General features: G+C 38.1%; 1 pseudogene; it reads left to right on the top strand.

Annotated features, from left to right (window-relative positions):
* The first annotated feature begins 1,847 nt into the window (after positions 1–1,847).
* On the top strand, positions 1,848–81,047 carry LOC114689932 (annotated as a pseudogene).
* The last annotated feature ends 63,132 nt before the right edge of the window (positions 81,048–144,179 follow it).

The raw sequence follows: 144,179 nt of genomic DNA on the forward strand, positions 1-144,179 counted from the left end.
AATTGATGGCTTTTGTTGCTTTTGCTCTAACAAGTACTGAATAAACTACAAGTGTGGTTTAAAGAAAGAAATAAGGAAAACAACAAACTCTGAAACCTCATGTCTCTTCATATACAAACTAAATAAAATAGCAGAGCAGCATGGGCTCTGTTTTTTGACTTTTCATGCTCTATATGAAATCTAATTTAGACTCGGGAAAAAAATTACATCATCAGCATAGCGGGCTTTGTACTTACAGCATTGATGAGAAATGAAGGACTTTTCAGTGAAGTATAAAGAGAAGACTCCTAGACAGGGGAAGCAAAATAAAAGAGGCAACGGACTTTGAGTTGAGTTTTGTGGGGTTGGAGTGCAAGGAAGGTATTCCCATTGTGTTGATGAAGCAGCAGGGCATTCCAGATTCTTCTGTAACACCTTTTCTAAACCATTTCATCTTGCTGTGGATATTGCTCTGTATAAATAAAACACTGATTGGCCAGTGGTCAGGCAGGAAGTATAGACGGGACAAGGAGAGAGGAGAATTCTGGGAAGTAGAAGGCTGAGTGAGGAAGACACTGCCAGCCGCCACCAATGACAAGCAGCATGTGAAGATGCTGGTAAGCCACAAGCCATGTGGCAAGGTATAGAATTATAGAAATGGATTAATTTAAGATGTAAGAACTAGATAGCTAGAAGCCTGAGCCATTAGGCCAAGCAGTTTAAATAATATAAGCATCTGTGTGTTTATTTTATAAGTGAACTGTCGGAGTGCTGGGGCTTGGAGGGACCTGAAGAGAAAACTCTCCAGCTACACCATCTCACTTGGCTTTGTGGAAGTGGATTTAGACTTTTGATTGCAGTCACTAAAAATTTGTAAAAAACAGTAGTGCTAATATTACAAAGCCAGAAAATTCTCTCCTTATATTTTCTAAGCTATAGGGCTAGAAACATATGTGCTATCCATACATAATCTAAGCTTTCCTAAGGAACCTTTTCAAAATCCACTGACTATGGAAAACATATAAAAACGAATGCTGAACCTAATCACTATCTTTAATGGCAGTACACAATGATTAGATGTTTCTATTCCATAAGTAAACAATAATGGGTGAACTGATATTCTGTACTATTTAAATATGCTGCCATATAACACATAAAATAGTAAACCTATTTGAAAATTACTTTGAAAGCAAATATTATATACAGTAGTCTTCAGCCCTTTCTTCAGAAGTACCCCCAGAAGTACACATTTTCCTAGAAGGTTTCTTAAATAAAACTTAGATTGTAAGTTGGTGCTGATATCAAATCAAGTTTCATATTAATTTTTTTTAAAAAATGAACAAAAAATTTTCCCATTAAGCAAAAATGTGTTTCAAATTAAACTGTACAGGAGAGCCATTGATTTGTGTGACTGGTAAGAAGTAGAGGTGGAGTCAAGGCGTGGCACAACTAAATCTGGACCTGTGGAGGTTGTGGGTCCACGCTCTCTCATCTCTTCATTTATCTCTTTTGCTGCAACTTATTGCGTTTCAGTCTCCGCACACACCGTATCACCTGAGTAGCAGACCTTATTCACACATGAGTTTGCATTCTGCATCATTCTAACTTCGTGAACAGTTGAGTCTCCAAGAGTGGTCCCCAGACCAAGAGCGTCAGCAACAGCTGGAAATTTGTTAGAAATATATTCTAGTGTCACAATACGACGTCTTGTCGGATTCTCCTACACACCTATTAGATGTTTCTGAGAAACGTTGTATAATTCATTAACCGTTGCCTTAGAACAGAAAGGGTGTCTTGGTAGTAAAAAGCTTGAGAATGGGGGACCACCCCAGGCTCCAAGGAGGAAGCAGGGTCTGCCCAGTGCCATGATGGATGGAGCTGGACAAGGAGACCCACAGGCAGGCCTGGGGTGGTCTGCCCTTGGGCACCGACGAGAAAACAAGGGCCCACCTGGTGCCTTGCAGCATCAGGTAGTGGGCACTATTATGGTGAGCAAATGTATGGTGTGGTATGGGAGAGGGGGGGGAGGGAGGGAGGGAAGGAGGGAGGGAAGGAAGGAGGGAGGGACAGACAGACAGACAGAATGGTTCATGCCCTGTGGACAGAGGCATATGTGAGGAGGTAAAAGCAGTGAGAAGCAGGCTGATGTGGGTGGCTTGATTGCTACCCAGGGCCATGATGATGTCCGGGCCTGGACTGCTTCCGGGGCCCAAATCTGGGTTCATGGCCCTGATGCAGCTGCAGTCTGTGTTCATGTCCCTGGCTCCTGATAACACCCCAGGCCTAGAGGATAGGGCTGTACAGAGTTGTTCCACCCCCTCACAGGCTGAAACACTGGGAAGAACTGATCCTGTCCCTTACCTGCTGAAGCACTTAGGAGAGAGGGTCCTACACCTGACCTGGACAGCACTATGGAGCTGACACTGTTCTCAGGGGCATGGGCGAGCTGGCCCTGAGGGAGTGAGAATGGGAGAGCAGGCCGTGCTTGCTATGTGGTGAGGGGAAGATGCCTCCCCTTGCCCTTTGCCACCTGGGACCTGACCCAACCCCTCACTAGCTGCAGCACTTGGGAGAACTGGCCCTGCTTGTCACCTGGGCGGTACAGTAGAGTTAACCCTGTAGACAGGGGCCTGTGTGAGCCATCTCTGAGGGCATGTGAGGGGCATAGCTGATACGGCCTCCCTGTCTGCAGTATAGTGGTGGCAGTAAGGGAACAATGACCTACCCTTGTGCCCCTACTACCTCCAGCTAGCTAGGGAGCTGACTCCACCCTTTACTAGCTGCAACACTCGGGAAAGCGGGTCCTGCACCTTGTCTGGGCAGCACAGTAGAGCTGACCCTGTTTATGGGGCAGGGGTGAGCCAGGCCAAAATGTAAGCCTGGGAGATCTGGCCCTGCCCCTCATCTGCCATATACTGGTGTGTGTGTGGGGGAAGAGATGACCTCCCCTTGCCCTCCAGCTGCCTGTGGCAGGTGGGAGAGCTGGCCCTGAGGTCCTAAGAGTGAAGAGAGCTGTCCCTGCCCCTCACCAGCTGCAGTACTCAGAAGAGTGCCCCCTGCACCTCATGTGGGCAGCAGTAGAGGTGATTGTATAGGTGTGGGAGAGCCTACTCAAAGGGCATGAAAGCAGGAGAACTGGCCCCGCCCCTTGCTCATTAATGGAGGGAGAGAACTAGCAAGGACAATGCTGGAGAGCTCCCCCTGGTGGTGAGGACAGGGAAAAGCTGGCAGGCTGAGCAACCCTGCAAATACCCAGACCCAGAACAAGGGTTACAAGTTGGCCAGTCCAACATCCACCCCATCTATGATCTACTGGAGCACATGAAGGGACCCCGGTCCTACAGGTCCAAAGCTGCCGGATCTCCAGGACACAGGGCAATAAGTCATCTAAGAGGAGTCCCAGTGAGGGCCCACCCAGCATTGATAGTGTAGCAGAACCAGACCGATGACTCTGCAATGAACATTTGCAAGTAAAGATACATGGATTAAAAAGGTCTACTGCATGACTCACTGTGTCACACTACAGCTTTCATGACAAGACTGATTTTTCTTTTTGGTCTTTCTTTTTTTTTTCTCTTAAATTTTATTTTATTTTGGGTGGAAGGTTGCAAGGGTAGAGGGTAGCTATAAATAAAAGGACAAGGAAATGAATGGGATTGAGATGCATGATGTGAAAGACAAAGAATAAATAAAAGGAAAGTTAAAAAAAACTTCAGAATGGGACTCTAATTAACTTAACTTCAATTACACAGCAAGATTTTGTATGGTTGGATGACTAGAGACAGAGACGTGGAAAACCAAAAACCACGTGGAATAGAAACAAAAGGATAATAGACCACAGCTTAACTCTTCTAAGAAAACTAACAAGCCCTTATTGATTAGATATGTTTTTTAAAATAAGGTCCTTGGAAACTGAAGTATTTGATAAAGTTTTACAAATAGAAGTAACAGGCTAAACACATTGAAGAAAAGCAAAGTCTACTCTTACCTTGTGTGTCTGAAAGCATAGACACTGATTGATTCCTTGTTCATAGCACCACCAGATGGATCCACTCTCAGTCATCCCAGAGACAGTGTCACTCATTGAAGAGCACAGTCTCAGAAGTTAATTTTCAGTATGGGAGTGGGGAAAGGAAGGGAGAATGTTGTAATTATATTATCATCTCAAAAAATGGAAAAAACAAAACGAACAAACAAAATTCTCAACAACTGTAGTTGAGTTAAATGACCACTTTAAACTTCAATTTAAAAATAAAGTTTGACTCAGAAATTCTTTTCAGGGAAGTACATGAAAATCATTTATCTGTGGGCCATATGCTAAAACACAAAAATGTATACCCCTATGGGATGGGGATGATGAGTATCAAAAGTTTCCTCTAGTTTTCCAGTATGACCGTTAATCAGGGATCTTTCTGCGCAAGTACAATGACCATCTATCTTTCAGAGATGTTTTGAATCTTTTGAAGGTGCTTTCTGTATCTTGAAATGTCTGTATGTTGAACTCTGCCTTACTGAATGCTATCTTCTCAAAGTAAAATTAGTAACACCATGTTCAGCTGGTTTGGAGTCCTCTGATGCAAGGCGACCTCTTGGACATTGCTTCATGATGTAGGTATATGAAGGAGGCCTATATGGAAAATGGACTTCATTGGCTGGGATAGGCTAAGGCTTGTTTCTGTCCTAGGTAAAGCATTTTAGCATGGGGGATCCAAGGCAAGGTCAGGTGAGAGTACCTTAGATTCAGAATTTCAACTCTGGCAAAGCCAACATATTCTGTCACCGTGGTGGTCTGAAAAATCTCAAACCAGGTTTGTGGTGGTATATATGCCTGGGAAGGTGGTCCAGACCTAAGGTCTGAGTGCTTCCTATGGGTCTAATAAAACCCTGTTAGTTTAAACTGGCCACTGTGTATTTTTTATAGAAACTGAAAACTCTGAATGAAACAAAGAGATGAAGCATTATGAAATATTATTGAAATGTTTAACTGTATTATACGAATTTCTTTGTTCTCCAATAATATGTCAGCTCATGTGTTTTGTTTGGATTGGTTTTATAAGCTGAATAGTGCAAGCAACTTGGTTGCTGTCCTGCACACTGAGCTTTTGTGTGGTATACTCAGTAACTTACTATAATAATAATAATTTAATATAAAATAAGTATTCTAAGTAAAGTAGGTAAATTATCTAAGTTATGGTGAAAAAAGAAGGAAGAATAAATATGTTATTGATTGGCATAATATCTCCATGTGTTATGAGTGAAATGTGATGTTTGATTGATATGTACTTTGGATACTAAGAAGTGATCAGGTCAAGATGATTAACATATCCAGCACTTTAAGCCTTGGTAATTTCTTGATGGGGTTGTTCAAATGCTTCTACTAGTTGGTTTCAATTTTTAACACTTAAACAAAATGTAAACTGCCAATCAATAATCTGCTTGCTGAGTTATTCTTCTGCTAGAAGGACTAAATTCTTTAGAATTACACATGACTGCAGTGAGTCTTTTCTATTTATGAATACAAATCATTTATAATAAACAAGAACTCTCAGATACCCCAGGAACAGGTGCTCTTCCATAAATTCAGTAACATGTTTTCTTTTGATTGATGTGTCCTCAAAAATGAATAAAAATTTATATGTAAAAAATTGAAATAAAAATTTAAATAACTTTATTTATTATGAAGTTGTGGGAGTGTAGAAGAAATAAATAAAAGGAATTCATTCTTCTTCATTTCTTAAATATTTAAGATTTGGAAAGAACTTTGGTTATATAAATAAACAGTGAAAAGGTAAGTTGTACTTCCAGTCAATTTAAATCTCTAGTAAAACTCACTGGGAATAAATCTTTTAGGGTGAGATCCAGCTTATAGGACAGTCTTACCCCTGGGGAAGCAGACAAGGTAGCTAGTGATAGAAAAGTAGTTCTTCATACTGAGGGGTAGAGTAGCAAGGACTAGCAAATGCAGAACTTTGCAGAGTGAAAATCAGCCCAGCAGTGGATCATCAACTCACTTCACCCCTTACTCATGGCCTACCTTGTCTCTGTGCCCATACCTTGTCTGACTATAACCTCTCAGTTTGAATTAATGTTTATGGAGAGAGTACATGATTAAATATTTGAAACTGAGCTCTTTTCCCCAAGAACTCCGCATTTAACCCTCAGATGCATCAATTCTCCCCTTTCCCTTGTTTTTAAAATCCTCATTTGACTATTAAAATAATAGGAAATCAGTTTCAATAATATTAAATCAGCTTTAAAGAAGTTGTATAGGAATAAGTGGGTAGGAAATCTGTTGACACTCAATAGAGATTGTATTTGAACAAATGTTCATGACTATGTGAACTTGATCTAGATTATTATGCATATTCCTAGCAAGTACAACTCTCTTTATTACTAAGACTATAAACTTTAATGTAATGTCAGCTTCTTCCCACCTAGTTATTCTTGTTTGGGGGAGGGGAGGGAACTTGTGTGCATGTGCATTTGTGTGTATGTGTGTGTGTGAAGGTGTGAATGCTTTATGGAAAAACGTCTCAATGTATATTCAGGCCCATATTGCTTCCCCCTTCCCCATCCCCTTTATCTTATTTTTTTTGTCTGTAACTGTGCCTGTGTGGATAATCACTTTCTTCCTTTCAGGTTATTGGTCAAATTCTTCTCCAATATTCTCTATGGCCCTCAAACCCTACTCTCTCTCTACTTTTGAATCACTTTCTTTCAGCAGGTGTTTATTAGATGTAGGGGTACCCACTGGGTTAGAAACAACCAAATTCAACTTTGTTCCTTATAAGGAAAATAAAAACCTAGGCATTTCTATCCACAGATGTACTTCTAAGAAGAGCAGCTTGGTGCCCCAGAGGTTCTCATCTATCATGACGTACAGTTTCTTTCTCGCACATCTACACTTCAGCCCCAATTGACTTCCTGAACTGACAGAATTATATTCATGTATGTATTCTTGATATAAAAATGATTACCTTACTGAAAATTATATTCACTAATTTTTGTGTTTAAAAATTAATCTTTCTAGCTTCAAGAAACCAGAAACAGTGCAATAAATTAAATTAACAAACATACAAAATATTCTTCACTTGACTTAAGTAGCAGGTGCTGTGCATTAGAGCACACAACTAAATGGACATTGATTATCCATAAATGTGACGAGGGAGAACAGCGTGCATTCCTGTTTGCCCTTTCATGGAGTTCTGCTTCTCACAGTGCTCAGGCTTTCTATAGAGCTAAAAGGTCCACACAATTGCTAAGACCTTCAACACAAAAGGACAAAGTGGAGGCAGTTAGCTCCCTGTAGACCAGAGAAAGCTCAATCAGGCCCCAAAATACTAATCACCACTGCTTTGACAATCACTGTTTCTGAAATAGAAAGCATGGCTAAGTTCCACTGGAAAATCACAGAGCAATGCTACCAACATTGGTAGATTTTGGACAGTACATTGTTAGCATGCAGTCCATTCACTGAATGAAATGCTCTTCGATTTCATATGGTTATAAGAATGTTCTAATCCTTCTTCTGACATAATTTTGAGACAGTTAAGTAAATCGATGGAATCTTTTGTCTGTATATTTTCCCAAAGATAGACGATTAGAGCTACAATAAGCTATGTAGGTACTCCTTCCCAATGTAGAATATAATACATAAAGTGTGTCCTATGTTGGATTACAATAGAATTTATTTGATAACACCCCCACCCCTTTACTGCTCCTTTTCCCTTCCCCTGCTTCTCTCTCTCTCTCTCTCTCTCTCTCAACACAATGGATTTTTTCTTTTGATTTTGCTCTGCTAGGAAGGTCTCATATTTCCTCGTTTATACTTGCTGAATATAGTGGAAAGAAATGAAGGACAATGGTAAGTTTTCATTCATTATTTAATAATTTAAATAAATCATTTATTGACCCATTCATTTCATTAAGTTTAATGGGTCAAGAATAATGGTATATATACAGTTGATTGTATTCATCCATTGTGAAAAATGAAATCATGACATTTTAAAGATTACCAGATAACCAGAAAAATTAGAAACTTCTGTAAGTTAATACTAAACATTTTGGATTGGTGTCTGAAGCATTTCTCAATATTACATCGTTTAGCTAGCAACATGTATTTTTCAATGAGTGTCATGGCATTTTTATTTAGAAACTAAGGCTGTGTGCTAATTCTTCTGACTTATTTTATCCTTGTAGGGAAAGAGTGAAAGGGGTAAGAGAGAATTGAGCCATGAGGTACAGCTCCAAAGGTAATGGAGGGACCTAGAACCAAGCTGAGCCAGTGTTGTGTCATTGTGATGAGCAAGAGCTTCTCTCAGCACCGGAGGCTCTGAAGGGGCAGAAGATGGATTCGAAATCCAAACTAGCTCATGTTCAATTTTGTAACAAGAAGTGACCCCGGTAATTTTCTATTTTCTTCTAATATCAATATGTATCCTCAGTAGTCCCCTTCCTTCCTGAAAACTTGTCCCTTCTTTTTCATATCAAAGATATATTCTATTACCTTCTATTTTTTGAAGCTCTTAAGGTAATTTTCTCCCCTCTCATAATCCCCTTTCTATTTTGATGAACTACACACACTCACACAACTTATATGCAAATTAAAAATGTAGATTTCACACATGAGAGAGAACATGATTTTTTTTTCTTTTTGAGTTGAGTTTATTTCACCCAGTGAAATGATTTCCATTCATTTACCTGCCAAATGTCATGATTTCACTTTTTTTAATATTGGATGAATACAATCAATTATGTATACACACATAATTCTTTACCCATTTGTTTGTTTGATAGACATATAGAATGGCTCGATTTCTTAGCTTTTATGAATACAGGAATGGTAAACATAGATGTACAAGAATCTCTGTGTAGGTTGACACAGAATGTTTTAGGTATATATCAAAGAGTGGTATAGTTGGTCACATGCTATTTCTATGTAAAGATTTTTAAGGAAACAGCATATTGACTTATATATTAGTTGTACAAATTTCTATGTCCATCAGTAGTAAAAAAAAAAAAAAAAAAAAAAAAAAAAAAAAAAAAAAAAAAAAAAAAAAAAACCTGTTCTCCCTTTCCCACTTTCTCACCCAGTATTTGTTGTTATTTGGATTGTTTGATGGTTCTAATGAGGTGAGATGAAATCTCAAAGCAGTTTAAATTTGCAATACCTGATGATGGCTAAAAATATTGAACATTTAAATGAAATTTTACTGGTCATTTGTATCTTTCCTTGGAAATGTCCTTTTTAGTCTATTGACCTATTTTTTCATTGGATAACTTGGAGGTTGGTGTTTTATTTTAAAATGCTTTATATATTTTTCATATTAATCCCCTGTCTGGTATGTAGTTGACTAATATTTCTTCCCATTTCAAGGTTGTCTCTTAATTCTAGTGATTGTTTACTGTGTAAACCTTTCTGATTTTATGTAATACCACTTGTTAATTAGGGGGATTATTTCGTATACAACTGGGCTTCTTTTCAGAAAGTCCTTGCCTATTTTTATATATTGAAGTGTTTTGCCTTTGTTTTCTTCTAACAGTCTCAAATCTCAGGTGAAATTATTTGATCAATTTTGAATAATTTTTGGTTCAAGATAAAATATATGCATCTAGTTTCATTGTTCTAGATCTAGAAATCCAGCTTTCCCGGAACCTTTATAAAAGGCTGTCTTTTTTCCCCAATGTTTTTGATGTCTTTATAAAAAATAAATTAGGTGGCCATAGCTCTATAGGTTTGTTTCTATGTTTTCTTGTATGGATTAAACACAATAAAAATAAAACTTTGAGTCATCAATAAGTCATTGGTGTAGAGTTAATTAAGGAAATCAAAGCAATTCCTTTTAGTGTCTGTTAATCAAGATTGAGTCCAGATTTGAATTCTCAACTTAGCTCTCCCTGTGCCTTTGATCCTTCTGTCTGTTGCATGAATCTGAATCTGTGCTTGTCTGAAGGCTGTCTTATGGCTCTGTCCCTGTGACTTTGTCTGAGTCTCCCTCTCTCTCTCTGTGTGTGTGTGTGTGTGTGTGTGTCTATCCCTATCAAAGGAATTTACTCTGTCTTTGTTAAACAGCACAGAAAGCATCACATAGGGGAAGAAATGAGAGATAGCTTACAAAATCTTTAACAGAATTTTAGAAAGGATTAAGCTATAGACTCCTATTGACCCAAGCTGAACCAAATGAAAATCAGTATTAACAGCATCACTGTTTGTCAAGCAATGTCCAAAAGTTGTATTCAATATTTGTGGTGAATATTAATTTATAAGATTTCTTTCTACCTCTAACTTTGCTGTTACAAGAAAATAATTATTAGAACATCCATGCATTAGTCTTGGGTCATGGGCATGGAAGAGTACATAACTTAACAATTACAGCTATGCATTAGTTTAGGTTGTAGACATTGATCACATGGGAAATCCAAGACCATTAAGTTGACTCTTACATTGTTCTCTTAAAGGTAGGTTAAAAAAGCAGGCTGAGTACACAGTATATAGCAGTCTTAAGTCTCAAGTGACCTTGAGTTATATTATTAACTCTAGCTATGAGGTCTAGCAAAAATTTCAGTCTCTGGACCTGCCTGGACTGAATCTACCAGGTTGAACTCAATCCCCAGGGGAGTCTTTGCCCTGGAGGAGATGGGAATGGAGGGGGGCTGGGGAAAAGGCGGGGGGGGGGGCAGGAGGGGGAAGAACAAGGGAATCTGTTGCTGATATGTAAAATTAAATTATAAAATAAAATTAAAATTAAAATTTAAAAAAATCCAGTCTCTTGGAATGTAAGAGATATGTATGTTCTAGTACATTACTACATCTTCTGTCTTAACCAATGTTCTATTGCTGTGAAGAGACACCATGGCATGACAACTCTTATAAAGGAAAACATTTAATTGGAGCTGGCTTACCATTCAGAAGTTTAGTTAATTATCATCATGTCAGGAAGCACGGAGACACATAGGCAGACATGGTGCTGGAGAGGTAGTGGAGAGTTCTACATCTGGATTGGCAGGATGCAGGAAGAAAGGGTGAGTCACTAGGCCTGGCTTGAGCTTCTGGAACTTCAAAGTCCATTCCCAGTGACACAATTTCTCCAAAAGGGACACACCTACTACAACAAGGCCTCATCTTCTAATAGTGCTACTTACTGGTGACCAAACATTCAAATCTATGAGCCTTTGGGGGCCATTCCTATCCAAACCACCACATCACTCATCCTATTCTACTGAACTACATGTCTGCTTTTGTGCCAGTATCATGACTTTTTTTTGTCACTTTGGTATTCTGGTTAGTTTTAGTCAACTTGAGACAAATTAGAATCCCCTTGGAAGAGAGAATCTCAATAAAAACAAAAAACAAACAAACAAACAAACAAACAAAAAACCCTGTCCCATCACATTGGCCAGTGGGCATGTTTGTTGAGAATTTTCTTGATTACTACCTGAAGGAGGATGGTCTAATTCACTGTGAGAAGTACAACACCTGGGCAGGTGAACCAAAATTATATAACAGAGTTAGCTGAGCAAGACAGAGGAAATAAGCTGGTAAGTGGAGTTCCTCCATAGTCTAATTCAGTTCCTGCCTCCAGATTACTGACTTGAGTTCCTGCTTTGGCTTCAATCAATGATGGACTGCATCTGTAAGTCACATAAACCCTTTCCTCACCCAAATTGTTTTTAGAAAGTGTACTATCACAGTAACAGAAAGCAAAGTATGAAAGAAATTGGTACCACTAAGCAGAACACTGTTGTGATAGACTTAACAACTATGTTTTTGAAATTTATTTTTATGCAATATATTTTGATCACATTCTTTTCCATTTCCCCATCTCCTTCTAGATTCTCCCCACCTCTCTACTCACAAAACATCATGATCTTTCTCTCTTTCTTTCTATCTCCAAAACAGTGCTAGGATTAAAAAATAGCACATAAAAATCAGTAACACCCTATAAATGTAAGGTAAACATACCGAGAAAGAAATAAGGAGAAACAGTTACCTTTCATGAAAGCTTCATAAAAAAAAAATCTTAGGCTAACTCTAACCAAGTATGTGAAAGACTTTATAATAAAAGTTTTAAGACATTAAAGAAAGAAATTAAAGAAGACACAAGAAGGTTAAAATATCTCCCATGCCCATGGATTGGTAGGATTGATATTATAAAAATGGGTATCCTACCCCCCCCCAAGTGGTCTACAGATTCAGTGCAATCCCCATCAAAATTCCAACAGATTTATTCAGATAAATTGCAGAAAAAACCCTTTAATTAATATAGAAATGATGAAAAAAGGGTAGATTATTAAATCTACTTTAATCTAAAAAATTACTGTTAATCTTACATATTTTACATCAGTATGGATTTTAGTTTATTGATACAAATTTAAAGTTAGTTTTGCTATACTGTATGTATATTTCTATTCTTGTTTAGGGTATTATTTTTATGAAGCTCATTTAAAAATGTAATATATAATTAAGAAATATAGATTAATAGTCATCTATAATTGCAAACTTGTGGTCATGTTCAGTATGTTTTCAAGGTCATACGGAGGTATTTTTAAGATAGATAGGCAATCTCCAAACACTTCAAAGACCTATAGAATATAGCATTTAAAATGTTTTAAGAAGTTAGACTTTTCTCGACAGTGAGACATGTCTGTTCCTGATATCACCAATTACTTCAAAGAGGATGATGAGCATCAAAGAAGCTCCATATGAAGTTTGTTTTTTATGGTAAAAGCTAGCCATGTGGGCAAAGAAATTGCCTTTGCCTCAACTGCTGACAGTATGCTTTACAATTTGGACAAGCAGGACACACACACACACACACACACACACACACACACACACACACACAAAATCACTGCAGAACTTTGTCAAGACAAGGACAGTCCTTCAAAAACGCTGCTTCACAAATAAGTCTGTCAGATGTGCTAAGCCTGTAAGCCAAAGATGGATGCTTCAACATTGCAGAGGAACTTTGGGTGACTGTCCAGGGAGCCTGATGTCCCTGTTACTAGGTAACATTACATTCTTCTGAAGTCTTTGATGGAGTTGAAGACTAGATAGTTATAGTTTTCTTTGGTTATAATAAAAGATAAATTAGATACAAACCTTTATACTCACCAAAATAAGATAGATAATTAAGTATTTTCACTAATTTTGACAAATGAAAATGGATTGGATATTGTTACTATAATTCTTACTTAATAACTTTTTGTTTTACTATATTAAGGTTAAAACCTTTTTAGTTTAACAAAAAAAAAAAAAAAAGGGAAATGCTGTGGGATAATGTCTTGTACACTGTAAAGATTTATCACTTGAATTGTTTTAATAAAACGCTGATTGGCCAGTAGCCAGCCAGGAAATGTAGGTGGTTTAAGCAGACTGGGAGAATGCTGGGAAGAGGAAGGCTGAGTCAGGAGTTGCCAGCCAGACACAGAGGAAGCAAGATGACAAGGCAGAACTGAGAAAAGGTACCAAGCCACATGGCTAAACATAAATAAGAATTATGGGTTAATTTAAGTGTAAGAGCTAGTCAGTAATGTACCTGAGCTAATGGCAGAGCAGTTATAATTAAAATAAGCTTCTGTGTAGTAATTTTGGAAGCATCTGCTGGGTATTAGGGAGTTGTTGGTGGAACAGAAACTTCTACCTACATTTAATTTCACATGGAAATGCAAAAATTCCAAGATAGCAAAAACAAAAATGGATAATAACAGAACTGAAGGAGGTATGTCAGCTCCAGACTTCAAGCTTTATTGCAGAGTTATGGGATAAAATAATCATGGTTCTGTCATAAAAGCAAACACATTGATCAACAGAATTGAATGGAAAACCCAGATATAAGTCCACACAACTACAGACACCTGATTTTCAACAAAGAAGCAAAACAAACAAACAAAAAACAAACAAACAACAAACAAAAACCCACAGAAGAAACAACAGCATCTTCACCAAATGGTGTGGCACAAACTGGATAACTGCATGTAGAAAAAGGAAAATATATCAATATCTACCATCCTGTACAAACTCAACTCCAAATGGATCAAGGACTTCAACATCAGACCAGAAACCCTTAATGCAATAAATGAAAAATTAGGAAACAGACTTGATCTCATAGGCACAGGAATGGACTGTCTTAACAGGACACAGACAAAACAAGCATTAAGACCAAAACTTAATAAATGGGACCTCATAAACCTAAAACATTTCTGTACAACAAAGGACATCAATATCTAAACAAAACATCAGCCTATAGAATGGGAGAAATTCTTTACCAACTATACTTCTGTTAAAGGATTTGTATCTAGAACATATAAAGTACACACAAAAAAAACCCTCAACATCAAGAAAACAAATAACAAAATGTAAAAATAGGATACAGAATGAATTATTATGGGTGTTTGGAAAATAAGGATGTTAAGTAATGTGCAGATGATGGAGACTGGGCTTGTGAGGTTTCAGAAAAAAGCAAACACTCTATTGATTCCACTGATATGATATTTTGGATTAAGACCCTGTAAGAGTGAGACAAATTATTATCTGGGCCGACAAATCAGCTGTGATTTTAACAAGAGGTTAGTGACACTGCTGTGAACCTTTACTTTACAAGTACATTGATGCTGGTAAGTTGAGACTGAAAAACAACAAAACAAACAAAAACCAACTATGATTAATAATAATAATAATAATAATAATAATAATAATAAAGCATCATTGATGTGAAATCTTCAGAGAAGTATTTTTTCAGGTTCAGTAAAAAGAAGCTGTGGTCACCATGAGGGCAAAGCTGTATGTCAAGCTGGAAACTGAACTTGGCAGTGTGTAAGAGTCTCCTGTATGGTACTGGTTTGCAAGTGTGAAGGTATGAAGGTGAGCAACTGAGGCTTGATACTTTGAGAGACCAGGAAAGGCTATTGGTGAAGGTGCAGCTTCAGTTAAAATGGAAAGCCCAGAATGAAGTTCCATCGAGAGAGGTTGAAGCTTGGCACCATGTGACATGGTTGGAATCCCTTAGGAAGACAGGAGAGGCCCTTGGTGAAGGTGTGGCCACAGTTGCAGTGAAGACTACATACGTTGCAGGTGCTAGGGCTGTGGGATGTCCACCAACGACAGTGGCAGGTGTGGTGTGAAGCTAGCATGAGCCTACAAGAAAGACTGTGTGCTGCAAGTGGTGGAACTGGAAAAAGTATGATTATTTAAACTTTTGGAGCCCAGAAGATCATACGTGAGTTCCAGATCTGGATATGGAGTTCTTTATGCTGTTAAAGTTTAGTTTTGCTTTGATCTATTTGTAACTGTGCTGCGATTCATCTGACTTGAAATAAAAATTTAAGAAGTAACTTATTTTGGACTTCACAGTACACAATGAAGAGATACTGAATTTTAAAAACAGAAAACGTAGCTGGGCGGTGGTGGCACACGCCTTTAATCCCAGCACTTGGGAGGCAGAGGCAGGCGGATCTCTGTGAGTTCGAGGCCAGGCTGGGCTACAGAGTGAGTTCCAGGAAAGGTGCAAAGCTACACAGAGAAACCCTGTCTCGAAAAGACTGAGGATTTAGAAGTTACACTGTGTTTTGTATTGTGACATTAGCAGACAATTTTTAGGACATTTTAGAAAGAAAAGATTGTGGTAGGATAGCAATGTGTTTGTGTGTCAAGTTGACAAGGGATCAGCTGTGGTGATCAGTTTTGTCAATTTGACACAAAGTAACCTGAGAAGATGGAAATTCAATTGAAAAATTATATCCATCAGATTGGCATGTGGGCATGTCTGTGGATAGTTTCTTGATTTCTAATTAAAGGAGAAGAGCCTAGTCCACTATGAACAGTTACACCCTGAGCAAGTGGTCCAGGTTCCATATAAGTGTATTTGAGCAAGCAGCAGAAATAAGCCTGTGAGGAGCATTCTTCCATGCACTCTGAATCGGTTTTTGCCTTCAAGTTCCTGATTAAGGTCCTGTTCTGACTTCCCTCACCAATGCACCATGCACCATGATATAGATGTGTAAACTGGAGAAACCATTTCATCCCCCAGATTGCTTGTGGTTGTGTTGTTCATCACAGCAACAGAGAGCAAAGTAGGACATACGACTCCGTAATAAAATTGAAAATCAGGTCTTTTGACACCTCCAGCATTGCTATTTCTTCTTAAGTTTGCATTGACTAGTCAGAGATTTTGTGCTTATTTATGCATTTCTGGATTACTTTACTGTTCTCTGAGGAATGTCATTGGGATTTTGGTAGGAATGCACTCAATCTATAGACTGTTTGTGGTAATATAGTTATCTGAACAATATTCTTGACCATGGAAGAATTTCCATCTTGTACCATCTTTTTCAGTTTGTTCAATGTCATTACTTCTATTGTTGCACTCTTTTAACTCTATAATAAGTTTACTCCTATTTAAAAAAATACTTTTGAAGACATTGTAAATAGAATGGTTTTCTAATTTCTTTCTTAGCCTGTTTCCTATTGATATATAAAAAAGCTACTGGTTGTTGTACGGTAAGTTTATATCTTTCTGTTTTGGCTAAACTATTTATCAGATATAAGGATTATTTGGTTGATTCTTAGAGTCTCTAAGTTTAATATCTTGGTGTTTGTAAATAGAGACAATTTAACTTCTTCCTTTGCTATTTATAGCCCTTTAATTTCTTTTTCTTTTCTTACTGATCTGAGACTTGGAACATTATGTTGGGTACATCAGGTAGGCAGGTTGTAACAAGATGAGGAGAACTCTGCTAAAAGCCTTGGATACCATCTGATAATTCTCTTAGCCCACTGATTGGTGGAAAACTAGGGTGTTGTTAAGTTAATACATTCCAAAAGATTTTTATGTGTTTATCAGGATGTTAGGTCCGGCTACAAAGGCACAAGGAATGACTATTTAGGAGTCTGAAGATCAGGGTAAATTGTAACTAAGCTCTGGAACCACAATATTCAAATATCTCTACATTGAAATTTGAACCAATCAGTCTTTGCAGACATAGTTCCTTCCTGGAAATTCCTGTTCACATGTATTATGTATAGTAAAGGAAAGGACAACCATGAGAAACTATTGAGGCAATATGCAAACTAAAATACGACAAATGAGTAAAGTAAAAAAAAAAAAGGTTTAGAGAACAAAAACTAATTAAAATAAGTTAAAAAATAAAGTGAAAGGATTACAGCTTTAGACAGTAATTTACCCTAGTTGTGTTGACGTGGTTTGTCTCTCCCCTCTGACTGTCTCTCTTATTAGACTGTGCAGATTAAGCGAGTGCTATTGAGTCAACATGTTCCTGTAGTAGAGAGGACTTTCTGTTAGAAGTACACTTTCTGCAGAAATACCTAGATCTGATCTACAGGAACACCTTGCCTACCAATTGCAGAGCTGTCTCTGATTTTTTTGGGGGGAGGTGGGTGTCTTTCCCTGCACAGGGCTTTCTATGACTAGCTCCAAGGAGCTGTGGGAGTTTCACTGCCCTGGTGTTTACTTTTGTTGCTAAGAGGGCTTTTGAATGGCATCTTTCAGGAAGAAGTATAGACTACAGTGAAAGTCCCAAGATCACATGCAGCTGGCTCAGGCCAACACTGGTCTAATGCACAGGTTCTAGTAAAGTTGTCCAGGGCGTCCATGGATAATCAGTTTCAGGCTTCTGTGCCATACATCTGCTTTTGTCTCCACAGTCTGCTCTGCTCCATGCAAACTGTAGTTGGCCTGGACACTTGCCAGTTGCTAAGTATCATAAGTAATGTGAGGTAATGGTATGTGGCTATAGAAGTCATTTTATTGTTTATTTTTATAACATAACACCTTGTGCATGCTGAATAAGCATTTCTGTCAACTATGTGTCAGTAAACGACAAACAAATTGAAATAGAAACCAGTGAAATCTCAGAGTTTACTATTGCAAAGTGACCTCAAGGAGATAGCCTTTCACAAAGATTTCAGTTAAGATCCTCTATAAAATCATCTGTTTTCTCTCATTATCATGGAAAAGTTGTATACAGTAGGTCAGTAGGGAAGATTCTCATGTTATCATTTGACTGGGGTGGATTACCTCATCTGTGACATCATTTAGAGGAGGCATGCAAATTATAAATGTCTCCCATCAGTTAAAGACCTTCTACTACATCATATTTCAATGTCATGTAGGTCTTTCTAATGTCTAATAGTCAGTTAGCAAAATTACTAGGAAAAACTAGGTTCTATCTCTGGAGAGCAGTAACACCATAGATAAGAAGAAGTGTAGAGTGGTGGAATTAAAAATGTCAACATACAAATGAGGGATCACCCTAATACATTCAATCTTTTGTGTATGTGTGTATGTGTGTGTGTGTGTGTATACATGAGACACAAAAATAAAGAGACTTCCTTGAGAGGAGAGATGGTCAAACATTTGTCCATCACTATAATTTCAAGCATCTTTGGGTACTAACACTCTGTTTGGTAATATAAGGCTGTTATAATAGTAACAGTATTTGCAGTGATGACATGGGTCATTGAAAAGGTGTTTCCACTTTGGGAATATTTTATCTAATGTATTATGTGTAATAAAATCTTTGGTTTAATATGGTGCTGCCATGAACTGTTAAGATACACCAACTGAGATTTCTATAGTATCTTACTTCTTTTAGTTAGTATGTGATATTATAAAAATTGTCAAATAAAAATAGAATTTCTCATTGGAGAAAGTTGGAGATAATGTATGTGTAGGTCTATATAGTATACAGGAGGCATTGATTTTGAATAAACTCCATGATCCACTTTGTGAATTCATCTGCCTCTTTAAGTACATAAAGACTCATGCTGATTTTTTTTAACTACCCACCAATCTACTTATTCCACATGAGAGTATGTTACTATCTCTCTTTTAGACATCTGGAAACCAATTCCCGTTATCCAAATATCTAGAGCTTACTCCAATACTATTTTCAGATACTAGGCAGAGAGAAAAATAATTGGTCCATCCTTGCTATGACCCACTTCCTCTATGACAGCATGGGAGCTGATTGATGACATAGTGAATGCTAGTGAAGACAACAGCAAAGACTTTTTTGTGTTATTGTTGGTTCACACCACTGCCCACGCTTTGGTGATGCTCCATGCTGAAAGCCAGTTCACAGCACTTCTTATTGACATCCATATGCTCAGCTGTTAATCCACGAAACACAAGCAATATATCAAGGAGACTGGTTTGCTAAAGTCTGGGAACTTTGGACTTGGGTTTGGCTTTCAGCTGTGTAAATACATTCTTGGAGTCATTCCACACCAGCAAATCTGAGCCTTGAAGGCTGGGAGACTGTTTCCTGCTATATCTATGGAACCTAGACCAGTGCTTAGCCCTTAATGGTTGGATGGGTGGAGGATCGAGTCACTCATTTAGCTTATTGCATTTAATGGAGATTGGCTGCAAATCTCTTCTTGGATCTTTTTCTTCCAAAATGCCTTTGGAAAAGTGATTCCTCTCTTCTTTTAAAATCTGTTCTGTAAATCAAATGGTTTTTGTTGTTTTGGTTTGTGTTTTCATTGTTTCACTGAGCAGATGCCTCACTTCAGGCTGCAAAACCTCACTGGATACCCCTTCTCTTATTAAGTGAAGGCAAGCATGCTCTGTTCTCATCCTAAACACACAGTGATTACTAATGATGACACATAGCACATTCTTCATGGAAAAGCTTTATTCTTGTGTTAAAGGGGAGGCAACCGGCAGTTGCTTTGGTGTTTATGGGACAGAAGTTTATTGGTTTCTGATGACTTAATAGACTTTCTGTTTTGAAGCATAATTGTAATGATTGCATTTCTGAGCATCATTAACATGACAGTGTTATTACTAAGAGGAAAATTTAACTGGAAATTTGATACATGAACAAAATCTCGTATTTCAGGATGCAGGATTAATGCAGCACTAAAGTATGCTTTCAAGATAAGTGAGTGTTAGATTTCTTAGAATCCCTAATGCATCAGCACATATGATACATCACAGTTACAAACATGTAGAGTGACTTGCATACAAGTAAGCTAACTGTGCAATGGAAGACAAACTGGTAGGATGCCCCTTTTAAATCCCATTTTTAAAATTATAAGAAAGCCAACTCGAACAAATTATGTGTGTATGAGTGGGTGGGTGTGCATATTTGCGTGTAGGTGCACATTTATGCAAATGCATATAGAAGTCAAAGGACAAATTTGACAGATGAATGCTTGATCTTTCACAAAATTCACTCAGTTATATAGGAACCACTTTGCCAAATAGTATTGTGCTTGTCTGTAATAAAAACTTTTTTTTTTCATATGGTAAGATGTACCCAGGAATAAAGGTCACTGTTTAGGGACCTTCTACCGTGTTTTCTAAGACAGGGTCTCTTACCAGACTGAGATTGTCAAGTAGGCTGGCCCCTAGCCAGTGAGTCTCAGGGCTCTGTCTGCCTCTTCAGAGCTAGAATCAGCAGTGTAGGCACCATAGCACGCTTTCTGTGGGGGTGCTGGGACTCACACTCAGGTGTGCACACTGTTTTTCCTGATCATCAGTTGTACTCAAAAGTAGTCAGAGTGCCTCTTTTTCATATAATTTTTCAACTAGAATTGTCAGAAGAACTTACCATGGTTACTGGGAGAGGGATTTCTACTTTGGCTAGGAAGTTAGAATTCATGATTAATATCCTTTCTAATATAAAGGATTTTTTTAATAATCTAATTGGTATTTGTTTTCTAGTTTAAATCTTCAGTACATTTCTAATATAAATTTCTGTGTAAAATTAAAATAAATACACTATCTCAAGAGATGTACGTTTGAATCTTAATATCATTCAGAGAGTTATATATCAACCATGTTGCTCAATATTTTTTTTTTGTGGTTGTGTGTCAGAAAACTTGTTTTCATAAGATAAAATGTACTCAAATGAAACTTTAGTTTTCTTATGTTCTTCCTTGAAGATTTCTTCCCTCAAGCCCCACTTATGTCTTTCTGCTCCCCCTTCATTCCCTTCCTTTTCAGGACTAGTGCTACTTTCGCTTGAGCACATTCACTACAAATTCACCACAATACTGATAAACTTCTCTCCATCTCTCTCTCTGTCTCTCCCTCCCTTTCTTCCTCCTCCTCCCTCACTCTCCTCTCTTGTACTGTTCATTTTCTCTCCTTTTTTTAATGACAAAAGTTACTTCCTATTTATTTGTTTGTTTGTTTGTGGCTGGGTGTATTTTGCTTATGCATGTGTGCAGGTCAGCCACATGCATGCCTAGTACCTACAGAGGTCAGAAGAGGTGCTCAGATTCTCTGGGATTGGAGTTAATAATGGTTGTGAACCACCACGTGGTTGCTGGAAATTGAACACAGGCCCTTTGAAAGAGGATGCCAGTGCTCTCAACAATTAAGCTGTCCCAGACCATGGGAGGCCAACTCCCAGATCTGCTCCAGGGTAAATAAAAAGAACTCCTCAGAGTAGTGAGGGCTAGGAAAACTTTATTTGTCTGAGAGTATTTAGAAATAAGTTTCTATCTATCTGACTGGTAAAATAAGGAAACACGCATGTTTTCTGATGATGACCTTGTCTTTTACTTCATCTTACAAATGGTCTCTGACTCTTTCTGTCTCTACATAGCTACATTCTATACATACAGCTATATATCTTTCTTTACATACATATGGCCATACATTTCCATACAGTTACATCTGTTTTCACTCACTCTTTGTTCACTCCCTCCCTCATTCATTCATTCTCTCTCATTTCACCTTCTCTAACACTTCTTCCTCTTTCACTCAGCACACATACACTTCACTCACATTCTGCATAGCTTCGTCCTCTACATTTCCACTGCTCTCTCTTCGCTGAACTCTGAACAATTAAATGTTACATCTTCAGGGTCTTACCCATTCTCATAATACATGATAAGTCACACAGCTTTCTCAGGCTAGTTAGGTCATAAAGACTGGCCAGTGAGTAAACGCTTGGCCTTGCATGTAACTTTTTCCCAAACAAAGATTGACATTGAAATTCAGGACTTAACAATAACAGTTGGCTGAACTTTGAATGGTAGAGTATGTGCAGAAGGAGAATTATTGCAGGGAGTTATGTCTACCAGAGTTGCTTCAGTTCTGACCTTGAATCATCAACAAACAACATCTGGGATCTTGTCTTTGTGCATTTTCTGCAGGGGCAGCTTAGTCTGTTCTGAATTGTTCTGAAGTCTAAAATTAGCTGTCTTTGACACTGAGAATAGTGTTACTTTCCTGTCAGTTAAGAAAAAATACTCTGATATTTTTTCTATATATCAGAATTATGCATAAATCACGTTCCTGACCATCCACAACTGTAAGTGTTCCCAAAGATGTAAAACACACTACCAGTGGGTTGTGGAAGGAACCACACAGCTATTCTTTTTATCGAGGTAAGTACTACTGTAAGTCATTGGATTTATAAAACTGAGGATAATGGAAAACATCATTAAACTATAGTCCAGGACTTAGACTATCTCCTTGTTCACAGCCAGCATGTACTCAGAAAGCATTAGGGATGACCCTAGTCACTCCAGCTAAGAGGAGATAGTGAAGGCAGTATATTGCAAATTTAGTGTAAGAATCACCTGGTGGCCTTGTTAAACTACAAATGCCAACCCTACCTGAGGTTTTTTATTTACTCAGTCTCCCCAACAAGTACCCAGGTGCTACTGATGTGGCTGGCTCGCAGATAAACTTCAAGAACAACTTGGGTAAGGATTTACAGCTTACCTTTGTCAGAATTGGCCTAGAGCTACAATTGTGGGCAAGTGGGGTTCAGTATTGTCTGTCTTAGCATACCCACTCGTTTCCTTAATGCCATGTACATTTGCGGCAAGCCTAGATCACTTCTTTATGTTTTTTATAGTGAAGCACTCAATGCCAGCTGCATTTTGTGTTAGAGTGGGAGTGGCCAGCTGGGAGATAAGCAGAGAAATCTAACTTTTGTCTTGTGCTTTAAATGCTTCCAGTGACTCAGTTGCAGGTCAGAGAGAATTACCATTCCATCACAAGGGAGTGCTTTTCTACATGAAGATATTCTTCTCTACAAAGTCATCTTGCCTCAGGGATTTGAAGGTCTACTGAATTCTGAATATTTCACTTGGCCTGGATACATAACTGAATATTTTATTTTGTCAAGTGCATTTTGTCTATTCGGTACCTTCAGTAATTCCTCTTCACCTATGCAGACTCCAAAGGTGACCTATAAAAAGCCTTAAACTAATCCCCAAGTCCTCAGGCACTTCTTTCAAGTCTGCCTTTTAAATACCAGTTTAAAACCTTGTATAGTTCTGAGACACTTTAGTTGTTCTACCTCTTATTTGGATTATGCTTTCTCACTGGGCCCTAAGATTTGATGCTTCTGTTGAACCTTTGCTTAGCTTCTAAATCCCACTGTTATTCTTTCTCTATGCCTTTGAACACGTGAATATCATCTCAGTACTCTACCTTAAGTCTACATCTCTCCACTTCTATTGTCTGTGTTTTGGCATATATATATATATATATATATATATATATTATATATATATACATACACATATATATATGTGTGTGTGTGTGTATTTATATGTATATATGTGTATATGTCTGTATACACACACATATATATCCCTTTGCTGTATTAAAAGACATGTTTCATAGTCAGAAAAACAAAATTCTGATGTCTAGAATTTTACATCCCAAATTACTAAATTCAGTGTTTACAAAATATTCTAAGACTTTAGAACTCAATTATTCCACATTTTTTATTTTATTTCAAGTGTCGTAGAGGCTGACTTGGACTAACTTGGACTGGATTGCATTCAATTGAGTTGTTGGTCCACTGGGTACCATGGAAATCCCCAAAAACCCAGGCTGTTGCTAAGACAATGGATGATTCTCTGAAAAGTGACAGTGGGGCCCCATTGCTGAGGACAATAGACACACAACTCAGGAAACATGGAGAAGTTGTGCTGGTTCTTACATAGATCCTTCACCCCTGCATTCTAATGTCTTTGATAGGGGAAGTTATCTGCAGATTACCAAAAGAGAAATGTAAATACCAACCCAGCCATAAAACCTTTGACCTATAATCTGTCCTGCCTGAAAAATATTCTCTGACATCGGTGACACAGAACTTGTGGGAGTAGCCAATTAATGTCTCATTTGACTTAAGGTGCACTCCATGAGATAGAACCAATATCTGATTCTGCTTGGGTGACCAAGAACCAGAGACTAGATAGCCCAGAGACCTGGAGTAAAACCAAATACTACTAACCTAAAAAATATCGATAGCATGACTCCTAATGATGTTTTGCTATACTCATAGATCAGTGCCTTATTCAGTCATAGTTAGAGAAGCTTCCTACAGCAGACGGAAACAATTGCATAGAGCCACGGCCAGATATTATGCAGAGAGACAGAGTTCTTGGAACATACAACTCTAAATAAGATGTCTCTATCAAATCCCTCCCATCAGAGCTCTGGGAACCCCACAGGAGAGGAAGAAAAAAAGAGTGTAAGAGCTAGAAGGGATTGGGGATATGAGAACTAGGCCTTCTAAATCAACTGAACAAGGCTTGAACGAACTGACAGAGACTGAAAGAGCAAGTACAGGGCCTATATAGGTATGCATCATGTCATCTGCATATTTATTGTAGCATTTTTTTTGTTTGTTTGTTTTGTTTTTTTTGAGCATTTCTGTTACTTGGAGCTCTTGAGGGCTGTGAATAAGAGTGTGGCTCTTAGTCTTTGTTTTTTTCTTGAGGTGTGAATGAGTGGGTCTCTTGTTCTTGTGCTTATTCTTGGGCTCTTTTCCTTCTGTTGGGTTGCCCTATCCAGCCTCAATATGATGTTTTTTGTTTTATGATATTGTATTTATTTTATCATGTTTGGTTGTTTGAAAAAAAAGGAAAAAAAGGAAAAAAGAAAGAAAGAAAGAAAGAAAGAAAGAAAGAAAGAAAGAAAGAAAGAAAGAAAGAAAGAAAGAAAGAAGGAAGGAAAGAGAGGAAGGAAGGAAGGAAGGAAGGAAGGAAGGAAGGAAGGAAGGAAAGAAAGAAAGAAAGAAGGAAGAATGTATTTACCAGTCACATGAAGCTGGGGGTGGGGAGACTGGTTTCAAGTCATAATACTTGACACTGAATTCTGGTCTCTGTCTTCAACATTCTCAGTTCCACTTCTCAAATCTTTCCTTATGAGAGCAACTCAATATCCCCTCAAACACACATTTCTGTGTCTAGCAGTAAGAGAGAGCAACTGTCTATCAGCAACTCATCACCTCCAAGAACTGTTCCATCTGTTTTGTCTGGGGTCCTATGACCTCTGAAACAGTCTTCTGGCGAGCAGAACGCCAGTGTTTTAGACTTGGGTTTTGTGTTCCATCATTGGAGCTGAGCTGGCAGAGTGCCTGTGAGAACATTTAAGTAATTAGGGAAAGGTAAATCTTTACATTAAAAATACATGTCCCCATCTGTACTCTATTCAGAGGAGAGATAAATTTATAGAAAATGTCCTTTTTACCTATTGATCACTTGTTATTTCCCTCTCAGACCATGAGACATTGACATATCATTTCTAACTTGAATTGTAAATAAGTTCTTTGTTTCATCAGGGTTTATAATAGATATATAATATTTATAAATAAACTCTCCATATAACAGATTCATGGTTGGTTTTTTTCCTGCTACTTTACTTAAAATTAGGTCAGAACTACAGTGTGAAAAAAGGAATTTTTGGAAGGTAGAAAACTAACATTAGTGGGAGTTTAGAAAAAGACAAATTTGTTGTTTTTATGTTATGTGGGATTGTGTGCATCATACATTCATATGTGAGGCCATTTGTTACTTTATTTTGTGTGCAGGTATGCATTATATATTCATGTGTGAAGGATTTTTCTTCTTTTATTTTGTGTAGGAATGTATGTGAATGGGATGTGTATGATTTCCCATTCTAAAACCTTATAAAAGAGCAGAACAACATTGATGAAATAATTAGAAACAATTAAGACACACACTTAGCTGAAACCATTAGTGTTGTTTTATTGATGTGGCCTTACACCATTCTGGTTTGCTCACACTCCCTGCAAAGGAGTTTCAAAGTATTCACTGTTTGAAATAGCCATGTAGTTTTACTTATCGTTTTTTGACTCTTCCATGCCACTCGTACCTCACCTGGGAATAAGTCACAAGTCTTTGATATGGCTGCACAGTCCTGGAGGCTCTGGCCCTGTTACTTCTTTTGCGAGGCTCTGCCTCCTTCCTGCCCACTCACTTTGTGGAAATTTCACCACCCATCTTTCAATACCTGATTCACACCCTCAAAGCAGTTAAAGGATGATAATTCTGATTGGAATTCTGATAGGTATGACTTCCCCTGGAGACCGATAATGTCTTCAGTAATACTGTTTGGTTACAGTTAGAGACTCTGGACCTGGAGAACATTTTGTTTTAGAAGGGGCTGGTAGCCACATGAGACTGAGAACTTTCAAAAGACAAGCCTTAAAACAAATAATGGTGACAGATTGTCTTCTGGGAAAACATTATAAATTGATTTGCTTCCAGTTGGAGAGTGTTTCTCACATCTTCACAAGATGCTATCCTGGTTAGAATGGTAATCCTGTCTCTAGCAGCACTGTACCCTTAGGTGGTTAAAGTATTATTAAATTTTAATTTGCAGTTGACTCCCTCCCATTGCTTCTTCAGGACACTGCTAGTTTTGTACATCAGAATCAAATCCTCTAGTTGGCCTCCTTTTTGCAGCTCCAGGGAACCGGGGTTGGGAATGCTTGCATAAAACCTTTCAAATATTGGCCTCTTATATCTGTATAAGGGTACCTGGTATTCTGAACTAGCTCAAACAACAACTCCATTATCCTTTCTTTGGAAGATAGGCGAGAAATAACTGGGGTAGTTATTTTTCCTTTAGGAAGTCCTAAATTTGAATCCTTGTAGATAAAAATTGATTGGCTTTAGAATATTTGAAGGTTCACCCGTACACAGGTAAAATTAAAAAGAAAAGCTATTACAGATTTAAGAGGAAGAGTTCTGGCTGGGGACAATTTTGACTAAATCATCCAAGTTAAACAATGAGCACAAGATTCATGGGACATGGAAGAAGGAGGTAAGGGACCTAAATGGCCAAACATGCTCAGATTTTTAATATGACAATTAGCAGCTCTTGAGCTTCCCAAACATCTAGGGCTTATCCATTGTTTGCATCTCAAACTCTACAGCTGACTCTTCATGAATTCTGAAGGAAACATACATTTCAGAAAATTCAACCAATCTTTTGTCTAGAGTTTGGATCATAATAGACACTGAATCACAGCGGGTGAGTTGAAGAAAAGTTTTAAAATCATAATAAAATGTTCCTGTTCCTTTATCCTAGAAGTCTGTGAGGATAAGAGTTTGTGTATGTTTTATTCATCACGGCACCCCATCACCTAGAACTGAAACACAGTATACACTCAGTAAATATCATTGCATGATGTGGTCAAGCACTGTTGGCACTAAAGGAGCCAACAGGGGTAATTCACATATTTTCAATCTACCATCAAAGACATGGATATGTAGCCTCAGCCCAGTCTACAAAACATTCCTGATGGCCTCTTTGATAGTAAAGTGTGGGAAATGGGAGGGGTTGAAGGGAAAGGACATGGGAGGGCCTGAAGGGAGAAAAAGGAAGGGAGAAAGTGATGGAATTGTAGTTTCATTAAAAATGTAATCAATTAAATTTCAAAAAGAAAGACTCACTTCACACAGGCTGTATCTCATACCCCTGCACTCTCCCATGTAGAAACTTCAAGGCAACAAAGCGACAATTCAAACATGACTGCTGGCCTTGCTACTGAGAAACAGTCTGTCTATAAACTGGTCATGTGTCAGTGTTTTAATTCAGCTAAATAAACACTGAGTTAATCCACTGGTAAAAGATCAAGCAAGGAAACAGACAAACCTAAAATATTCCTGAATGAGAGTTTAAACCTGGAGAAAGAGATGCAGGTTGGTGTGGATACTCTTCATACATGAAGAGTTGGAGCAGATGACTGGAGTGGTTGTTTCAGGTCTGCTTCAGTGGCTGTGGTGTCCTGTACAATCATAAGATAAGACTGGAAACGGTTTTTATCAGGCTTGTCCTTAGCCGTAGACTGTAGTTCTTACTGCCCTATCTCCCTCAATGATTCTTCCTAAGCCGGACTTCACAACTCTTGTCAAGCTTCTTCAGTATCTGTTATTGCCCTTCTGAACACAGTACCCGAAATTCATTTTTGTGACTCACTTCCTGAGCTGACTGGCACAAAACAGGGGTAACAAGAAATCCATAAAACCAAGGAGTTAGGTAAGGGGATTTTTCTCTGTTCAGTGTACTGTAACAAAACACCAAGACTTAGTTAGCTTCTAAATCACATAAATTTATTTCTGAAATTTCCAGACGCTAGGAAGTCCAACATCAAATAACTCATAGATTCAGCATCAGGTGAAGGGTGGTGTTCTGATACAGGGAACACTTCAGAGGTACTGAGTTTTATGTTAGAAGGAGCAAAGAAATTCCGTCAAGAGTGCTGTGTTTCACTGGTATAATTCAGAAAAGCCCTCATCTTCTGACATAACCACCTCTGCTTCTCAGTGTCATCTTCATGGGGAAGGACTTCATCACTAGCACCCTATAATGGATCAGTGGATAGATTAAAGTAAAACATGTAGCTCTAAGCCACATGTGGATCAAGAGGAGGGCATGAAATCAACAAGAATTCTGCCAGAGCTTCAAAGATGGTTTGGAAACATGAATAGGGAGCAGGAGAAGAAGTGGGTGTTCCTTTATTAGTTTCTGCACAGTATGGCTGATGGACAATGTACAATTAAGCCTGGCTTAGAACATGGGTGGTTAGTATTATTTCTACTTTTATATTGTCATGAAGACATGAAGACTCAGTTATAGAAGTATGAACATACTCGTATAACAACAAGTGATTATTTTCTATTAATTAATATAATGTAAGGGGAGTATTTGAAGAAGCAAGGGGAAAAGAGCTTCCAGATGAGATCAAAGAACACAAGAGAAGTAGAAAAGGAGGATGACATATTTTTTCCTGGGTCTGGAAGGGAATCTTGAGACTCTAAATATACAAATGGAAACTCTGCTATCTTCGTTCACCTAGAGCAGTGGTTTCCAACCTGTGGGTTGAGACCCCTTTGGGGTTGCATATCAGATATTTATATTAGGATACATAACAGTACCAAAATTGCAGTTATGAAGTAGCAACAAAAAATAATTTTATGGTTGGGGAGTCACTACAACATGAGGGAACTGTATTAAAGTGTCACAGCATTCGGAAGGTTGAGAACCATGGGTCTATAGACTCCTTTTGTCTCAGTTCTGTAGACTCTGGATATACATGTCAATAAACTTGCTTTATGAACTCATTAATCTGGGAGACGGGCTTGAATTTTAACACCATTTACTTTTTGCATTTATATTATATTCACTGGCACATTCTACTTTGAAAATGAATCCTTTCGTTATGCAGCAGTCAAGACTTAGAAAACAACACTCAGCATGGGGTCTGTGTTTTCATCATTAGTAAGTCAGAAGTGAGTTCCACCGAAGCAGATGATTTCCTGCTCAGAGGCCATCACACTGGGCTGAGGGGAGAAGGAGAGGAGTGGGGACATTTTCAGAGTTCTCATCCTTTCTCACTGCTGACCCTTTGCACCTGGCTTGCAAATGTTAAAATACAATTACATAAAGAAGTTTAACTTGAGGAAGAAAGCTAAGTAATTCAGAACCACAGTGTCTCTGACTTTCTTAGTATTGCAAATGAATATCAAAACAATAGCTAACATTTCAAAGTGATTGTGAATGTTGAGTATTTCATACGTCATTGTTACCATCCCCAAAACAAATTATGGGATTGGGCCAATGTATCTTCTGCCGGGACCACCCTCTAAAGATTTGAATTTTTGATGAGTCTTGTTCTGTTTGCTTTCAGTGAGTGGGAGCTACAGCACAGCACAGGGAGCATCTTATTTGTTAGGTTGGCTGCCATTCATTCCAGTGTCCTACTTTGTCACACACACTTGAAGGTGTGGTTTGTATAAATTTAACTGTATGAAAAGAACACATGGGCTGGAGAGATGGCTCAGAGATTAAGAGCATTGACTGCTCTTCCCGAGGTCCTGAGTTCAATTCCTAGCACCCACAGGGTGGCTCACAACCATCTGTAATGAGATCTGGCGCCCTCTTCTGTGTAATAATAAATAAATCTTAAAAAAAAAAAAAAAAAGAAAAAGAAAAAAAAAAAAAAAAAAAAAAAAAAAAAAAAAAAAAAAAAGAAAAGAACACATACCTAACAAGATATAGCAGAAGTTCAATTCTGTTTATCACATGTAGGTATAACCATCATAGTTATAACTATGAAAAGTTATTAACTTTTCAGCTTCGCTTGCTATATCTGAAGGACTCTGAGTCCCAAAATTTCCATTGGGCTTTAGCTTTGTAAATCCTTAGATATATGTCTCTCTGCCTCTGTCTCTGTCTCTGTCTCTCTCTCTCTGCCAAGGTCTCATTTAGTTCAGGCTGCCCTTGAACTTTCTATGATGAACATTGCCTAGAATTCTTTCCTGATTCTGTATATTATCACACCTAGAAAATATCTTGATTTTTTTTTCTCCAAAATGTTTAATTAGTGTTGTTTGACCAATGTTATACCCATTATTGTTTCCTCTTCTATTAACCTTGTTGTTATGTAATTGAAAACTGATCTATCAGTTCCTCCTCCTCCCCTCCTCCTCCTCAATTGTCATTCAGGAGACAATGTGCTGAATGAGACAATACATGGAGTCTGCATAATCACATCCTCATTTGACAACAAATGCTTAAGCTATCCTCTTAGAAACCCAAATAATGTCCTACCCAGTGAGTGAAGGTGAATCTCTGGGAATCCCAGGCTAGTCATGCCTGCATAGTGGGAAACAGGTAGAGGAGGGTAAGGTAGAAGAAGAAAGGACCAGAGGAGGAGGAAGAGGAGAATCAGAGGAAGAGGAGGAAGAGGAAGAAGGAGGAGGAGAAGAAAAAGAAGGAGAAGAAGGAGGAGGAGCAGGAGGAGGAGGTGTGATTATATGACTAGAGTTGCCATGTTCTATATTATAAATACTGCTTAAGTGTAAGTATTTATATTTATTTCATCAAAAAAAAAAAAAAAGAATTCCTGTGTAGTTGTGGAATTTTACAGCTTATCCCACTTAGTTATATTTTTCATTGAGGGTGAACACTTGACGTTTGACCTAACTCTTTTATCCTTTCAATAACACCTTTCAAAGCAGTGAAAGAATCCATCATTTTTCTTAAGACAATTTAGTCAGCTGTGGATGTTCCCTGCAACCTTCAATTCCTTTCAGTGTTCTCCATTTTAAAGACATTGGAGTGCACACGAGAGTGTCACGGCTGTACTGTTAGTGGCCAATGCTATGTTGTGCCACATTGCATTGGGGAGGGGGAGCAAGACATTAGAAACTGTTTCCAACTCAATAAGGACTTTTTGATGTCTTTGGGTGTTTGTTCTTCTAAGAATCTTTTAGTTCATTCTTCATAATATGTCTAAATGAGTAACTCTTGCCTCAAGATTTAATCGTTTTACCTTTGTTACAAGCCTGATTGCTTTATTGTCTGTTTCATATTTATTATATAATTATCACATTTTGTAATTCTGAATCTCTTGTAGTATGTGATATTTTATATGCTCTTGTTAAACAAGATATTTCAGTGAGATTTTATGAAATCCAGAGTTATATATGTTGCTAACTTGCCCCTAATTATAATACAATGAATACTGATACATTGTTTTAGAAATTGGTTCCTTAAAAGGATCTTAACAGGATCTTCTATTGTTAAAATAGCTTATCTACTATACAGCTATTGTTGAAATATCTGATATGCTACATGTACATTATATGTCAAAAGGCTTTCAGTAACTATATATTTTATTCTATTGAGTATGTATTTGTTAGACTGGGTTTTATGAAATATTAGCAGCACATTCTACATCTCCCAGTAAATGAATAAAACTTGTACCATCTCTACACCCTAATTTATCAGGAGCTTGGAACAGTTCAGGATTTAAATTGTGTAATTACTTTGGCTTTAGCACAAGCACGTTTTAGACATAAAAGAACAGAGCACACCAGGAGTAATAACAAGCCCGTGACAGGCTATCAGCTGGACAGATGGTGGTAATTCTGGTTAAGTGTCCTCTTCTACAGTGCTTGGAAGCACAGTAGGTATAATATTCAAAACTGGAATGCATAACTCAGAACTACACAGGTTTTGAAAATAACAAAATGAGAAACTAGTGGGTATACTTTAATTTATAAGCAATTGTTAAATTATTTTGAGTGAAAAAATTATTCTTTTGTTTGTGTATTAAGCTGAAATTGTGACATCTCTGAACATAATTTTGAGAGTTGTATAGTATATAGGCCTTTTATTTTCAGATTTAATGCTTTTTTATTTAAAAATTTTGAACAAAGATACTCCTTGTCCTTATTTTCTTCACTGAGAATTCTATTTAATTTGAATTTTATTTTGCTTAGAAATAAGGTATAGAATGAAGTGTTAAACAGTCTTATTAGTAAAAAAAAACCTAGAGCCAGATATCGGGGTTAAAATCTGAGAGATCAGAGAGACAGAACAAGCCACAGCCAACCTCACCTTGCCAACTCCTCAGCTGATCTTGTTTCCTCAGACTGAAAGCCTCTGAGTCCTCACTGGAATAGATCTCAGCTGAACTGCTGCTAAAAAGGTTCTAGTTCCTGGTCCTTATGTCTTATAAACCTTTCTGTTTCCTGCCATCACTTCCTGGGATAAAAGGCATGTGTCGTTCCCAAGCAAGACATGAGATCTCAAGTGCTGGGATTAAAGGTGTATGCCACCATGCCTGGCTCTGTTCCTAGTGTAGCCTTGAACTCACAGAGATCTGAATGGATCTCTGCCTCCAGAATGCTAGGATTAAAGGCGTGTGCTACCACTGCCTGACCTCTATGTCTAATCTAGTGGCTGTTCTGTTCTTTGACCCCAGATAAGTTTTATCAGGGTACACAATATATTTGGGGGACATAGTACATCACCACAATAAGGGAATATGCACTGTGTCTGAGGGGGAGCTCTTATACACATCTTCCTCCCTCTTATCTCTTTCATGAAGTAGGAGGGCATAACACAGAGGGAAGCATCGCCGCATCACCACTTCATGCTGTAGGGAAAGGCAGTAGCATGAATGCCCACATGGCGGTTTTAAGGAGAATTTCCACAACTGTAGAAAGAATTGTAGCTTCACATCTGAGAATCATGTTAATGGTATCCAATGTACATGTTTTGAAGTATCTGACAGCTATAGAATGTGTATTGGACATTGGAGCTTCCTTTACCAACAATTTCATCTTTTTCCTTGTATGTTCCCTTGTGATATTATAAACTATAAGCTATGGTGTTTTTTATTTCTCATAGTTACTCAGTAAGATGTAACAACTTATAAGAAAAATATTCATTTTACTCATCTCCATTATATAAAGAAATGTTTTTTTTTTTCTTTAGGAATAAAAGAATCTAGATCTTGCTTTGGTTTGAAGCTTTAAAAATACTTTGTCATTTTTTTTTTTTTTTTTTGTGAGCATTTGGTGTATTGAAACTACATGAGGTTGCTGGCCTCTCCTGCATGGCCTCTTTAGCAGCATGGTAATTGTCACTTTGCAGTTGTGTCTGAAAGGAACTGTATGATCTTCACTGTGCACTGAGAGAAGAGACTGCCCTCAGATGCTGGTTGAGTCAATATGCAGTATCCATGAATCTCTGATAACTCGTAGAGAGGAAGAAAAATGCAGAGCGTTTAAGTTGTAATTTCCACTTTGTTGCGGTGAAAAATTGGTCCCCAAAACAAACTCAGCTGAGTAGAGAGTGAGGCAGTGGCTCTCAATTTTCAGAAACCTGCAGCATCATCTGGAGGGCTGGGATTCCTCAGCGTTCCTAAGTCAGTATTTCTAGGGACAAGCTGAAATACTTGGCATCTCTGAAATGAACCAGGTGATTGTGGTCCTGGTGAGAAGCATGTTTTAAAGGCTATTGCATAAAAACTAAGTACTTTTTCTTATTCATCATCTCACCTAACACTGTACAGTAAACATAAGAGATGCCAAGCAAATCAGTATTTACTCTACACTGAATTCCAATTTCCATATGTAGGCTCCATAGATTGCTGTAAAATTCTAATTTCTACATTCTGCTCTCTCAGCAAGAGTTGCAAAAGAAAATATAACAATTTGGTGGTCAAGTAGATACAATTATAATTTTAATTGATTGTCATGTGTCTATTACATTGACAAGTTTTATTTTCTTCATAAAATTTATCAGTATATAACATTACCTTTATCATTCATTTATATTTTATTAGATAGCCTCTGTTCCCACAAAGTCTTCATCTACTTTGCTTAATGTTGTACAATACTGCCTTCGATGGGTGTGAAATACCTAGAGAATGGAAGAAGAAACAGACTACTGTAAAATTTATCAAATTGCAAATATCAGTCTCTCAGTGCTGGTAGTACATGTTTCCTTGTTACAAATAAAATCAAATCAGTTTCAAACAAAATTGAGAAATAATTCAAGCATGTTTAGCCATATCCAAAAAACAGTGTTTCTGGAAATTTAGCAAATATGCAAGTATTTCTTATGTCCCTTCTCTCTCCTCATGCCAATGTAGACATTTCCCATGGCTTGATGACTTTCTATCACTTCAACAACTCTCAAATACCCAGCAACCACTTCCTAAATTACCACACAGAGGCTTATATTAATTATAACTGCTAAGCCATTAGCTCAGGCTTATTATTGACTAGCTCTTACACTTAAATTAACCCATAATTCTTACCTATATTTAGCCACATGGCTTGGTACCTTTTCTCAGTTTGACATTTTCATCTTACTTCCTCTGCTGGTGACTCCTGACCCCACTCTTTCTCTTCCCAGCATTCTTAGTTTGCTCACCCCACCTATACTTCCTGTCTGGCTACTTGCCAATCAGCATTTTTATTAAACCAATTTGAGTGACAAATCTTTACAGTGTGCAAGAGCATTTTCCCACAGCAGCCAGTAGTGGAAAAAGACTACAAGGACACAGCAGGCAGGTGAACATAGGAACTCACAGTGGTTGTGACAGCATCCACGAAACCTATGAAAGTTCAACCCAGACTAACTCTCTGGCTGAGGAGATATTGGAAACTGATGGTTGCTAGTAGATATAGAGTTAGCTCTCTTTAAGACTGTAGCACCTAATAGGTTAATCATCCTCTAGTGGAAGGCTACACACCCAAGAATATACAAAGAGCACAAATTGGACTTAGTAGATTAAAAAAATAGGACACAAAGTTGGGTGGTTAGAGAAGAATGGATGGATGTGAGGAGTGTGTGTGCGGTGTTAATATGATCAAAACACACTGTACAAAATTAGCAAAGAACTAATATAAATGAGAAAAACATAAACTAATGAGGGTTCATTAATTTGTATAATAAAGCCAATCCATGATCATTAAAAACCATAAAAAACAGATAGACTTAGAGGGAAAATCATATTTCACTGGAGATGGCTCCTACTAACCTACTAATGATTTTCTGTCCAGCTTCTTGTTGCCCATAACTTGATGTTCCTCACTATGCTTGTTGCTCACTGTATGGAACTGTACCATGGAAAAGACCTTCTCTCTGAACAGAAATGTAGTAGCGGTCACAGAACATTTTAAAAATTCACAAAGTATAGAGGAAAAGTGGCCATAATCTTACATTCAGTGGTAGCTAAAATTCTGGCAAATTTCCTTGGAGCCTTTTAATCATTGCAAACATATAAAAAAGCTGAGATCATTTTCCTTTCATGGCAACTGAAAGATCACTCAGCTAGTGACTTAGCAAGGAACGGAAGAAAGCTTTGTTATGCCAAGTAGCATCTGCCACACATGATTGATTGGTCTTCCTAGGTTAAAATAAAAACAACCTAGTGCTTAAGGTTATTCAAAGGTAAGGAAAATTATGTGAGTTTTCAAGTAATGAACCTTTTGTTTTTTATTATATTTTTTCATGCAATGTATTTTGAACATGTTCCTTCTTCTCTTCTAAATCCTTCCACATCCCTACTCATCCAACTCCTTGGTGTCTCTTGAAAAGAAACCACCAAAACAAAAGCCAATAAGACCAAAAGTGCCAGGGAAAAAAAATGAAAACAATAGTTCTCAAAAATTCATGAAGTTAATTTTCTGTTTGCTAACTATTGTTCCTGAGCATGGACCTTCCCTGGAATGGGGCTGCGATGCCCAGTGAAATTCCATTAGAGAACACTGATTTTCCCTTTTCCAGTAGGTATTGGTTGCAAATAGTTCCTTGGTTAAGGATAGGACTCCATGTTCACTTCCCTGTCTCAGTGCTGGACCTTACCTGGTTTGCACCTGTGCAGGTCTTACGCTTGCTGGTATGAATCTTTTCTTAAAGGAGGCAGGGAAAGGGAGATTTTACCATTTCTGCAGTATTTCAATGGGAAAGAACATTTTAACAGATTTAGAACTCAGTAGATATGATTATTATAATTAATTGTCATGTAACATATGGCTGAGTCTTCACCCAGATTGGGAATGGCACAGGCATGGCCTATATGGCGGCAGGGTGGGTCCTGGTACAGGCCTAGAGGTGGGTAGGGGCAGAGATTAGTGTGTGTAGTCTATGTTGGGCCCCTGGATATGGACCCAGGCCACATCCTGGGGATTCATAAGGGTTTGTGAGGGTGAAATTCAGGCAGACTCATCCAGCTAGACCCTAGATAAAGATCTGCAGGATCGGGCAGGGTAGAGAGGTTGGATGGCTTCTTCAATTTCTTTCTTGGTTTCTTAAAGTATTAATTGTTCATGTTTTTCTCTTCCTTGGTTAGATTTACTCCAAGGTATGTTTTTGAGGCTATTATAAGTGATATTGTTTCCCTGGTTTCTTTTATAGTATGTTTATCATTTGTATATCACAAGGCAACTCATTTTTTTTTTTTTTTTGGTTTTTGTTTGTTTGTTTGTTTTTTCAAGACATGGTTTCTCTGTGTAGCTTTGCGCCTTTCCTGGAACTCCCTCTGTAGTCCAGGATGGCCTTGAACTCACAGAGATCTGCCTGCCTCTGCCTCCCAAGTGCTGGGATTAAAGGTGTTTGCCACCACTGCTTGGCCTAGGCAACTGATTTTTGTGCAGTAATTTTGTATCCTGTTACTTTGCTTAATAATTTTATCAGCTCTAAGACTTTTCTGATGAGGACTTTAGGGTCTTTTATGTGTACAGTCATATCATCTGCAAACCAGGACGCTTTGACTTCTTTCATTCCTATTTGTATTCTCTTTATCTCTTCCACTTACTTTATTGTTCTAGTTAAGACTTAAGTACTATGTTGAAGAGGAAGTGGGGAAGTGAATCTGAGAGAGGAGAAAGTATGGAATATGCTTTTAAGAAAAAGTTTCTGAACAAGACCCAAATAGCACAAGCATTAAGCCCAACAACTAATGAATGGGAACTCATTAAACTAAAAAGCTTTTGTATATCGAAGGATACCACTATTTGAGTGAACAGGCAATGTATATAAAGGAGAGGGTCTTTCCCAGCTCTACATCTGACCAAGGCTTAGTATTTAGAATGTATAAAACACTGAAAACAACTAATCATCAAGAAAACACACAATCCAATGTAAAATGGGACATGGAGCTAAACAGGGAGTTCACAAAAAATGAAATGCAAACATAAACTGTGGTGATATTGTGTTCCCCAATATATTGTGCACCCTAATAAACTTATTTGGGGTCAGAAACAGAACAGCCACTAGATATAGAGGCCAGAAAATGGTGGCGCGTGCATACACACACACACACACACACACACACACACACCTTTAATCCTAGCATTCTGAAGGCAGAGATCTGTCTGGATCTCTGTGAGTTCAAAGCTACACTGGAAACAGCCAGGCATGGTGACACACGCCTTTAATCCCAGGAAGTGATGGCAGGAAGCAGAAAGGTATATAAGGAACTACAGGAACTAGAGCCCATTAAGCTATGAAGTTTTTAGCAGCAGTTCAGCTGAGATTCATTTGGACTAGGCTTTCAGTCTCAGGAAATAGGATCAGCTGAGGAATTGGCGAGATAAGGTTAGCTGTGGCTGGTTCTGCTTCTCTGATCTTTCAGTGTTCACTCCAATACCTGGCTCAGGGTTTTTTTGTTTTTGTTTTTTTTTTTTATTAATAAGACCTTTTTAAGATTTGTGCTACATCATAAACAAACACTCAACATCCTTAGTCATTAGGGAAATGACAATTTGAAACTACTTGAGATTTTGTCTTATCCCAGACATCATGGATAAAATTTAAAAGAAAATGACTGCAGATGCTGACATGGATGTGGGTAAAGGGGAACACTTATCTATTGCTGGTTGGAATACAAATTGGTACAACAACCATGGTAATCAACATGGAGGTTCTTCAAGAAACTAGAAATAGATCTACATGACCCAGATATACCACTATGACCAAAAGACTATATCATACTACAAAGATACCTTCTCACCCATCCTTATTACTGTTCTATTCAAAAGAGCGAGAAATAGCAGTAGTCCAATCAACTGATTACTAGATGATAAAAAATATGGTATATTTACATAAAAGAATTGTTACCAAGCCATTAAAAAAATAAAACTGTAAAATGTGTACTAAATAGAAAGGCCTGGAAACAATAGTTCCAAGTGAGATGATCCAGACCCAGAGAGACAAACAATGTTTTCTCTCATTTATGGGTGTTATCTTCAATTCTTCAGGTACATATATTCATCTGGAATAGGCATGGTGTCAGAAAAGTAGTAAGTGGATGTGAGAGGGGTGTTTTCTAGAGAGGCAGATAGAATTCAGTGATACAAAGGGTTAAAGAAGAATAATGAAACAGGAAGGGTTAACTTAGAGTAGGAGATCAGAGGATGGGTTAGAAGAAACAAACTGTGAAGGAATAATAATGGCAAAGACCTTTTTAGAAACTCATAAAAACCTAACACTACACATACACCCAAGACTCATGCAAGCACAAGCCAGAAAAAATTCCAGCTTGGAGAGGGGAGGCAAATGTACAGTCTCAGTCCCAGCTGAGGAACTGTTGGGAATTGATAAATGCTAAAAAAGGCAGTATAAGTTTTCTTTTCTCTTTCTTTCTTTTTGAATTCTTATTATAACATTTTAAGGTATTTTTGACTTATTTACTTTTAAATACAATAAGGTAAAGCAAAAACCATCACATTGAAGTTGGAAAGGCAAACCTACAGTGCTGTGGATGATTGATTGATAAATAAAACACTGATTGGCAAGTAGCCAGGCAGGAAGTATAGGTGGGACTAGCAGAGAAGAGAATTGTGGGAAGTGGAAGGCAGAGGGAGGGAGCCGCTGCCAGGTGCTGCCATGAAAAGTGAGATGTAAGGTACCAGTAAGCCACGAGCCATGTGGCAACTTCTAGATTAATAGAAATGGGTTAATTTAAGCTATAAGAACAGTTAACAAGAAGCGTGATACGGCCATACAGTTTGTAAGCAATATAAGTCTCTGTGTTTACTTGGTTGGGTCTGAGCGGCTGTGGGACTGGCAGGTGAGAGAGATTTGTCCTGACTGTGGGCCAGGCATGAAAACTCTAGCTACAAATGGCACCCAATGGATTGGCAAAAGTTTCCACCTAAAACCTCAGAAACAAGATTGTAAAATGGAGCTAAAAACAGCTGCCTATTTATGTCTCTCAAGTTAGCGGCAGCCTGCGGGTTTGAGCAACTATGACAGGTTCCTGGCATTTGCGCTTGACCATTTGTAGCTAGAGTTTTCTGCCTGGCCCACAGTCAGGACAAATCTCTCTCACCTGCCAGTCCCACAGCTGCTCAGACCCAGCCAAGCAAACACAGATTTATATTGCTTACAAACTGTATGGCCACAGCAGGCTTCTTGTTAACTATTCTTATATCTTAAATTAACCCATTTCTATTAGTCTATAAGTTGCCACATGGCTTGTGGCTTACCAGTACCTTACATCTTGCTTGTCATGGCAGTGGCTGGCAGTATCTCTCTGACTCAGCCTTCCACTTCCCACAATTCTCTTCTCTGTTTGTCCCACCTATACTTCCTGCCTGGCTACTGGCCAATCAGTGTTTTATTTATCAAGCAGTCATCCACAGTACAACAGTAGGAAAAGAACCCCAAGAGAAGGCACAGGAATCAGAGACCCACTTGTTCACACATTCAGGAGTCCCATAAAAGCACTAAACTGAAAACTATAATACAGACACAGAGGACCTGGTGCAGACCTGTGTAGACCTGTGGATGCTACCTCAGTCTCTGAGTTCATATGAGCTTTGCTCAGTTGGTTTAGAGGGCCTTGTTTTCCTGGTGCCCTCCATCCCCTCTGGCTCCTGTACTCAGTCTGCCTTGTCTTCTGTGGAGTTCCCTGAAGGAAGGGATTTGATGGAGACATCTCATTTAGAGCAGGTGTTCCAAGGTCTCTCTTTGTGTAATGTCTGGCTGTGAGTCTTTGTATTTGTTCCCCTCTGCTATAGGAGGAAGATTGTGGATGAAAGCTGAATAAGTCACCAATCTATGAGTACAGCAGGATAGCATAAGGGGTCATTTTATGGCTCCTTTTTTTTTTTTTTTTTTTTTTTTTTTTTTAGACTATTAGTATTTAGTTTTACTCTAGGTCTCTGGGCTATCTAGTCTCTGGTTCTTTGTCACCATAGCAGTGTTGGTTATGAGCTCCATCTCACAGAGTTGGCCTTACATCAAATCAGACATTAATTGGTAATTCCACAAGCTTTGTGCCATCATTGCCCCAGCACATCTTGTAAGTAGGACAAATTGTAGATTAAGGGTTTGTGGCTGGGTTGGTGTCTGCATTTACCTTTCCATAGCCTGTGGAGTACCTTCTTGCATCAAAGACACTAGAAAGTAGCTGTGACATGTCCATGTAGGCACCAGCTTGACTTTTCTATGTTCAATAAGTTATGTGGGTGTTGTCCTCGACAATGGGGCCCTTCTGTTTTTTATTTGTGTTTCCAGGGTGAGGCTTATTGTTTTTCTTTCATATTAATTCTGTAATTAAATTGTTCCATAACAGTGGAATTATCAATCATGGTTTTGATTCAATTTCAAATTTTAGTTTCCAGTCACACACACACACACACACACACACACACACACACACACACACGAGAGAGAGAGAGAGAGAGAGAGAGAGAGAGAGAGAGAGAGAGAGAAAGAGAGAGAGAGAGAACGAGCTTAATAGGCCAAGTACAGTCTAACTGGACCATGAATAGACCCTTCTACCAAGGGTAAATTCATGTAGATGTCATAGAGGTAAAAATTGACAGAGAAGATAAGGTAAGTAAGGTAAGGTAAAGTAAAGAGAAAAAGAAAAAGGAAAAGGAAGAGAAAGAAAAAGAGAAGAGGAAGAGAAGAGAGGAGTAAAGAGAAGTGATCACCTGATTCCATTGGCGTTTTCTGAGCATTAATGAGAAAATGCTATGAAAGTTTTGATAACACTGCAAAAACAAAGTAATGACTGTGTTTTGTTGTGCCCCAGTTTACTGTAAGTCTCTAGTAATTACAATGAAAAATTAGGCAAAGTATAGGAAAATAAGTAATTGCATTATTTTCAGGCATTGCTTGCACTAAATTCATGTAATCCTTCTACTGCTACCTAAACTTAATCTTCAGGCCTTGAGTAAAAACAAACAACAAACAAAAATGATCATTTTCTTTTCAAAGCAAAGAAAATTAAAGCACATTTGGCTTATTATACTCCTGTTAAAAGAGGCAGTTTTGATGGCTGGACTATATTTTCTGGGGAAATGAAGGGTAAGGAACAGTAGAGTAGCAGGAAAGGCTGTTTTTAGTGTGCTCTCTTTGGCTAATGAAACACTGCACTATTCATTTCTTCCTCCCTCTTAAGCAATGAGAATACTGATGTGGGGTATATGGAAAAACCACCTATATCCTGTCCTAGTTCCCTCAAATTCCATGTAGTATCGCGATGTTCAGGAGGAAAGTATGTTTGAAATACCATAGACCACGTGATAATGTAGAATATTACAATAGTTCTATGGAAATTTGACACTTTGATCCATTACATCTGCTCAACCTAACTGACAGCACACAGCCAGATACATATGGGCTATGGTGAATAATAAAGCTCCCATATCCAGTTCCACATCAACTTACATCTGACTCAATGGTATCACATTTTTAGTTCATCAAAAGTTACTGTCAAAATAAATATGGTAATAAATATTCACTAGGCATTGTGCAGTATTCCAAATAGTTTATATAAATATGCTTTAAAATTAACCCAGAGAAATATGTTCTGTTGTTCATTAAATATAACAGGAATAATTATAAGCTGCCCCCTGTTAGTCCTGCTCTCTTGATGGATATGCTGGCGTCATCCAGCCTTATTGGTATGGATAGAACCCATCACTTGTTCCAAAAAATAAGGCAAAGGTGAAAAAGATTTTCAGGATTCCACTGACGTTCTAGTCAGTAGACTTGGAGTAACTCTAAAGAGAGAATATCCTGTATAGTATTGACCTTATCATGTTATCCCTTTAAATGGTCCTCATCCTGACACCAAGAAAGAGTAGAGAAGTTGGAGCGACCCTCCCCTGCTACTCCTGAAGCACATAACCCCCTGAGCAATGCCTGTGTAGTGGGGGCTATCTCTAGGAACTAAGAGTCACAACACTGTAAACTCCAAACCTAAATTGGAACAAGAACTTGAATGTGCTTCAAAGTAGACTCTCAGCTCCATGAAAGATTCAGTCCCAGAGCTGTTCTTTTTAGTCTAAATGACTACTGGACAAAGACCCAGGTAATCCATTGTTAAACTGTTGGGCCATGGACACTGTGAGATGAAAGCCATTCCAAGCCATCAGGGATGCAGTAACTTATTATATAGTAATAAACTGTCAGTATGCCCCCATCTTTTAAGTAAACTAAAAAAAAAATTGCATTCCCTTATAGCAAAGTCATGGGAAAAGCCAAGATTCAGTTCTATACAGCTTAAATGCTTATCTGTATGAATAATTTTTTGTTATTAGAGCTAAAAAATCTGATTGGTACCCATAGGCTCACATCAGCAGTCATATTAAACATACAACAGTAAATACATACTCCATATTTAAACATTACATATCAACTTAACTATTTAGAGTAGTAAAAGACTTAACTCAAATCTTGATTGAGCAGTACAATCAAGGTTATTCTGGTTGTAGACTATTCTTTTTAAACTAGGAACTTCTGAAAAATCACTAAGTGCTAATTAAATCCCATTCTTTAAACTTTGCTTAAAATACTTTTAATTTCAATATACAGAATATAATTTTGAGATTTTTTAATAAAATTTGTAAACATTTTGCTTAAGGTTATATTTTATATAATAAAATAAAAACTCTAGTTACCAGAATAGAAATATTTGTTGTAGAATGTACAATTTAAGAAGCTGAGTTATTTAGAATGAAAGAGTGGCCAAGTACATTGTCTCACACGTGTAATCCCTAAACATGAGAGGTCCACATAGGAGGATTATGCTGAATTTGTGGCCTATATATATTCTGGACTATAGAGTGAGACAGAATATCCCCCTGAAGAAAGAATGAATAAATAACAATGTAGGTCCCTGGCCCCCATTTGGGTAGCTGTTGTCTTACTTGCTGACCTTGACCTTGATGTCCTCCCTATGCTAATTCCCTGCTGGTTTCCACCCTCCTGAATGCTTAACAGAAGTTCTTTGTTTGTGCATTCTGCATATTGGGACGTTAACAGTTTAGATGCAAAATTGTAAAACATCAGTAGCAAACTTCTGCCCTCCAGGATTCTCCCATTGTGCTGTAAGCCTGTGTTTAAGGTTTCCTCCCTTCTTCAATAAACAGCATTTGGCATTCTGCTGAGGCGAATGACCTGCTGTCTTTTGTCTCTGTTTTTCGATCCACAGCCCCTCGCTGGGACATAGTGAATGGGTGGTGGTAGGTGGGTCTTATCGCTACATAACAATAAATAAATAAGTAAGTAAGTAAATAAATAAATAAATAAATAAATAAATAAATAAATCCCTACATAATTTTAAAAGGATGAAGGAATTAATTAACAGTAGATTTTTTTTTCAAGACAGGGTTTCTCTGTGTGGTTTTGGTGCGTGTCCTGGACCTCGCTCTATAGACCAGACTGGCCTCAAACTCCATCTGCCTGGCTCTGCCTCCTGAGTGCTGGGACTAAAGCATGTGCCACTGCAGCAAAACAGTAGTTTTTTTTTTAAGAGGAAAATTTTCCAAAGGAACCCAGGGAGCTCAAGAAATTGTCTTGAGTGTAAGAACATAGTTAACATGTGAAGGACCTATTTTGACCTATGAATATTACTGAAAGTCTTTCTTAACACTAAATGTTCTATGGTAAACTGATAGGCTATGAACAGTGTACAACTATAATTATGAGATTATCTAAATGGTTTTTCTATTCAGCTGCTAATTAAAGCAAGCTACTTTCATTTATACGTGATAATTATTGTTAATGATATTTTTTAAAAAGCCAAACTAATATCCAAAGAATTGACTTTAAAACTAGAATGCTTAGGATGGTAAGGCACTAGCATGTCTAAATGACTTCAGTATTTTCGTGAAATGATTTTAATATGATATATTTTGTGTGAATCTCTGTTGTTTTTTGTTAACTACTAATTCAATGCAGATTCAATCAATCAGTAACTTTTATTTTACCTTCAATAAAATTCTAATTAAAGTCTTTGGAATACCTCATTACTAGTTCCAATGCAGTGGTCAATATGAAACATCCACAAAATGTACTGTGATAGTAAAATAGTAACTAAACTACTTAGGCAGCTAAGAGCAATACCTTCACACTATGATAGAAATATATGCAATACTGCAGAGACTTAATTACATCTTTCAGACCTCAGTGCAGGGAAGTAATTTGATGGGAAAGAGTATGCTTGTCCTCCTGTCCCTCAATTATCAACTCATTTTAATTCCATTTTCTGCATAGCACCCTGCTCAGCTTCTCTTTACAGAGCTTTGGAAAGCTGGAAATTGCATAAGCTCTTAGTTCTTTCAGTTTATGGTAAGAAGATTTCATCATACACACATAATATTCATCATTCTACTGGATTTTTGAATACTAAGGTTAATTTCTATCTAAATCTTTTTACCTGTATTTTTCAGGTATGTCCCTCCACTTTTTCTTTTCCCCTTTATCTTTATTCATGGATTTAATCCTCATTTGCAGTTCATGGAAGAGTTCTTTTGCTCTGTGACTTCTTAGATATGAAATACAGGCAAGTATATTATGAAGGTAAATTAACAGTGAAGTGTTTTATGTCATGTAAGAAAACCAGGGAATATCTTTATGTTGGTCAAGAAAAGGACTTTTGATACAGCACTAACAAGGACAGTGAATTACTTCCCATTTGCTGTCATGCTCAATCATACAGACCACAGGCCAGTAAAATGTTTGATACATTTTATCTCATCTCTGAAACAGAACCATGGCCTTGATGTGTTAAAATATTAATTTTAATGCATTGGAGATGTTGCTTTGAACGAATACTTGAATGCTGGCCATATCTTTCTCATTGAATGCTTCCAGTCAATCAATACTAACTTTCATAATAAAATGACATGCTCTCATTTTATAGTAAAGGAAATCACATTTTCAAAACCAAAGCCAGAAATCCAATAAAACTATGTGAAAATCATTTCTAATTCTCAGGAAACTACTTTGAACAATTTGTACTATCAAATGAGGCTACTCATATGTGAGAACCTAACCTAGATCATAAATCATAAGTTATTATTATAAATCCTATAAAAAAATTCCTCTTGTAACATTTCTTCTTTTAGTAAAATAAAAACACTAGCCAGAATTCACATTATCATTTCTGAAGCAGATTTGAGTTGTAAATTAATGGACTAAAAAACAAAAGGCTTTCTACTAAAATCTACCTCCTTCATTTGCCAGTAGACATTTATTCTGTTATTGCTCATCATTGGAATAATTATATGCACTAATATTGTGGTATATCATTTATACATTTTGCATAAAAGTCTCATATAACTTCATTTAAAAGATAAGTTGCTAAATCACATAGGGGACTAAACATTCCATGTCAAAGATTGAACAAGGAGCTTACCTCTATGAAGACTTGCCCCTTTACAAGACTGTCTTGTGTCTTTGCATTGAGGCTAAAATATTGATGTTCAGTAAAAATTACCTAGAGATATCATTAAAATATTGTTTGGTAGGCTCATTTCATGGAGCTGGTTCAATAGGTCTGGACTGAAGGCCAAGGATTTGCATTTGTAAACCGTTTCCACATACTGCCAATCTGAAGAGAAAAGGAGAATGGCTGTCCTGTTAGTATCACTGCATTTCCAGAAAGTAAGGCTTTAAAACAAATTGTATTCAATAGAACACAGAGACATGCTTTGCTGTTAGGGACTAAAATAGCATCCTATCTTGTAACTATAATAATAGTAGTAAGATTTATTTAGGGATTGTTATCTGCTATGCCACATATGTATTCATTTAATTATCAAAATGATTCTATGACATTCACACTAGTATCCAATTTTACAGCTTTAAAGACCTATACCAAGTGACTTTTAAGGTCTATGGTTAGGAGATGGCAGATTGAGGATCTGAACTTGTTATGGATCCCAGAGCTTCCACATTTTGCTACTATGGTGCTGTGGGCTGCATTATGTCTTATAAAAATTGCCTCATACTTTCAAGCCCTAACTCTGGCTTTTTTTGGAGGCAGAGATATTAAAATTAAATGAAGTCATAAATACAGAGTGTTAGTCTGGTAGGACTGCCTGCCTAAGACTAGGTAGAGAAAAAACAAATCTCATATGCTCTCTGGGCACATCTGGGAAAGATGATTGTGCACACAGTGAGAAAGTAGAGAAACTCTTCGAACCTGGTACTCTGATTTTGTGCTCTCAGACTCTAGGACTGAAAATTTAACTTTTTGATGTTGAGAGTCCCTAAGTATATAGTTATATCATTTTGTAATAACAGTCTGTGCAACCGAAACGGTAATTTGTTCTAAAATTTGGATTGTAATTTATCCCACTTAGCGAAATTATATTTTGCTATCTTTAAATAGAATTACTTTAATTTTAGTTTATATTTGTTTGTCTGTCATCAAGTAGAGGTAAAGGCACACAACATTCTCATTTATGACAGAAAAAAAAGATAGGTTAGTGTCCTTGGCTTTCTGTGTTCCTTAGGGGCCTTGTGGTATCTGTCTAATGATAGCCTAGAAGATAATTTTAATCTGATACTTTCAAGAATGTGAAAAAGAGGTATTACTAGACTTGTTTTCTCTCTATTACATTGCTATTATATGACTTTGATTGCCATTTATGCTGCAGTTAAATTACATTCTGTCTTTGAATAAGATGGTGGACACGAATTCTTTGCCTAGTGAAGGAGTCAGAATGCAAAACAAATAGCAGCAACCACAAATCCACAAACTCTCCAGAAAACCATGAATTTACAAAGATCGTAGCAGAATACTCTGGAAGTATACAGAGAAAGGTGGGAACAACAACAACAACAACAACAACAACACACACACACACACACACACACACACACACACACACACACACAAAGAAAAAGTGAGCAAGCCTAAGACGATTCTATTATTTATCTTATTACAGCATACAGGGGGGAAACTCTAGAGATCAACAAGAAAAACCACAGAATTTATGAAAATACCAGTAGACTTAACACTATAATCTGGAATAAACAGTGGTCTCCAAGGAAGTCAGGGGTGAGATTAAACAAATCAAATGAATCAGATGTCATACATTTTCCGAATCAGTGGGATACAGCTAGGACAGCTCTAAGAGGGCAGATTATTAAAAGTTAAGTGCTGATCAGCAAGACAGCTCAGAAGGTACAGTGCTTGCCATACAGACCTCACTACCTGGACATGATTTCCAGGTCCCATGATGCATGGAGACAACCCTAAAATTGTCTTTTGGCTTCCGTTTATATGCCTGCACTCACAGACAACAATCACACAGAAACACATGGCATAATAATTACAAATAGAATTTACAGAATTTTGAAGCTCTCAGATAAATAACTTAATGAAACATTTTAAGGCTTAAGAAAACTAAGAACAAGTTAAACATAAGATGATTGGGGAGTTAGAAATGCTAAGCCTGAGGGCAGAAATGAACGCAAGTGAGACTGAAAGAACCAAACATAGAATAAAGAAGCTAGTTCTGCTAGATGGGCAGTGAGACTAACCAACTCCTAGTGAAGCTAGCCAAAGGCACTTCAAATTAATAAAATTAGATAAGAAAAACAGGGGAATTTTATGACAGATTCAGTGACATCTAGAGGATTACCAGTGGATGTACTGAATATATAAGTTACCAAATATCAGATCTTCAAGAAATGGATAAATTCCCAGGACATGTAATGTATCAAAATTAAATCATGAGTATAAAAAACATCTTACAATGGGAACTCAGAAATGTACTGACTTATCAAAGTCTACCAATCTTTAAGAAACATCTGATGCCAACACTTCTCAAACAGTTGTGCAAAACAGAAATGGAAAAGGCACTCCCTAGCTCATTCCACAAAGCTACCATGGTCCTCCTACCCCAAACCAAACAAGAACACAACAAAAGAAAAAGAAAAATCAATTTTCCTGGTGAATATAGACATACAAAAATATTTACAAACATAATTCAAAAATACATTAAAGCAATCATATACCACAACCAAACTGATTTCATTCCAGGGATGCAAAGATCATTCAACACATGCAAATTAATATGTATCTTAAAGCACATAAATTAGATATAGGACAGAAATCATGCCAACAAATGTAGAAACACTTTTGACAAAGGTCAATATTCCTTTTTTCATAAAAGCCCAATAGAAGCTGGGAAATAAATAAACAAATCTGATGATAATTTTGACTACATATAACAAATCTGTGGCCAGCATTATACTAAATGGGAGAGAATCTGAAAGCATTTTTGGCAAGATTAGGATTAAAATTGGGGTCAAGAATGCCCACTCTATTTTATCATCAACCTTCCGCTTAAGCTAGAGCAGTAAGGAAAGAGACAGAAACAACAAGCATAGCAGTAACACAAGAAGAAGCTGAAGGGGCTCTCTTGGGAGAAAACATGATCTTCATCATAAAAAGGATCCTAGATCTGGTGCAATTTTCAGAAAAGTAGCAAGTTATAAAATCAAAATGCAAAAATCAGTAACCTTTCTATACACCAATAATAAATTTTATTTAAAAAAAATCAGTAAAAAAATATACCACCCACAATAGCTCTAAAAATCAATCAACCAAACAAGCAAATAAACAACTTGGAACAAACAAGGAGCTGAAAGCTTCTCTACAATATACAAAGAACTGAAGAATTAGAGATTCAAGAACACAAATAACTGAAAATAAAGGGTAGTGAGGTGTGAATCTGAACAGAGTTCTCAAAGGAAGAAGTAAAAATGGTTAAGAAACATATTCTTAAAGTGTTCAAACACCTTAGCCATCAGGGAAATGTGAGTTAAAATTACTTACCCCAGCTAGAGTGGCTAAGATCAAGAAAGCACCCGAATCAAAATCTGGTGAGGATGGGGGTAAAGGAGAAGCCTTAACCACTGTTGGTGTGGTTGCCGACTGTTGTAGCCATGATGGAAATGGCTGTGTAGAATTCTCAAGAAACTAAAAATACATCTATTCTATAACCTAGTTATACTGCGCCTTCATAGATAGCCAAAGACTTGCTATCTTACTACAGAGATACTTGCTCAGCCATGTTCAGGTTAGACTATTCACGTTAGCTAAGAAATAGAAATAATCTAGATGTCAGTTAAGTGGTGAATGAATGGAAAATGAATATGTGGTGCATATAAATAATGTAATTCTTTTCAGCTGTAAAGAAAAAATGAAATCATGAAATTTTCAGGTAGAGAAATGGAACTAGAAAGTACAATACTGAGCAAGGTAACCCAAACCCAGATTTTTTTTTTTTTTTTGTGTGTGTGTGTGTGTGTGTGTGTGTGTGTGTGCTTTCTATCTCCAGATCTTTGGACTTGAATATTTAAACTGGAGCAACTATAGAAAGCAACAGAAGTGGAAAGGGCCATAGAAGAGAGTAGGGAGAAGGAGCACTAGAAGGTGTCACCACTGCAGCTGCTCTGAAGGGGATGGGGAAAAACAGCAGGGACTGCAACTGAAGAGGGGAAGAGAGTAATACAGATGGAGAGATACATGAAACTAAGGGTGTTAGAAAAAACCACAGGGAAGCATCTTATAAATCTTCCTAAAAAATATACACACAATAGATATACTGAATATATATAATGCAGTTATGCCACACAGGGTGCTAATGCTTCCCTATAGAACCACAAACTAACAAAAACTCTAGTTTCAGGCATGGGAAATCTCCCTTTGAGATATCAATCAGAAAAGTCCAAGGGACTTCCACAACAATATAGGCTATTTTCATTGCCTTTGGATGCTTCTCAGAACTTGAAGGTAACACACTTTTGCTGAAGGCATCAAACTTCAGACACATAACTTGGAAAAATCAAGTTGATGTCTCCAAGCTGACCTTGAATCTTCCTCCCCAAGAGCTAGTTCTCATAGTATCAGAAGAGTCCAGGGAGAAAAGTAATCAGTTGTCTTGCCCACCTGTAAAGCCTATAAAACAACAGTGACCAGCCTTGAAAGGTACCCTGCATGGCACAGTGACAGTACTTACATTTTGGGGGTAACCAGCATCTGTGTGATTTGACTTAAAGCACATATAAGAGGAGGAAACCATGCCTGGTATGAAACAGCCAACTACCCACAACTGGAGAGGTCATAGACCCTAGAGGAGAATGTACTACTGCCATTTTTCTACGACAGTGTATATGGTGGCTGCTATAGAGATCCGCAATGGATTCAACTGCAAAGAGTAAGTGACGCTAGGGTGACCAGCCTTATTTGGTACATTGGTACCACAAGTCCTACACCTGAGACTCAGGGAACATCACAGAGGAGGTGGTAGAAAAATTGTGAAAGCCAGAGAAGGAGGGCACCTACTTTGAGATAGTGTATTCAGGATGTGATGAAGATGCTGCTCCTTTGAAACCTCAATGCTATGCTTGGGAAAAAAAAAAAAAAAAAAAAAAAAAACTTTAATAATGACAACACCAGTCAAAATACCAACGGGAATAGGAGAAAGTCCACAAGATTCCATTGCCTTAGTGTTCTGTTGCTGAGAAGAAACAGCATGACCAAGGCAACTCTTATAAAAGAAAACATCTAATTGGGGACTTGCTTATAGTTTCAAAGGTATAGTCCATTATCCTCATAGTGGGAGCACTGTGGCATATATGGTACTGGGGCAGTAGCTGAGAGCTGCATCTTTATCTGCAGGTCTACAGAAAGTGATGGTGGGCCTGGCATGGACTTTGAAACCTCAAAGCCCATACCCAGTGACACACTTCCCCCAACAAGGCCCCATATTCTCTTATTCAAACCACACCTACCCTAGATGAAAAACCCCAGGCAGTTGGTAGCTGTTAAGGCAGGGAGAATCAGTGCTTTTCATGGATAAGTACCCTGTTAGTTTATCCAATCACAAGTGGTCTACCCTAAACATAGCACATATAAGCAATACTAATGGATTTGGTATGTTGTATATTATATGATAAGAACAGAACAAGCTGAGAATCATAGAGTGAGAAGGGAATGGAAAGAGTTGAAGGTGGGAGAGAAGTGGAAATGATGTAAATACAGTACTCATATTGGAAATACCCAAAATGATTTTTTTTAAGTAAATAGATTCTCATTCCCCATCCTTTGGGGCCCATTACCTATGGTGGGACACCTTGCATAGTCTTGGTGTAGAGGGGAAGGGCTTGGATCTGCTTTGGCTGAGTGTACCAGGCTCTGCTAACTCTCCATGGGAGGTCTTACCTTTTCAGAAGAGGAAATGGGGGTAGGTTGGGGAGGAAGTCTGGAGGGCCGGAAGGAGGGAGGAGAGGGGATCTGTGATTGGTATGTAGAGTGAATGGAAAAGTTTCTTTTTTTTTTTTTTAATTTTGTATAAGAGATTTTCTAGTCATGTTACATATCAGCCACAGATTCCCCTGTCCTCCCTTCCCCCCCAAACCTCCCCTCCAATCTACCTCCCATTCCCACCTCCTCCAAGGCAAGGTCTCCTCTGGGGGAGTCAGCAAAGCCTGGTACATTCAGTTGAGGCAGGTCCTAGCCCCTCCTCCCTGCACCAAGGCTGAGCAAAGTGTCTCAGCATAGGCCCTCGGTTCCAAAAAGCCAGCTCATGCACCAAGGACAGGTTCTGGTCCCACTGCCTGGGGGCCTCCTAAACAGTTCAAGCTAATCAACTGTCTCACTTATCCAGAGGGCCTAGTCCAGTTCCATGGGGGCTCCTCAGCTATTGGTTCACAATTCATGTGTTTCTGCTAGTTTGGCTAGTTGTCCATGTGCTTTTTCCAATCATGGTCTCAATATCTCTTGCTCATATGATCCCTCCTCTCTCTCCTAGATTGGACTCCTGGAGCTCCACCTGGGGCTTGGCTGTGGATCTCTGCATCTGCTTCCATCAGTCACTGGATGAGAGATCTATCATGACAGTTAGGATGTTCAGCCATCTGATCACCAGAGTAGGTCAGCTCAGTCACTCTCTTGACCATTGCCAGTAGTCTATAGTGGAGTCATCTTTGTGGATTTCTGGGGACCTCTTTAGCACTCTGCTTCTTCCTATTTCCATGGAGTCCTCATTTGTCATGGTATCTCTTTCCTTGTTCTCCCACTCTGTTCCTGATCCAGCTAGGACCTCCCATTCCCCTAAGCTGTCTTTCCCTGACCCTTGCCCTCCATTACCCCCCTCATCCCCGTTTGCTCATGTAGATCTCATCCATTTCTCTCTTGTCTCTGGGCAATCCCTGTGTCTTTCTTAGGGTCCCCTTTGCTAGGTAGCCTCCCTGGAGTTGTGAGTTGCAGTCTAGTTATCCTTTGCTTTGCATCTAGTATCTTCTTATGAGTGAGTACCAAGGAATGCTCAATCATACCACAAGTACACATGCTCAACTATGTTCATAGTAGCATTATTTGTAAGAGCCAGAACCTGGAAACAAGCCAGATTCCCTTCAACTGAAGAATAGATAAATAAAATGTGGTACATATACACAACAGAGTACTACTCAGCAGAGAAAAACAATGACATCATGAGGTTTGCAGGTAAATGGATGGAACTAGAAAATATCATCCTGAGTGAGGTAACCCATGAAACTTAATAAACTTTTATTAAGTTTCTTAATAAAAAAAAGTGAATAAGAGAAATCTAAAAATAGACTGCTGCAAGTACTTTTGGAAAAGGACGGGGAAAACACAAAAACAGACACAAGAACTGACAAGTGGGATTATATCCTGTTTCAGAGCTTCTGCATGGTAAAGGAAACCAGCACATATGGAAAAACAACCTAAAGAATGAGAAAAAAATCCTTGAAAACTGTCTACTGACAGGTTATTAATGTATAGAATTTATAAATGACGGGAGAAAAACTAAACAAAAAATTCTAATCAATACATGGGTTAATAAACTGAATAAAGAGTTCTAAAACTAAAATAAATACATATGGCCAAGAATTACTTGTAAAATTGTTCAACAGGCTATTGAGAATTTATGGGTGTAACTACTGACATTACTAAGAGACAAAGCCTCACAGCAAACTCCCTGATATTCTAGCTTTGGCAATCTTTCTGCCCCCAAATCTGTAATTTTCCTTGAGCCTTAGGTACAGGAATTGTTTTATAGATGTACCAGTTGGGTCTGGGCTCCACAACTCTGTGCTTTGATTGGTTGTGGTTTTCTGTAATGCTCTTGATCAGTTTCAAAGAGAATTTTCCATTATGGAGAATGACGACTAGACTTATCTATATGTATAGGGATTGTGGTAGTTTGAAAGAAAATGGCCCCCAAAGGGAGTGACACTATTAGGAGGTGTGGCCTTGTTGGAGGAAGTGTGTCACTGTGGATGGGGATTTGAGGTCTCTTTTACTCAAGCTTCCCTAAGTGTAACAATCAGTTGACTTCCTGTTGTGTGCGAGATGTAGGACTCTCAGCTCTAGCTCCATGTCTGCCTGCATGCTCCCATGCTCCTCATCATGATGATAATGAACTGAACCTCTGAAACTGTGAATGAGCCACCCCAATGAAATGTTTTCTTTACAAGAGTTTCTGTGGTCATGGTGTCTCTTCTCAGCAATAAAAACCAGAACTTAGACAAGGACAATATTTAGAATATAGTTAACTATTATTCTGGTTGAGTAAAGTGGTCATAATGTCTCCTCCAAAAATGACCCTTGACAAAACATTACAGATGGGTAAGAAATGCTCAGAGAAGAATAAACCATCTCCATGAAGAGTACAGCAATTTGTTGTACAGTACCAAATGATCAGCTCTGAAAACATATACACAAGTAATATTATACAGACTGAGAAGGTTATGTTTAGGAACATATATGCATGTAACATCAAGTAATTACAAGAGGCCATGAATTTGAAAGATTTCAAGTATATGTATATGGGATAGTTTGGAAGGAAGGAAGGGAAGGGGAAATGTAATTATATTGTAATCTCAAAAATAAGAGATAATTTATTTTAATGTTCAATATGATTAACAATTAGGAAAAATGTAAATTAAATTTTCTTCGAGATTCCATTTCCCTCAAATCAGAATGGCAGTCATCAAGAAAGCAAATGGCAACAGATTCTGGTAAAAATGTGGGGAAAGAAGAACCATTGTTCAGTGCTGATGGAAATGCACATTACCATCCCAGCGAGCTAGACTAGTTCTTAGTATACCCCTGAAAGATTCTAAGCCAACATATCACAGATACTTGCTGATCAGTGTTTGTTCTTCCACCATTTACAATAGCTAGGAAATAGAATGACCTCAGATACCCAACAACATAGGAATGGATAAAATGTATACTTAGATACAACCGAGTTTTGCTTTAAAGATGAAATAATGACACTTTCCAGAAAATGGGGATAGCTGAAAAACATTAAGTTAAACAAAATAAGTCACACTCAAAAACTCAAATGTTTTTTTTTAGAGACAATCTAAAGAAAAAAAGCTACATTTATTAAAACTCAAAGATGTAGGAATGATTGACCACACATGAATTGATAAATATAACCCACCACACAAATAAACTAAAAGACAGAACACAAGAACATCTCATCAGACATGGGACAGGTGTTTGACAAAATCTAATACCCATTCATCATGTAAGTTCTGGAGAAAATAGGAACACAGGGGCTACATCTCAATACAATAAAGGCAATATGCAGGAAAACTGCAAAAACATCACCCTAGATAGAGAAAAATTCAAAACACCTTTATTAAAGTCAGGGACAAGACAAAGATGGCCCATGTCTCTGCTACTCTTGAACATAGTACTTGAATTTTGACCTATAGCAATTAGTGAAGAACATAAAGTGATATAAATAGGAAAGAAAAAAATCCAAGTACCCTTGTTTACAGATTACATTATTTTCTACACAAAAACCCTTAAAGACTTGACCAGGAAACTTCTACAGTTGGTAATTATTTTCATCAAAGTAACAGGATACAAAATTAGTACATACTAGCCAGTAACCTTCCTATTTACAAATGAAAAACACACTGAGAAAGAAATCAAAGAAGCAGAACTTTTCACAATCACCTCAAAAATATCTTGGGGTAACTAATCAAGCAAGTGAAGAACTTGTATAACAAAAACTTGAGAACACTGAAAGCCAGGCAAATAAAAATTAGAACTATTTTTAGATTCCATCTTATCACAGAACGTTTTCTTAGAATTAACTTAGAATAGTTAAGTTTCAAAAAATCTAATCCTGACCATGCTGGTATGGATGTGTGTATGGAATTCAGTGATTGTAGTGATCTTACTTGAGTGGGATGCACTTGGTTGGATTTAGTTTAGCTGCGTGGGATATGAAGAAAAGTGCCCACAAACTCTAACAAAATAAGCTGGTTCAACAAGTATGGAAATAGTTGTGGAGGTTTCTCAAAAAGCTGAAAACAGAAATAACAGGGCCCAGTTATATTATTATTGGCCATATATCCAAAGGAGTTTATATTCTCCTATAGAGATACTTGGTTGTCCACTGTTGTCCTATTAAAAATACCCAGAAAATGGAAATAATCTAGATGTCTATATATTGATAAATTCATAATGGAAACTTGGTTTATTTACAAAATGGAATATTAGCCAGCTGTTAAGAAAAATGTAATTATGAAATTTGCAAGTGAAAGGAGAGAACTGGGTTAACCATTCTGAGTGAGGTAACCAAGCACTGAGAGACAAATATTACATGTTTTTCTTCATCTGTGAATATTAGTTTTGAATTGTTTGATATGTATGCTTCGTTAGGAATGTGTGTAGAGGTCAAGCAATTGCTAAGGGGTTATGGTGAGGGGCTTCATATAAGGGAGAAGGAATGCACTGATATAGAGGGGTAAAAGCGCAGTATGGAACAGGAAGAGATAAAACAGGCTAAGGGTGGGGTGAGCAGGGTAGAAGATGGGAACTGAAAACATTAACTAGCATTAAAGATTTTGAAATCCTGGTTTAAGGCCCTATTTATTTGAGACAAGGTCTTGCTAGTCTTGCACTTGCTATATAGCTCAGGCGGTCCTTGATTTCTCATTCTTCCGCTTCAACCTCTTGAGAACTTAAATATCAGATATAAGCCAACACTCTGTCTGTTGCCATTATGATATTTTAAATACTTATTTTGTTCCTATTTTATTAAATACTCCTAAACTCCATTTTTCAATCTATTCCCTTAGTCTTTATAGATATCAAATAGCTCTACATTACATATGATAACTTGGTTTCCATGGCTTTAATAATGTATGCCATGAATTTTGAGACCTTATTGCATCGACATCAAATGTGATAATAATAAACAGACATCTTGACTCTGATTCTCAGAGAAATGTCTATGGAAAGGCTATACTTCAAGTCTAAATTTATAATAAATGTCTAAACTATTTTCTAAATATACACTGAAATTCGAAATAGTTTTTTTTTTCTAAGAAAATGTTTTTGACTACTGCCAGAGAAGCTGTTATTTCTTAGCAATGACATTTTACTCTGTGGGATCTCTGATATTCATCAGCTACCCCCATGCTCACTGCTTTGTTTAGAAGGAAATGATTCAGCCTCCATGACTACTTGGCAGGAAGGAGAAGTTTTAACATTTTCCCCTTCACATGTGTCTTCCCAATTGTTGGAGACCATAAACTCCACAATACTTTCAGGTTCTCAGTCATTCGGAAATTCTAAAAAGCACCTTAAACTCACACATTTAATTTCATTAAGCTACTGAAAGCCAAGAGAGTGAATATACCACAGTGAGTTAAAAGACTACTGAGTTCATGGTGCTTATTATGGTCTTGGAACAGGAAAGGTCACTAATAAAACAAAATTTCAATAGATGTCTTAATAAAAGGAGAGAGGGAGCCATACACACTTCTGGAGAATATGAGCTGTGGATCAAGCAAATACTCTATCTGAGCCAGGTCATTGTGGGTGGCCTGAGAAAAGAGATGGCAGGCTTATGGGACCCATGTGGCCAGCACCATGTAAGGCTGGGATCTTACTTGAGTGGGATGCACTTGGTTGGAATTAGTTTAGCTGTGTGGGATATAAAGAAAAATATCCACAAACTCTAACAAAATAAGCTAATTTTTCTCTCACCAAAAGGTCTTTGACACCAAATCTAGGTCAGGAATTTTAGTTTTGATCTGCAAGTCCTCTACTCCAAGATATGTTTATGGCTATTGAAAGGGCTCAGATTATATGTAGCAGAAGGGAAAGCATATGTTCAAAACATAAATCATACAAAAAAATTTTCTAAGCAGAAATAACTTAAATGTATGAGTATATGAATGTATGAATAACTCATTCCAGTTACTATTATTTTGCCTAAAGATTTCTGAGTTTGACTACATCTGTGGTCTGAACCCAGGGAGGAGGAAATAATGGCTTTGTTGTTGGGAAATACTTTATCTCTCATTGAATTTTTGTTAATCTCTTGGGAACTCTACAGACTGAGGTGTTGAACTAGACCATTGGAAAATATGGACACATCTTTAATTCACTGTAGAATGGAGACTATATGTGATAAATAAAGCTGGAGAAGTATCTTTGACCGTTGGAGATAAGAGTAACTTTTCTGTCAGAAAAAACATACATGAACACATATGCACAGGTGTACAAATCACCATTCCATTTATTTCTAGGTTATTTCCTGTGCAAGATTTAGTGTTGATATTGGTAATTAACAGAGGAGTGGTGTTGCCACTTTAGAGGTTGTTTGATTATTAAAACTATTTGTACTTATTATCTACATATGTATTCATAATTTTGGAATATATGAAAAATACTAGGCACAAATATGAATGTGCCTAGTCCCTTATATATTCATAGTTATCTATTATAAAAAATGTGTTTATTTTCTGAGTGTTGCATTTTATAAATACGTAATGAGATTTAGGATAGCTATGTAGATAAAGCATATACACACCAGGGAGTTTTTGTACTTACTCTTTGCTCCAGTTGGATCTTTCCCTATGATAACTCAGCTTCTATAAATTGATCATGTGCCCAGTATTAGGGTCCTTTGGAAGAAAAACAGTTTTCTTAATACTGAAGTAGTTTTATATCCCATAGTTCAATAAAACTTAAAAAGGAATTTCTGCCTGGTATGTTAGTATAGAAAATATTTAGAACACACAGAAGACTTGGAAGACCTTTTATTCATACAGTTCTTAGAATAATTTATATACAAAATTAGTTTTAATGTTTATCAGACAGGAAAGAACATATCATATAATTAGGATATTGATACTTTACATTTGGATATTGCAATATCAACTGTACTTACATACTTAATTAAAAGGAAAGTAAACATACTTTAATATAAATCTGTATCTTTATAGAATTACTACTTTAGATTTTAATTTGATATCTTCATTGGGAGAAATTTGCCAGTGCTTGTCTGGAAGCAACCTTGCTGCTGAATGTTGGCTTATCACCAATTCTGACAGTACACTGAAAAATGGTGAGGCTATATATAAGGAGCCTCATCAGTTCTCAACTTTCCATATGAAGAAAATCACCCCTAGTTTCCTTACATTGTAGACAATGAGCTATTTAAAGAGAAGTACTATTATTTCAGGTTCTACTCTGAAATCAGGGAATAGGTAGTAAACCAGAATGAGCAAGTTGAGAGACTCTTGAACTCCATTTGGAGCTAGTTTACCAGGCAAAGGGTGTGCAAGCTGCTGTCAGCTTTATGCCTTAGATTGAAAGAGAGGGTGTTCTGTTCCATGTCAAGTGTTCCAGCATGACTCAGGAAATAAATGCAGAGCTTTGAGTCTGGCTAAAATTTTCCTCCCATTCTTACTTACTGTGCTTACGAACTTTTAAAAAGAAATGGCTTAGGAAAAAGTGAAAACAGCAATTCTGATACAGAGTTGCATATGCTTTAACTGAAGTATATATGTACTCATATGTATGTCCATCAATTCTGTGTGCAATCATTGAGCAGCTCCTAAATAATGGACATGGAACTTGCATTTCTGTCATGCCAATTCCATTCTATAGGAAAGGTGTAGACTTTCAAAGGTTATACAGAAAAAAAAAAATCAAAAGGTCATAGTAGGTAGGGGAATGAACTAGGCAAAGCCCCACTTCAGGCAGTATGCTAGGAAAAAATGTACTCAGGAGGTGGCATTTATTTAATGCTCTAAGTGTTTCATTAGTGAGGCACACAATAGAAATATGGATCATGGAATCATCATGTATAAGGTGGGAGATCACATTCACGGCTATGCTTAGAGAAATAACAGTATCAGTATGATTTGGTTTCAGTTTAACAAAGAAGCAGTTTCATGATGCATGATGGCAGTTTCCAAACAGCAGTAATTAAGTGGAAGAAAGAAATATGGGAAAGGATGGGAGGAAAGAAATCAGATGTTCAAATTCTGTGTAACAAAAAGATGTGCAGAGTACCTGCCAATACCAAGAGTGACTAGACACAGAGCAGAAACTTACTAATTTTTCTAGAGAATTTCTTGATAATAAAAGCAAATGTTTTACGATAAGTGAGTAAAATTCTGGCATCAAAGAAATCCTGAGTCTCCCTGATGTGCATAGATGTGTAACAAGACTGTTAAAGTTATTATTATTATTATTATTATTTAAAACAATTTACTTTCTTTTTACATACTGACCCATTCACAATCCCTCCCTTTTTCCTGCTCCCCCTGACCTACCCCCATACCACCATCATCCCCTTCTCATAGAGGTTAAGGCCTCCCTTGGGTAGTCAGCACAGACTGGCATACCAAACTGGGACTGGACCTAGTTCCTCCCACCTGCATCAAGGCTGACTGAGGCATCACACCATAGAGAATGGGCCCTAAAAAAGTCAGTTCATGTACCTGGGATAAGTCCTGGTTCCATTGCTAGGGGATCCACAAACAAATCAAGCCATGAAACTTTCATCAACATTCAGAGGGCCTAGTTCAGTCCTATGAAGACTCCCCAGCTGTCAGTCCAGAGTCCATGAGCTTTCACTAGCTCATGGACTCATTTTTCCCATCATGATTCTGACCCCTCCCCCCTCCCCCTTGCTCTTATAATCTTTCCCCTCTCTCTTCAACAGAACTACAGAATCTTGGCCACGTGCTTGGCTGTGGGTCTCTGCATCTGCTTCCATCAGTCTCTGGATGTAGGTCCTATGATGATAATTAGGGTAGACACCAGATGGTAAAAAAAAGATCTTTTCAGGAAGTGACACTAAGGACAAGAGAGGAAAAAAGTTTTTTGATAGGCCTCCACCAAATTCACAGGAGTTATACAAAATCATCTTTTATTTTAGGGTGAACTTTTAATTGAAAACCTTGTGCTCCTGTCACTTTATAACATGTGGGGGTTTTCATCAGAGACACATTGATGAGTTTCTCTTAGTTCATCAGATGTGGACTTTTGAGACAGACCTTCACATCCCCAGAGATCCAGGATGAGAGCTGAGTGTAGAGGCTGCATATAATTATAGTTTTCTTCCTGAAAAATAAGTTTAAAGAACATACACATGCATACAGCACCCCCCACACACACCACATATACACACACTTTGTAGTCTTATGTGTAAGTGTTATTTTCTTAATGAATATTCTTGATCTCTGTGGAGATAACTTGCAACTTTATTAGGGTGGATCTAAAGTAGCCACTGCTTTAGGACTATATCTAGCCCTAAGGATAAGGATTTCAGTGGGGTTGTCAGATTATTTATCAAAGATTCTGGGAGGTGTTCCTGCCATAGTGGCTCAGCACTCTTGTCAATCAGTGTTGTTTTGAGCTCCCTCTACTCACCTCACAACTTTCCAGAAAGCACAGATTGTGTGGGTTTCTATTAGAAAAATGCTTAAAATTTGATTGTATAAAGGATGCACATATCTGAATATTGTAGGCATATTCTGTTTTATATGAATATCTCCAGGAAATACTTGAAGAGAAAAGCATGAAACCTTCAAGAGAATGAGATAAGGGAACAATGTAGATCCTAAGAAAGACAGCAGTAAAAAAAAATCAATTTACACATAGTTGGAGTCTTAAAAAAAAAACAAAATAATAAAACAGAACTAATACTTAATACAAAAAGGATTAAAAAGAAATATGGATTTTATATTGAGTTTTACAAATGAAGGTTGATCCAGAGTGAAGTACTCTAAAACATTCTAGTGCAATTATACCCTAAGGAATCCTGGGACAAATGTTAGGCTAGCAGCTGCTTCTGTGTGACTGAGTGAAAGAGAGGGTTAGATAGAATAAGAAAGGCAAAAGAGGGGCTTTGTTCCAAAGCTAGAGAAAAGACAGGCTCTGGGGTTCACAAAGGTATTAAAAGGACACCTGGATGGAACAAATCTGTTGTAAAATATTGGTTTAAGATGTGTTACATTCTTTTATGCTGTGGAATATTTGTTTAATGATGCAAAGATGTGCTGCATTCTTTTATGTTGCATTTGTTTAACTCTATAAAGCTGTGTTACTTTGCCTGCCTAATACACCTGACTGGTCCAATCAAGAGCTGAACAGCAATAGATAGGCAGGAGAGTGATAGCTGGGGCTGCCAGGCAGAGAGAATAAATAGAAGGAGAAATCTAGGCTACAGAGAAGACTCTAGCCATGGAGTAAGAAGGAAAGAAAGATATATATAGAATAAAGAAAGTTAAAAAGCACAGAGACAAAGGGTAGTTAAAGAGAAATAGGATAATTTAAGTTAGAAAAACTGCCTAGAAACAAGCCAACTAGGGCCAGGCATTCATAAATAAGAATAAGTCTCCATACATTTATTTGGGCACTAGGTAACAGGTCCCAAAGGGTAAAAACAAAACAAAACAAAAACACACAAAAAAAACCCTCATAACATTTGGCACCTGACATGGGGCCAAAAATGTCCACATAAGGCCTGAGAAACAGAGGAGAAAATACAATAACAACAAAGATACAGCTCCTTTAAGAGTCTGTGCTGTGCAGCAGAACACTTAAACAGTCTTTTTCACACTAAGTAGAAATAAAAAAATTGGCCACCATGCAGGGCACTGGCATTCCAGAGCTTGGGGGCAGGTGTTGAACGCAGTTCTTGGTCACCTACCTCTGCGTCATCAGTGAGCTTTAGGCTTGGCTCTCAAAAACTGGAGAAGCAGGCAGAGCCAGTTGCCAAAGCTGCAGTACAGATCCTAGCTGAGTTGCTTAGCAGTTTAAAGACTCATGTGGTTAAAAGAAAAAAAGACTAGAGATATGCTGTAAAAGAGATCCAGATGGAGATAAAACCTCTAAACAGATTCCAATGTGTTTAAAAATGTGCATAAGCTTATGAATGAAAAGGGATAAGATATAGTCATACAAAGAAATAAATAGTTTAAAAATAATAAAGTCTTTAAAGATAGAATAAAAGTACTAGAAAAGAAAAAGCCAAGTGACAATGGAAAATACATAGGGAGTCGGATCCTGTATAGTACTGTGTTGATTTTGAATTTTTTTTATTGCTAATAAGCAAATGACAGCTGCTAAGAGACATGGGATTGAAAGAGAGACTGCTGAAATAAACCATCCTATATACTTTAGGAATACCTTAACTTTAAAATGGAAATTAAAAAATGTTTTTGTCAAATGGAAGTCAAATATGCTTTGGGAAAGAGGTTATGCATTTGTTTCCACAGGGAACAAAAAGCTGTGAATTCTTTCCAGGTTAATATGGATCAGGTTTAATTGGGTAGACATCCTGAATCTTGACAGGTGATATAAATCAAGAAAGGTTACAGTTGGTCTTCCCAGGACTTGGCTATTATCATCAGTTTTCTTAGGGACCCCTAAAGATGCCTTCACCCATAGACAACAGCAAACAGTCTAGAGAAGATGATGCAAACATCTCTAAGAGATGGGGTAGATGGTTGGCTGTTGGTTATTTGGTGGGTTAGGGATGTTTGTTATCATTTAGGGGGACAGAAGAATATAGGATAAAAAGACAACTATTAATCTCAGATATTTTGTATTGACATGGATTTTGGCATATTGTCACAAATTTAAGGTTATTTTTGTTATACTGTAAATATGTTTCTACTCTTGTTGGCATGTTTTCAAGGTTAAACAGATATATTTTTAAACAGATAGATGATTTTCAAACACTTCAAAGACCTATAGAATATGGCATGTAAGATGTTTAATAACTTAAGATTTGTTATGACAATGAGACACATTTGCTCCTGGCAGCACCAATTTACTTTATAAAGGGATGATGGGCATTGAAGAAACTCCATATGAAGTTTGCATTCAATGTGGCAAGGCTAGGCATTTGGGCAAGAAACTTCTCTGGCCTTGACTCTGACAGTATGCTGGACAGAACAGACAAAGGGGACACAGGAAAAAGACTACTGAACTTTGCTATGAGAAGGCAGGACAGTCCTTTCAGATTCTTTCTTCACAGAAGTGTCTGTCAGATATTCTGCAGGACACAGTGAAAAGGGGCTGATGAACTTTGCCAGTACAAGACATGACAGTCCTTCAAATTTCCCGATTCACTGAAAATTCTGCAAATATTCTTGACCTGTAGGCTGAAGATGGATGTCAAAATCTTGTAGAGGAATTAGGGTGACTGTCCAGGCAATCAGATGTCTTTGTTGTTAGGTAATGTTACATCCTTCTGGGGTATTGGATGGAGTTAAAGACTAAATAGCTGGAGTTATAGTGTTCCTTAGTTATGATAGAAAGTAAATTCGGTATAAAACTTTGGAATCACAAAATAAGATAGATAATGAAGTATTTTCTCTGAATTTGCTAAATACATATGGACCAAATATTGTAAATTCAATTTTCTTACTTGATAACTTATTTTTGTTGTATATAGTTTTACTCTGTTAAAGTTAAAACCTTTCATTTTTATTTATACAAAAGGGGGGATTTTGTAGAATATTAGTTTAAGATGTGTTACATTTGTTTATGTTGTGGACTATTTGTTTCATGATGTAAAGATGTGTTGCATTCTTTTTTTTTTTTTGAAAAGACATCATACCTTTATTAAATGCATCCATCACTGAGCTCCATAAGAGCAGGCCTTTGTGATGTCACCTGAATGCTGCTAGCTTTCTTGGGTAGTTCAGCTGGATCTTATGTGAACTGCTGAGAGACTTGGCTTTACAACACACATATGGATAGATGCTTTATTGCATTAGTCATAAAAGCAAGGTTCTTTCTTTTTATTTTACATTTTTTTAAATTTAAATTTTATTTTATTTTACAATACAATTCAGTTCTACATATCAGCCAAGGATTCCCTTGTTCTCCCCCCTCCCAACCTCCTCCACTTCCCCCCAGCCTACCCCCCATTCCCACCACTTCCAGGGCAAAGCCTCCCCCAAGGACTGAGATAAACCTAATAGACTCAGTCCAGGCAGGTCCAGTCCCCTCCTCCCAGGCCAAGCCAAGCAACCCTGCATAAGCCCCAGGTTTCAAACAGCCAACTCATGCAATGAGCACAGGTTCCGGTCCCACTGCCTGGATGCCTCCCAAACAGATCAAGCCAATCGACTGTCTCACCCATTCAGAGGGCCTGATCCAGTTGGGGGCCCCTCAGCCATTGGTTCATAGTTCATGTGTTTCCATTCATTTGGCTATTTGTCCCTGTGCTTTATCCAACCTTGGTCTCAACAATTCTTGCTCATATAAACCCTCCTCTTTCTTGCCAATTGGACTCCCGGAGCTCCACCTGGGGCCTAGCCCTGGATCTCTGCATCCAGTTCCCTCAGTCATTGGATGGGGGTTTCTAGCACGGTAATTAGGATGTTTGGCCATCCTATCACCAGAGTAGGTCAGTTCGGGCTGTCTCTCGACCATTGCCAGCAGTCTATTGTGGGGGTATCTTTGTGGATTTCTGTGGGCCTCTCTAGCACTTTGCTTCTTCCTATTCTCATGTGGTCTTCATTTACCATGGTCTCCTATTCCTTGTTCCCTCTCTGTTCTTGATCTAGCTGGGATCTCCTGCTCCCCCAAGCTCTCTTTCCCTCGACCCTTGCCCTTCATTACCCCCACTCATGTCTAGGCTGTTCATGTAGACCTCATCCATTTCTCCATCATTTGGTGATCCCCGTGTCTTTCTGGGGTCCTGTTTTCCAGGTAGCCTCCCTGGTGATGTGAGTAGCAGTCCAGTCATCCTTGTTCTACATCTAGTATCCTCTTATGAGTGAGTACACACTATGTTTGTCTTTCTGAGTCTGGGTTACCTCACTCAGGATGATTTTCTCTAGATCCATCCATTTGCCTGCAAACCACATGGTGCCATTGTTTTTCTCTGCTGAGTAGTATTCCATTGTGTATATGTACCACATTTTATTTATCCATTCTTCACTTGAAGGGCATCTAGATTGTTTCCATGTCCTGGCTATTATAAACAATGCTGATATGAACATAGCTGAGCAAGTGCCCTTGTGGTATGATTGAGCATTCCTTGGGTATATGCCCAAAAGTGGTATAGCTGGGTCTTGGGGGAGATTGATTCCCAATGTTCTAAGAAAGCACCATATTGATTTCCAAAGTGGCTGTACAAGCTTGAATTCCCACCAGCAGTGGAGAAGAGTCCCCCTAGCTCCACATCCTCTCCAGCATAAGGTGTCTTCAGTGTTTTTCATCATAGCTATTCTAACAGGCATAAGGTGGTATCTCAGAGTTGTTTTGATTTGCATTTCCCTGTTAATTAGGGATGTTGAGCAATTCCTTAAATGTCTTTCAGCCATTTGAATTTCCTCTGTTGAGAATTCTCTGTTTAGTTCTATAGCCCATTTCTTAATTGGACTGTTGGGCATTTTGATGTCTAATTTCTTGAGTTCCTTATAATCCTCTGTCAGATGTGGGGTTGGTGAAGACCTTGTCCCATTCTGTAGGCTGTCGCTTTGCCTTGTTGACCATATCCTTTGCTCTACAAAAGCTTCTCAGTTTCAAGAGGTCCCATGATTGATTGATTGTTTCTCTCAGTGTCTGTGCTACTGGTGTTATATTTAGGAAGTGATCTCCTATGCCAATGCATTCAAGACTACTTCCTACTTTCTCTTCTAGCAGGTTCAGAGTAGCTGGATTTATGTCGAGGTCCTTGATCCACTTGGACTTAAGTTTTGTGCACAGTGATAGATATGGATGGATTTGCAGCCTTCTACATGTTGATATCCAGTTATGCCAGCACCATTTTTTTTGAAGATGCTTTCTTTTTTCCATTGTACACTTTTGGCGTTCTTTTATGTTGCATTTGTTTAACTCTGTAAAGCTCTGTTGCTTTGCCTGCCTAAAATACCTGACTGGTCTAATAAAGAGCTGAACAGCCAATAGCTAGGCAGGAGAGAGAAATAGGTGAAGCTGCCAGGCAGAGAGAATAAATAGGAGGAGAAATGCAGGCTCCAGATAAGAGATAGAGAGAGGAGTAAGAAAAGGAGAAGTAGAGGAAGACACCGGGGGCCGGCCATCCAGCCACACAGCCATCTGTCGAGCAAGAAGGAAAGAAAAATATATAGAATAAAGAAAGGTAAAAAGCCCAGAGGCAAATGTAGCTAAAAAGAAGCAGGATAATTTAAATTAGCAAAGCTGGATAGAAACAAGCCAAGCTAATGCTGAGCAGTCATAAGTAAGAATAAACTTCCATGTATTTGTTTGAGAACTGGGTGGTGGGCACCCAAAGAGTTTTAAAAACACACTAACAACACAAACCTATATGAAAAATAAGCTAAGTACAGTGCAGGCCACACAAGGCTCCTGTGTCGGGAGGAGAAGTGAATCAGTTTCCAAAGGTGAATGACTAAAACTTCTTGCCTAGAGATAAGACTAGAGCCCTCAAAAGCCTCAAATCCAGTTGTGTTTTTTGATGATGAATCAGCAGTTGAGACACGGTTTTTTCATGCTATATGACTCGAGACAACAGATGACTGAACCTACTGTTAAAAGTTGAGTTTCCCTAGGTGCTGTGGGATGGTCTTTCTGTATGCTGTGAATATGTGTTGCTGTGACTGGTTAATAAAGAAGCTGCTCTGGCCTATGGCAAGTCAGGTTATAGCCAAAAAGAAAATCCAAGACAAAGACAGGAAGAAGAAAGGCAGAGGTGGGGGAGACACCAGCCACCACCAAAGGAGCAACAAGATGCCAGCAGACCGGTAATGCCATGGCCATGTGGCAACTTACAGATTAATAGAAATGGGTTAAATTATAAAAGCTAGCTAGCAAGAAGCCTGCCATAGGCCATACAATTGGTAATTAGTATTAATATTAAGCCTTGAAATGATTATTTTATAACCATGGACTGTGGGGTGAGAGAGAGAGTTGTCCGGACCTCAGGGCCAGGCCAGGCCAGACCCAAGAAACTTCCCACTACACCTAGGGACCTGAGGACAGGGGACAGCCTCTGGTCAGTGAGTCTCATTTTGGCCTGCCATAGCTCCAAGGAGACAGTTATGGAGAGGAGAGAGTTGAACACTAACATTTCAAAAGGAGCAGGTAGGAGAAGGAGGTGCAAGCAAGGGAACTCTTACAAAAAGCCCTCCCTTTGATGGCCAGGAGTAAGTCTCATCAGTTGAGACTGTCTTCGGAGTTGGAAAGCTCTGGGTTTGCAGTCAGTGAGTGTATGGACCTCTAGAGTCATTTTTCTCCTGTTGATCACTGCAGAGTCAGAACTTACTGGAATCCACAGACACATCCCTCTAGCAGGGTGATTAACACTGAAAACGTCCTGAGAGCACAAAGATATGTCCTCTTACACTTTGGATCTCAATGTTGTGAGTTTCCTATACTGACAAAACACTTAGAGTCCTCCCTCTCCAACTCCCATTTAGAACATTAGCCACCACAGGGGCTAGTGTCCGAGGATTCTCCAGAAAAAGTGAGAGAACCTGCTCACCCTACTGACTGCAAAGCTAAGTGTGGTCAGGTGTAGATAAAATAAAAATAAGGCAAAGATGGACAGGAAGTAAAGACAACTCTAGTGGACAGCAGACATTTGTCCAATGCAGATTCTATAACTGTAAAACAAAATAACAAAACAACAACAAAACCAAACAAACAAAAACAATGGAAACATGAGAATCCACACGATCTTATGATGAAGTTTCTTTTTTCTTATTTTTTGATCTCTGAATTTCCTCCTCTTCCCCCTCTCTCTGCTATATTTTTAATGGTATTTTGACTCCAACTTATTGATTTTTAAAAATATTCAAGATTTTTTTTATTCCTCTTCTTACATTCATCTAATTTTGGTTTTGAGTATTTCATTTACTGAGAAATATTGATAATGTTTCTTCCCTTGATTTCCTCTTTCTCTACACCTCTTTATCTTAAGCTTCCCACCATCTCCATTTCTTCATTGCCACCTTGTTTTATTGTATTCATTTACTATTTCCACAAGTGCTTTACATAATTTTTAGTTTCATATCATATTCTGCAATATTCCTACCATTTTTGTTTTTATGATTACTAGTGATATTTTCATGAACTTTAACTGATTTTAAGTGTGTGTGTGTATTTTTGCGTGTGTGTTTGTGTGTGTGTGAATGTGTATGTGTTGTGTGTGTGAAATGTGGCACAGTTTAATAATGGCATAGTTGGTGGTACAGCACCAACAAAATCAGTTTTTAAGCTCTCTGTGGTCTGTGAATAGAAGCTTCAGTGGTAAGTTGTTCAACAGATGTTCACAGAAACACAACCACCGTGAAAAAACAAGGCAGCATGCTTCTTAAAAAAATCATATCTACAACTAGTGGGATCAAAACTGAAGTAAGCAAAATGTCAGGTGACGATTTCAAGTTTACTGGCAAAAATGATCACGATCTAAAGATGATCCAAAAATTTCAATTCATCAAACTCAGGAAAATTAAAATCACTAACAAGGAGAAAAATGTCAGAAATGTGGATGAGAACATCATCAAGATGCCTGAAAAATAAGAAAGGAAATGTAGACTTCAAGAACCAAACAAACGATCATTGTTTTTCCTCAAATTTGTCGTTAGTCATTTTTATAATAATTTTGGTGAGTTTAAAGTGGCTTATTTCACTTAACATAATACCTTAGGTCAATCATTTTCTTAACATGGTAAAAAAATAACTCTAAATAAAACTATTAATATTACAGTCAACATCTTACTTAATGGAGAAATTCCAGAAACAGTCTAGCTATTAAGTATTACATATATTGCTATTCAATACTATACCAATGGCATTTTGTACAGTTAAGGCAGATATGTAAAAAGTAAGCACATCTCGTTCCAGATGATGATATTGTCATATACTTCGATAACTCAACAACCCAGGTAAAACTAGTCTAGAGTGTAAAGGAATTCAGTAATTTAGAAGGTAAAAATTGTTATGCATGCATCTTCGGTCTTTATGTGGGGGAAAAAACATACAGAGATTTTTGCTTTATTATTTTAACTTTATGTGTATGAGTGTTTTGCCTATATGCACGTTTGTATATTGCATTCATGTCTGGTACTTATGGAAGCCGGAAGAGGGCATCCTGGAATGTGAGTTACAGGTGTTTGTGAACCATCATGTGTGTGTTGGGAACTGAATCCAGGTCCTCTACAATAGTAGCAAATGTTCTTAACTATTTCACTTGTTTGTTTTGTTTATGTTGTTATTGTTTTGAGACAGGGTTTCTCTATGTAAACAAGCAGAACTCACAGAGATCTGCCTGCTTTTGCCTTACATGTACTGGGATTAAAGGTGTGTACCATCAAGACAGTTTTGCATGACTGGAATTAAAGAGGTTATTTTTTTTCTGCAAAGAATCTATTTATAATATTATATATCATGTGACTTGAGCACCATAAGCACATTTTTGCAATTATTCAGTCCTGTCGTTTTAGCATGGGAGTAACCATATATAATACAGATGCAAAAGAGCATTGCTCTGTGCCAATAGGAATTCACTTTGAAAATGGAACATTCAGCTATTTTTGGCCCTTAGGCCATAGGTAGTCAACCAATGAGGTAGATTGAGGTAGATGACCAGAAAAAAATTAAAATAAGTTATAATAGCAAATCCAATGTACCCCTTATGTGAGAATAAAGAGGGAATAAGCATTTTTCACCCATTATCTAATTTGCTCAAAATAAAACACAAGAAGACTATCCCAGAAGGCAGTAAGATTGATCACCTTCAACATGTAAGGAAAACAGGATAGAAAAAAAGTTAAGAGATCGGTCATTCACAGGAGATGAGAGAGAAGAAAGTGCAGAAAGACCAGGGAGGACAAAGTAGGACAGCTGCACACTGAAAAGTCATAGTTGTGACAGTATGCACAAAAATCTGTGCAAGTCCAAACCAGATGAAACCCCAGTGTGGAGAGGGGAGCTGGGTACAATCCCATCCTGAGCCATGGAGTCAGTGGCAATTGTTAGCTGTTGGGAGAGAAAGAGCCAGTTTTCTCCACGGGTAGCCTCTAGTAAGTTGACTATGCCCCAGTGGAAGACCAAACATAGATTTGGGAAGCACATATTTTTATGAAGAGTGTAAATAAAGAGACACAAATTTAAGAGGGTAGGGAAGGGAGGAATCTGGACACAGTTGGGTGAGTGGCTAAATATGAACACATCAGGTTGCACAACACTTGAAACATTCTAAAGTATTAAAAAAAGTATGACGAAATATAAATATAGATATGTGGGTTTGTTTCCTGTTTCTCTGTGTGAGTTTCCTAGATGCTCTGCTGAGAAGATACAGAAAAGCAAACATTCTAGGTACTTAAAAGTACATATAAGGCTCTGAGACTGATATTTTCTCTGTGTGTGTCTCTCTCTGTCTCTCTGCCTCTATCTCTGTCTCTGTCTCCTCTCTTCCTCTCACTCTCTTTCCCTTTTGTTCTGTCACTGTGGATTTGACTTCACTGTATCACATCTGAAGGGTTCAAACCTTTTTATTCCTAGGGGTTTCCAAATACAAATTATACTTTAAAAAATGGATTTGGGGGGAAGAGGGGTATAGCCACTACTGGAATGTAAATTCGTGACTAATCTGGGGTATCTTAATTTCCTAGAATATAATGAAATGTTTAAAGAATGATGAAGAGATGTCAAAAGGATTTGGAAACTGATTTCAAAGGATTTTCACTTGTCAATTTTAAAATAATTTGAATGTCAAGAGAAATAACAATAGTGAAGAAATAAAGAAATCAAACAAAATAAGGATTAAAGTTGACCTGAAAGCAGAAAAATAGCTAGAGTATAAGAAAGAGGAAGAAGGAGAAGGGGAAGGAAGAGGGGGGAGGGGGAGAGGAGGAGGAAGAGGAGGAGGAGAAAACCAGAATAACAAACAAAAAATGTGGAAGAAATGATGGAATTAAAAATATCCATGTAATAATGATCTTTTAAAGCAAGAATCATCAATGTATCAATAGATTGTAAGGCTAGGCTGAAAGCAGGAGTTGTGATTGGTATTTCACATAGTCTCAAAGTGTGTTCACCTCGCATTCTTAAGTGCCAAAGAAAAAGCAATGCACACACAGTAGAGACAACGAGCAAAGACCACATTAGCCAGTTGATGGAATTTAACAAGCAGTAAATGGGATACCTCCTCACCATATCCCTTTAGATAGGGTGTACTAAGAGTGTGGTGTCACCAGGATGGCATACCTGACAGATGCCCGATTTGCTTGTGAGGATACCCCAGGCAAACTGAGATTGAAGTAGCTTCTATAAAATTGTTAGTCTGTTTTGAAGAAAACTCAACACTAAACAAATCCCCATCCAGGAGGTGACATGGCTATTGCACACATGAACTCAGAACAGCTGTGATCACCTGCACAAGACCTGTAAAAGATCAAGCAACTTCAAATGTGTAAAGGAAGAAGGGTACCCTGAGACTCCACCCCCAAACTGAGGAGCTATAGGTAGTTGATGGCTTCAGGGGGTGGGAGAGTTGTTCTTTTGGGGGTTGTAGCACCAATAGGTTGCCCATGCCCCTGTGGATCTCCTCACGCTCATGTGCAGCACTAATTTTGACACAATGATTTTAGGACTATCTCATCAAATAAAATTTTTAAAAAGACATGAAGTTGAGAGGGCTGTATTATGTAGGGGTCCTGAGGGCCAGTGGGGGATATTATCAAGACACATTGTATATATGTAGGAATATTTTCAAAGAATAAAGTTACTGGAAACTTTCTAGTCCACACATAAAAAGAAAAGTAATTGTAAGTTTCTCTCAAAGTTAGAGAGAAATAATACAGAGAGGTAGACATAGTAAAACAAAGTAGCTATGGTAAACATTTATGTTAGCATTTGTGAAACCAGAGAAAAGCATAGGAAACATTTTTTTTTTTTTAATTCTCACACTGTGGGCTGGAGAGATGGTTCAGCCATTAAAGGCTAGGTCCACAACCAAAAATATATTCTCACAATGTTTTTAAAGATTTGATATAAGTCACAAGAGAAGGTTAAAGAGAGCAAGGACTACATCTTCCTCAAAAGCATCCATACTGCTGACAACCTCCAGCTGGGAGACTGGCAAAAATCCATACTTTAAGTACAAATTGAAATATCGTTTACTGTATGAGTCTTGGCAGTATAATTTCTCAGTTAAGATTGTATGTATCTCCAAGAGGCCCTCTGACTTTTCTGTGCCCTCTAAGTCTGTAGAAGGCCATAGAACCAGGCACAATTTCATCCTATAGCACAGAAAAACTTTCTCCATTTAATCAACTTTAAACAGACAGCAGAAGACAGAAATAGGACTGCATTTAGATGAGACAGTGGAGAATAAAAGATACATGAACACTGTTTCCTAGATCTGCCAGTAATTGATGCTAGATTGATAACCCTTCCTAAGGTATACAAAATTAATGAACTTCTCACAAATAGTAGTTTCTGTTATAATAATATACATTTTATATTTACTTCAGACTGTATCAATTCTTTAACATTCTTTTTACCCTTACAGAAAAAAGCAAAGGTACCCTGTGGAAATCTGAGCACTTGTTCGATTAACCAGGCAATCATTTATCAAGAAGATCTCTCCAGAGGCGTCTATTAAACCTCTGTAATTGCTCATGTCACTTTAAGCTGTACTTATATGTCTCATGGGGGGTTGCCTCCCTACACCCCAAAAGAGCCTCCTTGACAACACTCTGAAACAGAAAGCATTTACCTTTCATTTTATTCAGAATTTTCTCTTCCAATGTAAGAGAAATTGGTTTTCCCAATGATGAATGGGAAAGTGTGGTGTTAAATATAACCTTCTGTTCCTTCATTCCCCCTCCCCAGAGTTGGTTTTGCTTCATTTTGATGATGTATATTAAATATATTAATCTACATTATAGTTGGAGACATTCACTTTTAATCTGTTAATATTCAGTTTATTTCAAAACAATTTTGAATCTGGTTAGTTTAAGAAAAATAGGTATCTTAAAACAGTATAATTGTTTATTTTGCTTTGTTTATATAAATGTGAAACAAAGACTCATCTTTTAATTAATTACCACATCACCCATCTGTCCATATCGTGGCTAGAACATTCATTATCATATTAGATAAAAAGTCTTAATCAGTTAGTTTGCATTCTGATGTTGTTTGACTTTTAGGATTGAGAAAGTTGGCACATTAAAAGTCTTAAAATACAGAATGAGAAAATTAGAGGCCAGCCTGTTAATGATTTCAAACATCTGTGTTTTTATTTACACTACATTGCCGAATGTAATTCCTAAAATCTCATGTAAAGAATCATACAACTGGTAAGAAAATCTAATATGATAGTTATAATACACTCTACGTACAATTTAAGATGCATTCTGCCGTTCATATCTTTTTAAAATTTTTAATCAGGCTAAATTCTGTCTTTAATGCGTAGGTAGAACACTTTCATTTTTCGGTGTATGGTCTATCTGCAACAAACAAAGCAAAGTAAAGATTAACATTTAAAAATGCTTATAAATGTAACACAGATGTATATTTAATTTAAAAGGAGATTTGAAGAGTTCTTATTTTTACTCAAATGATAACCTTCATACACTCTCTCTGTCTAACTCTGTCACTCTCTCACACATACATATACTACTGCATTGCTGTTTCCCTGACCCATAACAAAACAAATTCTATGCTAACTGAAAGGGTATTTTTTAAAACATATTCTCCCACATCCAGAATGCTCTTTTCTTATCTTCTTGAAGACCAAAAATAAAATAAAATAAGTGTACATTTGCTGTGGGACGGTCTATATGTCAAATTGCTCTGATTGGTCAATAAATAAAACACTGGTTGGCCAGTGGCCAGGCAGGAAGTAGGTGGGACAAGGAGAGAGGAGAATTCTGGGAAGCAGAAGGCTGAGGTGGAGAGACACTGCAGCCGCCGCCATGACCAGCAGCATGTGAAGACGCCGGTAAGCCACCAGCCACGTGGCAAGATATAGATTTATGGAAATGGATTAATTTAAGCTATAAGAACAGTTAGCAAGAAGCCTGCCACGGCCATACAGTTTGTATGCAATATAAGTCTCTGTGTTTACTTGGTTGGGTCTGAGCGGCTGTGGGACTGGCAGGTGACAAAGATTTGTCCTGACTGTGGGCAAGGCAGGAAAACTCTAGCTACACACATTTAGTGAGGCCAATGGTGACTGATCTCTATAAAGAACAAGGGAGGGGGCAAGATAGGATGGGCAGATGGACATAGTTGTTTGATACATAATAGTTAGTGAAGGAGATCCTAATACGATGGTATTTGAGCACTGAATTGGACAAAGAACACAGTCCATTCATCAAGTAGCCTTTGAGATGAACATCTTTACCATACTTAAGAAATGAGTTCCTGTTTTAGGAGGTTGTATTACAGAAGATAACCCATATAAGTGCCCAAGGTAAGCTCATATAAGACTTTTTAGGCTATTTTAACAAAAGTTGTTCACGACATGGCTTCACACTCATGTACTCATAGCAGCTGTGGTATTGTCTACTACATAGATGGATGCTCATGAACTCACAGCATCTGTGGTTTCCTGTCTAAAACCTGCACAAGATCAACTCAGCCTGAATTCTAGCACAAATAAGGCAAGTTCTCCTCAGTACCCACTCCTTACTGAGCTGCTAGCTGCTGGGTGATGAAGAATCATTCTTTTTGGAGGATACAGATATTGGTAGGATTCCTATGTTCCAGTGCAAAGCTCCACAGCAAGCATGTCTGGGAAGCAATAAATGGACTTTACTTAGAAGAAGAAGAAGACAAAGACAAATAATAATAGTAATAATAATAATAATAATAATATTAATAATAATAATATGAGGATGAGGATGATGATGGAGGAGAAGAAGATGATGAAGGACAAGAAAAAGAAGGAGAGGGAGGAGGAGGGGTAGGAGGAGAAAATAAATTGTGGTGCATGTGTGTTTAAGACACAGTGATGAAATTGGAGGAGTTGGTTGATTGGGGTGGATATGACCATATTCTGTTGTATATATGCATAAAATTCTCAAGAAAAAAAAATTTAAATAGAATACTCTGAATTTACTTGAGTTATTTTTGTGGCTTCTTCCTGGATTTCCACCTGGAAGTCATACTTGATGTTCAAAGAAAAATTGTTACCATGCTTTAGTTGCATAAAATTGAAACAGTATGTGGGCATAATAGATCCAGAGAAATGTATTTATGAAAATGTTCCCAATAGTCCTTGAAAAGTTCCCAAATGTTTCTCATGTGATCAGGTTGCTGAAACATATATAAACATCTAGGGATACTTTGAACATTTTTTATAACTGTCTTTGGTTACTAAAAGTTCTATTCTGTTCTTGTTATTACTGAAGGTAAAAAGCTTTTAGGGCCATAAAGATGGTTCAGTAGGAAAGACACTTGTTTCCAAACCTGATGACTTGAGTTCAATATTTAGGACCCACAAGGTAGAAGGAAGTAACCAATTTCTCAAGCTGTCCTTTGATTTACACACACAAATAAGTAAATGTAGTAAAATATTTCTACAAAAATTTAGAAACTGTTTCTTTTAAAACAATAATATATAGTTTTATTTTTAAAATAATATTTTGAAACATATATATAGTTTTAAAACCTATATATAGTTATATATGAATATGTTTTATGCAGACACATAAAATATGCACACACATACACATGTACATAACACAATGATAAGAAAATATTCTGTATGTAATAGGTTTAATTCTATTTTTATGTAGCTTTTAGCTTCACAAATTATGTAGGTGGCATTTTTGTTTTAATTGCAACAGAGTTATTTAAATTCAGATATATCCACTGAGCTTATGTTTAGCCCTATTAAACAAAAATTCATGCTTCATAATATATTTTGCTATCAAAATAATTTCATGAGCTTTACATACCTAATGACCTCATGAGAAACAAATTTAGTCCAATTTTCTATTTACTGTTTATCAAAAGCCTGAGATTTAGTGAAGCTACATGCCAACTTCAGAATTTTTCTCTTATAGACATGAGATCACTTTAGTCAGTAAAGTAAATACTGCCAAGGATTGTTGACTCTAGTGCTTTTAAATGTGTCCAGACTTTATCTCAGCAATTTCATCTTAGCATTATGCATTATCTACTGATATTGAGTTTTCTAAATGCTCTTTCAACAAAGTGTGTGTGTGTGTGTGTGTGTGTGTGTGTGTGTGTGTGTGTGTGAATAAAACTTTATTTCTGAACACAGACAGCAGTCTCATTTGGCCCACAGTTTCTTTGCTACACAGAATTGCATTGTTGCACAATATATTTAGCAACTCTGAGACTATTCGGTTTCCTACATTTGCAAGCAGAGAGGGCCACTTCTTGGCTTTCTTCTAGATTCAACAGCACAAAACTAAGAGCTGACTGATTCCCCAGTGATAGTCACCAGTCTTCAGGTTTCCAGTGTGTGACATGGCACAGATGCTTATATCTACTCTTTGACTTGGCCATCCTGCAATAACTGCCAACATCTAGTGATTTGAAGATGTCTTTAAGCCAGTTTAAGCATGTTATGCTTCTTCAATGAGGACTAAAGGACATATTTAATGTATTCCTAATTTGTTCTTTTTAGCAACTTATAATATTACTTGTTTAAAACTGTTCCATAATAAAACAAGAAAAATTAAAATTTTAAATTGGAACAGAGAATCTGAAAAGTGTGGTAATGAAAACTCAGAACATAATAGACTTATGTCTCAAATAATTAGAATTTTTTCTCTTTTCCTCTATTTCATGGTTTATTCATGGTTTTAATGTTGACTTCACAAAATTTATGTCCATCTGGAAACTGAGAATGTCAGCTTTTGCAAACAAGCTCTTTATACATGTAATTTGTAAAGGAATTGCCCTAATTTCTTTACATTACTGTAAGAAACACCATGACCAAAAGCAACTCAAGGAGGATTTGGTTTACGGTTTATAGTCCATCATGAAGGAAAACAGGGCAAGAACTCAAAGTAGGAACCTGGAGGCAGGAATCCAACCAGAAGCCAAAGAAGGAAGCTGCTTTCCTGAAACTGGAATCCATAGTTCACTAAGCTTGATGTTTTAGATAGCCTAGTATTAACTGCCCAGTGCTGGTGCTGCCCACAGTAGGCTAGATGCTCCTGCATCAATTATCAATCATTAATTGAAAAAAAAATGCTCCCCCTAGAATTTGCCTAAAGGCCAATCCAATAAAGGGATTTTCTAAACTGAGGTTCTCTGTTCCCAGTTGATTTAATCTCTTGATACATTAATAGGACTTATCAATAACAATCAGCCTGGGAAGACATGCCCACTAGTACAGTAGTGGCAGGAATATCATGAGAGCAATCAGTCCCTTTCTGACCTTAAAGCCTACTCCACAAGATGAAACTCATACCTGTCACCATCACCAGGCAAACAATTTATGGCTAGATAGAACACACACAGACTTTAGGAGTTACCACACTATTCTGCTAAATAGAAACAGTATGTCACCAACTCCTGGGGACCTGTCATTATTTCAATAGTTTAAGACCTCACTGAACCTTCATCAGAGAAACTTCTATTTGCAGTAGATGATGATCAACATAGACACCCAGAACTAACCAAAGTGAAGAGAATAAGAGACTGCAGAGTGCCCAGCCCTAAATGGAATACATGGATATCATTGAGGAAGAGTGGTAGAAAGAAGATATGAACCAGAGGTGGTGAATGACTGCAAGAAAACTGCATGTTCTGACACATCAGAGAAGTTGGACATATAAACTCGCAACATTTATGAACCATACACAAGACCTATGCAAGCTTAAATCAGATGAAATTCAAGCATGGAAATAGGAGGTGGGCATTAGGTTGAAGCCCTAGCCAAGGGACGATTGGCAATTGTCAGCTGCTGGGAGATGAAAGGACAGCTTTCTCTAAGAGTATAGCCTCTGGTAGGTCAACTGCACTTCCAGTGGAGGGCCAAATGCAAGAATAGTTGGGTAGTATAAATTGGCCTTGATGGACTCAAACGGATACAAGTTGGGTGGGAAAGAGAAGGGGAGTAGGTCTGAGAGACGTTGGAGAAGAGAGGATGAACATGATGAAAACACATTGTACAAAATTCTCAAATTTTGCTGAAACTTCTAATAAAATTTATTTTAAAAAAATCTAATCAGTAGGGGAATTGAGACACAATTTCGGGTAGGCACCAGAAGGAGAGGAAAAGACACCAACACAGAGAGAAAGACTTTGTCATCATGAGAGCCAGCTGGTGGGTGGAGCACAGCAGCGAGGGCCAGGGGCCACGGAGGCTTTGGGGGGATAAAGCATGATGAACCCTGCTTTCAGAACCCCAGCCCATGGATGCTCCAGTGGCGCAATCGGTTAGCGCTCGGTACTTATACAGAACCCCGGCCCTCAGAGCTACAGGAAAACACTTCTGTGCCATTTGGAACTACATAGTTTATGATCCCTTTATGGAAGTTAACTCCCTTTCTTATTTTTGAAATTCAAAAATTATTAGTTATCTGCCATTGTTAAGCACCGTCATGTGTATTAACTTTTAACTGCTTACTTTTCTAGAGATAGGGAAAATGTCAACCCAAGTCTCTATGTACATATTCTCATGCATCACCCCTAATCTGTTCCAATGTTTCACATGCATCACTCCAAATTCTGTACCTTAATGTTCACATGTAGCTCCTCCAGTATGTATACCCATGTCCGTATGTATATTAGTCTATGCATAAATGTTCATTACATATCAACCACACCCTGAATCAACATGTTCATACACATCATTCCCAGTACCTACAGACATGTTCACATGCATCACCACCAGTCTGTATCTGCTTGTTCACAGGCATTATTGGTAGTGTATACCTACATGTTCACACACATTACTCGCTATTTTATTTATTTATTTTTTTTTGGTTTTTCGAGACAGGGTTTCTCTGTGTAGTTTTGCGCCTTTCCTGGAGCTCACTTGGTAGACCAGGCTGGCCTCGAACTCACAGCGATCCGCCTGGCTCTGCCTCCCGAGTGCTGGGATTAAAGGCGTGCGCCACCACCGCCCGGCATTACTCGCTATTTTAAACATGCATGTTCACATACATCACCCTTACTCTATACCCACATGTTCACATTCACCACCTCAGTCCATACCTGTGTAAATATGCACCTAACCTAGTCTGTACATGTGTTGACATTGCATCAGTTCCCCTCTATGCCTGTATGTTCACATGCATCACTGCCAGCTTCTACAACCATCACAGATGCCCCAACAGAAAAATGGAAATGGTCTGATATCATTCTGCGTTTTCAACTGTCACCATTAACAACAGAGTCCAGAATTCTCAACCTGGCTAAGCAGGGGCAGAAGGGAGGTGGGGTGGGGGGGTGGAGTCCATCATGAATGTTGACTTTTGGCAAACAAGAACCCAAAGTTTCAGCAGGAGCTAGGACATCTTCCTGTGACTGCTAGTCAAACTGTACAGCATTCTGGCAGAGGAACCAACTCCGCCTTCAATCAAGTTGTGCTGAAAAGCTGCACTAATCAGTCACTCTGTCCTTGTCCTTGGATGATCTGGAAGATGGTGTTTTGTAGTGGAAAGAACAAACCAGCTGTGTTTGTGGGGATGGTCACAAATGATGTTCAGATTCTGGAAGTGTCCAAACTGAAGGTGTGTGTGCTGAGGGTGAGCAGCCCAGTCTGAAGACAAATTCCAGTGACTGAAGGTAAGATCCTTACCTTCAACCATCTGACCCCAGAGTTCCCCAAAGGCTGTGGCACTGTGCTCCTGTCTGGTCCTCAGAAGTGCCAGGAGGTGTACAGGTGTTTTGGCAAGGTCTCAAGAACCCCACACAGCCACACCAAACCCTAAGTCTTCCCCAAGGGCTGGAAGTTCAAGCATGCCAGAAGCTGAAGGGCCAGCCTCGGTCACAAAAACTAACACTGTATCCTAGTATTATTAAAAAAAAAATAAAAATAAAAAAATAAAAAACAAAAACAAAAAACCTTGGGATGCTGAAAAAACAAAAAGCAAACAAACAGTTTATGGGGCTGGAGAGACGGCTCCGAAGAGTGCATCCTACTCTTCTAAAAGATCCAAGTTCAGGTTCTGGCATTCATGTCATGTGGCTATACTTCCAAGGGATCCCATACCTCTGTCCTCTGTAGGTACTGTACAACCAGGAGTATACCCTCACAGATATGCATACATATAATTTAAAATAAAATAAATCTTTGAAACGAAAAAACAAAAATAGAATCTGCCTGGTGTGATGACCTGTGTCTGTAATTCCAGAAGTAGACAGATTGTGTGAGTTCACATGTTTGAGATGATCCTAAGCAATATGTCTAACAAAACCAAACCCAGAGGACTGGCATCAAAGTGTATGCTCTGTGCTGACCGAGCTGGAGGATCTCAGCATGGCTGCATGACCATGGTCTTCAGACCCAATTATAGCCAGGGCAGCCAAGTCTATACTCTTCCATCTCATATTCTCCTTGTGGAAGTGGCAACTCTGTTGAATGCCTTCAAAATAAAAGAGTATCAACTGGAGAAAATAATACTATCAACTGGAGAAAACTGGTGTTTGCAATTTTTTAAGGCTTTTGATTTCTCATTTCGTTACTTCAATTAGCTCTGAAATAGCATTTCTTAATTTCTTTTCTTTCTAAGTCTTTTATTGGCCATGTGAAGCAGAGAAGAGCAAAAGACTGGGAAGAAAATAATACCTGTTTATTCTTCCCTCTCATTTCCTTGTGTACCTGACCTTTGCCTTAACCAGCATGTGATCAATCACTTTTATAGTTGGTGGATTATGGTGGAAATTGGAATTTATTCCTACAAAAATGAAAAGAGAAAGAAATAATTCATACTAAACTTTAGACACCCACAATTGGATTTTCAAAACTTCGGAAAAAAATCTTAGATTCCTTGGCTATGTAAGCATGACTTCTTATCTATTGCATCAAGACATAGATTCAGAATGGATATTTTCATTAAAGGAGGTTATGGTAAAAGAAAAATATAGTTGTACTTGTAGATTCAGGAAGTATAAGACTAGGTTGTTAAGAGTATCATAGTTTGGAACAAATTATGTGCTAAAGGTCTAAATTATGTGCTAAAGTAACTGGTTTTATTTTCCATTATATATACATGTATATGTATATATATATATAAACTATGAATTAATGGACTTCTTTATAGTGTTTTCACATATGCAAACATTAAGATGCATTGTCCATGGCCGGGCGTTGGTGGTGCACGCCTTTAATCCCAGCACTCGGGAGGCAGAGGCAGGTGGATCTCTGTGAGTTCGAGGCCAGCCTGGGCTACCAAGTGAGCTCCAGGAAAGGCGCAAAGCTACACAGAGAAACCCTGTCTCAAAAAAACAAACAAACAAACAAACAAAAAAGATGCATTGTCCATGTTCATCCACCTTCTTCTCCCCTTGTCCTGCTCTCTAACATACTTCGCGGTCACAATGTTTCTACCAGGGGTCAAGTTTACCTGAAGTTCAGCTGGAGCCATCACACTAACGACCCCAGGAAAATTGGTTTCCATCTCACAGTTTCTAATTGGTAACACCATGCATGCTTTTTTAGCTGCTGTCAAATCTAGAAAGCTCTCTGTATAAATTTTGTCATTGTACAAACAATTTAAATGTTCAGTACATTTTAGATCTTCTCAAATGCTATTTAAACTGACTACAATATTCCTAGGAACCTTCCAAGACTGCTAGCAACAATTTAACTTACACAGGAATGACTGCAAACCACACTGCTCTAACAGTCACACACACACTCACACTCACACACACACACAAACACACACACACACCACACACACACACACACGAAGTAAGTATGTACTTACTCCCATTGTTAAATGCCCCTAGTCAGTTTGCAAAATATGTGGACATACCAACACTACCAAACAAATTGAGGAATGTCACAGACGGGAAAGCAGGTGACATTCAGGGTGGTTAGCCTGTAAGCATATCTTCTTGTAAGCATATGGCATAGGCGTGGAAAAATACTTGTGTGATTTTAAGGGCCTTTGGAGCTTAAGCTGCTTGTCCTCAGTCACTCCGTACTAGCTGGAGAGGAGTTATATGGCTCTTTCCCCTGCCTTTACCCATCCCCCTCCTGGAGAGCAGAGCTGGGCTCCTAAGAGTCAGGAAGCTAAAGATGCTTAAAAGACTGTACTCTCAGGAAGTTCCAAGATTTCATGGAGCCTCATGAATCTTATAAAAGTACCAAATAGGCCCGTCTTGGTGGTACATGATTTCAATCCCTGAACTCAAGAGGCTGAGGCAGGCAGAACTCTGAGTTCAAAGTCAGCCTGGTCTACATAGTAACTTCTAGACTAGCTGGGGATACTTAGTGAGAACCTGTCCAAAAAAAAAAAAAAAAAAAAAAAAAAAAAAAAAATCAGTAAATCATTGCTGGCTATGAAGAATCTTTGTTAGAGCTACCTTTAAATTGGATGGAGAAGTCAAGGTCCTGCACCCTCTATGAGTTCTCACCCATACTCTTTCTTTTTTCTTTTTTTTAATTTTATTTTACAATACTATTCAGTTCTACATAACAGCCACAGATTCCCTTGTTCTCCCCCTTCCTGCCCCCTCCCCTTCCCCCCAGCCCACCCTCCATTCTCACCACCTCCAGATCAAGGCCACCCCCGAGGACTAAGATCGACCTGATAGACTCAGTCCAGGCAGGTCCAGTCCCCTCCTCTCAGACCGAGCCAAGCGTCCCTGTATAAATCCCAGGTTTCAAACAGCTATCTTATGTAGCGAGCCCAGGACCTGGTACCACTGCCTAGATGCCTCCCAAACAGATCAAGCCAATCAACTGTCTCACCTATTCAGAGGGCCTGATCCATTTGGGGGCCCCTCAGCCTTTGGTTCATAGTTCATGTGTTTCCATTCATTTGGTTATTTGTCCCTGTGCTTTATCCAACCTTCGTTTCAATAATTCTTGCTCATATAAACTCCTCTTTCTCGCTAATTAGACTCCTGGGGCCTAGCCGTGGATGTCTGCATCCAGATTCCTCAGTCCTTGGATGGGGTTTATGGCACAACTATTAGGGTGTTTGGCCATCCCATCACCAGAGTAGGTCAGTCCCAGCTGCCTCTCGGCCATTGCCAGCAGTCTTCTGTGGGGGTATCTTTGTGGATTTCTGTGGGCCTCTTTAGCACTTTGTTTCTTCCTTTTCTCATGTGGTCTTCATTTACCATGGTCTCCTATTCCTTGTTCTCCCTCTCTGTTCTTGATCCAGGTGGGGTCTCCCGCTCTCTTTCCCTCGACCCTCGCCGTTCATTGCTCCCACTCATGTCCAGGCTGTTCATGTAGATCTCATCCATTTCTCTGTCATTGTCTCACCCATACTCTTTCAAGTGATCACTCACTCATACTCCTGTGAGCGGCTTTTTACCCATACTCCTATGAGTAACTTCTCATCCTTGCTTCTGTAAATAAGCCCTCACCCATGCTTTTAAAGTATACTCCTGCAAGAAGCCTCATTCCATGTTCCTATATGTATTCCCAATAAAATCATTGGATTGACATGTTGGACTTGAGAGGAATCATTTCTGGGAACTACCCTCAGTTCCCTCTCTGGGTAAATAGGCATTTTGTTCACATCTTTCTGAGGAAAAAGTCATGTGGCAAGCCTTTAATTTTGATGAAAAACAGGAAAATCTAAGAAAAAACGATTGATATAAAAAAAGAATATGCAAGTTTAAAGTACTTTCAACTAATTCCTATGAAACCAATGTTGTCATATCAAAAATAAATATACTGTTTTCCACTTGTTTCCACTCTAGTCAGGAGGTTGTTCTTTGCGGTAGTTTGAATTGGCCCCCACAGTCTCATAGAGGGTGGCACTATTAGGAGGTGCTGCTGCTTTGTTGGAGTGGATAGGACCTTGTTGGAGAAAATGTGTCACTATAGGGGCAGGCTTTGAGGTTTCCTATGCTCGTGATACTGCCCAGTGTCACAGTCAACTTGCTGTTGCCTGTAAGATACAGCACTCTCAGCTCCAGCACCACATCTGCTTGAATACAGCCATGCTTCCCACCATGATGATAATGGACTGAACCTCTGAAACTGTAAGCAAGCCACCCCATTAAGTGCTTCATTTGTAAGAGTTGTCATGGTCATGGTGTCTCTTCACAGCAATAGTAAACCCAAACTAAGACACTATTACATCTATAAATTGAAAATAAAGTGGAAGATCATTTCTATATCTAAATATATTAATAAAGATTGGACATTATTATATAGGCTTTACAAGTTGGTTCAGTGGACTGTTTAACAGTAGGGAAATACTCTGAGAAAGTGTCATTAAGTACTTTTATAATTGTTAGAAGATCATTATTAGGCCACAAAGTTAGATGGTGCAGGCTAATTACATCTTTATGATGTCCAGAGACACACTAAACATAGATGTGCTAGGTTGCTCTTTACTAAGAAATAGAAGTACATTCAAAAATCATGATAACAAGTAAAGGACACTCGCCGGGCCGTGGTGGCGCACGCCTTTAATCCCAGCACTCGGGAGGCAGAGCCAGGTGGATCTCTGTGAGTTCGAGGCCAGCCTGGGCTACCAAGTGAGTTCCAGGAAAGGCGCAAAGCTACACAAGAGAAACCCTGTCTCGAAAAACAAAAAAAACCAAAACAAACAAACAAACAAACAAAAAAAAAACAAGTAAGGGACACTCAATATATAAGTTGGTAATAAGTGTATTTAGTATAATTACCAAGTATTATATATTATATGTAACTACATTGCTATAATTTTATATACTGACAATTTGCTCCACTGTTGTTGCAAATGCTGAGGAATGAATTTCCTGTGCCACTACTATGATATGGCATCAAAAAGAACTTTCAACACTTGTTGTATTCTTACAGGATTACTACATGTGTATATTTTTGACCAGTGACTGAAATATTTACTTTCTTTTAAAATTGCCTTATTGTTTAATTGTGTACTTCAGCTTTGTTAAAAAATCAAAATTCTTAATTATATTTACTCATTATTAGAAATGTATAATAAAAGCTTTGCATTAGTTGATCACAATTTCTTCATAGCATGCTAATGTCATTGTCAAAGACTGATACTCAGTAACACATCAGAAGTATAATGATAGGAACTAATTTATCAGGTTCCAGAAATAGTGAGTCTAATTGTTAATTTCCCTTTGAAATTACAATCTTCTTTCTTCTCATACTCATGATTAGACTGAGGTAACAGCATAATGTAGAATATAATATTTGTCTAACATCTGTTTTCACTACTGAATATATTTGCTCTTATGGAGCTGAAATGGAAATTAGACTTTAAAATACAGATGTGAGCTAGTAAAATCACACCAATTACTTCTGGAAAATCTCCACATTATATTGGTGACTTGGGATATTCCCTTCACTGCTAGAATACAAAGTTGATAGGGACATGGACATAGCCCGCTCTCTCTCTCTCTCTCTCTCTCTCTCTCTCTCTCTCTCTCTCTCTCTCTCTCTCTCTCGTGTGTGTGTGTGTGTGTGTGTGTGTGTGTGTGTGTGTGTGTGTATTCGGTTAAAAAGCATTGCATGTCTTCTGTATGTTCCTACTGACACCTACTGAGAACAGGGGATAGCGTTATAAAAAGGGTATTGTTTGCAATGAGTATAAAGTTGAAGTGAGGCCTTATAAAGCAAACTGTAAGTAGGTTAGATGTGAGATGGAGGGATGAGTTAGGTAATATACAGAATAGGTGCTCTAAGGAAAATGAAATAGTGTTTCAAAGGGGAGGTGAAGATATGGCATATTTGCAGCAGACACAGGTGCTGTGAAGGGGGGAAGAGGGGAAATGGGGAACAGAAAGGAAGAGAAAGACAGATAAATAACATTAAGAGTATTTGAAAAATGCCTTAAGGAAACATTATTTTATAAGTTAATTTAAGAAGTGTGTGTGTGTGTGTGTGTGTGTGTGTGTGTGTGTGTGTGTGTGTGTGTTGGGGGGTAATGTATGTATGTAATGGAAGTTAAGTCACATGGATGACAGTGCTCTCCCACTAGGCATAGACTATCTAAAAAGCAACCATGAAGAGGAGGCAAGGGAAACCTTCCTTTAAGTTGTTGGTAAGGGGAAGTGTGTCCAGAAGACAGAGTAAACAATGTAGGCTATTCCCATTGCCCTTTGCTGCTTTCTAGAACATCAAGGTAAAACCCTAATGATGCTAATGTCCTCAACAATTACATCCTCCCTTCCAGTACATGGCTTGGTTGCACCATTAAGCTCCCTCTCCTTTTACTCTCCAAATGGTACATTTTGTATTTCTTTCTGCTTCACTTTCTCTTTTTCTCTGTAGACCTGCATAAGCATTATCAATAACAATCATGCCACAGAGGCAATATTTTGTTTTCTTGGATTTTCCTCCTACAAAGAAAGTAATCAATTACTTTTTAATTTAGCCACAAGCAAGGTCTGAGGATAAATGGAGAAAGCAGCCAGATTCTTTGCCAAAGTCTTGGGAATGGGCTCTGGTCCAGCTGATGTTGGTCCCTTCTGAACCATCTTGGGCTGATCCTTTGCAGTCTGTTTGGCTCTTTCACTGCTCTCCTTCCAGACTCCTTCTGAGATGCCCTGCTGAGAGGCTTCAACTGTTTTTGGTAGTCAAAATTTCCATAATTTTCCAAATGACTCCACGGCAACATTCCATTCTTTAATACCAACTTCTATAACAGTTTGTTTTTCTGTTGGTGTGATGAAACATCATGACCCAAAGAAATTAAATGAAAGAAAGTATATATTTTAGCTTATCCGTTTCCAAGGAATAACAGTCCATTATGATAGGGAAGCATGGGTGTCAGGAGCACCAAGTTGAGAGTTCACATATTCAAACGTGAACACAAAACAGAGAGAGAACTAGATGTGGGGCAAGACATTAAAAGTTCACCTCCTATTTTGTACTCCTTCTAGGAAGGCTGCATCCCTCTGTAGCCTCTTCAAATAGCCCCACCAACTGACAACCAAGTGTTCAAAAGCCTGGGCCCATGGGACACATTTCTCATTCAAATCAGCACACATTGGTACCTGACTGTACTGAAGGAGAGCGGAAAGCAGTTATGTCTTGATATTCCACCACCAAAATCCTAACTGGACCTGAAAATCCAATATTTTTACATTGAGTGTGGTGATATTTTATTTGTGCACCCCAATAAAGTTATCTGGGTATGAGAGGGAAAAGCCAGCAACAATATTAAACTTAGAAGTCAGGCAGTGGTAGCACACACCTTTAATCCTAGCATTGTGAGGCAGAGATTCATCCACATCTCTGTGAGTTGAAGACCACGCTGGGAACAGAGCCAGATGTGGTGGCACATGCCTTTAATCCCAGCGCTACTTAACCATAGAGGTCTGGAGGTCTGGACAGACAGACAGGAAGTGATAGAGCTGGGCGGAAAGAAGTAAGATGGCAGAGCACAGAAAGGATATGGGTGTGAGTATACAGGAAGTAGCTCTCTCTGGAGGCTGAGGAGTTGGTAAGATAAGGTTAGCTGTGGCTTGTCCTATTCCTCTGATCTCTCAGTTTTCACCCCAATATCTGACTCTGGGTTTTTTTTTTTTTATTAATGAGACCATTTACAATTGAGACTGAAAATATGATTTCTAAATGAGTTCTAATCTCATTTGATCTACTAAACACAAAAACATTTACTTTATTGGGTGCTTTCTATATGTTTTCAATTGGGAATGTAATAGACTTTTTTCAACAAGAGAAAAGACTAACATATCTAAACTCAAACTTTAACAGGATGTTTTAGAATTTGCAACCAAGTCATCCATATTTATTGTCTAAAAATTATAATTTCTGAATAAAGTTTCATTTAGGCTAATATTTTCATCAAGACTCTAGTACTTGAAATTTATGGCATTTTAAAGTCACTGTCATATAAACTTCAGATAATCTATAGCAATAAGTTGCAAGTCTAATAATGATCATAATGTTTGAATTTTGACTACACAACCTCAAATTTAAAAGAGATCTTAACCAAGGAAATGCATTATGTATACAAAGCTGTGTCCTAAATTTCCAACTTTTCTGATGTAGTGTGTGCATCCTGAGTCCAGAACAATCAATTACACTCTTGCCTCCTGGTGTGAATATCTGAATACAAATTAAAAATGAGACACATGTTCACAACATCTGAATAAAGATCAAAATTATTACTGAGATTTTCATATTAGGCATGCCTAATATGAAATGGTTCAGAATTTCATACTAGGCATGGCTATAATCAGGAGAGAATCACATGTACTCATATTACCAGTGGCAAATACCTGCATTAGGTTTGAAAGATCACAATTTATTAAACAGAAGATATTTTAGTGATAGCTAAAAGTTCTCAGGTAAGTGACATAACATTTACGTTTAGAAGTCAAGAAAGGTCACATCCTTCCCAAGGGGGCTAGCCTGGTGAGTCTGACTTTCACCTTTATGTACTCTCCCAGACTCATCATATCCAGTCTGGATCCCACATTCAGTGTCCAGGCCTAATCTGGCAAGCCCTGTCTGTGCTTCAGCCAAAGGCTTCCATTAGTACTTACCCAGCTTGTCCCTGACCCACAGGCCTCTGCCATACCACATGCAACACCCCCCCCCACACACACACACAGCCAGATCCACTCCCACACTTCAAACTTGGACCAGGATGCAGATTCTGTATACCAGGCCAGACCCCTCTACCCATATGACTTCATTTTAACTAACCCATTTCCAACCACTAGGCCCCATCCATCCACATGTCCTCTTTTCTGCTCCAACCTGCTCTGTCCATGTCAGACACAGAACTAACAAAAAGATCTCATTTCAAAAATATACACAATATTAAAATTCAAGCTATATCTCCCCTCCCAAACCTACCAATACTATAGAAATGTTTGCCAATGAGAAATACCTACATAAGCCCCAAGAAACAAAAGTTAAAAGTACAATCATGAACTTCACCAAAAATTCAGATAATTTAAAGAAGACACAAAAATATAGCTCAATGAAATTAAGGAGAAGGAACTCAAGGAGAATAAATTCCTGAGTGATGCCCAAGGAAAGAAACATGAGGCTGATGGAAATGACAAAGATAATCCAGGGCTTGAATACAGAATTCAATAAACAGATAGAAACACTTGAGTGGGATTCAAACTGAAATGAAGATGGAATTGAAAGGCCCATTAACCCTGGAAAAAAACAATACATGAAACAAAAAACAAAAAAATTCGGAAGAAATCATTACAAGTAGAATGAATCAATCAAGCAGAAGATAGAATAATATAATATCAAGGCTACACATTAGAGGATCCAGAAACAATGAGTGAGAACCATGAATATTTTAAAATAATATAGGATAGGAATATACAGGAATTGTGGGACACCATGAAAGGAACAAACCTGCTGTTGTTTGTTTGTTTGTTTTTATACTCTATTCTTTCGGGGACCCGCCAGCCAGCTCCTAATAATCATTTGAGGACTTATTCTTTTGTATGAATTCCTAGCCTTAGTTTGCATTGTTTCTAGCCAGCTTATCTTAAATTATGCCATCTACCTTTTGCCTCTGGGCTTTTATCTTTCTCTATTCTATATAGCTTTCTTTACTCTTTAATCTGTGGTTTGCTGTGCTGTTGGGTGGCTGGCCCCTGATGTCCTCTCCTTTTCTTGCTCCTTTTTCTCTCTCTTTTTCTCCTTCTGTGTATTCTCTCTGCCTGGCAGCCCCACCTATCTCTCTCCTGCCGCACTATTGGCCATTCAGCTTTTTATGAGACCAATCAGGTATTTTAGACAGGCGAAGTAACATAACTTCATAGAGTTAAATAAATGCATCATAAAAGAATACAACACCTCTTTGCATCATTAAACAAATATTCAACAGCATAAACAAAGGTAACACATCTTCAACTCATATTCCACACACACACCTTCAAAGTATAAGTATAGATGAAGGAGAAGAATCTGAAGGCAATGACATAGACCACATCTTTAACAAGATCATAAAAGAAAACTTTCTCAAGCTAAGGAAAGACATATCAATATAGATATAAGAAACAAACAAAACTTCAAATAGACTGGACCAGAAAAGAAAATCCCTGTAATATATCATAGTAAAAACACTAAGTATACAGAATAAAGTGAGGCATTTGAAAACTGCTAGAAAACAAAAACAAAAACAGGTCACATATAAAGGAAAATCCATCAGAATAACAACTGATTTGTCAATGGAAATTTTAAAAACCAAAGAGCCTGGAACCACGCATTTCAAACCCCCAAAGACCAAGAGGACCAACATAGGTAAATATAACCAACAAAACATATTTCCATAGTTAAAGAAAAAATTAACTTTGCATAATATCAATAGCCTAAAACGTTTATATCCGACAAACCAAACCTAAAAAAATAAAGAAAATGCAAGCAGCAATATTTCAGGCTGACAAGAGGAATGAGCATAGCCAAGCTATTTTGAGAAAAACATGATGTCATGATTACAAAACCACTAAGAAGAGGGGGAAAAAAGCCAAAATTCAACAAGACAATAAACTCAAGTAACACACATATTTCAGTAATATATTTAAATAGCAATGACCTCGGTTCTCCAGCCAGAGCATACAACATTTGTATAAGATCAAGCCAGTAAACCTTCCAGCATGGAGTGGCGAGGATTTCATGACACCCGTGCCCTAACTAAGGATCTATGGACAGTTGATGTCTACTGGGAAAAGAAGAATCAGTTTTCTTTAAGGGCATGGCTTCTTTTCATTAACCACATTCCAGTGGCTTGCCCCATACCCAGGATTATATTGGCATCACAAATTATGGTCAATACACACACACACACACACACACACACAAATAAAAACAAGATACAAAGTTGAGGGTTAGAAAGTTGGCAGATAGATCTGGGAGGAGCTAGGGTTTAGAATTGGAGTGAGTATGAAAGAATATACTGTATAAAATTCTCAAGAATTGACAAAAAATAAAAATTAAACAACAAGACAAAACTCCAAGTAGGAAAGTTCATGTATTTCTTATAGTCACTTCTATAGCTGGAGAGCTTTTCTCTCGGGGTCCCACCAAGTCCCGCCAATCCTGGAGCCCACTTATAAAATAAACACACAGATGCTTACATTATTTAAACTGCTTGGCCATTAGCTCAGGCCTATCATTGTCTAGCTCTTACTCTCATATTTAGCCCATTTATATTAATCTATACTTTGCCACGTGGCTCGTGGCTTACTGGTACCTTACATCTTGCTTGTCCTGGCTGCAGCTCCAGGCAGTCTCCCTCCCTGCCTTCCTGTTCCCTCAATTCTCCTCTCTGTTAGTCCCACCTATACTTCCTGTCTGGCTACCAGCCAATCAGTGTTTATTTATAGAGCGATATCCACAGCACACTTCTTTACTCAGTATCTATAAACAATATCAACTATAAACCTGTAAGATTGGTATAATACTTTGGTGTGTCCTGACGATTATTTGGTCTTATATACCACCATTTTTGCAGTGTGACTACACATGCCTGTGGGTTTTTGCTATTTTCACCCAGGCCATTTAGAGTTGGGGAATCATTGACTATAGATAACTTTTCATAACGTTTATGAAATTCTTACTTGGGATTTTGGAACAGATAGGAAAATTTTAACCTGTTGCACTATTGTTTCATAGTGGTATACTCAAAAACAGTCAAAGCTTTGGCCACCTTGGTCATTCTATAAGTTTTTGGAGAGCTTGTAATGGATAAAATACTATGACTAATCTAAATTAACATTATGCTATCTGCATAAAGATAGTTTCACTACATACATCTATTGAAAACCACAGCAAAAATGTGTTGACTGTAGTTGAATTGCTTACCCACTAACACTTCTCTCTTTCTACATTTAGAGGAAATCTTTGATAAAGATTAAATTGTGTGATGTTCATTTTCCTGTTACATACAGGACTAGGTTGTGACTGGCATCATAGCTCACTGTAGCTAGAATTCATCTTGGGCTCCAAATGGCCCTTTGCCTAAGTTGAAGGAAAGATTTCTGGCCATTATATAATAATGTTGATAAATGTTCTTTCCTTCAGATGGATGCTATTTCAATTGGCTATTGTGGCTGTTGGAACTGTACTGGCAGTTCTCTCGCTGTGACAAGCAAGCCTAAAGCTGATGCACTATGCTGAAAATAATAGACAAGAAAGATTAAGAAAATAGCTAGAGAGGAGTTTAATGGTAGAACATTGCCTGGCACGCGAACGCCCCTGGAATTGATCTCCAGCATCTCAAGAAAGGAAAATGCTAAACAATGAAGAGGCTTGGTCCTCACTGAGTTCATCAAGCTCTTGAAGTAACACAAGAACCCTGTTACCTCAGACAATTGCCTTAAGGGGAACTGAGCTCTATTCCATGGACTCACTGAGTTCTGTTCCAGTCCTAACTTGTACAATCTGTGAGCCTGATAAAGAAAACTCTTCCAGTTTGAGTTCTGTGTTTGCACTGAAGTCCTCTAGGCAGTGCAATAGCACATAGCACAGGGCAATGTGAGGGTCATCTACATTGTCAACACCATTAACTTTTCAGGGTTGGCAAGAGTTCCAATTCTGTTTACTTAAGTGGACTTTTCAAAGTGTTAAATGAGCCTTCAGGGTTAGGACAGCCAGTATACTAGAGCCTTTCTCATCTCCCTACAATAGGATCTGACTGTTCTGTCCCAACATCTAATTTTTGTTTGTTTGGTTTTGGTTGATTTTTTTTTTAATTATAGCATATCAAGTAAGTTGGAATTAATCCCTGGCTTTATCATCACAATGCAGATCCATATCCAGAGTATGTGTAAATATACCCAGAGGATCTGCAAATTAATATTAAGAGAGCTAGAAAGGTGGTGAGGTTATCTTGGATGCTAAAGATACTGTCCAGAAGATAGGAACAAAAACTTGCCGTGTGCTGTATTTGTTTACTTTATAATTGATAAACAGCAGACAGTGCTGGAGAGTATTGCCATCTTGTTGGTTTAATTGACAATTGCCCTAAGTCCTAGTTCATAGATGAGCCATTATCTGCTGTAATTGACACAAAGAGATTCAATGGTTGAGGGAGAAATGACTTGTCCTACAGACATGCCACTAATCTGTCTGCTCAAGCACGCATATTTCCTGTGGAAGGTTTCATTCCTGTTAGTGGCTGGTTAGAGACACTGATAGAGGAAATCTCCAGGAGAACTCAAAGGACCTTTCTTCACTGGTGGGAAGAGCAGGTATTACAGGAGTGTTATGATGGGTAATGGTCATAGTGAGGAGGCAGGGGTTGCCATGTCCGCAACTTCAAGAAGGGAGTCTAGAATTCCAGATTTAGGGAATAAAATACTACAGACATTTGCTTGCAACTTAGGGAACACGGCATCAAATATAAAAGTTGTTTAATTGGTGAAATCTGAGAAATTGTACTGGACTGGTGGATGTGAGTTGTGCTTCCAACATACTAACAAGGTGGAATGTGGACAGCAAAGTATGAAGAGTTGAACTCAGGCTCCATCTTAGTCTGGTGTGTTTTTTGTTTATGGTAAATTGTGATGAAAGTGCTACTTGAAAATGTTTAGATAGGATAAAAGTAGATGAGATTCTCTTGAAAGTCACAGGAATAGAAAATCCCAACTCTCTTGTTTTTAAGGCACTCATCCTTGATCTCCTTGGTTACGGTGGGATTGAAGGCGATCAGAAAAACAGAAAATGAAGAACCTAGTGCAATGACTGCTATAATTGCTTGAATACATTCTATGACACTTTATCATTTGCAAAAATGTCAAAACAGTATAAATTGACATAAGTAAAATTTAGAGAAGGGACACTTCAGAAATCTGCAAGCCATTGACCAATTAGGCCCTAGAGGCTTCAGCATCAAATGATAAACGATTCTGAGTTCTTCCCACAGTAGGTGAAACACATAATGTATATTTACACAATCATGATGACCCAGATTCAGAAATGCATAATTGGAAAGTTTATTTAGTAATTGAAAATAAATCAGGCTACTGGTTCCTTAGTACAGGCAGTCCCTGTACCTTCCTAAAAACACTTTCAATATAGTACTGTGTAAAACTCGAAGACACAAAGTGTCCAACTTCATTTTTTCCATGTACTTCATAATTAAGGCGAAGATCTGCCCCTCATTTAGGTAAACATAGGCCTCAGTCTTGACATCATTGCACTCTCAGCAAGCTTCAAAATATTCTGCTTAGAGTTCTGCCCAGTGGTACTTGTCTTTCTCACTCGTCTTCAGGCTCATCTGCAGGGAGACTTTTATGCTGCAGCCATTTTTTTAATCTTCTGTAAATTATTTGCTGCTATGAAGGCATAAAGTTATAGATCTTGCAGCAGAAACCCACTTCTCCTTAGCCAATAATATTTGGTTCACTAAGCTTCTAGAATAAATGCCTAAATATGAGATATTAATGCCAAGGACCACAAGATGTGAAATGAACAGTGTGACTTGTGTGTGGTATAGTGTACATTTGGATGAAGCCTGCCACTAAGTGCAAATAGTCTGCTTAGGATCAAGCTCCAGCAACCCAAGGGAACAAGCTATTCCCAGGATTTATTCAATCTTTTGGGATCATACTACCATTTATTTCTCAGCCTACCTCTATGAGAGCACAGGGATTTGCTCTGTTCAACTACAGAGGAGCCAAACGTTTAAGTTTCCACAGGGAATTCCTCAGGATGTCATTACTGTTGAAGCATCAGACTCCCCCAGAATGAGGTTAAAGATAAGAAAGAAAGAGAATTGCCACTGGGCAGAACTCCAAGCAGAACATTTTGAAGCTTGCTAGGCTTCAAGGAAGTCCAGATCCAGACCTGCATTCACCTTAATTTGGAGAGTGGTAGATAATATTTGACTAAATTATAAAGTATGTGGAGGAAATTACATTAGGAGATTTGTGCCTTGGGCTTTAAGATAAGAATGATATGAAAAGTATTTTCAGGAAAGGGGCCAGCAATTTATTATTATTCTACCAGTTGTTGACTTTTAAATTGACCAGATGATCAAATGACATCTTATCAATTGCTTTCTTTCTTCCTGGTCCAGCCCACTTCTTGGCTGTGAGTTCAAGACTGTAGTGTCAAAGACAAAAGAAGCATGATGGACTAGCCTCTTATTTCTAATGTAACTCAGTCTGCAGACATTCCCATGGGCATGGCTATGACAATGACCTCCACCCCCTGGGAACACTATTTCAGAGTCTGTCCTGGATTTCTGTGGCCATGCTACTTTTGATTTTTGTCTTAGACTTAATTTATTCCACCATCGATTGCCAAGCTCTTCCATCAATACCATTGTATCATGGAACTGATTTTAGAGAACCAGGGTTAAGTCATGAGTGGGTGGCTGACCTTACGTAATGATAATTTGACTTCTGAGGATTATTCATTTGCACCATCACATAGCTGGCTGTGATGGGCTGAAAGTCTTCCTTGTGCTGTGCAGTGAATGCTGTTGGACAAGAGCTTATATACAATACTGTCTTTTTCCACAGCTAAATTTAAAAACCAAAGGACATTAGGACCAGTGAGTGCCCTGTTAAAATCCTGATAAACCCCCTTCAAATGCATTTTCTTCTAATCTTCATCCTGAAACTGGGCATATGAAAGTGACAGCACACAAGAGAGGCTGACGTGATAAATTACGGCTGATGTGGCAATCTTGAACTTGTGATATTATGATAAAAAGATCATTGCCGCATTAAAAGGAGTAAAAATACATCTAATTCCTTAAAAGGGAGCTTGAAAAAAATTATGAAAGAGAGTAATCTATGGTCACTGCCTTTTATTTCCTGCTGAAAGCTAATGAGAAAATGTATCTCTAGATCACTTGGAAATTATTTTTCATGCTAGTCTGTACAGCAAGTGTGTTGTGTCGATTAATGTACTAGGTAAAGGAGAAAAGAAACAGAACAAAAGTCTAAATACTAGAAATGAAATTCTGTTCAGTTACATATAAAGTATTATTTTAAATATTAAAAAGTAAATGAACTAGAGAAAGCAGATTTTACTAATTTTAAATTCATTTTTATTATAAATTGGTCAACTATAATTATATATACTTGAAAGTATATTTAATATTAGAAATGGTCACATTTTGTGATTAATATCCTTGCGATTTTCAAGGGAATATGTTGGATTTGAACATCTTTGGAAAGGACATTTTAGCATCATTTCTCCTATCAGCCATGAAATGGCCCATCTTTTCCTTTTCTCTTGCTTCCTACAGTTTCTTTCTACAATCCTTTAAAAATATTATAGCTGTCACTATGAACACTGGCTAAGTTTACATACAGCCATTATTTACTTTTTAGGGTATCACAAATGGGGTTGTTTTCCTGACTTCTTTTTTTAGAAAATTCATTGCTATTATTTGGAAAAGCTACTTGGTTTTATATGGCTATATTGTATCCTACTACATCACTAAAGTGTTCAGCAGATTCTAGATTCTTCTGGTGAAACTTTCAGGATAAATTTAATATAGGATTGTATCATATGAAAACAGGGGTCATTTGACTTCTTGCTGTTCTGTTTGGGTCAGTTCACTGCCATTCTCTTGCCTTATTTCTCTGGCCAAGATTTAGAGCAGTTTACTGAATAATACTGATTCTACTGAATAACTTCATCTTATTCCTGATCTCAGACAAAATGCTTTTCTTTTTCATCCATTTCGCTACAATGATAGCTCAAAGTCTATAGAATTTGCTTTTGTTATATGGAGGTCAAGTACTTTTTATGACTAGTTTAGGGACCTTTATCATTAAAGTGTTAAACTTTGTCAAAGGCCTTTTCTACAACTACTGAGGCAAGGCATATTTCTTACTCTGTATAGATGCTATATTAAGTGTACTGATTTGCATAGAGTGAAACAATGTTGCATCCCTGAAGTGAATCCCTGTAATCATGGTGTCTGATCATTTTGCATTGTTGAGTCCAATGAAAGCATTTTATTAAGGAGGTTTTGTTTTTTAATTCATCAAGGAAATTGATCAAGAGTTTTCTTTCTACATATTTTTCTGCTTTAGTGTCAAGGTATAGTCTATACCAGCTTCACGTTTGGAACTGTTCTTTCCCTTTTTATTCCAGAAGTAGCATGAAGAATATACATTGTTCATTTTAAAATACCTAAAAGAATTCAGCAGTTAATTCACCATCTAATCGTGAGCTTTCCTTTGTTGAAAAATTATTTTGAATCACCTTTTCAACATAGTTGTTTGCTATAGGATTGTTTAAATTTTTTTTAATTTTCTCACTTCAGTGTTAGTATCTAGAAATTTATTCATTTCTAACTGGCTTTTTCTATATTTTTGGAATAAATTTAATTCATAGAAAATATATTTAAAACTCCTAAATACTGAAATCAAACATGAGCACAAAAAGCAATGTGAGAGGTACCACAGTATCTGGCTTCAGATTATGCTGTAGAACCATAGTAACAGCACCACCATGTACTGGAACAGAAATGGAAACGTAGACTGACAGAATGAAACAGAAGATCCAGAAAGACAGACAAGCATGAGTGTTAATAAAGGTTTCAAAAATGTATATTGGAGAAAAGATAGTTTCTTCATCAAGCAGTGCTGAGAAAACTGATACCCACATTCAGAAGATTGAGATCAGACCCATCCCTTTCACTCTGAACAGAAATAAACCCTAAGTTGTTCAGGGACCTTAATATGAGCACGCGCGCGCGCGCGAGCGCGCGCGCGCGCACACACACACACACACACACTGGAAACAGGCAAAGTAAAATGTAGGGGAAATACTTTAAGGCTATGCATGACCAATAACCCATGAAACCAAAATCAAGGGATGACAAATCAGATTACTTAAAATCAGAAAATTTCTACCCAGAAAAATAAATAACCAGTGTAAAGAAACAGCTATAAAATGGGAGAAAAACCTTGTCAGATCTGAGAGGAAATTAATATTTAGAATATATAAAGAGCCAAAGCAAGAACAAATTATCCAGTTGGTAGGTGACTAACGGGTGTGAGTAAACACTTTTCCAGCAAAGACATACGAACAGCCAACAAACACACGCCGGTACATTCAACACCCGTAGTCAATGAGTTGACAAAGGGAAATCAAAATTAAACCCAGATTCTGTCTCTCCTCAGTAAGAACTTCCCTGTGGAAAACAAACAACAAATGCTAGTTGGAAATACAGGAGAAAGGGATCCTTACTTACTGCCACTAGAGATGCTAAACACTCCTCCCACTCTGAAAATCAGTATTAACGTTTCTCAAAATTAAAATTCCAGCTTCCATATTATAGTGATACAATTTGTAAAAATATCTCTGTCCTTCAAAAGACTGACAATTTGGCAGGCTTCACAGTGAAGTTAATAATACACATTGACACCATTTAATCTGCTATCCTGCTGTTTGCTTGGTTAAGTTTAACCTGCCTTTAAGAGGACAATGTAAACACCATCAACCTTAGTGTGCCTTGAATTCCCCATGTAATCAGCATTTACAACATTAGCTAATACAAAAATTTAATCTTAAATTACGTACTTTTCCATGTCCCAAAGTAATATATGTATATAAGTGTATGGTGTGGCAATCATTTGCTGAAAATAGCCAACAGGTTCATAGAAACCTTACAATAAATATCTGCCATAAATGTTGATAACAATATGGATATTGGTTGATGATGTCTGTTTGCTATTCTGAGTCAGTTAGAGTCAGAGAAGTTTTCTTTCCCTGTGAAAGAGATTTTGGTAAAATGTCCTTTATTTTTCTCCCATGCCATGATTTTTGCGTTGGTCAATAAATGTAGCACAAAACATTTTGTTGAAAAGAGACAAACATATACAAAGACAGTCAAGCAGCTAAAAACTACAGACAGATGGAAGACATAGGGAGAGAAGGAGAGAATTCAAATCTGGACTTGTTCTTGGTAAAATTAATTCAAGAGGAAATGCTTTGTTTCCATGCTTTAATGTGACATCAATGCATTTTGGTGGCTCTGAGGTATCTTTAAAACATTAACATTGTACCATGCTATTAATCCAAATACCTTCTGTATGTATCCAGGGCATCAAAGTCACTTTTCTATAAAGACCTGCATGGTTCTGTTTAGAAATTTAGAATCAGTCTAGATGTGTGACCAGACTTTCTTTGGACTGCCAGCTCCTAAATAATGACACAGAAACTTCTTATTAATTATGAAAATGTGTCCTTATCTTAGGCCTGTTCACAACTAGCTGTTATAATTTAAATTAACCCATTTATATTTCTTTTTTAACCCTTTAGTCCACTCATCTTTACTTTCTTTTTTTATTTTATTTTATTTTATAATTTAATTTAATTTTACATATTAGCCATGGATTCCTTTGTCCTCCCCCTTCCCCCCTTCCCCCCAGTCCACCCACCATTCCCATCTCCTCCAGGGCAAAGACTCCCCTGGGGATTCAGCTCAACCTGATAGATTCAGTCCAGGCAGGTCCAGTCCCCTCTTCCCAGGCTGAGCAAAGTGTCCCTGCATAAGCTCCAAGTTCCAAACAGCCAGCTCATGCACTAAGGACAGCTCCAGTCCCATTGCCTGGGTGCCTCCCATACAGTTCAAGCTAATCACCAGTCTCACTTATTCAGAGGGCCTGATCCAGTTGGGGGCCCCTCAGTCTTTGGTTCATAGTTCATGTGTTTCCATTCATTTGGCTGTTTGTCCCTGTGCTTTTTCCAATCTTGGTCTCAACAATTCTCGCTCATACAAACCCTCCTTCTCGACAATTGGATTCCTAGAGCTCCACCTGGGGCCTGGCCATGGATCTCTGCATCCGGTTCACTCAGTCATTGGATGAGATTTCTAGCACGACTATTAGGGTGTTTGGCCATCCTATCACCAGAGTAGGTCAGTTCGGGCTTTCCCTTAACCATTGCCAGCAATCTATTGTGGAGGTATCTGTGGATTTCTATGGACCTCTTTAGCATTTTGCTTCTTCCTATTCTTATGTGGTCTTCATTTATCATGGTCTCTTATTCCTTGTTCTCCCTCTCTGTTCTTGATCCAGCTGGGATCTCGCGCTTCCCTAAGCTCTCTCCCTCAAACCTTGCCCTTCATAACCCCCACTCACATCCCCATTTATATTTCTATGTTCTGCCACATGTCTCTTTACCTCTCCTCCATACTGTGCATCCCATCCCCTCTGCCAGAAGATTTGTCTCACTGGCAAATCTTCGTCTCTCTGATTCCTTCTGAGAGTTCTTATCTTGCCAGGAAGTCCTGCCTATCCTCTCCTGCCTACCTATTGGCCATTTAGCTTCCTATTAAACCAGTCAGAGGGTGCCTTAGGCAGTCGAGAAAGGACAGAGACACATCTTTACACAGTAAAGATGATCAAATATCCCATAACATAGGTGCCTGTTTTAGTTTGCTTTTATGTTGCTATGATAATCAGTTAACACCAACTTGAAGTTGTAAAGAACTTATTTAAACTATCATCAGTCTATCATCAAGGGAGGCCAAGCAGATGGCTGTAGGCAGGAACTGAAGCAGAGACCATGGGGAAAACTGTTTACTGACTTGCCTCCTCTGGTTGCTCAACTCTCTTATACAGCCCAGACCACCTGGCAAGGGATGACACAACCCACAGTGGGCTGAGCTGCTATATCAACCATTAGTCAAAAAAATGGCTTACAGACATGCCAGCAGGCTAATCTGATGGAGGCAATTTCTCAACTTAGACATGTTCTTTCTACATGTGACTACATTTTTTTTTGTAAATTTGACAAAAACTAACCAGTTCAATCCACTTCTTGTCATATCATTCTAAACCATAACCTTTCCTTTCCTCATTTGTCCCAAAGATTTCATGTAAATATTATAATATAAAACACAGTACAATTTTAGAAGCCTCATGATCTTTAAAAAAAATTGTAGGGCTTTAAAGTTTAACATCTCTTTAAAAGTCAGAAGTCTCTCAACTGTGGGTTCCTGTGAAATAATAAAAAAAAATATATTTATGTACCTCTTATTCTAAGAGGGAAGAATGAAGGAATAGTTACAATCAGATCAAAATAAAACCCAAGTCTAGCACTGTAGCTCGAATTCTGTTGCTCAGTGTCTGACATCTAAGACTCACTCACAATCTTCTGGGTTCTAAATGTCCCAATTCTCTGACTCTACCATCTTCAGGATGCACAGCTCATCCTGTAGGATCAAATTTGCTCCACTCTCATCTTCTAGTGCCCTTATCTGTTATATTCCCAGCATGTCCAAGATGCAGGGGCCTCTACCACCACTGGCATTGCATCCTCACCAGTGGACTCTCCTGACCTCTACAAGCACACGGACCCTGTCACATTTGCTTTATTACCCTCTCAGTCCTGGAGTCTCCACTGAAGCTGAGGCTGTAACTTTACCAATGCCCCGTTTTGGCCTCTCACAGTGCCAAGCCTCAGCTCTTCTCTGTAACTCCTTCATGCCTTATAAACCAGGAACCATGTAAAAGAAGCTTATATGTTGCCAAGTTCAGCTTTAAATGAAGCCATGGCCACCTCTAGACTACAGCTTCTGTAGGCTGACACTTAGAAAATACCTCCCTAGAAGATTTTACCTTAATGATGTTAGTCTTTTGCTATTTACAGCTTTTTATTCTGAGCTAATCAGTACAATTGTAACAGTAAAGCAAAGATTTCAGTTCAATGGTACTGGTCTCCTATTAACCATAGATATTTCTTCAGGCCCAGTTTAACATAAAGAAGACTCTTAGTTCAAAAATATACATGAACAGAACTAATGTAGTCTTTGAGGTACTCTTACACTTTCCTCTAGCCAGGCCTCCATCATAAGTGTTTGCCTCAGAATTCTTATCTTCTAATCTTCCACAGAACAGCTCACTAGGCTATGAGCACTCAATGACTTTTCAGCCCAAAACTCTGAAATCTTTCCATAATCCTCTCCTCGCCCCCACATTGCATGGTCAGGTCCATTATGGTAAGAATCAATTCCTAATACTAATTTTTGTTGTTTTGTGTTGCTATGTAAACACCATGACAAAAGCCACTTGGGGAAGGAAAGGAATTATTTAATTTTACAGTTTACAGTCCTTCTGTAAGGGAAGGCAGGACAGAAACTCAAGACAGGAACCCGGAGGCAGGAACTGAAGTAGACACCATGGAGGAAGACTGCTTATAGGCTTTCTTCCTGTTTTACTTTCAGTAACATTTCTTAGATAGCTTAGAACAACCTTCCCAGAGATAGCAACATCTACAGTGAGGTAGGTTCTCCCACATCAACCATCAGTTAAGGAAATGATGTAGAGACATGCCCACAGGTCAATATGATGGAGGCAATCCTTCAGATGAGGTTACTTGTTCACAATTGTCACTAGTTTTTGTGTCAAGTTCACAACAGATAAATAGTACTAGTTAGTTTCTGAGGAAAGCCAACAAGCCACACATTTTTCATTTCCAAATGCCATCTGTACAACAAAAATATTTTTAAAAAACAAATCTTAGTTTAAATTGAAACTTAACAAGGAAAAAAAAAAGCCCACTGGGATGTCAAAACACTCTGCTAATGTTTTGGAAGTATTTTCCAGACATTTAATATTCTTTTCTTGGAGTAACATTGTAAGGTGGTTTTCTATCCACTAGGAAAGAGTAAGAAGCAACAGGAATGGTCTCCTTTGTGAAGGGTTTTTCAGTTAGGTCACTCATGAGACTTTCACGTGGGTTTCGTTTCTGAGCAGTGGAAAGAGAAATTGTAGATTATGGCCTTCTTCCTAAAAAAGCAATTAATGACTAATATGCTGCTTGCTTTTTTTATATGGAAGTCTGGGTCATAGTTTTGCTTATTTCTGCAGTCATTTTTTGATAGAGAATTATGAAATGATTATAGAGCTTCAGTTTTGCAAGGCTGGTTGCAGAGTGATGTGAACGCATTTAGCGTGCTATAGCACAACAGGCTTCAATGGGCCACAATGGCATGGGCTTGGGTTTTTTGTTTTTTTTTTTTTTTGAGACAGGGTCTCTTTATGCAGTCCTGGTTGTCCTGGAGCTTGCTATGTAGACTTTTCTGGCCTCAAACTCACAGAGATCCTTCTGCCCCTGCCTCTTGAGTTCTGGAATTAAAAGCATATGTCACTACGCCTGGCCAACAATATATTTTATGTATTTTACCACAGCTTAATGGATTAAAGACATAATGTGTGAGATATTAAATATGTTTCTAAGCTATTCATACTCAATAATGGTTTATTTATACCGAATAGGTAAGAAACTCAGAAACTTAGCACTATAAACAACAAATGATCTAACTTTAAAGTTAATGAATACCAGGGACAGGAGAACATACCAATGAACATAGAACTCAGGAGATATAGGTGGTAGGATTGCAGTTTTAAGGCCAGTGTGGGCAAAATAGTGAAACTCTGTCTCTGAGTGAGCAAAACAGCCGAAGGATCTGAATAGACATTTCTCAACAAAGCATACAAAAGGCTAAATGTAAAAAATACCCGACACCATTAATCATCAGGGAAACATAAGTCAAACCAGAATGAGATAGCATTCATGTCTGTCAGAACAGCTATTATCAAAAAGATAGAGAATAACAAATGCTGGCAAGAAAAAGGGAACTCTTGTACAGTGCTGGTAGGAATGCAAATTAGCACAGATATTGTGGGAACAACACCAAGTTTCTCAAATTTGCCAGAAGTATGAGTGTCATGTGACCCTGCCATCCCATAAACAATGGAGATGTAAAAGATATGTCAAAGTGGTACCTACCCTCCAACATTCACTGCAGGACTATTTACAAGACAAAGATATGGACTCAACCTCTCTGTTCACTTACCTATGCAGAATGGAATATCATCCCTATATCCAAAAACAAAGCCCTGCAATTTGCACCACCATGAGTACAGCTGGAGGCCATTTTGTTAGGTGGAGTAAGTATTGTATGACATTGAAACCTCCCTCCAGGAGGAATGGGAGGCTTATGAGCCTCAGGGAGTAAATGAAAAGTTGCAGGTCTCAGAGAAAAGAAACTTGGAAAATTCTTGGTGTTCCTCCCAGAAGTATAAAAGGAATTAATAAATTGTTAAAGAGACACTGAGCAGCCTAACTGCAAAGAGAAGGTTTTTTGTGTTCCAGTTTGTCTTACTGGCTTTACTTATAGGCTGCATGGGAGTAGATTTTTTTTTTTTTTGATCTCCAAATATTTGGCTCACATTCTAACTTTAATTTTATTTTCATTTGTTATTTATATGCATTTATATATGAGAGCACATTTTTTAGGATTTCTCTCCTATATTACTGAGTGGATTTTAAAGGCTAGCTTCTGACTAACTGATTTTCTCTGATGGCTTGAGAAGATTCCATATCTATGGTTAGTAGATAGAGTATTAGATAAAACAATTCAATTAGGTTGATTGATGCTAATTCTGTTCATGTCAAACATGTCCATATTGACTTCTTTTTCTATTCATCACTGAAAGATAAGCTCTGAAATCTCCCACTATGGCAGTGAATTTGTGTGTTTTTCTTTGCAGTTCTGTCATTTGCAGTCTGTTGTTGGATAGGCAAATATTAGAGCTCAGTGTGTTTTGTTGGATAATTGATTGTTTTGATCATTATGAAATGTCCCTTTTTTGTTCTTGGCAATTTTATTTGTTCTGAATTAGACACCTTCCTTTTAATTTCTGTACACCCTGTCTGCCTACCTTCTTCCCTCCCTCCTTCTTCCTTCCTTCCTTCCATCTTGGTTTTTATTTGTTTTGTAGCCTAGGAAGGGCCTGAACTTAACATGTCATCCATGCTGGATTGTACTTGGAGTCCTTCTGCCTTGGCCTCCCCCTACTCAAGTGCTGGGATGTACCAAGGTGGCAGGTTCACTTTCAGAAAGTGTCTGTTGAGGTGTCATCAAGCACACTGGTCCTTTACATGTCTGTCTAGTCTGCTGAAGCCCTTCCAGGACATTTTCCATTTTTTGCTGATTCCAATTCTAGTATTTCCTTTCTATTCTTTTTTCCATTCTTTCTTATTTTCCATCTCTGCTAATATTAGTAATATGTTCATATATGTACATACATATATATGAGTGTGTGTATGTGTGTATACATACATATGTATTCTATTTTCTCTTAAGCTTAATATCTCCTAAATATTAAGTATCTTAAATAAGTTTAAAGTTCCCTGTGCTGTGGAATGTTGTTCTATATGCTGTGAATATGTGTTGCTCTGATTGGTTGATAAATACAGCACTGATTGGCCAGTAGCCAGGCAGGAAGTATAGATGGGACAATCAGAGAGGAAAATTCTGGGAAGAGGAAGTCTAAGTCAGGAGTTGACAGCCAGACACAAAAAAGGCAAGATGACAAGGCAGAACTGAAAAAAGGTACCAAGCCACGTGGCTGAACATAGATAAGAATTGTGGGTTAATTTAAGTATATGAGCCAGTTAGTAATAAGCCTGAGCTAATGGCCAAGCAGTTATAATTAATATAAGCCTTTGTGTGCTTACTTGGGGGACACAAGTAGGAGAGATTTGTTCTGACCACTGGCCAGTCAGGACACAGGAAAACTTCCTACTACATTTGGTACAACTGAAAATGTTGTTCTGACATTTGTTTGTGTGCATGACCCTTTTATCTAAGCTTCCCAAGAGTGCTTGGATTGCAAGTGTGTACCACTCACTGGGCCTTGCAACAGTATGAAATTTTAAGCTTTTCTGTACAGTAATTGGGCCAATTTTAGTATTTACTTTTGGAGCTCTCAGAGTCAAGAACTTCAAATTACTCCTTGTTCTTGGCAGGTATTTTTCCCCTCTACTTGGACCTGAAGATTTTCTAACTGAAAGACCCCACCAAAGGCCCAACACAGTTCCAAAGGCCTAGACACAGTTCCCCCAGAAACCCAAAAGAGCTGAGGGAAGAGATATCTTAAAAATAAACAGAAGTGAGTCAGTTCCCCCTTCCTGGAGAGGGTAAAGTCAGGTGTTTTCAAAAGAACAAAGTCAGGATGTCTGGTAGTAACCGATTAACCACAAGATGCCCCTCTCTGGAGATAACATGACCAGACCCTGGAGATGGGTCACAAAACTCCTGACAGGGCAAACAGATAAGCTAGAATAAGATAAAGTCCAGGCACAGGAAAAACTGGACCAATCAAGGATGGACCTGTATTAATCCCTTCCCTGCTAAGGAATTTTGTGGGTTTTGCCTATAAAAACTAACTTCCCCAAGAAAGAGTAACTCCTCCCTGCCTTGCTGTGCTGTGGCTAGTGAGTGCTTGAGATGAGTTCCCTGTCGTGACTTATAACAGAAATAAACCTTGCTATTGCATTCTGGACAACTTCAGTCTCCAGTGGTCTCTTTGGGGGTCCTAATCTGGGCAGAACACTAACACCTTTTATTTTATAGCATCCAAGTCTTGTATGGCCTCTGGTTGTAAGTCACCAACACACAGTGGCTAGTATAAGATAGGGATACCGTTCTGTGAGTGGGCCAGTGTCCATGGGGGTGACTTTTATGAGATGCATAGATACACTTGTAAGCAGACAAGTAGGAAGGGGAGCAATGGCCACTTCCCAGACACTAAAGATCTGGTAGTTGTCTTCCCTGGGGAATTTGCCTTCACCACAGACACATCATTGGGCACATTTCACAAAGGGCCTTTTCTCCTCTTCCTTGCCATGCCTTATGGGAATCATTCTTGATTCTCCGGCTCCTGGACCCTGGTAGTGTTTTCTGCAGATAAAATGTATCAAATCATGAGAAAGGAGTGCTTTAAGATCCTCTTAGGAGTCTCCTGTTTTCATGCTAGGCTTTGCTCAGCCTCTAGAAAGTCTTCAAATTTCCCTTTTACCTGTTCATTGGTTAATCACTGCAGCAGTTTCTGTTCCTAGTAAACAGATACCAGCTGTGTGTCTTAAGTACTTCTCTGGATTTTCTGGTGATATTTGCTCTGCAACCTCAGTACCTTGATGACTCCTGATAATTTTTAAGATTTAGCTTTCTCTTGTCAAAATCAGATCTAGAACCTAGAAGTATCTGCAGAATTTTTTTATAGAACTATTCTGAAATTTTTAATGGGTAGAAATATTATCTTATTGGAGAAATTCACATATAAGTTACTGTCAGTTTTTAACAAGCATCCAAAGAGGAATGCACATCCAGGTTCAAAGGAACAAGGACAGACAAATGGGCTGGTGACCACCCCAGGGACATGGCCTTAAAAAAGCATTTACTGGGCAGTGGTGGCACACGCCTTTAATCCCAACACTCAGGAGGCAGAGGCAGGGAGATCTCTGTGAGTTTAAGGCCAGCCTGGGCTACAGAGTGAGTTCCAGGAAAGGCGCAAAGCTACACAGGGAAACGCTGTCTCGAAAAAAAAAATTTCCGACCTCCTGAGGAAAGTGAGTAAAACCCGGGTGCCATAAATAAGACATTTTTACTTTATACAAAGGAATAACAAAGATCCCGTTTTGATGCATATTAAATACAAAATTAAAAAAATACTCTCTGACCCAGATAAGGAGGAAAAATCCTCCTTCCCACATCTCAAGTCTCATGAAACAAAATCCAGAGGTCTCTTGAGTAGGCCTTTTTGATTCAGATGCTGCCTGTATTTCTTCTTCTGAGACAGGTTATGGCACAGGCGTTTACATTCATCTACCTTCCTCCCCTTTGTGGAGTTAAAAAGAGGTGAATCCCATTAATTTCTTCATTTATTTTTCTTCCTCAGTAATCTGACGTTCTTCTTTATTTCATTAGTTTCTTTCTTGTTTCCTTTTTTTCTTCACCTTTTCTTCTCTCGGTGGAGGAGCAGAAGGAGATATAGATCTATATTTTCTTGGAGAACTGGCGCGACTCTGGTGTGGGGATCTTGAGAGGCTTCTGCAATCTCTCTCCTGAGACCTGGACCTTCTTCCATGTCTAACTCTCCCTGGATGTGGACCTGGACCACCTACTTCCTGTAACACCAGGACTGGGGAAATGGAGGCAGAAAAATTCAAGACCAATTCCTGCTACATGTCTCCCTCCGTGGGGAGCAGCTAACCCATCGGGAGTCCTACTCCTCCGATCTCTATTCTGAAGTTTAACTGCCCCCCCACCCCTCTCCCTCGTGCTTTACTTTTTATAGTTCTAAACAGATTGTTCATAGACACAAAGTCACAAAATAAGAGCCACTGTTTTAAGGTCTTCAGGTATATGTTCATTTTTGCATCTAAACTCCATGCATACCTCTGCTGCCATTGCCACTAATGCCCAAAATACCATAAACAAAATCAGAAACAAATTATAATGAAAATGTTAATGACATTTCTTTAATTATCTAAAAATTCGCCATAGAGTTGTAACTTACACTTGACAAATACATAGCAAGTCCTCTATGATTCAACCAACCGCAGATGAGAAATGTCAGGAGAACATGTTGTGAATGCTAAACATGTACAGAGTTTGTGCCTAGCTCTTATTTCCTTTATTTTACTTTTAGTTATGTGTGAGTGTGTGTGCACATGTGTATATATATGCCTACCTATGTGCATGCATAGGTACCTGGCACTGAATCCCTCTGAAACTAGACTTACAAGCAACTGTTAGCTGTCTGATGTATTGGGAGTCAAACTCAAGTCCATTGCAAGAGAAGCTTGTGCTCTTAACTAGTGAGCCAGCTCTCCAGTTTTGTGGTTATTTTCTAAACTATATAGTAATATAGTGATTTATATGATATTCATGGCATATTAGGAGTTATAAACAATGTAGATTTTAGCACGAATCTTAAAAGGTCTTATTAATAAAAACAAACCCGGAGCCAGGTATTGGGGGTGAACGCTGAAAAATCAGAGAAACAGAACAAGCCACATCCAACCTTACCTTGCCAACTTCTCAGCTGATCTTGTTTCCTCAAACTGGAAGCCTCTGAGTCCTCATCTGAATGGATCTCAGCTGAACTGCTGCTAAAAGCCTAAAAATTTAAAAAGCTTCTAGTTCCTGGTCCTCACGCCTTAATAGACCTTTCTGCTTCCTGCCATTACTTATTGGGATTAAAGGTACATGTCTTTCCCAAGCAAGACATGAGATCTCAAGTCCTGGATTAAAAGTGTGTGCCATCATGCCTGGTTTCTATGTCTGTCTAATGTCTGTTCTGTTCTCTGACCCCATATAAGTTTATTGGGGTGCTGTGGTGGTATTGTGTTCCCCCAAAATATTGTGTACCCTAATAAACTTATCTGGGGTCAGAGAACATAAAAGCCACTAGATACTTAGGATAGGCAGTGGTAGCACAGGCCTTTAATCCTAGCATTCTAGAGGCAGAAATCCATCTGTTCAAGGATATAGCCAAGCATGGTGACTCACCCCTTTAATCCCGGAAAGCAAGCCTTTAGTCCCAGGGAGTGATGGTAGAAAGCAGAATGGTATATAAGGCACGAGGACCAGAAACTAGAAGCATTTGGCTCGTTAAGCTTTTAGGCTTTGAGAAGCACAGTTCAGCTGAGATTCATTCTGGATGAGGACTGAGACGCTTCCCGTGTGAGGAAACAGGATCAGCTGAGGAACTGGCGAGGTGAGGTAGCTATAGCTTGTTCTGCTTCTCTGATCTTCTAGTGTTCTCCCCAATAATTGGCCTCAGGTTTGATTTTATTAATAAGAACTTTTAAAGATTCCTGCTACAGGGTGCACAATATATCAACCACAATAGATATTCTTGAAAATGCATTAGAGGATATGGGTAGGATGTGCAAATACCATGGTACTTTTTATGAATATGGACTTCAAGTACTGCAGATATGACAGGAATTCTGAAACCAATGTTCCTCAGCTGCCGAGGACGAATATACCTAAATAGGATCACGTAGACAGATAGGAGGTTCTCAGAGTCAGTGTAATAACTCTCCTTAGCTCAGCTCTAGGTATTTCTATAATTCTGTGTATAATTGCTTCAAAACAGGAATGTCTCCATGGTCTCAGCGTGGACCACAGATGCATCACAATTTCTTTTTAACTTTGTCTCTTCATTTTAACTGGAAGACTGATGAGTAATTTTATGAATAAGATATATGGATCTTTAGGCTTATTAAAGTAGACCAAAAGATTTTAAAGATTTTTAACTTTATGTATATATCATAAGAGTGATTGTCGCTGGCCTATCCAGCTTTTCAAGTCCAGTGAGGAGGCAATTTTGTAAAATTTAAATTTAAAATAATTTTCATCTTTAGTCTCAGAATTGGGTTTATTTTGGACTTTAGCTCTCCTTCCCATGGCCACAGGCTGGGCCAGTTTACCACACTCAGTTTCATCAACTCCACATATGTCCTATATATTGGTAACGGTGCCCTTCTTTCTGTGAGGTTCAGTAGACTGATAATGGCATCTCCTGTTTCTTGGTCTTCTTTTAGAGATTCGCTTTCCTTTTTAATTATATGTGCATAAACATGTGTGGGTCTGTGCACTTGAGTGTAGTAGTCCCGAGGCCAAAAGATGGCACTGGATAACTTGGAGCTGGAGTTTACAGGCAGTTGCAAGCACCGTATAAGTTCTGGGTAGTGAACACAGGTCCTCTACCAGAGCTGTACATGCTCCTAACCCCTGAGCCTCTATCCAGCCACTGTTTACTTTGTGCTAGCTCATTGATAGATGGAAATGTATGTGTTTTGAACATTTTATGCCATCATAAATAATACATTTCTTTTGCATTTGTATTTTGATTCATTATTAACTATATCTTGTGTATCTAAACAATTAAGCTTGTTGGCATTTTTTCCTAGTGATTATCTGACTTAAGTGTTTATATTTAAATATCTGGGGGAAAAAATCTAAGGTTGTCGGACACTTTTTGTATCCATAATTGCCTTTTATGCATTTATCCCAACATTTCTTTCAGATTATTATTTTTAAACTAAATTGGTTTTATTTATGGCAAGATGCTTAATTCTTGAATTATTTTCATTTTAGAGTCCCAGATCATGAACTTAGATATATTTTCTCTCTTTTCTTTTTAAATTTACATACATAATCTAATTAAATAGCAGTTGTAATTAAGGTATAAATTTAAAATTAAGGTAATCTTGAGTTATTTCTATATAAAACAAATAGAAACAACCTGTTTCAGTGGACAAGGCAAGATTAAGCTGGAGTAAATGTCATAATTACCTAATTTCCATGGGTAAATATTATTATTGATTTAGCACAGGGTGTAGTAGATGTGCCATTTTCTCTGGATTTGTATTCTGTTTATGAGTAAATGTTAGGAACATCTGTTCCGATATACCTTGCATATTAATGGGTGGTTACTCACTATATTTGAAACAATCAGGACATTATATTCAATAATTTAAGGTCAAAGATCTCACACCCAAGGAAAAACCCCACATAGAGAGTTTTGGTGGTTGGTTCAGGTGAAAGGGTGAGGCAGAGTGAATTAGGATACAAAAGGGAGAAACATCGCTAGAGCTCACAGGGAAATTAGATCTTCTGTGCAGTCACTTGCCAAAAACTCCAAATCAGTTCTGGACATCGGGTGTAGCCAGATGTTATAAAACTCATCCTGAATAAACACTAAATGTACCATACTGTTTCAAAAATGTAATGATTGTTACCACATATGTCAAAACAGTGCTGACTTAACTATGATTTCTAATTCATCAGAGATTCCTGCCATTGGAAGAGAACGTCAGCCTGACAGAGCTTAGAACCTGCTCAGGTATGAGAGGGTAGTATTGAAGAATAACCAATCAAAATGTACCAGATTTTTTTCCATCGTCGAGATTTAGGACAATGAGCAAAATGAGGGGAAAAGAAGAATAAATCATGAAGAGTTGACCTATTCAAGGTTGACCTACACCAGTAGTTTTCAAACTGGTCCAAACTCAGATTCATCTATCCTACCCTACATGTACAGGCATATAAAGGACTCCCCTCTGAAGAGTCTGACTCATTAAGAAATATTTTGTTATCCTGATAAATCTCCATACTTTATTCTGATGAAAGGTAGGAGCTGAGGATATTGGGGTACTGTAGAAATCCTCAGCAAGGCCCAAAATTATTAACTCACTTACAGGAATAGAAGTGAGCTAGTCTCTGTAGTATGTACTAGCATGACAAAATCCATTATAAAAATATCTACTAAAGAATGTGCTTGAGAATAATAAACAAACACCCAACACACATCTCAGGAGAGACTTCTGTTCAGGCAGCAGCACATCACTGTCATTCTTTTTCTAGAAGTTATTTTCAGAAAGTATGGTAGTTTGAATAGGTGTGGCCCCATTGGCACACAGATTTGAATGTTTGCTTATCCAGGAGTAGCACTATTAGGAGGTGTGGACTTTTTGTAGTAGGTGTGGCCTTTTCAGAAGAAGTGTGTTCCTGGGGATGAGCTTTCAAGTTTCAATTGCTCAGGCCAGGCTCAGTGTCTCTTTCTCTTCCTGCTGCCTGCTGATCCAGATGTAGAATTTTCAGCTCCTTCTCCAGCACCATGTCTGTTTGTATGCCATCATGCTTCCCACCTTGACTATAATGGACTAAACCTCTGAACCTGTAAGTGAGCCCCAATTAAATGTTTTTCTTTATGAGAGTTCTTATTGTCATGGTGTCTCTTCACAGCAATAGAACCCTGACTAAGTTAGAAACTGGTACCAGGGACTTGGTTGTAACACAAATCGCTAAACTATATTATTAATAAAAAACCAGGAGCCAGATATTGAGGTGAAAGCTGAAAGATCAGAGGAATAGAACAAGCCAGCCATAAGTTCTTACCACTAGGAAATCCTCAGCCCAAGAGAGCTACTTCCTGTATATTCACATCTTATATAACTTCCTGTGCCATGGCATTTTACTTCCCAGCTACATCACTTCCTCTTTCTGCCCAGCTCTATCACTTCCTGTCTGTCTGTACAAACCTCCAGACCTCTATGGTTAATTAATACTGGGATTAAAGGCATGTGCCACCAGCATGGCTCCGTTCCCAGTGTGGCCTTGAACTCACAGAGATCTGGATGAATCTCTGCCTCTTGAATGTTAGGATTAAAGGCATGTGCTACCACTGCCTGACCTCTATGTTTAATGTAGTGGCTGGCTTTGTCCTCTGATCCCCAGGCAAGCTTTATTTGTTAGAGCACAAATAAAATATCACCACACTTGGGTACTGCTATGGCAGGCCTGACAGTGCTTCTTGTTGGAGGACTGTGGACTTCGGGACTTTTGATTGGGAAAGCAGTTGAATGCTTTAAGTGGAGCTTAATGGGCCATTCTAGCATCAGCATGAAAGACAGCGGTACTGAGGGTGATTTGAACTATGGTAGGCCAGATCAAGAGGTTTCAGAGGAAAAGAATATTAGTAGGTGGCATAGAGACCGTTCTTGTAATATTCTGGTGAAGAATGTGTTTGCTTTCTGCCCTTGTCAAAGAAATCTGCCTGAGGCTAAATTGAAGAGTTATAGATTAACAGCTTTGGCTGAGAAGATTTCCAGACAGCCTAGTATTGACTGTGTTGATTGGTTATTAGTGGCCATGCTTATGCAGATCTATAATGAAAAGGAGCAAGCTGAGCAAGGAAAAAGCCAAAATACACAGTTTGAGGATAACAGGAGAACCAGAAAGTGTAATGGAGTCAAGTCTGGTTGTCCGGAAGATAAAAAGTTTAAAGAAAAGCCTGATACTAAATGGAATAAAGAGAGTGGTGATCTCAGGGAAAGATCTCATCCAGCTAAGCTTCCAACTAGTGAAGAGGAATTAAAGAAAAATTATGGCCAAGTTTGGTGGAGCATGCCATGCCTTTAATTCCAGCACTCAGGAGGCAAAGGCATAGGCAAAGGCAAAGGCAAAGGCAAAGGCAAAGGCAAAGGCAAAGGCAAAGGCAAAGGCAAAGGCAAAGGCAAAGGCAAAGGCAGGCAGTTCTCTGAATTCCAGGCCAGCCTGGTCTACAGAGTGATTTTTCAGGAAAGCCAAGCTTAAAGAGTGAAGGAACCCATCAAAGACAGAAAGCTGGTGAAAATACATTTGAACAAGGGGGCTATGTTCCAGCTCAGCAAGCAACAGAACTTGGCAGCTTTGGCCACAAGGTTCTGGCTTTGGAGTCAAGGATACAAGAAGAGGGATGGAATCTCCCTCCACAACTAAGAAAAACTGCTGAGGCCAGGCATATGTCAGGGGTGTCCCCGCATGGAGTCCTGAAGAGGCCATTGCATGAGGCTGTCAAGGGGAAGTCTGGATTGCCTTGAAGACCCCCAGATGTTGGAGATGTTAGAGTTGTGCGATACCTGCTGAGGAAAACTGTTAACAGGAGGTGGAACCAGCCCAAGAGAAAGAAGTATGTTTCAGTCGATAAAGATGAAAGGAGTTGGAGATCTGAACAGGGCTTTGATATCAGCCATGGAGATGCAGAGTTTGGAGTTTGCCCTGCTAGTTTTTTGTTTTTACTTTGGTCCAGTATTTCCTTACCATGTTTCTGTCCTCCCTTTTGAAATGTTAATGTATAGCCTGTTCCATTGTATGTTGGAAATATGTGATCTGCTCTTTCACTTTGATTCTACAGGGGGTTATAGTTAGGAGATTGCTCTCAGTCTCAGAAGAGACTTTGAACCTTGGACTTCTAAGCACTGTTGTGACTGTTACAGACCACAGCTACTTTTGAGGTTGGACTGAATGCATTTCTGCACCATGATATGGCTATAAGCCTATGGGGGCCAGAGAATGTAATGGGTGGTTTCAATAGGTATTGACCCGATAGGCTCATTTGAATGCTTGTTCACCAGGAAGTGGCACTATTAGGAGGTATGGCCTTACTGGGGTAGGTGTGGCCTTTTTGGATAAAATGTGTCATTGGGATTTGAGGTTTGAGATTTCAAATGTTCAAGCCAGACCCAGTCTCTTTCTCTTTTCCTGCTGCCTGCTGATCCAAATGTAGCATTCTCAGCTCCTTTTCCAGCACCATGTCTGTTTGTGTGCTACCATGCTTTCAGTCATGACTATAATGTACTAAACCTCTGAGCCTGTAAGCAAGCCCCAAATAAATGTTTTTCTTTATAAAAGTTGCCATGGAACACAGCATCTCTTCATAGCAATAGAAACCCCAACTAAGACAGTAGGGTAATGTACATAATAGAGGTATGTTTTTAGTAAGGTAATGGACATGAGAGGTGATTGTTTTCAGCAATGCTAATGCATGTACTAGGTGGGTGTCCCCTATCATTTCTTTTTCAGTACACTTTATGGTCCTGACATTTATCAAACATTCCTGATATGCTAGCCATTTTTGCCTTTGTAAAAAAAAACCACTTTTTAATAGCTTCTGAAATGATGTTTTCATTTTTATTTTTTATAATGATTCTGTTACCATGCTGGCAGATCAACTAAACAACAATTAATAAGCCATACCATTGTAAATTTCAGGGGGAAAATGTATATACTGAGGATAATGATGCCTGTGTTGTATACTTACACCTGCCATCACACACAGTAGATACCTAAAAACTTGCCCCTTGGAAGTTTTGTGACTCAGTTGACAGTCTGATCTCTATCAACCTTCCCTGTCCTCTTCAATGTAGTATGCCCCACTAGAGCTTATCTCAGGGCGTGTGGAAGCTCTGAAATCTGCTCCCAAATGTTTCTCAGGCTGTACCTGTTAGTTGCACTCTTGTGGGCAGGAGCATTCTTCTGAATGTACAGAACACTTGGATTTCATTCTATGAGTCATTCTATGGGCTAAGGGCCATTCAGTTCAACTTCATTAGTAAGCAACTAGCATATCTGCTGAGCGGGTGGTTGAAGGCAATTTGGAAGCTGTTTTCTGGAAAGCTTGTTGATTGGAAACACTCACTGGGTTTTCATTCAGACCAGGAGCCTCATGCTGCTGAATGATCTTTCTGTTTCACGAAGAGCAAAGAGAAGAATCGGGCTGTCAGAGATATAGCAGGATGCTGGCACTCAACAATCTAGCTGACAACTTAATGCCTCTCTCTGATTAGGAGAGGAGAGATCACTTCTCTCCTAGAGACGGACAGAGAAACACCTGGGGGTGGGAGCACAACTGTATGGGAAGAGCTTATGGAGATCTGAAGAAGACAGAGCAAACCCTCAGAGATAACAAGTTTTAAAGGTAATAGTTAAACTGAGGAGGAAAAAAATGTTCTAACAAATAAATCAAAAGACAAAATTGTACAGAATAGGTCCAATGTATGCTTTCACAAGCATACTGAAATAGTTACATTATATGTTTACAATGAGTTATTGTGGTTTATGAATGTCTGAATGCTGTAATGACGATGATGACGATGATGAATGTAGCTTAGTAAAGCCTGACTGAGGCTCTGACATCTTGTCTACCTACTTCTTTCTCACTGTTCTTTGACGTCCACATGTCTGTGTCAGTGCTTTGCCTTGGCGATTTTCTGCACATTCTTTCTTATGCAAATATTTAAGCATACATATGTATGCATGTAACATTTGTATACCATCATATATTGAAAAGTTATACATATAATCCCATGTACTCAGTACTACAACCAATCAAGATGTAAACCAATCCCATTGCCAAGTGAATTCCTCTAGTCATTCTTTCCTGTGTATGCTCACTAACCAATGTTCTAACCCCTTCTCTCCCTCTCCATTTCTTTCTGTTTCTCTCTGCCTCTTTCTGTCTCTCTCTCTCTTTCTTTCTGTGTCTCTGTTTCTATCTATCTATCTATCTATCTATCTATCTATCTATCTATCTATCTATCTATCTCTATCTCTATCTCTCTGAGACAGGATCTCTTGTATTCCAGGATGACCTCCTCAAATTCATTGTTTCAGAGAATGGCCTTTAACTTAAGATCCTCCTGCCTATATATCCCAAGTGTCAAGATTACAAGTGTGTACCACCACATTTGGTTTATATGGTGCTTGTGTTAGAACCCAGGGTGATGTACATGCTAGGCAGATACCAGCTGAGCTGTATCCTGTACCCATGCCCCAAAGTTGTTTTTTCTGTGGCCATAGATTAATTTTGCTGACTGCCATTTAGATGAGGTTTAATATTTTTTTAACATTTTCCAATGAGCTTTTATTATAATGCAATGTTCATAATAATAAAATATATTAAAATATATTGATATGAATATATAATAAAATATAATATAATTATAAAAGCAAGAGCTTTTGCTATTTCAGTTTTTCTTATGACTTAGTAATATTTAATTGTATGACCATAATGCAATGTTTTCCACTCTTTGTTTAATGGATCTCAGTTAAATCAGTGGCTCTCAGCTTTTATGTGTATATGTGTGTATGTGTATGTATGCAAAGTGGGTGCAAGTATATCCACCTGTATATGCACATGTGGAGTCAGAGGATTTGATTCTTAAGGCATATTCTTTCCAGATTTTAGAAGATACTGCCCAAGATGAGTAGTGAGGTCTCCATTCTGCCAAGAGCAGAACTCTAATATCCCTTAATCCTGCATGTCCTCTGCATTCTGTTTAATATTTCTACTCATTGAAAGCACTCCTTGGTGGGCACTGTAGAATTCTGTCTGAAATATATGCAGCTTAGTCTTCAGCAACAGACACACATAGAAATATCTAGGGTGATCTCTGTGGAGACAGTGCCTTTTTTGGTTGATATCTAAACAATTTTAGGTACTTCTCTGGTCCTGAGGTCTGATCTCTATTTCTTTATCAAGAGGAGATCCCTTCACTATGGGCCCCACCTTCCAGTGTGGAGTTGTATTGGTAATTTTTCTATCACAATGATAAAACACCACGACTAAGTGTTTAAATGCCCAAGGGGGAATTTCTCACTGAAACCACCACAGTAGTTTAGAAAAATGTTCCTAGAGAAACCTTTGTTCTGACCTCTTTTCTCCCCTACACTGATAGTCATTGTCTAAAAATAGTCATCTCATGTAGCATTGTAGTTTTGTGGTTCTCAGTGCAAAGAGAATATGTTCTTTAGTAGTTTCTAAATCCTGGTGAGAAATAGAGCCAATCAACACTGTAAACATTTAAAGAGAATCAGGGCAGTAATCACAACTGGGAACTCCTGAGGAAACCATGCTACCTTTTATGAGCACTGCCTACAAGCCCTTTTGCAAATTGCATCTGCTGTATTTAGTTCACTCATTACTATTCACCGCTTCTTCAAATACCCTGCTTATTCCCTCACAAACCACACTTATTGTTAAAATTTACCTTTCATTTCTGCACAAATCGTCTCAATACTAATCCCCTGGTGGTGTTGCATTGTTTTCATACACACTGGAGGACTGGTTTTTGCTTCTATTTTATCTATCTATCTATCTATCTATCTATCTATCTATTTATTTATTTATTTATTTATTTATTTATTTGTGTGTGTGTGTGTGTGTGTGTGTGTGTGTGTGTGTGTGTGTGTGTGAGACAATCTTATTATGCCCCTTGTTCAAGCTGATCTCAGGTTCACTGTGTACCCCCACTGCTTAGCTAGATTTTCTATTGCTGTAATAAGCAAAGACCTTGACCAAAAACAACTTGAGGAGGAAAGACTTTATTTCATCTTACACATAATAATCTATCATTGGTAGAAGTCATGGCAGAAACTCAAGTAGCTACCTGGAGGCAGGAGCTGAAATAGATACTACGGAGGAACACTGCTTATTAGTTGCTCTCCATAGCTTTCTTAGTCTGCTTTCTTATGCAACCCTGTACCACCTCCCCGGGAATAATAATGCCTACAGTGGGTTGAACCCTCCCACCAATCATCAATCAAGAGATACCATACAGGCTTGCCTACAGGCCAAGCTGATGGAGACATTTTCTCAACAGAGATTCCCTCTTTTCAGATGACTCCAGTTTATATTAAGTTGACAAACACCTACTAGCACATCCATTCTGGCCTCATGTTCAGAATGCTCAGGTGGCTGTTTCTTGAATGTTAACATTACAAGTGCTGTCGACCACACCTGGCTGGATGACACTTTTCCTTCTATTGCACTTATACTTTTCTCATTTACATAAAAATGCCTGTGAAATAAATTTATTGTATTTTTTGATCCTACCCTTTTCTGTTGGAAAGTGATCCCTGTAGAATATCTGCCTAAAAGATGGTTGTAGTTTTTCTTACATCCTGATAACAAGTGCATTAATTTTCAATATTTGATTTGATGAGAAAGAGTTTATGTATGTATCTATTTTCACCCATGATTCCCGAATCATAGTTCCATTCCCAAGGCAGGCCATAAAAACCAGAATTGCTTGTCTCCAAGGCAGGTCACAGAAACTCTAACCTTGTCCCACTTTTTTGCCTTGAAGATGACCAGAAAGAAATTCCCTGATCTCTCAGAGAAGACCATAAGACTCTCCTTAACAGAGAAGTCTTGTATCAAGCCCTCAAAAGGAAAGCGGTGTGTAGAAAGAGCAAGGTGATAGAGGCATTCTGTCCTTGCTACATGGTCACACCTCCACAAATAGCATTAGATCACACCCTTGGCATCTAATGTTAGTTTTGTGCGTGGTGCATACTTCATTCACATCAGTGCAATTGATGTGGTCCATACTTCAATCACATCCATGCAATGGAGGGTCTATAAAAGGTCAAAAGGGGGCAGGGAGATGGTTCAGTGGCTAAGATATGTACTGCTCTGGAAAAGGACCCACATTTGATTGCCAGCAGCCACTTTAGACAGCTCACAATTGCCTCTAGCTTTTACCCCTGACCTCTGCAGCCACCCATACTTCCATATACATATGCCCAATGGACTATACATCCACATAACTTTTAAAATTATATATTTTAAAAAAAACTGAAAAGCTAAGGACTTAGATAATTTTTGCATGGAGCTGAACACACAGAGGTCCATGGAGGGACAAAATACCTGGAAATGGCCTATGCCAGACAGTTCACACTGTGGTACTCTTCTTTTGCGCTATTGTGCCATCTATAATACCAGAAAACAAAAGTGTTTCCCTAAGTTCTGTGAGCCACTCCGGCAAATACATCAAAGAGGTGCTAGGAACTCCAATTTATAGTGAGTCAGCCAGTCAGAAGCAAAAGTGAAACATACCCAGAGCTTTAGACAACAACTCAAATCAGGGAGGGAGGGGCTGAGTCACGGCCTGTGAGATCTGACACTCTCTCTAGGTACACAGTATCACAGTGAATTGGACTAGAGGACACCAGCTGTGGCCCATTGCAGAATGAATTATGTGCTTACTAGGGAGGAGAAACACCCACACCTCCTATGGCCATGGGGATCTTTTTATTGAAGTCTGTGTTGGTGGCATAAGAGCAAAGGAAAAACACCTTCCTTTTTCTGAAATAACTGATAATTGGAAATTTCATATTTTAACCTCAAGCTCTTACCTTTCTCTAAAGCACAAAACAGATGAATTCCAACCAAGCAACTCAAACCAATATTCTACCCTAACTCATAAATGCAAACAAAAATTCCTTTTCTATTTTCCAAAGTATTTTGCTCTCCAACTAAAAGCCAAATTTAAAATTATGGAGTGTATATTATCATTCCCTATTCAAAATGAATGATTCACTGTGCTTTTGATTGTTTTCCTCAGCCATTATTTTTTTTTCTCTTTCTGTTTACCCAATCCTAGTTGAATCATATTGTCCCTCTCAACAGATTTATAGCAGTAATTTCCTAAATTTATACCCCCATTGTTGACATACTGCTAAAGGTGCATTTCCAAAGTCGACATACAAGCACATTTGTTAATTCTTCATCACTTTTGGGAAAGGGAACAAAAAAGGGAAAGTTTCTAAGCATGGCTTTGGGACACTGTGCCTGGTGTCAAGTGTTTCTTCAAATCCATCTTTCACTAGCTTTGCTTTCCCCTCTCTTGGGATGACATATTCTTGGCATCAGCCGTCACTTCTAATTTTTGCTATCTCAAACCATCATACTCATCACAATGCACTCTGTATTTGGGGAATCTACTCTCAGTTAATTGATTCCCCACCTTTCCCTTTCCTGAGCTGCAAACAGACATGTCCGCCATCCTTCGGCATGGTGAAACTGATCACCTTGAACTGAAATTTTTTCCCCTTGTGCGTTTGCTGCCATTTTCTTCCTCCAGAAATGCTTCTGTCTGCACGTGCTTCCCATCTGCAACACTGCGGTATTTTAAAATGCAACTTGCCTATGGCCTTCACTCTCTTCTCTTAGAAAACTGGCACTCTATTTATTGACTTACTAAGTGTGCCAGGTAACTTACTAAATACATTGTGTTCATTATTATCTCATTAAATTCTCAGAATACAAGGACTGCCATTTCATATATAGAATATTATAATAAATACCTAGAATTCACTTCTAGGTTATAGATCTTTGAAGAACAGGATTCAGATCAAGTTCAATTTTTTTCACTTTAATATTATTTTACTGTGCAACGTGCAACTTCTGAGCTGAAAATAATTTGCCCTATTTTTTTTCCTTCCTTTTGGCTTTCTTCCCATCTTTCTTTCCACATAGATTTCCTGTCTATTCTTAACATTCACCATTCATAGTTTTGGGGTAATTTTAACTAAACGTCCCTGAAATTTCACCAGCCAATGAATATAGCCTTATATATGAACTGATATTTGTTTATCACTATCTTTTATTACATCTGATTGAAGTCATCGATCTTCGGAAGGATCAGGGGTGATATGAGCTTTTAAATGCTTTCATGTCCTGATTTGTTATTCTTTGTGAAGACTATTGATGGCTCCAGAAATTTCATTTACTGATGCTTTTCAGGCCACATATCTTCATTTTGCTAAGGCAAGGATGAAATTCCAGGAACTTCCATGGCACTGAAGCTGAGTGGAATTTGGGTGGGAGTGAGGGAGGGAGAGAGGTTTGTATCACATTAATACAATTTTTACAGCTAAGCTTAACACATGGCAATTGCTGGACTTCTCAGTTTTGCTAAACAGACTTCTTTTTAGACAAGGTTTCATTATGTTGTCCGAGATGGACTTGAAGTTATAATCTTCAGCTTCAGTCTTCCAAGTTGATGAGATAATAGGCATGTACCATTGCTTCCTCCTTAATATCTAACTCACTGGGTTAGACTTCTGTTTCATAGCAGTTTTTCTCTGAGATTAAAACCATTCACAGTGGAGGGAAGCTCATTAAGACACAGGATGTTGGAAAGGAAAGTGAACAACAGAGTATTCTAAAGGGAGGTAACACACACTATCCTGCAGGGAAACTTCTTAACTCAGGAAGGAAACAGATTTGAAGGCTTCGGGAAGTTGCTGAAATTGATGTACTAGGCTCCTCTATGTCCAAGCATATGTAAGTTGTAATACCTGTTGAGAGACACTGTTACACAATCTGAGCTATCTGGAAGAAGTGGGCTCCAAAAACTACCTAGAAAGAGCACTCTTCAACCTATGGAGACATCTGAAGAATGTGCAGTATGCTCCAGGCTTCCAGTTTTCTTTACCTGTCATTCATGCTAGGGTGGGCTCTTATTGATGTGACTGTCTTTAAGTTATTTTTGCACCTGTAAGGAACCCCCCACCCATATTACTGTAAGTAAACCCAATAAAACTCATTATTGCACCAAGTTGGCCTATGGTGACATCCATACTTTTAGTTGTTATTATTTCCTGTTGGAGTGAAGAGATTTTTGCTCACATATTCCTAGGGATAATGTCGCACAACATCTTCTCCTACCTGCATCAAAGGCAGGTGATATGATACATGAATGCACCAAGCCATACTCTCATAAGGAAATCATAGCAAATAGAAAAAATAGCCAATAGAAAATGCCATCTTAGAAACGTGATGCCCTTCCCTCTGGCTATCCATTCAAACATAACATTTTTAGGGCCAGTAATTGACTTTAAGTGTTTTAGTTAAAACCCTTTATTAGGATTTAAAATTGGGGAGCAGTGGTAATGAAGCAAGTTAAGTTCTAGTGTGACAAGATAAACAGCTCCAGAAACATCCAGGACTTTCCTAAACTAGATTGGAGGAAATTAATACAGGCAACAAGGAGGTGACTAATCAATATTTATGTTTAGCTATACTGTACCCCATATTTATGTCACTAGTGGAATAAAGTACTGCTTTCTGGTGCTCAGGTTGCCCAACATAGTGCTTACTATATATAGTGAACAACTTTTTGTTAGAGTCACATTCTAAGCTCATATTTGATTAATTTGATCATTTCCACAGAATTCATTTAAATTGTGTAGGGAGCCTTTGAGCCAATGCCAGCTCTGCTATTTTTCTTATGATTTACTAGACTAGGGAAGCAGCCTGTTTCTGAAGACAGCATTTGTATCTATGCTTTACAAGGAATGCTCCGTTTGGCTAATTTCTGGCCCCTGCACTCTAATCTGAGATTCTGCTCTCAGAAAATAAAAAGGTTCTTTTTTTGAAAAGCAAACACATGATAATGAGATAAGACTAAAATGGAGAATTTTCTGTCCTTTTTCTGAATGGCCATAGCTTTTCATAAGTCAGAATTTCTTCATAAACACGTTTCTCTTCAGTTAATAATTTAATAGGTACTTTTTCTGCTGATCTCCTAAAAGTACCAGACTTCCAATGAATATGTATCATTTTTATATCATGTCTAAAACCAGGAGAAACAACCAAAGGTCATTTCTTACGCTATTTCAGTCTATGATCATCTGGTGAAGAAAATTTCAAAGTCCATGTAATTTAAACATCTAACCTATGATCTCCATTTAAGTTTCTGGGGAAAAGAGAGGAAACTCTGAAGATGAGTGATTAGTGCTTTTAAGAAGTGTTAGACTAGGAGATCTGAGAAGTCAGTTCAGAAACAGACATTTTTTTTAAATTTTAAGATAAATTTTCAAAATCTCCTCATGCTTCAATTTAGTTAACATGACCTAGATAAGTAGTGTATTTAGTCAAAATGCTTAAAACTAGTTTCTCTTCAATTTTTGTGGCAACTTAAAAGGACTGTTATATGAGACCCTGTCTTCAAAACACAGAAACAAAAAAAAACTAAAAAAATAATTCCCTGCAAACTGAATAGAGTTCCACATCAAAAAAGTTGTTCACCATGATCAATTTGACTTTATTACAGAGAATCAGAGGAGGCTCAAGATGAGTTGATAAGTATAAAAGATCATATAATGGACTCAAGTATAGAAATCATGTAATACCCTCAATAAATGCAGAAAGAGACAGACCTTTGCCAAAAAGCAATAATAAAACCCCTGCAAAAATAAAAGGCACTGAAGTCAACATAATAAAGTTATATATGTCAAACCTGTCACCAGCATCATGCTGAGTGGGAAAAACACTTAAATCATCCCCACTAATCAGGAACAAGACAGCGCTATTTATCCTCTCCAATTTCATTCAGTATAGTGCTGGAAGTCTTAACTAGAGAAATAATGTGGAAACCTACTACTATAGAAGCTTATGTGTGTGTGTGTGTGTGTGTGTGTGTGTGTGTGTGTGTGTGTGTGTTCACACACGTGTGCACGTGGACATGTGTGCATTTGTGAAAAAAAGATTTAATGAAGAGGCCTATAACTGGGTTATTGTAACTTAGAGACCTCATGCTAACATAAAAGCCCCCAAATCAAAGGCCTATGGCTACTCAAGGTATTGAAAATAAGTGACTGTTCAATGGTTGGTGCTAAACATTATATTTAGGCTCCCCCTCCTTTGAGATGCAGTGATTATCATGGAAGAGGTGTAAGAAGGGGTTTAAGATCTGGATTATAAGGAGAAAGGCTGCAAATACCATCTTCTGGGCATGGCATAGCCATTGCAATCATGAATTCCCAGCAACTGCAGTGGCCTGAATAATGTCTTTACAAGATGGGACCTCTCTGCTGTCAGTCATGCAAAGGGACATAAAGGATCATACTCTCTTTGGAGAGCTATTGGTTATTGATAGTCATGGGATGGAAGTGTTTGTCTTCAGTTGTGTACCCACTGGCGAGCTCACTAGCCTTCAGTCATGGAAGTGGCCTTAGTTAATCTCTGTGGGTCACAAAAATAAAGCAAAAGGATGAATGTGGTAAAGAGACTTATAGAAAGGAAGGGGATCGATGAGAGGGAGAGTAAGAGATAAAAAAAGAAAGTAAGAGTAATCAGAGTTCACTATATATGTATGAAGTTGTCAAACAATAAATTTAATTAATTAAAAGAACCTTCATAATTCTATATCTTCTATTCTTTTGATCATTTTTATACAAGAGACAGGATTGTCTTAAAGTAAATCCCATTCAGTTCTTTTTACTCAATCACACTGCAGGGTCTCAAGATAGTAGATTAAAGAGGAAAAGCTGATGTCAACCTTCAGGATGTCACCTCCTTCTCACTGAGCTTATTAAGCAATAAATGTTTTGATTGGTAATTTACATAATGTGATTAATGGCAAAGAATTTGTTGGGGGAGCATTATATAATAAAATTAATAACATAAGACTTATTTTTTATCCTATCTCTTATTTTCCTGCCAAATTAACTTTCAAGAGGAATGAACCAAAAGTGTTAATATGCACAAAAGAATCGACTTTGATTTAAAGAGAATCAGAATGTATATAGTTTTAAGTTACTGTCCCCATTTCTCATTCCTGATTATTCTCTCTTAGCTACTTAATACCCATTATCCTGTGTTGTAAAATATTGTTTTAAGGTGTGTTACTTTCGTTTATGTTGCATTTGTTTAATTTTGTGAAACTGTTATTGTGCCTGTCTAAAATACCTGATGGCCTAATAAAAAGCTGAACAGCAAATAGCAAGGCAGGAGAAGGATAGGTGGGCCTGTCAGGTAGAAAGAATATATAGAGGGGGAAATCTGGAAGAAAAAGAAGGAAAATAGCCAGAGAAGGAGGAGAACCCCAGGGACCAGCCACCCAAGTACACAGCAAGTCATGGAGTAAGAAACAAAGTAAGATTTCAGAAGTAAGAAAAAATGAAAAGCCCAGAGGCAAAAGATAGATGGGATAATATCAGTTAAGGAAAGCTGGCAAGAAACAGTCAAACCAACGCCAGGCATTCATAAGTAATAATAAGTCTCTGTATGTGTTTATTTGTGAGCTGGGTGGTGGGTCCCCCAAAAGACCAAAAACACGCAACAACAATTCTGATCATTAAAATATCTCTAATAAAAACTGAAATAAAATTATGAGGAAGAGAATAGCTGATGAGTCTATGACTATGTGGCAAAAGCCATCTTCATCATGATCACATTTTCATGAGATTGGAAAATAATGATGTTGGGAATAACTTTTCCTTTCTACATTCTCTACCTCTGAATCTCAAGTAGTTAGGTTTCACATAAGAGCATTTAATTTTGGTCTAACATGAAAATAATACATGCAAATCATTAATATTTTTCCTATAGCTCCCTTAAATACTCTATATTGCAATATATTGAATAAATTCTGGCCTCTGCTATTACAATTGATAAAGAAAATACAAACTTAGTAGGAAAATAAAGATGATATGAAAGAATAAACATCGGCTTTCTCTTACACAACCTCCACCTCTCAATGATTCTACTCTTACTGACAGAAGAGAGATATGCTTGTTTCTAGAGTTTAAAATTAAAAAAGAAAACACCAAACACATCTACATATGAGCAACAGTAAATAAACTCGGTTAGTTGTATGTGCATACCTACATGTTCACATGTGTATATATCTTTATATGTGTGTAACAACAATAAAGAAGTCATGAAATTGAGAGAAACAGTGGGGGTGTGGGAAGAATTGGACCACGACTCTGTAGCCAGTGCTGGTTCAAACTTTGGGTGTCTGGCCCCTGAGTTAGGCTTAGGTTAGGCACATTTAGCAAAGCACAATGAGGGTTTGAAGGAGGGCCAGTGCCAGAAAATCTCCAGCTACACAGATAGTGCAAAGGTCACCAGGCTGGAAAAGCACATTGGTTCCAGCCTTCTGGGTGGATAGTAGGTATTGCATTCCTTCCCTTGAAGGAACAACCATGTGCTCTTAGGATTCCAGGTTCCCCTAGTGCTTATCTGTGGGCACAAAGACAGCTGTGCCTCTTGCAATCCAGCAACTTGGTTTCTTGGGATCTAGCCAAAGACACTGAAATTTTCTGTCCATACAAAAATCCTGCGCATGGATGTGTAAACTTTGTTCTTTGTTGCCAAAACTTTGTAGCACCAAAATGTCCTTCATTGAGTAAAGATAATTAAACTCTGGCATATTTCAATGACATAATACTACTCAGTGCTGAATACAAAATCTATTCAGCAATGAAAATACATAAAGGAAACTTAAATTCATTTACTAAGTGAAAGCAGCTAATCTGAAATAATACTACCTAATTTGTTATCCCAACTGCCTGACCTTCTGAAGAAGGTCAAACTAATGGAGACAGTGAAAAGATTATCAGTTGTCAAGTGGGTGGTAGGTGGGGAAAATTGGTAGATTGCGGAGGACTTTCAGTGTATGAGAACACTTTGTATGATACTAAATGTTATCTTTTTGTCCATGTCCACAGAAAGTACATCACAAAGAGTGAACATGAACATGAATTATGGATTCTATGAGGAGATGCTAGGTCAATTCAGATATCAGTTAAAGCAAGTTTAACTTCTAGGTCAATATGTTCATTGTGCTTGTATGGAGAAGAGCTAAAGGGAGTTCTGCATTTTCTGTGAAACTAAAACTGCTATGAAACAGAGCATATTTTATGATTAAACAAAAGGATACTAAATAAGTAAAATTCCAACTGCTAGACATAGTCACATGGATGGTGATTTACTAAAAAAAGGCAAAGGGAATCTGTGGTGGTATTCTAATTGTACTGAAATGTGATTTTGATTGTATGTTAATAAATAAAATTGCCCGGGGGTCAGAGCTATTAAAGCCATAGCAAGAGTGTGGCGGTGGTGGCACACGCCTTTAATTCCAGCACTTGGTAGAACTAGGTAGATCTCTGTGTGTTCAGTGATACAGCCAGCATTGGAGGCATATGCCTTTAAGACCTGGGGGGCTGTACATACAGACAGTGACAAGGCAGTCACATGTTTGGGTTTACAACCAATGAGAAAGCAGAACAAAAGATTATGAAAAGACTTACACAGAGGAAATAGGTCTCTTTCGGGAAGCTAGGAGCTCGCAGGAGGAAGGGTAAGATTTTAGCTCTGAGCTCTGACCTCTCAGCTTTCTCTTTTACATTGGTTTTGTGTTTCTTATTTAATAAGACGGTTGGTTACATCCACAGGAATCTCCAGGTTAATGCTTCTAAAAACAAAATGGAGTCTAAATATATGAGTTAACGATAAACAATCTAAGTTTCCTTACAGTTTTACTAGATCTTTTACATGAATGTTGGAGTTGCAGTCGTGAAGGATACTGAAAATGACTTCAAGTATATTGATAAATTTTAGATAAGCTTGAGCAATGCGAACTCAAAAATCCTACTGAGTTGCTCTTGTTATCAAGAACAACTTAATGTGTCCTTGACGTGCTGGCTCTACCTTGCGTGAAGACTCCTCAGTGGCACTGACTGCACAAGCTGTCCTCCTAGCCATGCCTTGCCTCTCGCTGTCTCTAATATTCTGGCTCCCCTTTCCTTCCAAGCTCTGAAAGCCAAACAAAGTTTGTTCCAAAAGAATCACAGAATTTTGCTAATCTTTATCAGTGAAAACTTGAGATATGTGAGTGAGACTAGTGGCTAAGGATGTTATGCCCAGTGAAATTCCATGAGTTAGGTAGAGTGTGTTGATATGGAGCATGTAATAGGGAGACTTAGGGGTTTATTGTGATAAGATTTAGCATTTCATGGCTAAAGCATCTACTGCTTGGTGTCCTGCAACAAATGTGGCTTGAGCATGGTAGGCCCCTTCAATGAGGTGAGTAGCAGGGAAAGTCTTGGGGCTACAGAGAAAAGCAGTGAACTCTGTTGTAAGTGACTAGCTTGTATCCAGAAACAACTAACCTCAGACAGAAGACAACTAACCAAGTTATTTGTTAAATTCTGTTTTTTTTTTTTTTTAAAAAAGACCAAATTGAAGAGCAAATTAAAAAAATTAAGAATAGCAGCAATAATATACAGTAAAAATTACAATACAAAAATTCCTAAATGTGTCATTAAATAATCATTACTATCATGAAAAATGAGGAGGAAGAAGGAAGGGGATGGGGGAGCAGGGAGAAGAAGGAGGGGAAGGGGAGGGAGAGAAAGGAAGGGGGAAAGAAAACAAGGAAAACAGGTAGGAATGAGGAGATATATAAGGACAATCAAACATCCAAGAGTGTAAAGAAAACAAAACAACCAGGCTGATAGACTTGAAAATTAAGTTTCATGGCAAAGGACAAAGATAGTAGATACAGAAAGGCAGACAAAAGTGTGTATAATGGGGAAATTGATCATAGGATAAGACATAGATTTTACAATGTAAGTTTTATACAATATCAACATGAATACAAAAATAACAGGATTCAGAAAGAGTAGAAAGTCATGAAGTGGCAAACTTCAAGTTCCAGAATTGAAAGCTCCAATGCTAGGACTATGACAATTGTTTCCCAAATATAAATTAAATAAAATGCCCCACCCAATGGTAGAAATTAGTTCCTCTCTACTTTTCTGTATAACTTTATTTTCTGATTTTTCTTCCTTCTTTTGTATGTGAGAGATTTGATAAAGTGATTAATCTATTTATCTAGACAAATACATTGATTGAGAAACTAAGACAATTTTAAGAAAGATACCATTGTTGTGGTATACAGAGATATAACAGAAAATCATTAGAAAGCAAAATGCAATATAAACATTGAGGGAGTGTGTGTGTGGGTTAGTGGGTGTGTGTGTATTGCATTAAAAATCAGATGGATTAATGTACAAAAAACATGGAAATCTGTGTCTATCCATTATAGGAGAAAAATGCCTTAGTAAAAGAGAAACTTGAAATAAATTTAATTTATAATTTAAAGAAAAGAACAGAATTTGTAGTATTTGAGCTTTGGAAAAAAGAAATGATGCAGGATAATGTTTATAAACCCAGGTTAGACATTATTTTGGAGCATGAACTCTATGAGAGTGAACATTTTTAAAAGACAGCATTTAGTTAAAATAATATTTTTCAGAAGACATTGTGAGCAAAGTTGAGAAACTAATGATGAACCCAAAACAACACATTTCCTAAATATGTCAAACTGTGATTCCAGAAAATAAACTCTGAAAATTTGCAAAAGTGTAAGAAGACAAAACAAAATTAATAAGATTTTTTTACTTTGGTTTTTTTTATTCAGTCCTTTATAAATAACAAAAACATGCATATCAACACATGGACAGTCCAAAATTAGAATTTCAAAATTGGTAAGTGTAGGAAGCCTCCATTCTAAGATGGCGCTGGCTTCCTGGTAGCCCAGCTATAAACAACTCCATATTTGGCTATGCTCCTAGGACTACGTGTCCTGAGGCCTGCGCATGTGCGAGTATGGTAATTGACCTTATGTCCTCAGCCTATCCCGTGGCTCCCCGTGCACACATTCTGGCGGGACCCAATCACAGTACGGCACGTTTGCCTGATTCCCTATATAAGCAGCTGCATTTTAGTCCTCGGGGCCCTCACCTCCCGCTCTCCCTTAACCTAGAGGCGCTCCAATAAAGTGTGATCTGAGAAGAATCCTCGAGTGGTGGTCGTTCTTCCTCGCTGGTCGAGGAGCTCGCCGCAGGTAAGCTTTGACAGTATTTTCAATAATTTATGTGATGAGAAATGGTAAAAAAAAAAAAAAAAAGGGCATGTGCACATTGAGGGTGGGCGCATTAGTTGGTAAATTTTATGAAGAATTTTGACAAATGTGTAAAATTATAAATATGGATAATGAAATATTCTCCAGTACTAGCAACATTTTATACAGTAGGAAAAATGAATGTTCAAATGTTAGAGATTGTTCATTGCTGCACTGACAATCCACTTTCAAAGGGAGAATTAGTCTTCTTCAACAGGGAACCGTTAGGTGTATAAACCACACTAAAGGGCAATCCCAAGCCCAGCAACAGATGGTCAACATACAAGGAACTCAATGGTGTATTTTGTAGACTTTTAGTCTCATATTGCTTTGTTTTGGTACTTTTTGTCTTTCTGTCTTTTGCTTGTATATTATGGTTCTCATTTTGGTTTTTTTTTTATGGGTTTGTGTGTGTGTGTGTGTGTGTGTGTGTGTGTGTGTGTGTTGTGTATGTGTGCCTCTTGTGTTTTTCTTTTTTAATTTTAATTTTTTTTGCCTGTTTATTTTACTTCTTCTAAACAGAAATGAAGGGCAAAAAGTTGGGTGGGTAGGGATGTGGAGAGAATTTGGAATGAGATTGAAGAGGGGAAAACATGATGTATATATGTTGCATAAAGAAATATTTCATATAAAGAAATAATAACCTTGAACAAAAGTTAAAAGCATGCAAGAAAAAAATTAAAATACAGATTAAATGTCAATTAAGTCTTTTATGGAGTTCATTTGTTGTGAACTAATGATCCCTTGTGATAAAATAGTCATAATAGTACTGCATTCCTATAAAAATATATGTAGAATTATTAAAGCAAAACCAAGGTATAAATATTTACATATGCAGTAATGTAAATAATAGGAAAATTATGGTTACATCTTAAATATATGCACATGTAAAAAATTCTGGATATATATATACATATATATGTATTGTATGTATATATATGTGTATATATATGTGTGTGTATATACATATACATATATATTTTGTGTATATATGTGTATATATGCATGTATACATATACATATATGTAACTAGAGTTTTCCTGCCTTGCCCACAGTCAGGACAAATCTTTGTCACCCGCCAGTCCCACAGCAGCTCAGACCCAACTAAGTAAACACAGAGACTTATTTTGCTTACCAACTGTATGGCCATGGCAGGCTTCTTGCTAACTGTTCTTATAGCTTAAATTAATCCATTTCCACAAATCTATATCTTGCCACATGGCTCGTGGCTTACTGGCATCTTTATATTCTGCTTGTCCTGGTGGCATCTGGCAGTGACTCCTTCTGCCTTCCTGTTCTTTTATTTCTCCTCTCTGTTAGTCCCGCCTATACTTCCTGCCTAGCCACGGGCCAATCTGTGTTTTATTTATTGACCAATCAGAGCAACTTGACATACAGACCATCCCACAGCACAGCCAAGTACAGACCATCTCAGACACCTGCACTCAGGCCTGTGGTCCTAATCATCCTCTATACGGACCTGCTCGGTAAAGCCACGAGGAACCCAAGAATGGGCTCCCATAGGACATACAGAACATCCCACAGCACACACACACACACACACACACACACTTTCTCTCTCTCTCTCTCTCTCTCTCTCTCTCTCTCTCTCTCTCTCTCACATACACACACACACACACACACACACACACACACACATATATATATATATATATATATATATATAGAGAGAGAGAGAGAGAGAGAGAGAGAGAGAGAGAGAGAGAGGTATGTTGTGGAGAATTGTTTACACTGCCACTCCACTGTGCCAATAAAGCCACCTTGAATCAAAGGACAGAGTCAGGGATTGGCTGACCAGGATTAGCCATAGAGATGCTGGAGGACTGAGAAAGTCTGATAGAGAGGAACAGAAAGAGAAAAGAGGGCCTTGGGGAGATTTCACAATGGGAAGCGTAAGATCAGCCGATTATCCCTCCTCTGTTCCTTGGGTTTATCAGGTTTTTATCTCAATTTCTGACTCTTAAGTTTTTATTAATAGAAGAACAATTAAGGTAAATGCTTTAAAGATATACATTAGTGTAGAAGCAGCTATTTCTGTTACAGTTGGGTACAGAGGAAGAGATTACTGTATTAATTTTCATAAATATGCTACATTTAAAGCAGCAAAATAAATATATTAAGATTTTAATTACTGGAAAGTGAAGCTCACTTCTGACTCATTACTACAGAATCCAGCACTACAGAATGTTAGCTAAGGGTCATACTATCTAAATGCTAATACTTCCCCCAAGTGTTTTGCATGCCTAATCTTGTTTACCACTCACAATAACACTTCCATAAACTCCCCAGTTTTCAAATGAGGAAAACAAGTCACACAGAAGTAAATATTCTTACTTCATTAAGCACCTAGGAAGTGTGGGAGCCAGAATTCACAAGCAGGGAGCTGGGCCTGGGAGATCTTCTTCCTAGCTAGCTAAAACTGAAAGTAGATACAGAAGAAAATCGCATTTTATTGAAAAACAGGAATCAGTATGGTACTATCCTCATCCCCCAAAGCATGTCCTCTGTTTAGCTGGTGAATCCACCTTTGAGAGAACATTAACAGGGACCTAGTGCATGTCTGTTGGGATGCTGCTGACTGATTTGTTTGTGTTTAATTCCATCCTGCTGATGTAAGCCAGAAGAACAGCAAGGGAAGGAAATTGGCATCTTTTTTTTCTTTTATAGGATCATCTTTCAACTCCTTGGTGAATTATAAATGATTCCTTTTGGCCTGAAATTCCAGCTTGGTAACTATTTTATCTTATGGGATTATTATTTCAGGTAATGGAGTTACTACTGTTTGGGAGCCATCACGTGAGTGCTGGGAACTTAACACCAATCTCAGCTAGAGCAACAAGTGCTCTGAACTGCAGAGACAACTCTGAGGCCTATGAGCTTTCTGTTGCTGGTGCAATGAATTCTCAGACATTTAGTGCCATCCAACATCCTCTTCTGAACTTCTGGCACACCAGGCATGCACACAGTACACATACATACCTGCATTTAAAACATGCATACAAATGAAATAAAATAAATAAATCTAAAAGATGGAAACAGATACAATAGATAATTTGGCTGACTGGATATATTTGTAGGTTTAAATTTTAAGCTCTAAGTGAAATAAATTATAATATATTCTGTGTTTCAAAGTCTAATATTTTAATTCTATATTCTTACTCATACCTTTCAATTCAATTTCTACTGAGGATTGATGACCTTTTATAAAAGTGTACAAACCATCGTTCCCCTGCTCATTTAATATTCCTGTACTTGGAATTTTAATTTCATAAAATTACCCTTTGCCTTGCAAGACTGGAATGATTTCTAAAGTTTCTTGATATAGTTGTCATTCTTAATCATGGGTTTCTCAATTCTCTACCAACAAACCCCACCCACTTGAGTAAGCCCATTAGTCTTTTCCCAGGGGTTCTAATAGTGCTTGTCGATACCTGAATCCCAGTCCTGCATTTTGATTTGCATTAGCTGAGCACATCTGCTGATTTCACTTGTACTGTCAGCTCTTTGTGAGCTTAGCTCAGTGCATAACACATTGTAGATAATGCTGTGTGAGTAACAAATGCCCAAATAATTTGTACAAGAATATATTCCATTATCATTGCAATGCAATCTAAATGTTTTGTTGACTCTAATACTCCATTCATGCCAATGCCATAGCACGTATTCACTGGTCTATTTGTTTATTGATGCAAAAAAACAAGAAACAAACAACAACAACAAAAAACACATCTCTTAACTTTAAGAGAGTAAGAGATAGTTTATTCTGGAAATATTTTGAGTGAGCATGGTTGCCCTAAACTCTGTTATAACATGGAAGCAGTTTCATTAGGTTTTATAGTTTTACAGAAACAAAATTGTCATAAACACAGAAAAGTTTAAAATACATTGGTGGGAAAGGCAGAGTGACAGTTACAGCAAAATAGGGGGAGCTGATCTATGGTTCTATAGGCCTACGATGCTATCTGAAGACATTCTTAACATTTGGGTGGGTGGAAGCTAGAAGCCTACTAAAATTAATAGATTCCAATTTTTTGTTTTCTGTTTGTCACATGATATTTTTCCATTACAGAACTGGGCAAGGTATGGCAATTTAGAAGCCTAACACTAGGCTGAGATAAGATAATTTGTCTCTGGTCCTGGAATGTATCAATCTCTCCCCACTACGAATCATTCAATCAGTTTTGACAGATACAGCTTCTTTCCAGAAATTTTGGTTCAAGGTGTTTAGATGGGTTCCTTCAATATCATCTTTCTTTATTTCAGAAATCATTCACAACAGATCTCTGTATGCAAGAATTTTCTCACATTATTTTTTTGGTTATGTTTTAGGCAAGTTGAGTGTCTTTCAGGTACTGATGGACAATGAGTGGCACAAATGTTTTACCATCTCACAATCTCACCCGCCTTCGTGAAAGGAAAGGATTCGTCCTCTGTTTTCAATGACTAATGAGCTGCTACCCAGGATGGGATGATAGTGAAATCGTGCTATATCAGAAGTTATGATAAGATCTGATAAAGCGTTCACTAAGCTGGAAGTTCAGGCACAAGGGAATCATTTATAATTCACCAAGGAGTTGAAAGATGATCCTATAAAAGAAAAAAAAAAAAAGATGCCAATTTCCTTTCCTTGCTGTTTTAGCTTTGGACCTTACATCAGCAGGATGGAATTAAACACAAACAAATCAGTCAGCAGCATCCCAACAGGCATGCACTAGGTCCCTGTTAATGTTCTCTCAAAGGTGGATTCACCAGCTAAACAGAGGACATGCTTTGGGGGATGAGGATAGTACCATACTGATTCCTGTTTTTCAATAAAATGCGATTTTCTTCTGTATCTACTTTCAGTTTTAGCTAGCTAGGAAGAAGATCTCCCAGGCCCAGCTCCCTGCTTGTGAATTCTGGCTCCCACACTTCCTAGGTGCTTAATGAAGTAAGAATATTTACTTCTGTGTGACTTGTTTTCCTCATTTGAAAACTGGGGAGTTTATGGAAGTGTTATTGTGAGTGGTAAACGAGATTAGGTATGCAAAACACTTGGGGGAAGTATTTAGCAATTAGATAGTATGACCCTTAGCTAACATTCTGTAGTGCTGGATTCTGTAGTAATGAGTCAGAAGTGAGCTTCACTTTCCAGTAATTAAAATTTTAATGTTTATATTTTGCTGCCTTAAACGTATCATATTTTATGAAAATAAATATAGTCATCTCTTCCTCTGTACCAAACTATAATAGAACTAGCTACTTCTACTCATACATGGACTGTCATGTTGTAGAATAATTGTATACACTGTAAAGATGTGTCTGTGCCTAGGCATCTTCTGATAGTTTAATAAAGCACTGAATGGCCAATAGCTAGGCAGGAGAGGATAGGCAGAATTTCTGAGGAGAGAGAAACAAGAATCAAGGTGCAAGAGTTTTACTAGAAACACTGAAGAAGTCAGACATATGGTACAAAACAGAGGCAACTGAGTCACATAGCAGAATGTAGATTATAGAGACAGATTAATTTAAGTTATAAGAGCTGGCTGGGAAAAAGCCTAAGCTAAGGTCAAAATTTTACAATTAATATTAAGTCTCAGTGACTTTACTGGGGTGCTGGCAGTCTCACAAAAGAAAGTCCAACTACATTTGACAATGCTTGTTACAATTGGCCCACAACATCCAGCTCATAAATCCACATAGGACCTGAAGAAACTGAAAAAAAAAAAAAAGAAAAGTTCTAAGTAGGCTCAGTGCTCCTGTCATACAGAGGTATGGCTCTTTTAAGAGGTTCTGCTACCAAGCACTTGAATGGGGTATATGAACATCAGGCAGAGCAGTGCTCAGTGTAAGAGACTAGGTAGAAAAGGCTACCACAGCATAGACCCAGAAACTTCTCAGATCTGGGGCAGATAGACTAGCTCCAGGCTGGGGCCACAGGTATGAGGCTCAGCACTCACTGACTCTAAAGGGGTAGAGGCAGCCACCAGGCCATGTGCTGAGTGGAGCCATGCAGAAGCAGAGGGCCTAGTCCCTGATTAGCAGTTCAAGGTTTGGCTCACACAGTCAGAGAAGGCTGTAAATGCATGGTTGTTGGTGGTAGAAAGTCAGGTCTAGACGAGAAATCCTCTGAATAGATATAGTATGCTTAAAATGTGTTTATATGCTGAAGAAAGAAAAGAAAATGGGTATACTCATAGAAAAATGAATGAATAGTTAAAAATAATTAAGTGAAGTCTTGAAAGAGATAGTAAAGTAATATAAAAGGAAAAAGCTGCATAATGAGTGGGAAATACAGAGTCTGGATCCTGTGTGATGCTTTGCTGATTTTAAATTTTTTAAATGCTAGTGAACAAAATACAATAGCTGGTGAGAGATATTGGATTATGGAAACAGCTAAATTAAGCCAATCTATATATTTTAAGACTGTCTTAATTTCAGAATGAAATTCAGAAAATATGTTAAATTGGGGGAGAAGTTTTGCTTTTGTTTCCACAGGAAACTAAAAACTATGAATTTCTTCAAAATTATAAAGACCAGATTTGATCAGGAGAGACCTTCTGAAAATCTTGGCTACAGATATAAAGAAAAACAAAAAACAAAAAAAAAACAGCAAAAAAACCAAGAAAACCTCAAAAACAGGTAACAGATAACATATAAGCTGATCCTTTGACATGGGAATAGCTCTGAGACTGGGTGAGACATGATAAATCTTGGCTACAGAGTCCTCATTATTTACTATTCATAAGACATGGATAGAGGTTTAGTTATACAGGTCAAACAGACTTATAAAGTTAATAGATGTCTTTTACCTGCTCAAACATGAAACAAAAAAATCATCTTTAGCTGACATGTGCACACCATACATTTCATACTTGTGTAAATGCAGTTATGTACACTGCCATTAAAAAATTGTGTATTTTCAAAAAAAAAAATATAAAGGACCAGAAATCAATAAAGACAAGTAGCCCAGGTGATCCAGCCTCAAAATGTCTTTGTTGTAGTTTTCTCAATCTTCTGCATCCTCAACTTCAAAGCTGCTAGCTGAGATGGTCTAGCCTCATGTACTACTCCAACCAGGACTTCAGATAAGCCCTGCACTTTCCCATTACACAGAGACTGAACAACAAATGTTACAGCTAGTTTTCCCAAATCGTGACCATTATCTCAACTTTATCAGGGTCTGGTAAAGATACTGTTCACACCCAGACAACAAGAAGTAATTTTAAGAACATGACACCCACATTGCCAAGAGGTGGGGTGGGTGGTTTTTGGTTGTTCAGTGAGTTATGAATGTTTGTCATCATTTAGGGGGTTTGGTTGCAAATTGTTACTGGTCATTGCTGTGGGATGTCATTCTGTATACTGTGAATATGTGTTGCTCTGCTTGGTTGATAAATAAAACACTGATTGGCCAGTAGCCAGACAGGAAGTATAGGTAGGGCAAGCAGAGAGGTGAATTCTGGAAAGAGGAGGGCTGAGTCAAGAGTCGCCAGCCAGACACAGAGGAAGCAAGATAACAAGGCAGAACTGAGAAAAGGTATCAGGCCACATGGCTAAATATAGATAAGAACTGTGGGTTAATTTAAGTGTAAGAGCTAGTCAATAATAAGCCTGAGCTAATGGCCATACAGTTCATAAATAATAAGAGCATCTAAGTGTTTATTTGTGTCTGAGCAGCTGTGAGACAGGCAGGTAAGAGAGATTTGTCCTGACCAGGGGCCAGGTGGGACACAGGAAAACTTCAGCTATAGGTCATTGTAAGGAAGGAAACTAAGCAAGGGAGATTAGATTCAGAGATCTCTTTCTGAAGGAAAAAAGGAGCAGAGATTTAGTATAGAAGTGATAGGGAAAAGGATAGATTACTGAATCTATTTTTAGACTAAGAAGCAACTACTAGTCTTAAATATTTTACATTGATATGGATTATGTATATTGATACAAATTTAAGATTACTTTTGTTATACTGTATACATATTTATATTCTTGTTTAAGGTATTGTACCTATTCAGTGCATTTAAAAATGTAATGTATAATTAAGAAATACAGGTTAGTAGTCATCTACAATGTTTCAAGGTTAAAGAGAGATATATTTTTAGATACATAGGTAGCCTTCAAATACTTTAGAAATCTATAGAATGTGGCATTTAAGATGTTTTAATAACCTAAGGCTTTTCATGACAATGAGATACATCTGCTCCTGGCAGTACCAATTAACTTCAAAAAAGGAGATGGGCATCAAAGAACCTTTATATGGAGTTTGCTCACATTGTGGTAAAGTTAGTCACTGGCAAAATACTGTCATTGCCTTGAATGCTGAGAGCATGCTGTCCAACCTGGACAAACAGAACACGAAAGAAAGCAACTGCTGAACTTTGTAAAGACAAGGTAGGACAGTCCTTCAAAATTCCTACTTCACAGAAAAGTTTGTCAAATATTCTAGGCCTGTAAGCCAAAGGTGGATGCCCCAACATTGCAAAGGAACCTTGGGTGACTGTCCAGGAAGCCAGCTGTTTCTGTCATTTCTATAGTTTTGGAAGTTGTTTGCTCTGTACTTCCTGTTTATTCAGGTAATGTTATATCTCTTTCGGGTCTCTGATGGGAGTTGAAGACTAGATAGTTATACCATTTTCTTTGTTACTAAATCTGAAAGGGAAACTTAACAAAAGCAATGTAAAGCTTATAAAGGTTGAGAGACATATAAGCTTAAGTTATTTAAGATGTTTTAAGGTCCAAAAACATATTCTTAGGATGGTATAGAAGTTATGGTAGAAAGTGGTTTAGGTATAAAACTTTGGACTCACTAAGATAGGATATATACTTTTTCTGAATTTGTGAAATACATATGGAGTGGTCATTGTAAAAGTAATTCTTACCTGATAATTGTTTTTATTGTATATGCTTTTACTATGTTAGTGTTAAAATCTTTGCTTTTTATTTAAATAATACCTGATAATTGTTATTATAGATAGTTTTACTGTGTTAGAGTTAAACCCTTTCCATTTTATTTTGATAAAAAGAGGAAAATGTGGAATATTTGTGTACACTGTAAAAATGTTTCTCTACCTAAGGCACCTTCTATTGGCTCAATAAAAAAAATGAACGGCCAATAGCTAGGCAGAGAGGACAGGTAGCATTTCGTGGGAGTGAGAGAAAGGGGAGGAGGAGTCTAGTCACAGAAATTTTACCAGGAATTCTGAAGAAGTCAGACATACAGTACAGACAAGAGGTAACCAAACCATATGGTAAAATGTAGATTAACAGAGGCAGGTTAATTTAAGTTATAAAAGCTAGTTGGATAAAAGCCTAAGCTAAGGCCAAGCTTTCATAATTAATATTAAGTCTCCATATCATTACTGGGGAGATGTCAAAACAAAGTCCGACTACATTTGAGAAAGCTTGTTACAATGTCAGACTTTTCTTATTGTGAATATATTTAAGACACATACATGCATGGATTATATGTGTTATATACATTGTGTTATATAGAATGTGCTATAAATATTACTGCCACATAAGATTTAACCTCTGTATCATAATTTTGTACTACCCACTTTAGTTAAGTAGAGGCATGCATATGGCCAGGCAGTTTGGATGCACACAGTCCTGTGGTGCCTCAGACACTGCAGTGGTGACAGATGCATCCTGCAAGGTCAAATGTGAAAAACGGAATTGGAGTTCATAGTAGTCCTAGGAGCCCCAGACACCAAGCACTGGATGATGGGTAGACCAGTAGGTGGGAGTGAGATGAGTTTGGAATGGGCAGGCCAAAAGAGGCAGAAACTGTGCTTTAGATGTGAGTTACCATGGCATCCCAGGCCCTGAGAGGTGAAATATGGACTAAATTAAGATCATATTAGAAGTGCAAGTTGTGGAACACATTGTCTTTTCACAACTCACTTATTGTGCCTACCAGTTTTCTTTCCTACCCAAGCAAACTTGTACAAAGTACAACCCCAGGAGGGGAAAAACCATAGCACTCCACTAAAGAAGAAAGCTGAACCAACCTCCAATAATGAAGAAAAATGACTTGATGAAAAAGCAAAATGAATATTGACCCAACACAGAAACAAGGGCACAAAAGAGAACTGAGAGTATCGTGGGCTTTTAAAACCTTACAGCATTTGAGATTCTTCCATTGAGGTTTCTGTTTAGCTCTGTAGTCCATTTTTTTAAACACATTATTTGATATTATGCTGTCTAGTTCCTTGAGTTCTTTATATATCTTGGAGGTCAGCCCTCTATTGTGGTGGTATTGTGTTCCCCAAAATATTGTGTACTCTAATAAATTTATCTGGAGTCAGAGAACAGAACAGCCACTAGATACAAAGGCTAGAAAATGGTGGCACTCACACCTTTAATCCTAGCATTCCAGAGATAGAAATCCCTCTGGATCTCTGTGAGTTCAAGGCCACATTGGAAATAGCCAAGCATGGTGACACGCCTTTAATCCCAGAAAGCCAGCCTTTAATCCCAGGGAGTGGTGGTAGAAAGCAAAAAGATATATAAGGCGTGAGGACCAGAAACTAGAAGCTTTTGGCTGGTTAAGATTTTGGCTGGTTAAGCATTCAGGCTTTTGAGCAGTAATTCAGCTGAGACGGATTCCGGATGAGGATTCAGAGGCCTCCAGTCTGAGGAGACAAGACCAGATGAGGATCTGGCGAGGTGAGATAGCTGTGGCTTGTTCTGTCTCTCTGATCTACCAGCATGGACCCCAATAACTCGCCTCAGGTTTGATTTTATTAATAAGAACCTTTAAGATTCATGCTACATTTGGCGCCCAACGTTTGTGTTACGAATTCATGAAAAGGCTGTTTGCCTGTGGCCTTGTGAGCCCCAGCTCAGGCCCAAGCTACACTCAGCCAGTTGTGGTGGCGCACACTGGTAGGATTTGCTGAAGGAGACAGAGGCAGGAAGATCCCGAGTTTGAGGCCGGCCTAGGAGGCTTGGGAGAAGCTTTGGCCCGGACTGAACCACAAACAGTGGTGGGACCATGGAAGCAGTGGCTACTGCTCCACGTTGCCAGCTCCTTCTCATCGTGTTGGTGACTGCGATGATGCTGCTACCTGGGACGAAGGGTTTACTGCTGCTGGTTCAGAGAAAAATTGCCAGGACCATCGTGTTACAAGAAAGCATCGGCAAAGGTCAGTTTGGAAAAGTTTGGCAAGACAAATGGTGGGGAGAAATTGTTGTGAAGATTTTCTGTTCTAGGGAAGAATGTTCATGGTTCCGAGAGACAGACATTTATCAGACTGTGATTGCTCCAAACCACAGAGGAGGCACACACAAAAAAAAAAAGTCTTCATGGAACCATGACCACACCTAACAGCAACTTTGAAATCTTCAAAAGGACTATGGTAAAGCCATTAAGCTGATTAACACCACAGAAAGATCTGCTTTGGAATACAAACTGCTTAGGACAATTTTGAGATAGCTAGCTGAGATGATCCAGCCTGACAGACTACTTGAACAAGGACTTGAAACAAGCCCTGAACTTTCCTATTATGCAGAGACTGGACAAACGATACAGGACTTGGTGATTAACCCCAAAATTTTCTTTTCAAGATTCCCTAAAGATATCTTCACCCCTAGAAAGCAAAAAGAAAAAGAGAATATAGATATGAGATAGATCATTGAATCTACTCTGAGAAAAAATGTAAAGAAATAATAGGATAAAAAGGTAGATCATTGAATCTACACTGAAGAAAAAGGGGAAGATATAAAAATGACAAAAGGTAGACTACTGAATGTATTATGAAAAGAAAAAAGAGAATATGGATATGATGAGATAAAAAGGGAGATTATGGAATCTACTTTTAAAAAGGAACTACTTGTTTTAAATAAGATAAGTAATGAAAATTTTTTGGTCTGAGTTTATCAGATGTTACTGGACTGGACATTGTCAATATATATAATGGAGTTTTTTGTCTGGATCTGTCAAATGTTAATGGACTAGACATTGTTAATGTAATCTTGACTGTATATTGCATATACTTATTGAAGATAGTTTTTCTTGTATTAGTTATAAGTTTTTTTAATTTTAGACAAAAAGAGAGGAAATGTGGTGGTATTATGTTCCCCAAAATATTGTGTACTCTAATAAATTTATCTGGGGTCAGAGAACAGACAGCCACTAGATACAAAGGCTAGAAAATGGTGGCACTCACACCTTTAATCCTAGCATTCCAGAGATAGAAATCCCTCTGGATCTCTGTGAGTTCAAGGCCACATTGGAAATAGCCAAGCATGGTGACACGCCTTTAATCCCAGAAAGCCAGCCTTTAATCCCAGGGAGTGGTGGTAGAAAGCAAAAAGATATATAAGGCGTGAGGACCAGAAACTAGAAGCTTTTGGCTGGTTAAGATTTTGGCTGGTTAAGCATTCAGGCTTTTGAGCA

The sequence above is a fragment of the Peromyscus leucopus genome, chromosome 14 (assembly GCF_004664715.2).
Source record: "Peromyscus leucopus breed LL Stock chromosome 14, UCI_PerLeu_2.1, whole genome shotgun sequence".
NCBI lineage: Eukaryota > Metazoa > Chordata > Mammalia > Rodentia > Cricetidae > Peromyscus > Peromyscus leucopus.